The 144,179-nt window shown below is 30.0% G+C and overlaps 7 protein-coding genes and 1 pseudogene across 11 annotated transcripts; 4 read left to right on the top strand and 4 right to left on the bottom strand.

Annotated features, from left to right (window-relative positions):
• Window positions 1-13,490: 13,490 nt before the first annotated feature.
• On the top strand, window positions 13,491-18,606 carry LOC111291002 (putative protein phosphatase 2C 76). The gene is made up of 9 exons (XM_022882530.2): window positions 13,491-13,896; window positions 14,230-14,531; window positions 15,312-15,439; window positions 16,071-16,169; window positions 16,392-16,550; window positions 17,029-17,115; window positions 17,242-17,333; window positions 17,787-17,861; window positions 18,194-18,606. The coding sequence occupies exons 2-9, from the start codon at window positions 14,266-14,268 to the stop codon at window positions 18,347-18,349; spliced, it is 1,062 nt and encodes a 353-aa protein (XP_022738265.1). The 5' UTR covers window positions 13,491-13,896; window positions 14,230-14,265; the 3' UTR covers window positions 18,350-18,606.
• Window positions 18,607-25,844: 7,238 nt separating this feature from the next.
• LOC111290702 (uncharacterized) lies at window positions 25,845-30,974 on the top strand. Of its 2 annotated transcripts, XM_022882128.2 has the most exons (3): window positions 27,151-27,228; window positions 27,330-27,454; window positions 28,269-30,974. In XM_022882128.2, the coding sequence occupies exon 3, from the start codon at window positions 28,425-28,427 to the stop codon at window positions 30,663-30,665; it is 2,241 nt and encodes a 746-aa protein (XP_022737863.2). In that variant the 5' UTR covers window positions 27,151-27,228; window positions 27,330-27,454; window positions 28,269-28,424; the 3' UTR covers window positions 30,666-30,974. The 2 variants fall into 2 exon arrangements, with proteins under 2 accessions (XP_022737860.2, XP_022737863.2); XM_022882125.2 differs by lacking the exons at window positions 27,151-27,228; window positions 27,330-27,454 and adding an exon at window positions 25,845-26,017.
• A 2,561-nt stretch (window positions 30,975-33,535) lies between these two features.
• On the top strand, window positions 33,536-41,871 carry LOC111289902 (putative trehalose-phosphate phosphatase 2). 2 transcript variants are annotated; one of them, XM_089767934.1, is made up of 11 exons: window positions 33,536-33,890; window positions 39,327-39,364; window positions 39,497-39,682; window positions 39,819-39,959; window positions 40,091-40,162; window positions 40,278-40,376; window positions 40,477-40,530; window positions 40,636-40,737; window positions 40,946-41,023; window positions 41,139-41,279; window positions 41,349-41,871. In XM_089767934.1, exons 3-11 carry the CDS (start codon window positions 39,497-39,499, stop codon window positions 41,484-41,486), a joined length of 1,011 nt encoding a protein of 336 aa, XP_089624060.1. In that variant the 5' UTR covers window positions 33,536-33,890; window positions 39,327-39,364; the 3' UTR covers window positions 41,487-41,871. The 2 variants fall into 2 exon arrangements, with proteins under 2 accessions (XP_089624060.1, XP_089624061.1); XM_089767935.1 differs by lacking the exon at window positions 33,536-33,890 and adding an exon at window positions 39,062-39,201.
• A 22,529-nt stretch (window positions 41,872-64,400) lies between these two features.
• Window positions 64,401-68,470, top strand: LOC111289289 (abscisic acid receptor PYL8-like). Its single transcript, XM_022880212.2, has 3 exons — window positions 64,401-64,840; window positions 67,273-67,488; window positions 67,973-68,470. Exons 1-3 carry the CDS (start codon window positions 64,712-64,714, stop codon window positions 68,186-68,188), a joined length of 561 nt encoding a protein of 186 aa, XP_022735947.1. The 5' UTR covers window positions 64,401-64,711; the 3' UTR covers window positions 68,189-68,470.
• Window positions 68,471-68,948: 478 nt separating this feature from the next.
• Window positions 68,949-80,209, bottom strand: LOC111289288 (ATP-dependent zinc metalloprotease FTSH 11, chloroplastic/mitochondrial-like). Its single transcript, XM_022880211.2, has 17 exons — window positions 79,432-80,209; window positions 79,183-79,336; window positions 78,845-78,937; window positions 78,516-78,601; window positions 78,242-78,365; window positions 77,748-77,867; window positions 77,250-77,300; window positions 72,267-72,328; window positions 72,080-72,137; window positions 71,850-71,975; window positions 71,691-71,771; window positions 71,149-71,278; window positions 70,904-71,052; window positions 70,245-70,526; window positions 69,924-70,013; window positions 69,794-69,847; window positions 68,949-69,475 (listed from the first exon to the last, which is right to left on the bottom strand). The coding sequence occupies exons 1-17, from the start codon at window positions 80,022-80,024 to the stop codon at window positions 69,323-69,325; spliced, it is 2,406 nt and encodes an 801-aa protein (XP_022735946.1). The 5' UTR covers window positions 80,025-80,209; the 3' UTR covers window positions 68,949-69,322.
• Window positions 80,210-80,722: 513 nt separating this feature from the next.
• On the bottom strand, window positions 80,723-86,417 carry LOC111289563 (polypyrimidine tract-binding protein homolog 2). 3 transcript variants are annotated; one of them, XM_022880710.2, is made up of 11 exons: window positions 86,053-86,417; window positions 85,686-85,929; window positions 85,377-85,586; window positions 83,474-83,536; window positions 83,311-83,384; window positions 82,877-82,972; window positions 82,551-82,608; window positions 82,126-82,230; window positions 81,944-82,025; window positions 81,552-81,664; window positions 80,723-81,245 (listed from the first exon to the last, which is right to left on the bottom strand). In XM_022880710.2, the coding sequence occupies exons 2-11, from the start codon at window positions 85,869-85,871 to the stop codon at window positions 80,886-80,888; spliced, it is 1,347 nt and encodes a 448-aa protein (XP_022736445.2). In that variant the 5' UTR covers window positions 85,872-85,929; window positions 86,053-86,417; the 3' UTR covers window positions 80,723-80,885. The 3 variants fall into 3 exon arrangements, with proteins under 3 accessions (XP_022736445.2, XP_022736447.2, XP_022736448.2); XM_022880712.2 differs by having other exon boundaries at window positions 85,686-85,900; window positions 86,053-86,401; XM_022880713.2 differs by lacking the exon at window positions 82,126-82,230.
• A 12,399-nt stretch (window positions 86,418-98,816) lies between these two features.
• Window positions 98,817-124,232, bottom strand: LOC111290133 (uncharacterized; annotated as a pseudogene).
• Window positions 124,233-126,127: 1,895 nt separating this feature from the next.
• On the bottom strand, window positions 126,128-127,982 carry LOC111291268 (bidirectional sugar transporter SWEET3-like). The gene is made up of 6 exons (XM_022882910.2): window positions 127,785-127,982; window positions 127,644-127,680; window positions 127,280-127,502; window positions 126,891-127,052; window positions 126,624-126,743; window positions 126,128-126,538 (listed from the first exon to the last, which is right to left on the bottom strand). The coding sequence occupies exons 1-6, from the start codon at window positions 127,819-127,821 to the stop codon at window positions 126,365-126,367; spliced, it is 753 nt and encodes a 250-aa protein (XP_022738645.1). The 5' UTR covers window positions 127,822-127,982; the 3' UTR covers window positions 126,128-126,364.
• Window positions 127,983-144,179: the final 16,197 nt, after the last annotated feature.

Here is a 144,179-nt window from a genome sequence, read left to right as displayed (position 1 = left end):
GGCAAAGCTAGGGAAGCCTTCACGTGATACAAAAAGACCCTACAAATGCTCATTTTCAATGTTCACCATATTGTTCCTAACCGACATTTTAGGCCAAAGATTTTCCTTAACCACTTCATCTATGTGCTTCATTTCCTTCACCATAAACATTTACAAAACAAAAGATCAACCCAAGCTATTCACGAAGTCATAAGAGAAAGAAAGTCAAGATGCATCATTAACTTCCAATATCTTACACTGAGCTCTTCACCTTACTAATCAAGAATCACATGATTTTTGTGTTCTTGTAAGACCCAAAAAGCCTTTGTACCTAAAGTGTTATAATCAAAATGTTAAATGTAAGTTTCATGATTAGGTCAAAGGACATTCCATAAAAGACTATACTACTTTCAAGGATACAGTTCAAGTTTTGGTTAATGCATATCCCATAAAATTTAAAAAATTAATTAGTGATTTTTGATAGTGGGAGAGTTACGGGTCAATGATGCTAAAAATGAATAGTCAAATAAAAAATCTTTGTTGGTAAGTTTGAGTGTCATCTCGACAATATTATTGGCAATGTGAATTTTTTGGATCATATTTGAGTGTTTGCTTTACATGAATAAATCTTATGCATCAAGAGTGTTTCATAGATTTATATCATAATTTGATATTTTAAATTTTTGTTAAATTTTGGACTTGTAATTGGTAAAAAGAGAAAAATGTTAGATTTGAATAAAGCCCTATGTAGTTAGGTCCCAAGGTTAAAAAAAAAAGTGCTCTGAAAAAAAAAAAAACAACAAAAAAATGATGAAAAAATGAAAAAGAAAAATTTTGAGTCCCGTATAAATTGGTGATCACTATTAGGGATTTGTCAAATATCTAAACTCTTTTTCTTAAGCCTTTCAAATGATTATATTCAATAGCCATGACCCTTTAAAAGCTATGACCTTGAATTCATGAACTTTGCTTTCACCTGATAACGTTATGATATCAAAATGTGATATTCTTTTCCAAAGTAATGAACAATGAGACATCTAATTTAAAAAGAAAGAAAGAAATTTGGATTCTTAAAAGATCAGACAAATATAACATTTTTTTAAAGAATTTAGATGTGATAATTTGATGAGTCAATATTACACTATAGTTCCAAAAATTTTTCAAATCGAAGTCATCACAAGTCCTGTAAAATCATCGTAAACTTACCAATATTTCAGTCATTTACCCAAAATTGGGCTTAGCTTATATGTTTCTGGGGCATGTTGCTTATATTTGCCAACCTTTCAACCCTTTTACCCAAAAAAGTTGACCTGACCCATATGTCATCAGGGTCATGTTGATCATGAAACTTATCAACCTTTTACTTTTTTACCCTAAAATTAACCTGAGCCATATATCTCGGGGGCACATTGATAAAAAAAGAAAATTCTCATTGCCTTTTAAACAATTTGAATTATGATCAACCCATTCATTCTCTTTTTGGTAAAGTGACATAGATTATTTGGTACCTCAAACAGGTTTATTTTATATGACATTTTCTCATTCATCTCACGTAAACCTTTCTTGTAATAACTTTCATTAAAGATGATTTGCTAAAATGATGTATCTTTCATGAAACACATTATTGGTAAAATAAATTTAGGTATGAGTCATGGGGGGCATGTTAAAAAAATAAAAATAATAATAACAAAAAAAAAAGAGAGAGAGAAAAAGAAAAAAATGGTTATGACATCATACACTTAGAAAATTTGAACAAATTATACTAAAATCCTAACAAATTCAAAGTTTGGAAAAAAGACAAGAAAAAAGTTCACAATAGAAAATGATAAAAAAATTTGTTTAAATGAAAATCTTTCTTCGAGATCATTTTTCTAAAGCAAATTGCTCTTCAATTTAAGGTTTATACTTGAAATGACAAATGGCTATCTTTTATTATCCTTTTACAAATGTATAAATTTATCCCTTGTTACCCCTTTGAGCCTGATTAAATTTTTTAAAAATAAACCCTAACTAAATATCACCCTTCATACTGGAGGGTAAAAAGGAACACATCTATCTAATGGTTAAGAATGGGGATGTCTGACTGGAATCCTGTATGTTGGGACAAAGGCTCAATATAAAAGTTCACAAAATGTTTTAAATTCACTTAGTGAAAAAAGGTAAAAAAATGAAAGGAAGGGAGAATAAAAAAAAAAAATGAATGGGTGGAAAACAAAAAGGAGTAGGCCTCAGAGTGTATCTTTCGAATGGAAAAATGATCACTGGTTAAATACCCTTAAATACTTGTTGTGGGCTTTTTCATCATTTTCTTTGACAACCCCAAACCTTAACCTATGTTACAACAATTGAAAGTCCATATTGGATCAAGCATGAAAGCTTAAAATTGAAGAGTTTCTCTTAAAAAACTGACCATGAATCTTTTGAGTCCCCATTTATTACATAATTTTTTATTTAGATCATTAACTCTTTTCAAAAAAATTCTTTTCCTTTTTTAGATTAGTTTTGAATTTTTTAAGTGCATGGTGTGTTAATAAAAAAAATAATCAAAAAAAAGAGAGGGAAAAATATAAATAAAAGTGGCTCTATGGTGAAAACCCTAAAAAAAACAGTTTAGAGTAAACCTTAAAGGCCACTCCTAATGCTTAATGTGGTAGATGCTAAACCAAGATAAGCCAAACCTTATTGAAAGATCTGAAGTATCAAAGTCACCAAAGTCTTAGATGAGTTGATTTCGAAAATCTCAACTTTTGTCCATTTATAAATAACCTTTCAAAATTTCAAACCCTTATAGTTAACCTTGACATATATCAAATTGTAACATATAGAGACTAAAGAAAATGGTGAATATGTTTGGTTTTCAAGGAATTCATACTTTTAGAAAAGCTTATGTTTCATCTGTGAGCTTTCATAAAAAATTATATACCTCTTTTATTTTCTTCAAATGTTGAAACACTTTTGAATAAACAGAAATATCCACATAGAGAACCATTCAACCTATGGGGAAAAAAATTTTCACCTTTCATTTCTGATAGAGATCGCCAATTCTTAGGCATGAAATCTAGTTTAGTTGGCATTAATGAAAGTTAAGCCCAGCTTATCTGGTATTGGTGAATATTTAAACCTAGTTTAGCTGGCCATAAGCCTAGATTTTCTAGCACTAATCAAGTCTTAAGCTCATATTAGCTGGCACATAAGTCCAATTTAACTGGCAACAAGCTCAGATTAGTTGGCACATAAGCTCAAATTAATTAAAAAAAAGTATACACCCTATTGTCCCTTTTAAGTGGTAAAGTCTTTTTGAATTAATAGGTATCTCTGAGTGCACAATCATTTAATCTAATTAGAGAAATTGTTCACTTCTTTCATTTTTAATAGGATTTGTTAGTTTTTCATAAAAATTTAAGTCTATACAAAAAGTTAAGCCTAGTTTACTTGGCACTAAAGAAAGATTTTAAGCCTAGTTTACCTAGTACCTGAAGAAGATTTTAAAGCCCAACTTAGCTGGCTCTTAGTGAAAATTTAAACCCAATTTATCCAGCCCCTGATGAAAATTTTAAGCCCAATTTATCTGGCACCTGATAAAGATTTTAAACCCAGTTTACCTAGCACTTGATGAAGATTTTAAAGCCCAGCTTAGTTGGCTCTCAATGAAAATTTAAGCCTAATTTATTTGACCCTTGATGAAAATTTTTAACCCAATTTATCTGGCACCTAATGAAGATTTTAAAGCCCAGCTTAGCTGGCTCCCAGTAAAAATTTAAGCAGAGTTTATATGGCCCCTAATAAAAATTTTAAGCCCAATTTACCTAGCAACCGATAAAGATTTTGAGCCTAGTTTATCTGGCCTCTAATGAAATTTTAAGCCCAATTTATCTTACACTAAAAAAAAATTTTAAACCCAGTTTACTTGGCACTTAATGAAAATTTTAAAGCTTAGTTTAGCTGGCTCCCAGTGAAAATTTAAGCCTAGTTTATCTAACCTTTAATGAAAATTTTAAGCCTAGCTTACCGACACCCAAAAAAAGATTTTAAGCAAAGTTTACCTAATACCTGATAAAGATTTTAAAGCCTAGCTTAGCTGGCTCTCAAAGAAAGATTTTAAGCCAATTTACCTAACACCTGATAAAAATTTTAAGCCCAGTTTTGCTGGCACCCAAAGTTAAGCTCAATTTATCTAACCTAAAAAAAACCAAAAAAAAAAGAAAAACAAGTGCATGTGTATCATGAGAAAGACATTTACATTAGCATCAGCATCACAAAAAAGACATTTGTATTTGCATCATTCGCATTCATACTTATATATGCATCATAAGAAGGACATTTATATTCACATCTGTATCATAAAAAAAGACATTCACATTTGCATTACTTGTATCTGCATCACGAGAAATATATTTACATTTGCATCATTTGCATTCGTACTTACGTCTGCATCATAAGAAGGACATTTACATTCATATCTACATAATAAAAAGACTTTCACATTTACATCACTTGTATTTGCATAACAAAAAAAAAGACATTCGTATTTGTATCACTCATATTTGTACTTACAGGTACATCATAAGAAAGATATTTGCATTCACATCTACATCATAAAAAAAATATTTGCATTTGTATCGCTTGCATCTGTAAAAAAAAAATATTTGCATTTGCATCACTTGCATTCATACTTGCATGTGCATTATGAAAAAGACATTTGCATTCACATTTACATTATAAAAAAGACATTCTCGTTTGCATTACTTGCATTTGCATCACAAAAAAAATATATATTCACATTAGTATCACTAGCATCTGCATCACAAAAAAAAGATATTCGTATTTGTATCAATCGTATTCGTACTTGTAGGTACATCATGAGAAAGATATTTGCATTTACATTTACATCATAGAAAAGATATTTGCATTTGCATTGCTTACATATATATCACAAGAAAGACATTCACATTTGCATCACTCACATTTGCACTTGTATAAGACATTTATATTTGCACCACAAGAAAGAAATTTGAATTTGCATCATGGCATCTGTATCCTAAGAAAAGGTATTTATAGGAGCATTTACATGAAAGGAACATTGTCGTTTGCATTGTTATTTACATTCGCATCAACATTTTCATTTGCATCATTTGTTGAGAATAAACATTTGTATCATGATTGCATTTATCAACTTAGTAAATATTTAAAAAAAAAAAAGGGGTAAAAGAGGGAAAGAAAAGAAGTCTATCATGAAAATATGAGAAAAAAAAAGAAAATAGTTTGATAGAAGATCAAAATATCAAAAAAAGTTTGAAAAATTGAAAAACATTTATCTGTAAAAAACAGAGGAATTGTTAAAAAAATGAAAAAAATAAGAGATATGATACAAGAAAATTTTAAGTCCAATTAAGCTAGCACCCATATATATTTCCAAAACCATTTTAAATTTTTAAAGTTTCATTACCTCTGATTGGGAGGAGTATTCAAAGATGTCGAGATTTGTAAAATATTCAGGCATAATCTCCAAGACCTCCGGGCAAACCATTTTAAATTTTTAAAGTTTTAATACCTCTTATTAGGAGGAGCATTCAAAGATGTCGAGATTTATAAGACCTGCAGACATAATCTCTAAGAACCCCCAGGCAAAATATTTTAAATTTTTAAAGTTTCAATACCTTTTATTGGCAGGAGCATTCAAAGATGTTGATATTTGTAAGACCTCTAGGCCTAATCTCTAAAACCTTTGAGCAAACTATTTTAAAGTTTTAAAGTTTTAATACCTCTTATTAGGATAAGCATTCGAAGATGTCGAGATTTGTAAGACCTTCGGACGTAATCTCCAAAACCTCGAAGCAAAACATTTTAAATTTTTAAAAAATTAACGCCTTTGATTGGGAAGAGCATTCAAAGATTTTAAGTTTTATAAGACCTCCGAGTATAATCTTCAAGACCTTTAAGCAAAATATTTTAAATTTTCAAAGTTTCAAAGCCTCTGTTTGGGGGGAGCTATTTTCAAAGTTTTAAAGCCTCTGTTTAGGGTAAGCAATTTTCAAACAAGTTAAAAAAAAAACTTTCAAAAGCATTATCTAAACAAAATTGGTGTCTATGTCTTTGCATTATTTCTGATTCTTAAAAATATGCAAAGAGGGGCAGCTGTAAACACCGAATTTTATCTAAAATATTTTAACATGATTAAACAAAGCCTATTTGAAACCCTTAAAGAGGTTTTTTAAAGAGCTCATAAAATGCATCGACATTTAGGCCTAATAAACAAAAAAAATTATACTTATTTGGTTAATGTCAAATTCTTTCGCTTGAAATTTATATGAATGATACCTTTTTCATGTGAACAAATGAAACAAATAAACCTTAAAGTTAACTCTGATCAAAATCGAATAAAACTTAATCAAAATGAATAGAACTAGGGTCGATCTTCAAAATTCAAAACCTAATTAGAATCAATGTGATTTAAAATTAAATATAAGGATTTTTAAAATAGTAAAATTTTTATTATACCCTGGAAAGTGCAAAATTACCAATATACCCCTATAAAGGTATTTTTATAATTTGGTGTTTCTAAGCTTGAAATTTCATGAAACTTTCCAAACCTTAATTTCATAATATTTTATGATTTTTAGTATATTTGAAATCATAGTAGTACCCCAAAAAATATAAAATTACAAAAATATCCTTATAAGGGTATTTTCATAATTTAACTTTTTCGAGCTTGAATTTTTATGAAACTTTTTAAAATCTTAATTTCATAATATTCATAATTTTTGGTGCATTTGAAATCATAGTAGCACCTGAGAAATGTGAAATTACTAAAATTTTCCTATAATGGTATTTTCATAATTTGACCTTTCCTAGCTCTAATTTTTATGAAACTTTTTAAATCTTAATTTCATAATATTTTATAATTTTTAGTGCATTTGAAATCACAGTTGTACCCTCAAAAATGTGAAATTACTAGAATACCCTTATAGGGGTATTTTCGTAATTTGGCTTTTTCAAGCTTGGATTTTCATAAAACTTTTCAGATTTTAATTTTATAATATTTTATGATTTTTAGTATTTTAAAATTCCAAGAATGAGTATAGAAACATTGATTTCTAATAAAATGACCTAAATACCTAAAACTTTGCTCTAAGGATAAAATGATCTTTTCATCAGTTTGAAGGGTATAAAAATTCAACGCTTGTAGGGAATAATGTGGACAATTGGATCTTTTATTGATTTTGATCCAATGGCCAAAAGTGATTCCTTGAAAAGAATAAAAAAGAGAAACTTTGACCATTAGATGAGATTTTATCCAAAGGTGCATATTGACCAAGATTGAGATCTTTTTTTGGGAGGAGTCTGTCGAATGGGATAAGAAGAGAAGTTGCTAGAAGTTGTAAAAGAGGCTGAAAAAAAAGGAGCAAAACACGAGAAAAAAAAGAAAGAAAAAATTGGTTGAAAAAAAAAGAGGGCAAGCCGAATATAGTAGGTTTGAAGGAGAAGAAAAAAGAAAAAGGAAAGGAGTTCACCGAAAATGAGTAGGGGATCTATTGAATGAGGAGGTGCTGGAAGAGAAGAGAAAGCTGGGGCTGAAAAAAAGAAAGAAAGATGTAAAAAAAAGAAAAAAAATTGCTAAAAAAAAATATAAAGTTAGCCAGAACAGGGAGCTAGAAGAATAAAAAAGTAGCTAGAGAGGTCTTCGATTTTAAGAAAAAAGGGATGCAGAAAAAGTTTCTTAGCTAAAAGAATGAGGGGAGGTTTAAACAAAATACAATAATAGAAAAAAAAGATTTTTTGGAAGTCTGCCTCTTAAAAAGAAAAAGAAAAGAGTTTGTTGAAGAGGAGGTCGGCTGGGAGGGGAGTTAAAAAAAAGCAAAAGGAATGAACTAAATTGATTTGAGCGTTGTCGCCTCTACTACACTACACCCATCATGAAGTTCAATATTGCCAACTCCACTGTGGGATGCCAAAAGAAGCTTGAAATAGACGATGATCAGAAACTCTGAGCATTTTTTGACAAGAAAATCTCACCAAAGGTCAGTGAAAATGCTATTGGAGAGGAATTCAAGGGCTATGTTTTCAAAATCATTAGGGGATGTGACAAGCAAGGATTCCCAATGAAACAAGGAATGTTAATTCCTAGACATGTTTGTCTCTACTCCACAGAGGGACGCCTTGCTTCCGAGGTTATTATAGGTGCAATGAAGAGCAAAAGAACTTCAGAAGATTCTCGATGAAGCCATTTCTGGTATAGAGGTTGACCAATCTTGCTACTACTCATTTGAAGGGCTTGTTGGTCAATTTGTGCAGTTAATGGTAGTAATTCTCTTTTTACATTATTATTCATTGTATTGTGTTTGTTCAGTGACATTACTAATGTGTAATGAATCAATTATGAGATGTGAGTGGAAATAAAAAAAAAAAAAGGAAAATAAAAGTAAATGAAATCTCCGAGGATGGGATTCTAAGGAAGTCTAAGTAGAGATTCTTAAAAAATCCTTATGTGAGAAAATTCTTCTAAAAAACCACTAAAATATAGGGGTATCTAGAAAAATTTTCAATAAAAGATTTTATTTACTTTATTCCTTTCAATTTTTTTAGGTGATAATTGTGAAACAATTAACGTAATTAAAACATAATTCAAATGAATAATAAATTGTATAACATAATAATAAGGATTATATTTTTCATATGCATATTCTACTTGATTATTTGCAATACATAGTTTTAAATGCAAATGAAATTTTTGATGATAGGATTTTAGGAAACTCGAGTAGTAATTCCTGAGAATTCCCTATATGAGAAAAGTTTTCTAAAAATTATCAAAGTATTAAAATATTTAGAAGTTTCTTTTCAATACGAAAAATTTTCATTTTATCATTATTCTTAATATGAATATTTTTTTATGAAAATATACACTTTTAGAAATAAATTTGTTTATAGATAATAATATTATTAAATAATTTTAAAGTAATGAAAATTTTTGATGATAAGATTTCGAGAAGTCCGAGTAATGATTCTCGATAATTTCCTAATTGAGAAAAATATTCTAAAAATTGCTATAGTATTGGAATTTAAAAGTTTCATTTCAATAAAAATTTTTTTTTCAATTTCTTAATTATTTTCTTTGAACATTTTTCTTAATAAATAAGAATGTGTTTTTTGGAAATAAATATATTTGTAGATAATTGTATTATTACATGACTTTTAATAAATTTTAAAAACAAATGAAAAATCTCCGAGGATGAGATCCTAAAAAATATTTGAGTAGTAATTCTTTAAGAATCTTTAGGTAAGAAAATCTATCTAAAATGTCGTCAATGTATTGGAGCATTTAGATTAATTTTCGATAAAAATTTTTCGTTCTTTTATAAATGGTATAAAAATGAGTTTTTAGAAAATGCTATTTATTTTTAAAATTATAGATATCATATTTTATGAAAAATAAATATGAACCATCGATGATAGGATTTTTAAGAATTTCGAGAATCAATTCTTAAAAATTCCTTAAGTGAGATGGTTTCTTTTAATATTGTCAGAATATTGAAATATTTTTAGGAATTTTTTCAATAAATGGTTCTTATTTATTCAAGCTTACTAAAAATTAAAAATATGTTTTTAAAGAAAATTAAGAAAATTAATTTTTAAAGACCAAAATTAAGACCATTTTTGTCAATATTAAAAGATAACACATAATTAATTGGTATTGTTTTAAGCAGGTATCATAGGAATGCTAATCTTTTCCCACGCGTAACCGACTCCTGAACCCAAACTATTTTCACAAATCCTAAAATTATCTTTTTAATAAATTTTAATTAATTTCAAATTTTGATTAAAAAGGTAAGTTTTAATAGGTGGTCAATCACACCCAGCCAAAAAAGATTAGAGGTGACTCCTTCATTTTGTTTTCAAATTCATAAAGTAGTCCCCAAAATCGTTACGACATGTACATATACAATATGATTTGAAAGGTATGTCGGACAGATGATTGGCTTTCTTACACAAGCAATCACCTCAATGGTTTGACATTATAAAAATGAGATTAGTTTTAAGCTATGAATTGAGAGCCTAAGCTTAAAATGGAATCGCCTTGATAAGGGATCAAGATGATGTCACTTGATATTGATATTTGTGATAAAAAATTAATAATCTCTCAATTCACTTTGTCTGTCCTAAATGTCAAGAGAAATTCTTATTGATTATGTGAAATTAAGTAGAGTTATAGATTCAAGTTAGATACTGAAAGTATTTGAACTATCACCTATACGGTATTGATATCTAATGATTAAGAAATACACTCCATAAAAAAATGGGAGTAATATCGTAACATGTGTTTCATACCACATATGCATTATTCAACCAACAAAGATAACAAAAGAATAGATATCTGCTTCTTATTGTATGAAATCTTTGATATTAAAGAATCTTATATTTAGTACCCTTAAGGACTTTTGATTATTTCTTAAAGTTTAATCCAATATTAGGTATCTTGGATTATTGCCAATACTCATGGTTGATTCGATCTAATAAGACATATTTGAATTGCAATTGAATTGAAATTGAGAGATCTTAGAATAAAAGAATTTCATTTTGGTGTCACATTTGGTTGTATTCACAGGCTTTCCAATTATATTTGAAACATTGAATATAAGTGTGAATACACAAGTATATCATGTAACATGATGAAAAAGAGATCACGAGGAACTTGAAATGTGACTGAATGGATACAAGGTGTTGCATACTTACGTTACTTATACTTGAGAGTTACTATACAAACCTAACAGTTGTGTAAATGATTAGATATGATTTTAAGCTGCTATATGCACCTAATAATTGTATAGCAACTAAGCTCATGAAGTATGCTGATTGCACAGCTTATTTTCTTGTATGAACTCATTGTAAAGAGTAGAGAAAACTTTACCACCCATTCTATGCAAGTGGAAGATGTTGGAAAGTGTTGGTCCAACAATTCATGGGTTAAATGGAACCAACACTATTTGTTTTGGGCAATTAAATATTGATTTGATTTTGATCAAAGAAAAAATTGTCTAAGTAGTTAACTTTGGTGATTTAAATTCAAAGATAGTCAACTATCTCAGGCACTTCTTCTTCTTACAAATGGCATTTTGGCCATAGCAAAATAAAAGAGAAAATAATGGCATTCGACCATTACATGGGGATGATGAAAAAGGTTCATTCCGTGTTTCTTCCTCTCTTAATATTTAGCATGGAATTCGATTATGCTGAAATGATGAATAAGTTCTTCCAAAACCAAAAATGAGATAAGTCTCATTTATATATGGGTTTATGTAATAAGTTACATAGTTAACAAGAGAGGAAAAGAGAGAGAGATTGGTAAAGTAAAAGAATAAGACATTCCTTATGAACTCTCCTTGAAATCTCTTACATTGGTGTTTAAGGATTTACACTATGGATAGTAGACAATTTTTGAATGCATAATCTTGTTCACAATCAGTTAATCAAGTCAACCTTGTTTCCATAACTTTTTTGTAAAAAATGCTTCCGCTATGCTTTTGCAATTCAAGCAAATTTTCCACATTATTTTCAATATACAATCTTGTTTATATTATATTATTATATTATTCTTCAGTCCATGATTTGATGTCTGTAGATTAATCATCATTTATGTTTTTCTTTCGTTAGGACATGGTTCTCAACTCAGATTTGGTTCATTGCCGAGCCAAATGCCTTTTTTAATAGAAAATAAATATAAACACATATAAAAAACCCTTGAAAGGGTTTTTACATGTTATATTGAATATCAACTTCCCAAAACAGAAGTGGATGCATGAAAAGTGCTATAAAATAAGAATAATAATGAAATCAGATTAGATTCAATTTAATTTTTTAATAATGGGGCCTTTTAAATGCACCCCATCTTTTTTTTCTCTACACCCCATTTTTTTTCAAATTTTTTGTAAGTAAAATTACTTAAATACCCTTCTTATAAGTTTTCGAATATCTACTATTTTTGAGAAGTCATAACACTTATAAAAAATGCATCTATGATAAGCTATAAGATTTTTTCGAAAATGTATTTTCCAAAGTGAAAAAGTGATATTTTATAAAAAAATTACAAAAAAAGAGAATTTTATTAAAATTATTTATAAATAGCGCAATGAAAAAAGTTATTATTAAAAAAATCATAAATTTTAAAATTAATTTAAAATGTTACTTTTACTGTTTTGATTTTAAAGGTACAGAAGGGACATTTGCTTTTTTGAGCTAATTAGGCACCATTAAATCTTAATGAAAATAATTATTCACTTGGTTGTTAAAAGTGCAAGCAAGATCTTCAGGGAATAAGTCGTTGGGAGCATAACCAATTGAGTTAAATCAGGAACTTAGTTAACATCCCTAAATATGATGATTTTATGCTTGCTGAACTTTTTGATAATGTTTTAGTGAGTAAAAAAGTAGGAAAAAAAATCACAAATGCCATGTTATCAACCTCATACAAATTTGGGATCCTTTGGGAAAGGTGTTGAAAAAATTGAAACTCACTCGAAATTTAAGATTTTTTTTACTAGCATTGCATGCTTATGAATAAAGAAGTAGTATAAGTAATATTACTAAATACTATATAATTTTGTCAAAATCTAATATGTTAATTGAAAAACTTATCATGATAAATAGATAGAGAGATTTCTACAAAAAGTTTAATTTAATTAAAGTTATTATAAAATTTTAATAATTGATAAAAAATATTTATTAAAAATTGATAAATTTTAAATTTATAAAAAAATTATATTTGTTATTTTATCTTTAATTTAATTAGGCTCTCATAAGATATTATTCTTTTTTTAAGATGAAAAACATAAAAGTAACTTTTTATTAATTTTAAAATTTATGATTTTTAATAATAATTTTTTATTACAATTATTTACAAATAATTTTAACAAAAATTATTTTTTGTAAAGTTTCATAAAATTTTGTTTTTAACACTTTTGGAAATGCATTTCCAAGAAAATTTTTTCTCTTTAAAATTTTTAGTAATTTTACTTATAAAAAATTTTTAAATAATAAGCGTATAGAAAAAAAAATCAAGAGAGCATTTAGATTTTCTTTTTAATAATATATAAAATTATAAATTTTTAAAATTCAATTCAAATTCAAATCAAATTTTTTTATTATTTAAACTGAATTTTAACAATTTAATTCGATTCATCAATTTTTAAAATTTTAAATTATTAAATTATTAAATTTTTATTTTTTATATATTATTTTAATATAATTTTAAATATATTTAAATAAATTTTAATATAAAATAATTATTTTATTTTATAAAAATTTAAAATATATATAAAAACTAATAAAATATATAATTAAATTCAATTTATTATTTTTATTTCTACTTACTTATCTAAAATAAAATCTGAATCTATTATATAAATTTAATATTTAAATTTAATTCTAACCATATGAAAAAATTAATACAAACCGAACCCAATATTACAATTTTAATTGATTTTTTCCTATTTTTTCTATACCCCTGCCACAAAAATTTCCAGCTGTTTCTTTCTTTCCGTTCCACTACGTTCTCTCTCTCTCTCTCTTCCCATATCTCTTTCTTCAAATCGCCATACCTTTTTCCATGCCTTTTCTCTCGGTACGGTTTCAGAATCTCCTTTCAGTTTTTTGTTCTAGAGAGAGAAAACACTAAGCGACACTGTCGATTTCTACTAACCTCAACTTCAGATTCGGATCTCTCAAGTGTTCCAACCAGGACACGATAGTTGCTGTCCGTTTCCCCCTGATCCGATCCGGTTCTTTTATCCAAAGTTTTCAACGAGAGATTCCTTTTTGTTTGTATAGTTTCGTTTAACTTTGATCGAAAATGCTGCCTCTTTCATTCCCTCTCTGTTGCATCTTTTATCAGCTTAAGAAATGAGGCGATTACTTTGAAAAGTAACTGTAAGATTTTGACTCCTCTCCGATTTTTCTTTTCTTTCCTTTTATGCTGATTAAACTTACCACTGTAAGTGGATATCTCAGCTCAATCATGATAATTTTTGCTTCTTATGGATATTAATGTATTCATTTTTATTGGAAAATATTGAACCTGTGAGAATTACAAGAGTTAATTTGTCTATTATTTGATTTAATGGCCAGTTAAGAATTGTTTAGAGGGAGGAATAATTATATTGTTATATACAAAAGTTAAATTTCGAAGTTAGAACACTTTGGTTGTTTTTAATTTTGTAATGTTTCTGATATTTGTATGCAACATTGTTCGTGGGTTTGAAGATCTAGCATTAAAAAGCCAACAGTGGACCAATTTAGATGGTGTGCAGCAGTTGTGTCAGGAGTATAATTGTTCAAACTGCGCATATAGGAAAAATATTAACCCCGAAAAGGGTGCATTTACAAAGTATTGGAAGGAATTTATATGTCGCTGCTGGAGGAGTAAAGTTTTGGTGGAATCGTGAATTCCGGACGAATGCTAGGATGATGGTTCATTCAGGTGCAACAGCAAACCAGGGTCCCGTTGTGGATATGTTTCTGGAGAAAGATGATGATGGTGGATATGTTAGCGGACGGTGGAAAAGGTAAATATTAGTTAACCCGTTTTAAACAGTTGTTTTTCATGCACATTACACAATAAGGACAGCCAATTTTTGTGAATGTTATGATTTGTTTAGAACCAAACATGGTTGTTGTTGATTCTAAATTTTTAAATATGATTTTGTTTCTGAATAAATGTTGCTAGGAGTTGCTTTTATGCTGGTGTTTTTAGTCAGATTTGATATTTTCTTTGCTTGTTCGGTTCAATGAATGTGTTGCCTAACCATGGAAAGCTAGATGTTATGTTGGTAGCGTAAGCTGCTGACTATTTATGTAATATGAGAGATTTAATAATTTCAATTTTACATGTGTTGATATTGTAAGTACAGTCTCATAAAATTGCACTTGGTTTCATAGTGAAATAACCAAAATAGGCTTTTTTAGTAAATTTCTTTTCATCTATTTGTCTTTACTTTCGTACAATGGTTCCCCAATTATTGGAGGACTGAAAGAAGGAATAGTTTCTTACCTGCAAGACTTGTAATACAATCATTTTCATTTCTTTTACTTTCCAAAATCTCCATTGTCACAAGTATTATCCTCTTCAAGTTCTTAACGTAAACCATGCAACTCACTTGAATTTCTACATTTTGTGTGCTATCATCATTCCTTTCCTTCTCATACATGAATGGCATTTTATTTGTTGATTTAGATTATAAGAGTGTTAAAATTTTCAAGGTCTTTTTATTTGTATATGTGATGCTTTAATTAACTTTAGATTTAAAACCACACTTACATGGTAGGTTTCTTGTCTGATTTGGCAGTGAAGATGGAAAATTAAGCTGTGGCTATTCAAGTTTCAGGGGAAAGAGAGCAACCATGGAAGATTTCTATGATATTAAAAATTCCAAGATTAATGGGCAGGCAGTCTGCATGTTTGGAATCTTTGATGGTTAGATTCTCTCTTATCGTCTCTCGCCTTGTGGAAGGATATGAAATTAAAAATATTACATATATACTGGAACCCATTTTGTAAAAACACTTAGAAGGCACCATCTAACATGATGATCAGCAAAGAACTCAGTCTACAATTTGGGGCTAGCCTTTCCTTGGATCTTGGTTTCCACTAACAGAATACTGGTAGTGCAACATATGCTTAAAAATACGAGTTTTATCGTTGGTATGATATGTACATGGTTTATAGTCTATGCATGAGCCATATAAACATGTGTGGTAGGATAGTGTAGTGGTACATGCTTACAACTAATTTGTGGTGCAAGCATCCAAAGTTGCCTGGGTCAAACAAACCTACTTTTAAATTCTCTGTCTAAGCTCTCTTGTGATTTCATTTAAATCAGGAAAATCATTATGATATTATGACAATCAATCTGTATTATTTTTGTTTTATATCTCAATAGTGCCTCTGGATGAATGATTTGAGTTTCGACCATGTATACTATCTGTCATCCTGATGATGCGCTTTTGGATGACAAGTAACATTTCTCGAGAGCAAGATGTCTTTGATATCTGAAATGACTGTTCTTTTTGCTCCTCCATTTAACCACTATTATGTGCAATCGCAGGGCATGGTGGCTCTCGTGCTGCTGAGTATTTGAAGCAACACCTTTTTGAGAACCTAATGAAGCATCCACAGTTCATGACTGACACCAAACTTGCCATAAGTGCGTTCAAGATCTCTGATGATGTGCTCTGTTTATGGAGCATTTAAATTGCTGCATATCCTTTGTTGTCTGCACTTTATAAAGGATCCATGCATTTACAAGTACTTTTATCTCTTTCTTGTTCTGAGTCTTCAAGGGATGGGGCTGTGTCCTACATAAAATGATTGTCAACGCATTTGAATTCTCTGTTATTCATTTTGGTTTCATTGGGTATGCTTGCAGGTGAAACATATCAACAAACTGATATCGATTTCTTGGATTCTGAAAGAGATACTTATCGAGACGATGGTTCAACTGCTTCAACAGCAGTGTTGGTTGGTAACCATCTATATGTTGCCAATGTTGGAGACTCAAGGACTATAATATCCAAGGCCGGAAAAGGTATTCTATGCATTTTTTATTGCATATTAATATGTTACTTTGAAGTGCATTAATATATGCATTAGCATATTTTGCTTTTAAATACTATAAATTGAAGATTATCATGAGATGGTTCTTATGAAATTGCTTGAGGAAAGGGCCCGGTAAAGGGAAGAAGGTCAGGCCCCATATTCTGAAAGCATTTGAGTTTTTCTTTATGTTGTCCTTTATTTATTATATATAGATAAATAGTCATGTTAAAGCATGGTATTTTGTATTTAAACTTGGTGGATTATCTTAAACTACTCTTGGGTATGCTTAAATCATTAATAAGTATGAACTGTATATGATATGAAATGCATATTACATTTTGAGTGACTGTTATATCTTATATATGACACTTATGGCTTTATTAGAGTAACCTGCACTTGACATTAAATGTTGAGAATTCTGAACTTATAATGGGATTCCTAAAAGCAGCGTCTTTTTCCTTTTAAAGCAATCCCTCTCTCCGAAGATCATAAACCAAATAGAATTGATGAACGGAAGAGAATCGAAAATGCTGGAGGGGTGGTTATGTGGGCAGGTAAAACTGTTAACAATTGTAGCTTGTCTTATTGAAGTCAAAATAACTATTTTCCTTTATTTCTGGTACTTAAATCGGAAGAACTGAAAGTTTATGGTGAAAATTTCTTGTTGATCATGTTATCAGGAACTTGGAGGGTAGGAGGTGTGTTAGCTATGTCTCGAGCTTTCGGTAATCGCATGTTGAAGCAATTTGTTGTTGCAGAACCAGAGATCCAGGTGATCCTCAAAATTATATGTTAATAAGCTAGTAATTTTTAATCATCTTAATTGCTCTCATTACATTTAATTTTGCCATTACTTTCTCCCATTGCATTGCCTTGTGTTTAATTGTAGGGACTCATTTAGGAAAAACATCATCTCATGAGAAAATGTTTTTTATTTTCATCATTCCTTATTGACCACAACTATCCAAAAGTCAAATGTGTTAGAATTAGACATTGAAGTAAAAATGTGCTCATTGTTGTTTTTTAATTTGACTGTAATGGTAAATGCCGTTGCCTTATTCCACTTTTTCTTGCTCCATCCTCTTCTATCCCTTGATTTCTGTTATCTATGGTGATCAGACTACAAATTATTCTACAACACAATTCATATAGAATTTGAGTTCATGATGGTAGGTTATGAAAATTGGATTAATGAAATTTCTATTTCTTAATGTTTATTTCTCAGGATAAAGAGATAGATGAAGAGTTTGACTTGCTTGTGCTTGCTAGTGATGGATTATGGGATGTAGTGCCTAATGAGGTAAACTTTCTCTGACATATGCGTTCAAATGTGCTGATGTGCATTGTTGCACTTAATTATCCATCTACACATCAAGCATGCACTTGGTTTTGTTTTTGAGCAACGTTTAAGAATAAAGTACTAGTTATTCAGGACAATTGAACTGATGAAAGGGAAAGAAAAATAAAAGGGACAAAACCAGCTCAAACGAGCTTTACCGTTTTGATGTTCCATAAAGATTAGATTGGTTGATCTTTCAATGCTCAAGTAACAAGAACATTGGAAATACCTCCTGTACTATTAGGATATTTATCTGCATGTTTGCTTGTTATAAGTTCAAATCATGTTTCCAGGATGCTGTTTCGGTTGGCAGAGCAGAAGAAGAAGCAGAGAAAGCCGCTAGAAAGTTGACAGAAACTGCTTTCAGGCGAGGGAGTGCGGACAATATAACATGCATTGTGGTGAGATTCCACCATGACAAGGCAGAATCAGTTAATCCCCGAGCATAATTTGAAATCCTTATATTATTGCATTTGCATGTGTAGATTTATTGATAATTTAGGTAGTTTTAATTTTGAAATCTGCATGTGACTTATGGCCAATGTGCATACACGAAGGAGAGAATTTGTTTATTCATTGTTTTTTTATTTCCAAATTGTTCTCTAGTACGGAATACGTGGACCTTGTCCATAATATAAACACACTCGTGTGCTCATCTCCCTGTTTAGTTGAAATCTAATAAAACCATGTCTAGTTAATATATTAAGTGATCATCTGATCTAGGTGTGTGGAAATAAAAGGGTTTTTTTTTTCACAAAATTTTCGGGCAGAAATTTTCGAACTCGGTTGGTTTGTGAGATTATTTTATTAATAAAATTATTTTATTTTATTTTATTTTATTTTAAAATATATTTAAAATAAAAACATTTTTAAATAAAAAGGACTTAGCTACGTGGGTCGGGCAACTTAGTATTTTAGAGGAATCATTGGATACGACTGGGTCTGATCCAATCCTCGACAGCCAAGAGTAAATTTTGGATGCGATGAGAAGCGAGTTAGATAAGGGGAAGCGGGTCCTTTTTCAGGGGGAGGTGGGTGAGTTAGAGATGCAAGGGAACCCGGCCATGGGAGGGCGAAAACTGTTATCTCCAATTGCCATGAAGTCCATGAATCTTGTTATGTTTTTTTCTTCCTTTCAATAATTTTTGTTTGAGAAAATGGGTTTGTAAGCGTGGCCTCTTTAAATCATTGTTCAAAAGAAGATGATTGGGATAACCCTTTAATTTATGCATTTTGAAATTAGCATGTTATAATAACTAATACTAATGCACTCAAAAAGACAGACAATGCTTTGATGTTTTGAAGCAATTTGAAGCTGCGCCAAAATGTAGTATACAAATATGAAGCATAAATATAAGTCGTAAATAAACTAAGAAGTAGTATACAAATATGAAGTATAAATACAAAGCATAACTAAACTATCTGCAAGAATTCACTGGCAGTAATGATAGTACTTAAATTACTTATTTCTTTCTTTACATTGCATTATTAGGATAATTATGGCGATAGTTCTAAGAACAAACTCTCTGTTGATAATTATCACATTTGCAAAGTTATATAATAACTAGTATTTATCCCATGCATTTCGTTGCCCAACAACTTCTTTTTTTTTCTCTCTCTCTCTCTCTCTCTCTTTTCTTCCAAAACGCATGTTTGGTGGTCTTTCAAATTGTTGAATTTTGATTAAAAGTAAAATGGTCATTTTACAATACTGATAGGTGTTACAGTATAATACTTTTGGGGATTCTAAAATTTGTAAATATGATTTTTAATTTTCGTATTTTTTATTTTTTATTTTCGTTAAAGGGTAAGATGATCATTTTATAATGTTGAAAGGGACAAAATGGTAATTTGTGATGTTAAACAGGTGTCAAAATATAATCCTTTTGGGAATTATTTTAATATATTTTTAAATTTTTATTTTTAACATTTTAGGTTATTTTATTTTATTAAAAGATAAAATAATCATTTTATAATATTAAAAAAATAAAATAACCATTTTATAATATTAGACAGGCATCAAGGTATAAATCCTTTAGAAATTCTTTTAATATATTTTTAAATTTTTTATTATTAAAAATTAATATATTATTTTAATTAAAGGTTAAAATTATCATTTTATAATATTGAAAAAAATAAAATGATTATTTTACAATACTAAACATGTGTCACTCCCTAACCCCTCTAGAGATTATTTTAATAGAAAATTATAGAATTAAAAGATAAAATTATCATTTTATAATATTATAAAAATAAAATGATTATTTTATAATATTAAACTGGTGTCGGTCTCTAACCCTTGGAGAATTCTTTTACTAAAAGTTATAGATTAGCTAATGGTTATTACTTTTATCTAACATTTAACCATCGGAGGGGTTGAAGTAACAATGGTTTATATCTTACATTTAATACCGAAAAGCATACAAAATAAATTCTTTTGTTTTTTTTACAAAATGATACTTAAAAAAATTAAATTGTTTACATATATATATATATATAACTAGATTTAACTATTTTTTTAAAGATATCATATGCATTTTGATCATATTCGGTGTATAAGATAATAAATAAAATAAGATGATAATCATTTTATATAATGTTTGATTTACATCTAAACAAAAGAATAGAATTACAAGGAAAATTATTATTCTCTTGATATAAGATGATTTAATCCTTCTAAAGTTAAGATGATTATTTTAATTCATAGAATTAAATTTATACGTCATATTATATCCTTAAAAATTATATTAATAATTTAAATTATATAAATTTTAAAGAAAGATAATTTTGACTAATAAATAAATTATTTTATCTTAATCTTTACACACATCAAATATAAGTTAGGATAACATTATTTAATTTAATCTTATTAATAAGATTATCTTATTCTATCTTATCATAATCTTGTGTACCAAATGTATCATTTATGTGTTATATTATTTATGTACATGTACCAATACTTTTTTAATTCTTGTACATGTACATATATATTATGCATGTATTTATAAATAAATTATTTTTATTGCACATACCTTCCATGTAAATAATAACATGTAAATTTTTTAATAAAAAAATTATAAAAATAATTTTTATATAAATAAATAATGTAAGTAATATAGACAAATAATTAATTTATAAACACAAATAAGAAGATGATACTATTCTTAAGTTTAAAGATTTTCTTTGTGTTTACAAATTAATGTAAGTAATGTAAACAAATTTTAAATCTATCTTTAACCGCTTCAACCCTATTTACTTAATTTATTTGAACATTACACAACTAAGTTTTTATTCTAAATCTACTCTTAACTCTTTCAACCCTTATCTATTATAATTGTTAATGTTTAACCGTTACTGCTTATTTTTATTTAAGTGAATTGTTGCTTACATAATTAATGTAATGAAAATAACTACAAAAATCATTAAAAATTATAATATATTCAATCTTTCACAATTTAAGTGAACTATTATTTATAATAGTGATATTTTAAGTAGTATAAAACTTGCAAAATTCAAACTTCTGAAAATGATAAATATTATAAAATTATTTAAATAGTGGTGACGTTAGGTAGAATAAAAGGTATTGGACTGAAACTTCCAAGTTTTTTTACTACTATATAAATTTAATTATTGTTTATTTTAATGCATATATATATATTAATTCATGTATCTAATCTTTAATTCTAACATAAATATATTAAAATTATTAGAAATTTAAAAATATTTAAATATTTAAATATCTGAAAGATATGTATTATACATCAAATATAAGAAGGTAAAGCTAAACAAGAATTAAAGATATATTTGGTATATAAGATTATAATAAAATAGGATAACATGATATTATAAATAGGATTAAAATAAATATTATCTTCTTATTTTATGTTTGTTGTGTACAAGAATTAGGATAAGATAATTTATTTATTGATTAAAATTATTCTTCCTCCAAGTTTATATAATTTAAATTATTAATATAATTTTTAAGAGTATAATAAGATATGTAAATTTAATTTCATAAATTAAAAATATTTCTCTCTACTTTGAAAGAAGTGAATCATCTTATATCAAAAGGATGATTAATCTTCCTTGCAATCTTATCATATTCTTTAGATGCAAATCAAATATAATATATAATGATTATCATCCTATTCTATCTATCATCATTTGCATCAAAACAAAATCTAAGGATGTATTTGGTACATAAGATTATGATAAGATAAAATAATATTATAAATAAGATTAAATTAAATATTGCTATCATATCTTGTGTTTGATGTATGTAAGGATTATGATAGGATAATTTATTTATTGATCAAGATTACCGTTCCTCAAAATTTATACAATTTAAATTATTAATGTAATTTTTAAAGATATAATATGACATGTAAGTTTAATCTCATAAATTTAAAAATAATTCTTTCCATTTTGAGAGGATTTAATCCTCTTATATTAAGAAGATGATTAATCTTCCTTATGATTCTATCATTTTTTTTATATGCAAATCAAACATAATAAATAATGAGTATCATTCTATTTTATCTATCATCCTATGTACCAAATATGACCTAAGTATATGTTTGGTATACAAGATTATGATAGGATAAGATAAGATGATATTATGATTATGATTAAATTAAAAAATATCATCTTATCTTGTGTTTGATATGTGTAAGGATTAAAATAGGATAATTTATTTATTAATCAAAATTATCATTTTTTAAAGTTTATACAATTTAAATTATTGACGTAGTTTTTAATAGTATAATAGGACACGTAAGTTCAATCTTATGGATTAAAAATAATCCTCTCCACTTTAGGAGAATTAAATTATCCTATACCAAGAGGATGATTAATCTTCCTTGTAATCCTATCATTTTCTTTAAATACAAATCAAGCATAATGTAGAATAATTATCATCCTATCTTATCCATCATTCTATGCACCATATATGATCTAAGGATGTGTTTGGTGTATAAGATTATGATACAATAAAATATGATGATATTATACTTAGAATTAGATTAAATAATGTCATCTTATTTTATGTTTGATATATGTAAGGATTATGATAGAATAATTTATTTATTGGTTAAAATTATCATTTTTCACATTTATACAATTTAAATCATTGATATAATTTTTAAGAGTATAATAAGATATATAAGTTCAATCTCATAGATTAAAAATAATCCTCTCTACTTTGAAATAATTGAATCATCCTATACCAAGAGGATGATTAATCATTCTTACAATCTTATCTCTTTCTTTATATACAAATCAAACATAATATAAGATAATTAGTATCATATCATATCTATCATCCTATACATCAAACATTACCTAAGGTCATGTTTGGTAAACAAGATTTGATAAAATAAGATAAGATGACATTATGAATAGGATTAGATTAAATAATCTTATTCTATCTTATGTTTGATGTGTGCAAGAATTAACATTGGATAATTTATTTTTTAGTCAAAATTATTCTTCTTTAAAATTTGTACAATTTAAATTATTGATATAATTTTTAAAGGTATAATAGGACATATAAGTTTAATCTCATAGATTAAAAATAATTCTTTACATTTTGGAAGGATTAAATTATCCTATACCAAGGTTATGACAATTCTCCTCGTAATCCTATCTTTTTTAATTAAATACAAATCAAACATAATATAAAATAATTATCATACTATCATATCCATCATCTTATACACCAAACATGACCTAATGTCATCTTTAGTACACAAGATTATGATAGGATAAGATATGATAAGATAATATTATGAATATGATTAGATTAAATAATATCATCCTATCTTATGTTTGATATGTGCAAAGATTAAGGTACGATAATTATTTATTGATCAAAATTATCCTTTTTCGAAGTTTATACAATTTAAGTTATTAATATAATTTTTAAAGGTATAAATGACATATAAATTCAATCTCATAGGTTAAAAATAATCCTCTTCACTTTGAAAAGATTAAATTATTCTATAGCAAAATGATGATAATCCTTCTTATAATCCTATCCCTTTTTTTAGATACAAATAAAACATAATATATGATGATCATTATTTTATCCTATCCATTATTCTATGCATTAAACATAACTTAAGAACATGTTTGGTGGTACACAAGATAAGATAAGATAAAATAATATTATAAATAAGGTTAGATTAAATAATATCATTTTATTTTGTATTTGATGTATGCAATAATTAGGATAAGATAATTTATTTATTTATCAAAATTATCCTTTCTTAAAGTTTATATAATTTAAATTATTGATATAATTTTTATGGATATAATTAGACATATAAGTTTGATACTATGGGTTAAAAATAATTCTCTCAACTTAGGACAAATTGAAAAATCCTATGCTAAGAGGATATTAATTCTTTTTACAATCCTTATCTTTCTCTCTAAATATAATCAAACATGATATAGGATGATTATCATCATTTCCTATCAATAATCCTATGCATCAAACATGATCTAAGATAATGTTTGGTACACAATATTATAATAGAATAGGATAAAATAATACTATAAATATGATTAAATTAAATAATGTCATTCTATTTTGTGTTTGATGTATGCAATGATTAGAATATAATGATTTATTTATTTGTCAAAATTATCCTTTTTAAAAATTTATACAATTTAAATTATTGACATAATTTTTAAAGGTATAATTGAACATGTAAGTTTAATCCTATGGATTAAAAATAATTCTCTACACTTTAGGAAAATTGAATAATTCTATGCCAAGAGAATATTAATCTTCCTTACAATCATTATCCCTCTTTTTATATACAAATCAAACATGATATAAGATGATTATCATTTTATTCTATCAATAATCCTATACATCAAACATGACCTAAATATCTAAAATTACCATATTAAATATAGGGTAAGTGACTATTGAGAAAAATGTTTCAATGGGATTAGAATTCTTATTAATATACCAATAAATTGGATAAATTTTACTTTAAAAAAATTAAAATGACAATTTATAAAAATAATAAATAACAATGAAAATTGAGAAAAAATTCAAAGGAATTTAAATTTTTTTATAAATTAATAAATTGAAGAAAAATTGTAATTTAGAAATATAATAAATTACAATGCCGATTTTGATTAGTTGAAAAATTTTCAATATTCATGCTTACATATATTACATTATATATTATAGATAATAATAAATTTTATTTGAGAAATAAATTATTTGAATTATTTTTTTGAAAAAAATGTATACTTATCAATGAGTCAAATTCTCAATTGTAATATATATTTAATCAAATAACAAAAAAGTTGATATGAGGTTAAAAAAAAAAGGCCTATCTTATAAATAGAACCCACTTTGGAGATGTATTGTTATTTTGATCAAATTTATTTCAATAAGCATTTTCTTGTTTTGTAGAATGCAAATAAATGGTAAATGAAAATAGTGTTAACTCTTATAAAAAGAGATTAAGGTTAGATTTGTCATTATACTATGATTTAATATTGAATTTTATCATTATACTTTTAATTATATTAAATTTTATCAATGTACTTTTAATTTTTTTATTTTAAAAATAGAATTATAATATTTTATAAAATATTTGTTAACATAAATAATATATTTTGTTATTGCACTTGTAATATTATTTCTAGTGATCCATACTACAATGACAAATATGCCGTTAATCCCCATAAAAACAAAAACAAAATCTACACTTTATTTATTTTTCATAGAGAATTCGTAATAATAAATATTTCACCTAATTTGGGAATCCTACAAACTCAATACAAGAGTTAAACACTAACCCTGGTTAAGTCCTTTTGCATCAAAATCCATTATAAAAATGTTGTTTTAGGGTTAACAAAAAAAAAAAAAAAGAGGTTATTAAGTAGTAACTATATTAAACCAACCTAATACTTTACTTTCTCAAATTTTTTCTTTTCTTTTATTATCATTTTTTGGGGCAGAAAAAAAAAGAAAAGAAAAAGAAAATTTTCCTCAGGTTCTCAGGGGGTTTTGACAAATGGGTCACTGTACCTTGTGATTCATGCTTGTCTCAGATTCAAAATTTCTTCGCTTCAAAGAGACTTTCTTTAGAAAGGTATATTTTGTATTTATATTTTTATTTTCTGCTAATTATTATTATTTTTTCATTTTTACAAAGAGCATTTCTCTTTTGCTTGTAAATTTTGTGGACTGTTTGTATGGAATCTAGGGTTTTCAGTTTCTACCAGAGAGCAGAATTTGAAAAGGCTAAATTTGACCGTTACAAAGCTTGTTGAAATCTCATTTAACAGTAGATCCATGGAGACCTGGAAAGTTGAATTTTACTCTTCAGTGTCCTTTCCCAGTAGTTTGAATTTCTGATAGGTTTCTGGTTTTGGTTATTCAATGTGACCTAAATTTCATCTTTTTGTTCCTTTTTTGTTTATGCGTAAAGAAATGCTGGTGAAAGTGTATATGAGCGTTGTTTTTTACTTTTTAAAGTTAATTCATCTTGCTGTTTATCGTGACTATTTGGAGTTATTTTGGGTTATCATGTTAAATTTTTATCTTGAGAAATTAGCATTTTGAGGCTTTAGCCTGTTAAGAAAAAGAAACTGGTGAAATTACGCTGGCTTGTTGCACGGTGATTATATGTAGATATAAATGTTAATGTTATTGGGAAATTGAGTTTGTCGACTGCATTCTCTAGATGAAATAGTATGTTGAATAAGTTAGGTTCTTTGTATGTGAGGTATAAAGTTCAAGCATAATATGATGATACTGTTATTGTTACTCATAACTAGTTTGTGGAGTTGTGATCTGCCGAAGAAGAAATCAAAGTGTTGCTTTTCATATATTTAGGAGATATATTGTTGCTATGATTGAACCTTCTGGCTATTCTATGTCTAGAATGTTGGGCATTGAGTGTTTTTGGTGAAGGTTACAGTGCATTAGAATTATGATGGAAAATTATTAATGCAATTCTCTTCTTGATTTTTGCCTTGATTCAATTCCACAGTCCAAATTAGGTGAAGGACGATAGAGAGAAACAAAAAAAGAACCATGTTGTGTTATATATTTGAGTATCAAATGGTAACTGATGATATCAAGCTCAAGAAACGGATAGTTAAGTGTTTACTTAGGATTTTATTTTTCCAATATTCTGTAAGCCTTGTTAAGGGGCTCATTATTGTTATTTAGTTCTTGGTATAAGCAACGCATGATGCAAATGATTGGTTAGGTTTGCAGAGTGGAAAGCTCTCATCTATGACAACTGTTGTCTGGATAGCAAAACGTAAGCATGTCTGGTTCATGCTTATAGTTGAGGTCAGCCATAAAACTTGTAGAACTCGGTATGTGGTATGTGTCTACCATGGTCAATGTTGTTTGGATTAGCTTAAAAAAAATGCTTGTTCATGTTTTGACAGGTGTCAGCCATTGATGAAGTCTCTTTGGATCAGTAATTTTTGTTCTGTTGTCCTTGCATAGCCAGTTCTCGGACAAAAAAACAGCTATGCTTTTATATGTTCCACATACCTGAAATTGCTTATGGGTCAGTGTTCACATGTTTAGCAAGTAGATGGTAGTTGCATCTTTCCTTATGAATCTAATTATGGAGCTTTGACTATGTTCTTAGTTAATCACATCCGTATGATATCTGCCTTCGCCTCTTATTGTTTATAACTACCTAATTTCCTCAAGCTGGTTGAGTTCCTGGTCACATATCCATCTGAGTGTAAGGTGGACAAATATTCTTATGGTTTGAGTTAAATCCATATAAAACTCTCTCTTGTGCTGCTCTCCTGTTCACCAGCTTTAGAGAGAACTGATTAGTAATTGCACCATGGGGTATTTTCTTGGAAGGATATCTTATATTATTAATCATTCCAGCTCAAGTTGCATCAGATTGAAACCATGTGAGATGAAAATGGAACGTGTTTGAGCTTTTTAAGAAATGCAGTATAATAGGATATGGTATTATTATTTTTTTGAGAAAGTATTATTAAAGTTATAGGTTGCATTTTTTGTTCTACATATGCATTACAGCATTAGATATGTATTTGGAGTGATATTGAAATTTTCTAAGAATTTGCGCTCATGCTTCAGCTTAAATAATGGTTAAACTTGTTTCTAGTTAAGATAAGATTGTAGCATCAGATAAAGAAATACGTGATCTGTGTTTAAGAATATGAGTTTCTCTATAGAGCAACCAAAACTCGAGTTTCAAATAAAGATTTGTCTTGTTTGCTTTTAGCGAAGTATAAGCTAATAGAACATTATCCAATTGCTAAAGCATTTACATCTCAGTTAGTCTTCTAATTCAGATGTATATTTTTATTAATGAAGTTTTTCTTCCTTTGGATCAGGCATCAAAAACTTGGTTCTGTTACCTCTGTCTTAAGGCATGAAAGAGCCTTAGGCTGCAAATTGTGGGTTTTGATTGAAGTTTTGTCATATTCATAATCCGGTATACCTAGGTGAGGAAGAAACAGGGAAGAAACGGATTAAAGTGCATAAGAATTATGGAGTGTAACAAAGACGAGGCATTCAGGGCAAAGGAAATTGCTGAAAGGAAGGTTAAAGAAAAGGACTATGCTGGAGCTAAAAAGTTTGCTTTGAAGGCTCAAAATTTGTATCCTGGACTTGATGGTATTGGCCAGATGTTGATAACACTTGATGTGTATATTTCTGCAGAGAATCAAGTGAGTGGGGAGGCAGATTGGTATGGTGTGCTTGGTGTGAACCCATCGGCTGATGATGAGGTTGTGAGAAAACAATACAGAAAGCTGGCTCTGATGCTTCACCCTGATAAAAACAAGTCGGTAGGTGCAGATGGTGCTTTTAAGCTTGTTTCTGAGGCCTGGAGCTTGTTATCAGATAAGAATAAGAGATTGGAGTATAACAAGAAGATAAATTTTAGGGGAACACAGCAGAAATATCCTACACAAAGTGGGGTTTCATCAATGCCACCCAGGGCAAACAGCTCTCACAGTTCTAGTTCTAGCGTAACATCAAATGCTAGGACTCAGAACAGTAATAGCCGAGTAGGTCAAACCTCATTTACTTCTCCTAATAAAAAACCTGCTACCTTTTGGACTGTTTGCAATAGATGCAAGACACAGTATGAATACCTCAGGATTTATCTGAATCACACACTTCTATGCCCTAATTGTCATGAGGCCTTTTTGGCTTTAGAAAAGGCGCCACCTCCAAATGTTTACAGGTCATCAAATTGGTCTGGCCAACAGCAGGCTTCAGGGCATCATGCTGCAAATAATAATCCATTTAACTATGGAACAAATTCTTCTAGTTCTCAAAATTCAGAACATGAACGATTGGCTGGTCACGGTTCATCTAATAATACAAGCTTCCAGTGGGGTTCTTTCTCTAAGGCAGCTGGTGTTAGTAGCACTGTTCCACCACCCTGCACCAGTGCTGAAGCTGCAAGTGTTGTTCGGAGGGCACAAGAGAGAGTGAAAAGGGAGCGTGAAGAAGCTCTTAAAGCGGAGAGACTCCTGAAAAAGAGAAAAGATGATATTCGTGTTAATGGTTTTGTTGGTAACATGGCAACTCAAACAACAATGGGAAATGGACCCGGCTTGGGGAACACATTTGAAGCTAGGGGTGTTTATGAAATAGGAAGTATCTCTGGTAACCATAACAAGCCCATCAGTGAGAGAGAATTATCATCGATTGAAATTCGAAACATGCTGATGCACAAGGGTCTGAGTGTGATTTGTAAAAAGCTTAAGGAGTGGAGCTCAGTGACTGAAAAAAAAAATGCTGACAAAGTTAAAGAGACGGTCAGAGAGAAAGAAAATAGGAAACAGAGGAGCATGGCAAATGGAGATGGACGTGATGCCAATAAAGAATTTCAGAGCAAGCTGTCTCTTCCTGCCATTTCTGATGACTTAGATACGGGGATTGCACCTATAACAATAAACGTTCCAGATCCTGATTTTCACAATTTTGACTTGAATCGAAGTGAAAGTTCATTTGAAGATGACCAGGTCTGGGCTGCATACGACGATGATGATGGGATGCCCCGTTTCTATGCTCGAATTCACAAGGTGATCTCCTTGAAGCCTTTTAAGATGAAAATTAGTTGGCTTAATTCAAGAAGCAACAGCGAATTTGGTTTGCTAGACTGGATAGGCTCCGGTTTCTCCAAAACTTGTGGGGAGTTCAGAAGTGGCAGACATGAAATTAGTGAAACATTAAATTCTTTCTCCCACAAGGTTCAGTGGACAAAAGGCACTCGTGGAGTAATTAGAATATTTCCTAGGAAGGGGGATGTCTGGGCTCTTTACAGGAACTGGTCTCCTGATTGGAATGAACATACGCCAGATGAAGTTATACACAAATATGACATGGTGGAAGTGCTTGATGATTATAATGAGGAACAAGGAGTCTCTGTGGTCCCTCTAATTAAGGTTAATGGTTTTAGGACAGTTTTTCGTAAGCATGTGGACCCCAAGGAAGTCAGGAAGATTCTGAAAGAGGAGATGTTTCGCTTTTCGCATCAGGTGCCTAATTACTTGCTTACAGGCCACGAAGCTCCTAACGCTCCAATGGGATGTCGTGAGTTAGACCCAGCAGCCACCCCTTTAGAGCTACTTCAGGTAATTAATGAAGCCAGTGAAGCACCTGTGGAAGATGATTCTTGGAAAACTGATAAAGAGACGCTAAAGAGTGCAAGAGAAGGTGAGGCAGATGGACGGGAGGAGAGAATTGATCAAAAGCCCAGGAAGGATAGTTTGTAGAGAATAGCAAACAAGCTAAGGATGATTAACTGATGGTGCTTGCCAAGAGAACCATAAGATGCTGATGTGTAGATGATGCTGAAAAGGCTTAACATATTGAATATGGAGACTGCTGACTACACCAACATGGTGAGTTTTGATTTTGTAAGCTTGGTCCACACTGTAGAAATTGCTTTTTTCTTTTGTTGTGCCATGGTTGGATCCAAGTGCGGTCCATGTTTTTTTTTTTTTTTTTTCTTTTATAGTAAAGCTTAATTTAAAAACTCATGCTTGATTATACTCGAAATTTAAAAGGAGTTGCTTCTGGAACTGTATTCTTGTTGTTTGCATAAGCGTTTTGGGTATGTATGTTGTCCTTGTGTGCGCAACCTTACTTTTGCTACACGCTCTGAGGGTCAAGTTGGAAATGCATCCGAGCATTTCGCTAATTAGTTGATGCATTTTAAGGAACATGATTCAAACACTCTTCCTCAAATAAAAATAACAAAGGGAGCATCTATTTGCAGACCAAGAATTGCTTTATACATTCAATTTCTTATTACAAAATATTATTAAATAAAATTACTTAATTATTTTTAGTTAAATTATTTTTATATCATTCTTTACGATTCATTTATTTTTGGTTTAAAGATTCTTAAAAAATTCATATCCGAAAATTTTAAAAGACTTTTTAAAAATATATATTTGATAAGTTTAAAATATTTTTAGAAAGTCTTTAAATTTTTTTTATATGCATTTGCAACAAGTTTAGAAAATTTATTTTAAGGTTTTGGAAAATACATATTCGTAAGTATAAAATATTTTCATATATGTATTTTCAAAAAGTTTAGATACGTCATTTTAAATTATTTGGATATACAAATTCAAAATTTTTTTAAAAAGCTTTCGAATATGAAAATCTAGAGAATTGTAAAGTTACATGAAATCGTATTCTTGTAAGTAATATTTTAGAGCAAAATGTATGTATATATATATATATATAATAGTTTATGATATTCAATCTCATTCGATTATAAAAAAAATTATTTTTATGTTTGAAAGGATTTTTAGAAACGGTTGTTGTCTTTGAAAATTGAAATTATTGGTACTGATTCAATTTAAAATTGAATGAGAGGAAAGATTATTGGTACTGAATTTGAGATTATTGGTCCTGAAATTGATATAGGTTGAATCAGTATAAGGGAAGGGAATAAGGGAATGAGGATAAGATGCAGTGAATAAAAATAAATTTGTTAAGTTTGAATTTAATATGTTAAAAAAATAAAGTGTAAGAAGTAATTTATACAGCAGCTCCCGTAACTAAAAAGTAAAATGGAGAAATCTTCAAATTCCAAACCAATTCCCTCACAAAAGGGCAAAAAAAAAAAAAAAAAACCCAATTCTCTTACCTCCTTGGAACATTAGGCCAATGCAACTGTGACGAGTCAACTTGTGGGCTTAAAGTTCCACATTTTTCAGGTACGATTTTAGTTGCGAATCGCTGAACTTGAAAACTGGGGCTAAACGAATCTGTCAGATTGCAATGAGTCGTCCACATTCAATTAATTTTGCTAAAGAGGCCCATTTGACAAAAGAGACCAAACCCAAACTCAATTCCACCCCATAGAACCTGTCGGACGAATGAAATACCAAATGAAGAAAAGATTTCTCCCCCAACATTTCTTAGTAAAATACCAAATGAATTTATTAAGCATCTTCCTTGTTGTTTATAAGGAAGACATCAATGCTGAAGACTTTGTCAACAATTGGAACGGAGAATCTTAAAACCAATCTTATAATTTCTTTAATTGGAGTGCATATGGCAACAACGACAATGCAAGTTTTTTTTTTTCTCTAAAAAAAAAGTATACCAGGAAGTTTCACAGGCAATTCCCTTTCGGGGTCAAATTCAAGGAACCTCCAATTCCATAAAGAAAAGGAAGGAATTCTCCGACAAATTTACCTCCTTTATTGAAGCCCTAAGCAATAGGGACATTTGGGTAATTTTGCTTATTTTTTCTTTTTAGCCGTAATATAATTTTAAATTAAAATTAAAATAACTGTAAACGCAATTTATAGTTTAATTAAAAGTGGAATTCCAACAGTATTAAATAATTAAATATTTTCTTTAAGATACTCTCAAATAAATTAGTAAGTTTTGTCTGGTGATGAAAGATATAAGATTCGGTTGTTCTATCAATCATTAATTTGTAATTATAAAAAAATCCAATGAAATAAAATCTAAAGTTTCATTTTTACCAAAACCTTATTGTAACTTCCTGTTTATTCTAAAGATTGGTCCATGTAAAATCTGAATGAGATAAATGTTTCACAATCAGATTCATATAATTATAGATATTTTTATTCATCGAAGAAGAAGAAACTTTAAATCTTAATTTACCAATGACAATATAAGTAATATTAGTCACTTTCACTAGATAGAGCAAAAACATTGATTCAAATATAAATTTAGGGATGTTTGATAATTTTTAAAATATTTACAAAAATTATGTTTTTTATAATATAAAATTTGAATATATAAAATATATAAAATATAATGTATTAAAAACATATGTTTTGAAATTTTAAGCTTACTAACTAGTGTTTTGAAGAACATTTTAAGCTTAATTATCATAAATAAGTTACAATTTCTAATTTCTAATGTATTGAAATTCAATCAATAACTTAATTAGCCTTTAATAAGTATCTCACAAACATCCGTCAGAAAAATCATCAAATAAATTCATTTATAATAAACGTGATAAACTGAGATGATTTTTGGCAAAGACATACGTATGTTTTTTTTTTTTTTTTTGCCCAAAAGACATACGTATTTTAGAAACATAAATTTTCAATTAAAAAAACCGGACTGGTTTGGTCATACCGAGGCAACCCCAGCAAACATCAAAACTGGTAAATTCTAGGAAGTTTTAATGCAGAAACGAGTAAATGACCTGACAAATCTTCCAAAAACAAATATAAAAAAATTTCCTTAAACCCCGTCCCTCTCTCTCTCTCTCTATAAATAAAGACTCCTCCGTCCTCTGTCACGCTTCATCCTCTCTTTATTTTCCTACCTCGTTCCCTCCTTAATTTTAATCCTTTCGTGCCAAAGCTGCCCTTTCTTTTTTTCCTTTTTTGGGTTTTCGGTTTCTACTTTCAAACCTCTGCTCATTTTCTGCTTCGTGGGATTCACCACTTTCAACTGTGTCTGCTAATAACCATCAACAAACGACTTAAATTTTGGTAAGTATTTTCTTTGCCATTAATTTCATTTTAATATGTATTATCTGAATGCTTTTTTTTAATCTTTTTACAAACAAAAAAATGTCGTTTTTCTTCATTGTTTTTTTTTTTTTCTCTTTCTCTTTCACGCATTTTTTATTTTTGGTTTTTAGATCTTTCTGTACTTCGAATTTTAGCATTGAATGTTTCGATATTGTTATGGTATCTCTCTTTTACGTTTTAAAGTATTAAATTTTCGGCGCAATTTAGCCGAAAATGCAGCGAACAAAGCGAAAAAGCGGTTGGTGTTCGTTTGTTGACATTCGAAAAGATCCCCCTAGGAATCCCGCTGACGCACGCGACTGATTCGCGCGTTAGTCCCCCGTGCCTCAAGTGTTTTCTTCTTTCCCAATTCAAGAAACGAAACAAACTGCTTGTAAGCCGTACACGTATCTCTTGTAAGTCCGATGATTGTCTAGGCCCAAAGGGCCATCGGTCGACATAAACTTCATTGTCTCTTTGATACAAGCCTCAATTACCTGGTTTTGATCAGCCGTAGAGAGACTGACACGTGAGTATGTTGACCATAGGATGTGCCACGTGTAGGATTCAGATTGTAGGTTCCACCGACCAGACCAGTTTTACAAAAGTCTTGTAGATTTAGAAAAAGTGGTGGGGTAAAAGGAGGAACGGCGTAGGCCCGCCGAGAAAATCAACTTTTCAAAGAAACGACCTCTACCTGAAAAACGGTTAGAGGTATGTTTCGATAGTGATGAGTCGTTTTTTTTGTCTACATTTCTATATGCAATTCTATTGAGGAAAACAATAATTTTGGTTTTCCACATTCCAGTTTTTAGATCATTTAATACAATAAATCTTTTGATGATTAAGCTTTTGTCAATTATACGAATTTATAATAGTTTTTACTATTCATTGTTGTTTTAAAATTTTTTTCATGGTGAATTTGTAAAGAATTTTTTGATGGATTTCTTTTTTACAAAATTTTATTAGAAAGCAAAATGAAAAAAAAAAAAGAAAAAAAGAAACCATGTTTTTTATTGACATTATGTTTTAAGGGTTTTCGGTTAATATGCGCTTTTTTATATGATACTAGTATAAGATTTCTTGTGTGACTACTTTTTGAGGAGAGGTTACAGTTTATCTTTTTAAGACATTTTCGTTCATATGTTTCTGAAGTGGGCAAATAAATTGATATTTGAATCGGCTCTAGAGCGGAGAGGTCGAATTTGAAAACCCCCCCCCAAGAACAACAAAAGGTTGGTACTTTGTCCCATATATTATATAAGGTATAGGCTTTTATATATATATATATATATATATATATATATATATATATACGATCTTTGGTTCTATAATTCATCTCGTCGCCCTATCATTGACGATTTTGAGTTTTAGACCTCAAGACATCGTGTCTTGAATTTTTTTGTTGCAATACCGTAGAAGCTTTATTCCAATTTAGTCAAGAGCAATAAAAAATCCGTTGCTTTTGCTTTTCTATGTATCTACCAACTAAAAAGAAAAAGCAGAAGGAAAACAATCAGCGTTTCTAGGTTGAGAATTTAGAATCAACTTCTCCATATATCAAAAAGAAATGTACTTTTAATATTAACCTGTGTCTCTTACTAAGATTTAGGTAATCTAACGAGGGTCCAGCCTTACTATAGTTTATATTCATTCTTAATATATAATTAGGTGTGAACATGGGATCGATGGTTAGCTTAACACACAAGTCAGAAGTCAGAAAGGTGTCACAAACGAGGCCATGCAGTGGTTGCTTTCGCAATTAATTTACTTCCTATCAGTGCCTTAAACATTTCTTAATCGCAAGACTTTTTAGTTTTACTCACTTCTTATAAATATATATGCTAAATTAAATCATTCAAATTGCAGTTCCAGGCAGTTTCTTTCTAGCGTTAATATTTGGCTCCAAAGGACTTTTTTCTACTTATTCTAAACCGTGTCTCGACGTGTCCACCTTAAACACCCGACGTCCTGCTGCTTCTGTACTTAAAATAATGTTCATGTTTTGTTTTTTCTCTGTTCACACCTCAATAGTAGGTTCAAAAAGTATTCTCGTTTTTCTTTTAAATATATGTGCTATAATTAAATCATTCAAATTGCAGTTCCAGGCAGTTTCTTTCTAGCGTTAATGTTTGGTTCCAAAGGACTTTTTTCTACTTATTCTAAACCGTGTCTCGACGTGTCCACCTTAAACACCCGACGTCCTGCTGCTTCTGTATTTAAAATAATGTTCATGTTTTTTTTTTCCCTATTCACACCTCAACAGTAGGTTCAAAAAGTATTCTTGTTTTTCTTTTAAAATATAGAAATAAAGAGTGTAAAGAAATAAATAAGAGGACATGTCAATTCCTGGCTGCATTGGATACATGTGTATTTTTGGAAAGTGTCATCATGTTGAGGAGCTTTTGTTTATTGGGTTTGGTTATGGGTAGGCACCAGTACTGTAACAATGGTGTTTGGCTGCACTGCTGATGAGGATTGATGAGCATGTTGGGGTACTTCTTTGTCTTTGAGTTAGTGGATGCCAGGGAACAAATTAATTATGATAAAGAAAAGAATAAGGAGATCGATCGCTCGATAATTAGTTTTTGGTTTTGTGTATGCAAATAAAGTGTTCTTTTCTACATCAAATCAGCTTTAAATGTCAGATAAACTTGTGTTGGTTTTTGGCTTGTCGCGTGAACAGAAAAGGTGATGGAAAAGTGTCAAAAACCATCAAATATCTTCCATCTGGCGCATGCTCACTGGAGCTACAAAACCAGTGTTAGAACTTAGGAGGAGGCGACCAAAAGAACCTTTCATGAAAGGAAAAGTACTGTTTCATGGCAATTATAGATCAGGCCATATGATAAGATATTTAAATCTTTTAACTAATGTAGCTAGCGTGTCAACTGATTATTGATTTCTGCTCTTAATTAGAATCAGACATGCTTGGCGTTTCTCTTCTTTGATGAGTTGCAGCTTGTAGCTTTTTAGGAAGCAATCAGGCATTTCTTCAAAACCTTTAGGACTTAGGAGCCTTTGAAGAAAATATAAAGGAATGTGTCTATTAAACAATATCTACATAAAATCATGTCAATTACTATCTGGAATAGAGCTCTAACTTCCACCGTTAAAATTAAGAAATTAACCTTGAACAACATTAGATGATCACCATTTGGGATTTTCATTTTTACGCTAACAATGACTGGCTTGCTGCATTTTCTTTTATTTTTCTAGTGGTTTTCATGGTTAAACGATAAAACCCAAGATACATGCGTGTTTTTTTTGTTTTCTCTCTTCCCATATGCCCTTGATCACTACATAATCAATTCTTCATGACTAGAACTTTACCATATTCTAATTCACTTGGCGGCAGCAGTTGGAATGAGGCAAAAACAAAGAGGCTAGTTGAAGAGTTGAGCCAAATTGAATTTACCCTATAAATTGTTGTTTTTTCCCTCTCTCTTTTCATGTTTGTTTGAACTTTTGGTAGACTATCAGCCGTAGCTATCAGCTGCCAATGTCAGTGTCAGCTGAATCAGATGGCAACTCTAGTGAGACGAACCCTTTCCATTAGGCATGAGCCATGCAATGTCCACTCATCAAATCAACTTATCTGATAAATCATGTTGCCCTTGTTTTGTTTTCTTCTTGTTCTAAATGTACTTTCTTTTGACAGGAGCTTTTCAACTAGACAATGACATTTCTTAAACCATCCATTCTAGAGAGCAAGCCCACTATTATGCTTTTTTTTTTTTTAATGCTCACTATTATACTTTTAAAACAATTGTAAGATTATTGTTTGTCCATCAAAGTGGCCTAGAAAAAATAAGTAAAGAGTTTTGCTACATTGCTAGCGAATTTCAATCGCGAAAAGGACTAACATCATATCAACATGTTGAAAATGAAAGCTCTCCTTATAATTAATTTGGGTAAAATAATTAAAAATCTCTCTTGTTTATTATTTTATTTAGGTAAATTTTTATATTTTTATTATATTTAAATAAATTATCAACTTTGAATTTTTATTTAAATAAAATTTTAAAACTGTTAATTTATATTTAAATAAATTCTTAATATAAATTAAATATCTTTGATTTAAAATAAAAATTTATTTTGAGTAAAAATTTATTTAAAAAATTAAAATAATTCTAAGATTTTTTAAAATATTTTAACCAAATAATTTTTAAATGATTCAACTATCACTTGAAAAATTTGGAAAAAAAAAAAGGCCTATCACTTGAAATGATTTTGCTCTTAATTTAATTGTTTCAGGTTTATGTGCTATAGTAAACCACCAACTTCTAAGTTTAGACTTGAAAAATTTTTGACCTGCTTTTCTCTCCTAAACAAACAGAAAATTTAGTTGAAAATTATGGAGCATATATATATATATATATATATTGTAGTAGTAATATTAAGAGCTTTTTGAGTAATCAAATTGTTTGACCTAACCAAATAAGCAATTTAAAAGAATGTGGGGGCAACAAATTAATTATGTGTTACTCTGTAAATTAAGGAGTGCAACCCCACCATTATTAAAAGAGAAAAAGCGTGAAAAAATAACCATATTTTTATGCACTAAGCGGGGATTTTTGGATAAATATACTACCATCTTTTCAAAAAAAAAAAAAGAAGAAAAACTACTATTATATTCCACCATCAATTATTGAGACTAGATATGCTCTCGGCTGTTGTAGTCAATAAATCATTAAATCGTTTCATTAAGGTTTAAGTTTTTTTTTTTACCTGCTAAGGTTTCATGGTTTAACTTTCAAAGTATTTGTTTAGTCAAATCCAAAATTAATTGATAATTATTTTTGTCAGTAAATTTCAACAATTACAATTTCTTTTTTATTTTCATGCTTTTGTTAAAAAAAAAAAAAAAGAAACATCTATTGTGAGGCTCTTTTATCTTGGGTTTGGAATTTCTCATTGGACCATCATTCATGTTTATTTTTATTGGTTAAGCTTTGACTAGATTAATTTAGAACTTACCTTTTTGTTAATTTGGTGAATTTTTTTTCCATACACAAAAGGAAAAAGGAAAGCTTTTGTGCATGTTATTTGTTTTACTTTTTTGTTTTGCATAAAGGTTGGATACACATCTGTTTTGCTTGATTATGAAGTATTTGTGTCTATATATAGCGATATGTGATAGGAAGTAGGCAATCTAGTGGGTGAAGGATTTTCTTCTTTTCTCTTTTGAGAATCGAGGAGAGTGAGTACGTACTATTGGACAGATCTTTGAGAACAAAGCCCATTTTTGCTCTTTGGGTACATTGAAGTTTGAAGGATTTCGTTAATGGTAGTTAGAATACTAGCAATACGTTTCACCAAATGTTTATAGCTCTACTGATGAATGTCTGTTAGAAGATTTTCATTTTGTTCTTCTATGATGATCAATTTTTACTAATCAACTGTGTCGTTCAGGTAATCAAACCTCTAACAACTCACAAGAATTACTACAGGTATGCTGTGGAATAGTTCAGTTTTTGCCATATAATTAGTCATAGTTATGATTTCATCTGTTTTCTTTTTTATCAGATGATCATTTATGGTTTTCTAATGAAGTTGTTAATTTCTCTTTTCTTCTCAATCAGATGATCAAGAGAAACTTGGCAAAGTTTAACCAGACAATGGGATTTCAAATATCACATTCCAATAAGCTGAAAGTGAAACCTTTCTCGGATCCAGATAGTGATGATAATGATGATGGTGCCAATCATGGCTCTGTGACAGGGAGGGTATTAATCCCACCTGATGTTGTAGTCTATGCTTCATGGCTGGTAATTCACTACTCTTGCATCTATTTGAGTATTTCCATGCTCATTATATCACATTGCATGCCATAACATGCGTTTAAATTCTCTGTTGGCTTTGGCTGTGCATATTCTTATTTGTCTATGACTCTTGTACTATCAGGTGAAGCACCCATCTGCTTTGAACTCATTTGATTCCATAATGAAAGAAGCTAAGGGCAAAAAGGTCGTCGTGTTTTTAGATTATGACGGCACTCTGTCACCAATTGTTGAAGACCCTGATACGGCCTTCTTGTCTGCTGAGGTAGCGATTGGTATATTATTAGCCATTTAATCTTACGTTTGCACTGCATGCACATAAATCTCCACCATTTCACCAGACAAAATCATCTGTTAATCATGATTTTAATGTACCTTACAATTTCTTAATTTTAGATGCGTGCGGCAGTTCGTGAAGTTGCAAAGTATTTTCCAACATCTATAATCAGTGGTAGGGGCCGAGATAAGGTAAAATGAATCAATGAACTGTGGCCAATTAAGTCACTTTTGAAAACTATTACAACTGGTTTATTGCCTAGTTTATGAAGCTAAGCTAATGGTGTCAAGCTTATCTTTGATTCAGGTTAAAGAGTTTGTACAGTTGAATAATGTTTATTATGCTGGGAGTCATGGATTGGACATAATGGCACCACCTCGAGCAGTGAAGTCCTGTGATAAAAAGGTTGTTTGCTTTTTCTAGTTAACCCTATAAATTAAGCTGGCAAAAGTATGCTTTTAGAGATCAATTTTTTACAAGGTCGGTTTCTTCTTGGATTCAATAGGGGAATGAAGGCGCCTTTCAACCTGCTAAGTTATTTTTACCTGCAATTCAAGATGTAAGCTCACTTTGCACAGGAAATGTTGGTCTTTCAGTGGACTGCATTAGGCTTTTCCACTAATTGTGTATGTATTCACATAAATAAGTTATTTGTTTATGACAGATAACCATAGAGTTGGAAGACAAAATTAGAGAAATACAAGGTGCTAGGATTGAGGATAACAGATTTTGCATCTCCGTGCATTATCGGCAAGTTCCACCTCAGGTAAATTTTAAACAAAAAGATAAATATATGGAAAGAGGTTGCAAATGCTGAGATTTGAATTCCAAGTCTACAGGATATATTATCTTATGAAGGTGGTTACATGAGTCAATTAAGCTAAATTCTAGGTTCATTTCATTATTAATTAGATTTAACTCTAAAGTAGTAATGATTTAATTAATTTCTTGTAGAACTGAATGTTCATATGCAGGACCATGAAATTTTAAAGGAGAAAGTGAAATCTCTAGTTGAAAATCGTCCTCAGTTTCGTCTGACGGAGGGTAAAATGGTAGGATAAATGATTATCTTAATTCCCAAAGTTTGTGTTTTGTAGAATGATGTGAAAAACTTTTGTCCTAGATAGCATCCTTCTGAAATTTGTGTGTGTAATTGATATTGTAAAGGTTTTAGAAGTCCGGCCATCAATAGAGTGGAACAAAGGTGATGCCCTGAATTATTTGCTGGACACTTTAGGATTTAGCAATGCCAAAGATGTTCTCCCATTGTACATTGGAGATGATCGAACTGATGAAGATGCATTCAAGGTATATACAAAATGAATCTTGTTTTCTTTGATTCTCTGTCTATTCGACACTTTTTCTTTATTATTTCAGGTCATAGCAGGTAGAAGGGAAGGGTTTCCCATCATTGTTTCTTCCATTCCAAAAGATACCATAGCTTGGTACTCCTTGCGTGATCCATCAGAAGTCTTGGCTTTCCTTTTACGTCTGGCAAAATGGAAGAAATCGTAGGATCCCTTCTTCAAGTAGATCTTTGGGTCATGTCAGCGGTTTATATATATGTACTGAAATAACAGTGGAAAAGGGTCTTAAAATGGATGGATCACTTTAGGGGTTTTTTTTTCAAAACTATTGTGTATCCATCCGGCTTTTGTAAATGATAAATCAGTTAGTTGTCATGTTTAAGCTCAGGCTCCAAGACCCTTTCTTTTTTTTTTTTCCGCTTTCCTTTTTAATGTGAAGCAATTTGTAGCCTTCACATTTACTGGTTTGAATCAGTGGTAGTCGCCCTGAGAAACCAGTGCGGCCATTGTCCCCTCGAAGCTTTTGTAACTTTTTGGTATGTTGGATTATTGAATATTATATATGAGAAGGCCTTTTTAATTGGCTTATTCAACCAGCATTTTGATGTTTTACATATCCATTCACTTGGTGTTTCACTTTCACATCAAGAAAAAACAGAACAACTTTGTAAATTCAACATTAAATTAAATGAAAGTTATCCACATGTTTTATTGTAATTGACGAATCATGAGAGGCCAACATTGGCCCACCTCTCCAAAATGAATAGTTAGGCAACAGAAATCGTCCAAAACGAAATGGGCAAAAAAGAGTTTGTGGACATGGACGTATAACGGACGACTGTCTTTAAAGTCCAATTCCAACTTGTGGTGTCTGGACCTTATGCAGGCCACAACTAAGATGCGGAAAGAGGATTTGATGTCTTTTATATATTTTGGATTCTTTGGTAGGTCCTCCACCACCATAACCAAAGCCACTATTTCAAAAGGGAACGATTTTATGCTAGAACTAAATTATATTGAATTAAATTTCATATCTTTACTTATCTATTAAAAGAATCTCTGAACTTAATTAAATTTATTTGTTTGGAAAATTGTTTCTGTCTGATTCTAAATCGCAAATCTCCAAGAAATTATTCTTTATTAGTTAAGATCTTGGTGTTACAAATTTTATAGACTAAAAATCCATTTTTCATTTTGTTCATGACAAGTATGCACTTCATTTTCATTCAACCATATAATGACAGATGTACCCAAAAAAAAAAAATCTCTTATATAATATATTAATGTCAGAATTCCAAACTTGATCAAAGTGCGACCAATATTAAGGTCCAATCATGCTTAAATTTTTGCCAATGAAAGTGGCTTCTTCCAACATATCATAGGTCTAATATCTCATTGCTTATAACTATGTTATTCGCTTCCTTAGTTCTATAATACGTTGATAGTGGATCTAGATTTTAACACAGAATGTTCCAAGTAATTTGGCACGTTCTTTGTCAGGATAAGATCACCTGGAAAAAAGGTTAACCAACATGAACTTTGAACCTTTATGCTCTTTGAGAGAGGGAATCCATTACATTTAATTGGAAAGTGAGGAGAATAATTAATTTGATATTGATTTTTGTTTGTACTATATGCTAGAGATTGACCCAAAAAAAAAAAAAAAACCACTTCTTCGGTATCATATTCTTCCTGTTCTCTTCCTTTTCCTCCCATTTTTCCTGGTTGGCTAAATCATTTCATACCAGCTATTAAGTTAAAGTTGCTCTTAATCTAAAAGCATATGGAGAATCTTTGCTAGAATCCCAGCTTCTTCTGTGTCCAATGCAGCTTAGGTCAGATATTCTTGGTAGGGAGTCATTTTCCAAGACTTAAAATGTGTCCAGCCTTCTCTTTTATAGAGGTAAACAATAAAAATTATATTGTGTTTGTTTTAATTATTGATAGTTTAAAATATGGTATATCTCACGTTGGATAAAAATATTTAATTATTAATTAATAAAATTTAATTTTTGTATTAAGTTTATTCATATTTTAAATAATTATGTTTAATAAAAAATAATTATTATATGATAAATAGTCATAACTGTTTGAATATAAATAGATTATTATTCCTAAAAGTTATGATTATACAAAAAAGTCATAACCATTTAAATAGAAATTTATGTTTGTTTATTCATTATAAACAATTATTTCTGTTCATTCATTACAAATAACTATTTTAGTATAACTATTTTTATTACTTATTGGAGAATTTGAGATTTTATTATATCCTAAAAGTATAATTACCTTTAAGAAAGTGTTATTCACGCCTCAAAACTAATTTTTTTTTACTATTATTTCTTTTCTCTTGTTTATTTTTTTAATAATTTAAAGGCAATTATGCCATTATATTTCACATAAAGAAAATAAAAGGAAAAGAAATTAGCAAAGTTGACAAAATCGACTTCTAAAACAAGCATGGAAAGCTTCAATTATCCAAATAGTTTCTTAGTGAAATAAAATACGAGATATGTTTTTTGTTATTATCTTTCTAGTTTTTATATCCAATTAAAAGAATTGATGATTAATAATTCATAAAAAACCTTGACTCTCATTGAATTTTGCTTTCTTTATTGACTATTCTTTTAATCTTTTGATTCTAAATTAAATTATTTAATTTATGATTCATGATTTTATAATATATTATATGTGGATTTTCTTGATCATATCATTAAATGGTCATAAGTATAAAATAGAGATGGATTACTTGCTAGCTTTGGTTATGAATCTTTTGTAGCCTTGTTATATTTTGTCAATCATTGGACTTCATTCTATTTTTGAGGTTTATCACCAATAACTCTTTTGTATATCAATTAATCAAGAGGTGGGGAAGAATAAACCTTAAGGAAAATGGTATCATTACACATCTTGAAGCCTTTCTTCAATTTCTCATGATTTTTCTAAACCCTAAGTTCTAAAAATCTTAAGGTTTTATTTTCACAAGTTTATAAGAAATTTTAATTAAAGGCTGTTGATAAAAGCAAATGACAGAATTATGATCTACCACTGGAATTTAATCAAGAAAAGAGGCATGCCTTGAATATGGCATTATATGTGGCATGGGAATGAATTTTTCATCAATTTAAGCCTCTCGTTGTTCATCTTTCTTTGCAAGCCAAGAAAAGAAAAGTTTATTGCTATATAAACCAAGTATGTAATTTATGATTCTATATCATTGGGAAAAAAATTAGAAATAACCCATTGTTTAAGAATACAATGGCTTATAAAATTGAGTTGTGTAAACCATAAAGAAAAAAATTAAGGTACAACTTAATTTGTGTTTGATGGTCAAAATAAGTAAGATAAATAAACTCAAGAATTTGGAATATAAATGTTTCTACTGTATAACTATGATTGGTAAAATTGGCTTACAAAAGATAAGAGATTAAAGAAATGCTTGTTTAAAAGAAAATATCAAACTATTATAACTATAAAGTTTATAAAGGTCTTGGTTCTAAAATATTATTCCCGTTGATGATTGAGGTGGCAACTATCCCTTAGCTCAATAAACTATGAAGTAAGGAGTTATGAGTATGTTGGGGTGAAGAAGGTGGCTTCATATTGGGAACTCGGGGTTTTCAATTGGGAATTGGTTTTTAACTTTAGGCTTTTTCGGTAGTTGAGGACAAGAACTGAAAGAAAGACAAAAAAGAAAGCTATAAGCATATCTTTTATGGAAAGAAAATAAGTTAGCCGGCATTTTTGCATAGCCCAAAAAACCCAAAGCAAATCATTACAATTGTACTTGATAGGATACCAATCCTAAGGTATTTATTAGCTATCATCAAAAGATATATGATCTCAGATGCACATAGAAAACATATAATAATATAATAAGGTAAAATGAATCATCAAGATAATCTTCGGCTATCTCATGAATTAGACCAAAACACCCAAAATTATTTACAATCTATACTGCCTTTAACATAGTGGTGCCCCTTTCACAGAACACTTTATAGATAGGCTTTTTTCTCCGATTGTAGCTTATTATTATAATGAGTTATTCAAAATTCTTTCGACAGGTTTGAGAGCGTAAGGGGAGACCAGAGGTTTGGAACCTTAAGCCTAAGGCTTTTAATGGTGCTCGGAGTTCCAATAAAGGCCTTTGGCCAATAGCATTTATAAATTGGTTGAATTTATAATATAATAAGTTAATGCAAGTTATTATATCCAATGAATATACAATTTCATGAAGAATTGTGGCTAGTGGTAATATAAAATACATTAAGTATGTAAATCTATGTATCCATATATTTTGTAAATTTTATGTTAGTATCATTAACTAAATTTTGGCCAACAATTTATGCTAATTAGATGATTGATTAATAGAAAAAGCATGTCATTAAAAATATTAAAGTATTTGTTGGTTACTAGCATTTTAAAGGATGCTCATCAATGTCTAATTAGCTATGTTTATAAATTAGAAAAAAACATGCAAATTCAATATACCAAGGGCACCAGTACATGTATGTGTTTAATTACATTTTGTGATGGCATGAAATACATTTGTACAATTTACCATATATTACAAAAATGAAATGAATGGATGAAATTTTCTTTCTTATACATATAAGAAAGATATGGACTATAGAGATAGAATGCCATCATCCAATTAATACATTATTGGTTAAAAACAATGAAAACATTTTTGCTTCTTGTACTTGAAAAAATGGCCTTTTGTAGGCTATTAAAATAAAAAGGGCACAAGCTTCTGTGGTTTTCAATAGTTTCATGATAATGGCAAAGATGTAGTTGGTTATACACCATATTAACATATAGGCTTATATAATAATATTGGCTTGTGAAAGCCATAAACGTTAGAGTTAACCAATCAATGATTTAACCAATACAAATTCATCCTGAGTTTTTGCATGAAATATGAGTAGAACTCATATTATAATTATTGTTTATGCTATTTTATGAAAATGATTCTTTGGATTCATATTTTATAACTAGCATTGACATGGTGATTTAGATATGAACATATTAATCACAAAGTGATTGAAAAGTATTTGAAATTAGAGTTAAATATACTATAGACTCTTATTGTATATAGGCATATTGGTTTTATGAGTAAAGTTTGAATTTATTATATATCTAAAAATGTTATAACTAATTAAAAATGGTAAATAATAGAGATATATACTTAGGCGGCACAATGATGAAGAAATAAAATTCTCATAATATTTTGAAATCAAGTTTATAGGATTCAATATTCATGAACTTTGAATTGGCTATTAGGCAGTTAATATATGCATTGAAAACTCATGATAACATTTAAGATAGTTGGTTGTCACTAAAAGTCATCACTATAAATGAGATATTTTAATAGTAAAATCTACATGATTTGTAGGTATGATGTGGATTATTATGATTGGCTTAGAATAGTCATAAGTCAAAATTGATGCCACAATCTTAATCATATTGTGGTAATTTTTGTTATGTAAATGGTCTAATTTATGGATTATACAAATGATTTATCATCTATGGTTTTATTAAAAGTTTTAAAATATAGTGAAAATTTTAAAGTATATTTACTTTGGAAGCCATGAGTGATTCAAAGATCTTGTGAATATAAAAACTTTTATAATAGCCAAATGAATGTTATTTGATCGATTTGGGTGATGGAAATAATTTTGTTTATGGTAATAAAAATTATTAATAGTGTCTATGATGAAATAGATTCATATAACTATTTATGAATTGACATAAAAAATCTTAAAAGGAGATTATAGAAGTATTATTATATTTGAAATCTGCTTACTGATGCAAACTTTTATATTGAGTTAAAATATAAAAGTTTTTAAACTTTTATGGAAAAGAAATATTAAAATATAGAATATTTGCTAATTATCTTTCACTAAGAGTGGATGTGGAGGCTTCTTACTTAAAAAAAATCATAAAATAGTAAAAAGATAAATAAAATGATAATTTGATTAAGTGTATATGATATCTTGATAATTGAATGAGACATTTTTTAATAAAAGAATGCATACTTTCACATGGTGGGGGTAATAAGAATCAAAACAAATAAAAATTACCACCATAATGTTGTAAGATTTTAATATAATTTTATGAGAAATTATATAAGCTAATAAGTTTAGTACACTTATTAAAGTAAAATCATAAAAAAGTCCTTAAAAATCTTAAAATGACTAAAATGATCAATTGTACTAGAAATATAATTGTATTAAAAATATATAAAAGTATGAAAATAGAATGATTGAAATTTATAAGTATAAAGTTGTGGCTACAACCAAAACAAACTATTTTTTAAAATGACAAGAATGAGGCAACAATGTCTAAAGCATATAAATGATATGTAAAATAAAAATTTTGGATATATTAACCTGAAATAATTATATTAAAGATTGAATATCATGTAGGGATAATTATCATAAAAAAAATTGAATTCCAAAATATTTTGTTAATAGTACTACAAGTAGAATGGATTTAAACCCTTACTATCAGATACTAATAAAAGGAACCCAATTTTGAATTAATAACCTCTAATTACAAAGTTTGATAGGTAAAAATAAGTTATTGTTATGTATCTGTTAAGTACTAATAAAATTCATTTAAAATTTAAAATTAGTGTGATCTATTACGTGTGGAGGATGAGTTTTTATATTATTAATGGAGTTTTAAATGTCTAAAGCAATGAAAACATAATGGAAACTCTTCTTATACAAACATAAATGTGATGCAGCTTTAACAGAAACAATTAAGACTTCTTTTGTAAATATTTATAAACAAGATAAGCACATAACCATGATAATGTTGAAGTGGTTATAAACTTTTGACAGAAAAATAAATAGGTATTATATGTGTTATAGCTTCAATTTTGACACTAGGAATTGATGTTTAATTTGCGAACACCATCAACTTCGTTATAATTTTAAGATATATACGTTAATTGAATGTTTAAATCGAGAAAATAGCTTCTTGTATTTTTAATATTTATTTATGTTAAAGGTTAAAGATTAAGCACCAAATTCTAAACTAATGAGGAATTATTGGTAATTTAGAATGTGATGCATTTCACATTGGATAGAAAATTTAATTATTGATGATTAAAATTAATTTTTGTATTAATTTTATTCATATTTTAAATAATTATGTTTGAACAGAAATAATTATTATATGACAAATGATCATAACTGTTTGAATATAAATAAATTATTATTCATAAAAGTCATGATTAATTTTTTACCCAAAAAAAATTATGATTATACAAAAAGTCATAACCATTTGAATAAAAATTTATATTTGTTTATTCATTATAAATAAAATTTTTAGTATAATTATTTTTACTAGTTCTGATTAGAGAGTTTGAAGTTTTGTTGTATTCTAAAGATATAATTACCTTTAAAAAGTATTTTTCACATCTCACAACTAAATTTTTTTATTATTTCTCTTCGCTTATTTTTTTTTTTTTTTAACATCAATAAGTTGCATTTGATGTTTAGCTTTGTGTTCCGAAAAAGCCATGTGTTCCACATCTGAGTGAATTTTAGATGGCCCTTAAATTGGAATATTTGGTTATGTGTTGATCAAAAAATAAAAATCATGGATTCATTTTCAAGCACCAACCTATTGAATGAAATTATGCAACAAAACAAACCATTTGACATGAGTGATGAATTAATGGTTGAGTAGAAACCTCAAAAAAAACCTTAATAGGTTAAAACAATCTTCTTGCTCGAAATTTTGTTAGAAGGAGGCCATATTGAGATATAAGATTGATTTGATCATTCAAAGAATATAATGCAGAAGTAATGATCAAAGGTTATCCAATGAAACTCACTACCAGTGCTCATGCTGTTAATTTATTCTGGAAATCAATGCCTCATGATCTCTCTCTCTCTCTCTATCTCTCTCTCTCTCTATATATATATATATATATATGACTTTATCAGCTTTGTAGGCACCAAATAAATCACAACTAATTCAGTTGATCATCCAATTAATCATATAAAAAGTTCTTTTAAAGACACAAATTAATCACAGTTGATCGAGTGATTGCTGTAGGAAATTCGATTAAAAAATAAGATCTAGCTATTTGTTGGAGCAATATCCCTTTCTTTAATGCCAATCCTGGGGGTGGGCAAATCCTCAAGATGAATTGAGATTTAAGTGCTACCTATATGACATGACAGTCACTATAGTATTATATCATAAAAAAAAAAAATTAACAGACTAAAACAAAGTGAATATCATTAGTATTACTCAATAGATGCAACATTGGTGGGTTTTGTCAGCGTGTCGACAATATGTCATTCCTACTTGATGATTGATTAAGGACTGAATTGATGCTCCTCGTTGTGATTCTTGTACAGGTTACCATAAAGCTGTTGCTGTCCTTTCCAACTACAAATATCTGAAAACCATAGACCGCAGTTACTGATTTTGGTAGATCACACACACACGCGCACGCGCCAAAGAAAGCAGTGCTTTGCTTCAAAATAAAGTGCAGAACGTCGATCACCCACAGCCACGAGACATGACTAGAAAGGTATCATGCTATGGCTCTTAAATAACTTGCGCGCTGGTTGAGGTTTGCGCCTATTTGCCTAAGAGCTACTGTAATTAATTGTAGAGGGGATTTGTGTTCTGGGATCAGGCGGAAGTACAGCTACCAAGTAGTAGATTATGCCACAGCCAAATCTTTTTACATTTTAGGTTTAGTTTCGCCGTGGATATTAATTTTGCTGGTTCAATCATTGGTTTTCTTTTTTTTTTTTAAGCAGAGAAGCATGAAAAGTATTGGCGCCTATCATAATTTTCTGACATCAATGTGAATTACCATCCATATACTTCCTCAACGAGGTTACAGCTATGATCAGTTAGGCAAACCCCCAAGTTCAGCTAAATGCTAAGGCCGCCAGCTTCCACCAAACGTCTCTAATTAGCTGAAAACAAAATACAATGGTGATTTCAAGACTGATGAAAGATTACCTGAAGTGGAAGACAAGTACTTTACTTTTCACTTCCATGTACTCCAGGTTGCACACATGGATTCCCTTCTTGCATCCCCACATAAAGGAATCCAGAATGTGACAAGTGTCTGCATTAATTAAATGCGACAGCACATGCTTGATACCAATATGTATGGTTTACACTTTGCACTTTGCTTTCCTGAGCAATGGTGAGGGAAGGAGGGCGGTCATCCCTTATTTTGCCAAACAGGTTGATCTGGATAGTACAATACTGTCAATCAATCAACAGCACGTTTAAGAAATTTGGGTGCTTAATGACTTGGTTCATTGTCACTCGTTAAATGAAACAAATTTCAAGTGTTGTCGGGTGACAGTTAAATAAATTATGTTTTATCCACTAACTCTGGTTTGTTTGGACAAAACGGATGGCAAAAGCCACATGAGATTGCCTGAAATGATGTCTGTTTCTCTAAATTTATCATAATCATAGCAAACAATGTTATAATTAGCCAAACACACGAAATTTACAACACAATCTCACAGCTATCATTAGATGTTTTGGACTCTTGTGAAATCACATAACCAATGGTTCTTTACTAGCTCTTGCCATCAAAAACTTGGAACAGCATTCTCGTTTGGCAATAATCTTTTGCCGAGAACAAAAACAAGACTGAAACCAACTCAGGTCAATAAAGTCATCCATATTCATCAAATCAAATATTAAAGTTTGCTTACTTAGTGGCTTTAATTATGAAGCTGAGTTACAAATTTCATGATCTCTTTTTGTGCGGGAAGACTAAAGACAACTTCATGGCCTGAAATCATCCGAACCTCTGCCACAATGATTCTTGCACTCTACCATCTTCCAGAATCATCAGGCAACACTTCAGCACTGAAATTCTGTTTGTTTCTTGATACTTTTCATGAACTGAAATTGAAATTCTAACATTGATTCATGAAAAATTATGCAGAGCTTTCCGAAGGTCCCTTAGCATGTGATGGAATAATTCTAGCCATTGGATGGAGTTAAAAAAGTGTAAATGATGTTGGCTATCAATTTTGCCACACAAAATCTACAGAAAGTTGTTCACAGAAGTCCAATAAAACTTTGATTTCTGCTCATGCTATTAATTTGTTGATTGAGTGGCTAAAATTAAGATAAGACTAAATAAATATATTACTAGTAATTATGGAAGTAATAATAAACCATGAATGTGGTCGATTATTGGCTTGAATTGGGATTTCAGCCACTAAAAAATTAAGTAAAGAGTACTATTAAGAAAAAGAAAAGGAAGGGTAGGAATGCAAGTTACGTGGTGGAATCTAGCATGGGAATATGAGATATACTTCTCAATCATTTCCATTTGAATATACTTTTATGCTCTGATAATACTTCTCACCCTAAACTGCTTTGCTTATCCATGTTTTTTCATTGGTCCTCTTGTACAAGATTGTACAAATAATAATTGTAAGGAAAAAGAAAGAAAATTAGTACTACTTAGTATAATTAATTTTTAGAGTAAATTACACCGGTGGATCCAAATCCCAAATTTTAAGTTGTATACCATTTTAATTTTTACACTTGAAAAAACGTAATTTATTGATTTTTATTGGCAAATCATATAACATATATAATATTATATTATAACATACGAAAAAATTTAATAAAATTTGCTTATGTAAAAATTTAAGTGAATGATTTCTTTTTTTGATAAATAAAAAAATTATTAAAATTTTTTTCCTAAAAATGACGCGTAAGATATTTTTTAATTTTAAGATATTTATAAAAATATATATATTTTAAAAATTATTTAATTATCCAAATTTCAAATTTAAGTAGAAGTTTAATTCAATTATTTTTAAGTTTTTAGTAACAAAATCTAATTTAAATATATTACTGTTTTTAAAAAAATTCAAATAATCTAAATATATATCTTTTTCAATTTAATTAGTGATATATTATATTTTAAAATATATTTTCTGATAATATAAATATAAAATTTTTAAATTTAAAAATCTTAAATGTAGTAATATTTCAGAATAGATTTCTTGATAATGTAAATATATGTCATTTTAAATTTGAAATTTTAAAATATTTTGTTTTTAGAGATTTTGTAATAATTCTTTATTATTTGATTATTTTTAAATTTAAAGAGATCAAGAATAACATACATTAGAAGATAATTTATTCTTTAACTATACTCTCAATCTTAATTCTATTTCTTTATTTTTTTAACCTTTATGATTGCAAAGAAATTATTTTTTAACCTATGAGATGTATAAATTTTTTTATTATATTTTTACAACATTTTTATATATAAATGCACAAATTTTTATTATATATTTTTTATAATATGTGTATTAACATGTTAAAAAGTTAAAATCAATGTTTTTTTTTTTGTTTTTAAAATTTTTATGAAAACTTGAATATTTTGTTTGTTTCAGAGTGTATACATGGATTTTATAAATTTTTTTTATAATTTATGGATGTTAGAGCAGAGCAAGAAATTTTTTTTAAAAATATTTTAACAATTGAAGGTAAAAAATATTGATTTAATTATTTAGGCATTGTTCGGTAGTTTTATTTATTTATTTAGAAAAAAACTGTATAGGCTTGCTTTTAATTGTTGATTTTGTTGTACTTTTTTTTAATTTATAAATAAAGGTAAATAACTAAAATGCAGTACTATTCTAACATAATTGTTTTATATAAAAGTAAATTCATGTTTATTTATTTGAAATTAATTTTTGTAATTTAATTCTTTTAAGTATTATTGTTTTTTCTTAGAAGTGAAACGGAAGCAGTAAAAGTAAAAAAAAAAATTCTTTTATCTTTGAAATTGACACTAAAATCCTATAAAGGAGAATTGACATCTTCTCATTAAAACTTTTTTATAATAAAATTTTAAAATAATTATTTAAAATTTAATATTATTACATAAAATTTTAAATGTTTCATTTAAACTTTTACACAATTTTACATCAAATGTAAAGTTTAAAATAAGTATAAAAATTAATTTGGCAAATCTTATGAATATTAAAGATCAAAATATTATTAAAACTCATGAAAAAAATATACATGTGAGTAGTTATCACGTATATTATTTAAACTTTTAAAATCATTATCTTTTCTAAATAGATAAAACTTATCTTAAAATTATATAAACTTACAAGTATACAAAAAAGATTACATAAGACGGAAATGACTAAAATTGAAAAAAGTTAATTTGAAGTAATAAACTTTTAGTTTTGAATTTAACATTTTGTTGGTGTACTTGATAATATTATTTATATATAAATTTTTTAGATATTTTATTTTTCTTCAAACAGTATTATATGTTTTGAATTTTTGAATTTTTGAATTAAAAATTTTAATTTTATTATATTTTGATATCTTAATTATATTATTTGTAGTTTACATATATATTGAACATCTATAGGATTAAATAATATTAATTTATATATTTAAATACATTTAAATAAATAAAAATAATTTGTGCATTACTGAGATAACAAGATAGTATTATAATAAATTGGTTTTTTTAAATGTCAATTGGGATGGAAGAAATTAATTACATGAAAATTTTAATTTTTAAAAATTAAAAATTATTTTAAAAAACACATTTTTAAATTTTGTAGAAGGAATTAATGTTTCCTATATGGGGGAATTATGATGTTTCAGTATTAATTATATAAAATTTTACGTTTATTAAACTTGTCTTGGTTTTAACGAATTCAAAAAATATTTAAAATGTTAGGAAAAAATTAAATAAGCCAAAAAAAAAAGTAAAATTCTTGAAATTTTTATTAGATTTTGATAGTTTCTTTTCTTTATTCCATTTCTTCCTTTTTCCATCTGTCTCCAGTTCTTCAAATTTGAAACCAACACGGATAGCCTCCATTTTCAGAACCTGGGCGATTCGCCTTCGTAGCTACCACCACCAATAAGCGTCGTCCGTCACTTGCCTGCATAAAAATTCCTAAAACATGACCCAAATCCTCTCGATCTCTTTTATTTTCGATTTTGCCAAAGAACCTAAAACTTCGGAGATTTAAACTTGAGGCCGATGACTCTTTTCACCTAAAAAACCAATTTCAACTTTCCAATGCCTAAACCAAACCCCGAAAACCCTTCATCTGACCTCGTTGTATTTAACTTCCTCAAGCTTGAAGCTTCCCTCTCTCTCTCTCGCGTTTTGTTTTGGATTTCTTGTTACGTTGTGATTTTTGTTGCAGGTTGCCTATGAACTTTTATTTGATTTGCAGCTCTAAGTGTCACGGATCAAAAGAAGAGTCATAAATCTCACATCAAACATAATAGGAAGGTTACTGGGGTATAAAAGGGTTCACACCACCTCCGCCTTGTGAAACGCCTTTTGTAGGATAAAACCGTGAGGTCAGAGGGGCCAGAGCGGACAATACCTCACAAGGATGTGAACTGTGGTGGAAGGTTGATCTGGGACGCCGGAAGGGTGAATGCCCGGGTCCCGGAGCCGCGTGGGTTCGAAGCTTAAGTCTCCACCCGTGATAAGTGGTATCAGAGCCAGCCCTAAACCGTTCGATCCACGCCAAGCACCTCAAGGGAGGTAGACAGGGTAACCGGCCTCCGTGATGAGAACGTCACGAGATTGGGTAGAAGAATGTCACAGACCAAAGGAAGAGTCCTGAATCTCACATCGAACATAATAGGAGGGTCACTATGGTATAAAAGGGTTCACACCACCTCCGTCTTGTGAGGCGCCTTTTGTAAGACAAAACTATGAGGTCAGAGGGGCCAGAGTGGACAATACCTCACAAGGGTGTGAACCGTGACGGAAAATTGATCTGAAACGCCGAAAGGATGAATGTTCGGATCTCAAAACCGTACAAATTCGAAGCTTAAGTCTCGACCTGTGACACAAGTACTATCCAAAATATTAGTCTTACTCATTTTGATCAAATATTGACCTTCCCTCAGCTCCACGCGTCAACAGTTCATCCTTTCAAATTTGTTTTATTTCTCTTTTTCTTTCCTTTTTTTATATTATTTTAAACACAAAAGGTTATCATCTGCAGGGTGACTCCTCTTTTAAGAAAATTACAAAGTAGGATATTAAGATAAAATTATTTATTAAGTAATGTTATGACAAAAATAAATAATTAATATTTATTATATTTTAAATTAATAAAAATATATAATTACTTTTTTTATCTTAATATTTAATTAAATATAAAATTATAATATATGCAAAAAAAACATATTATATGTATATTTAATAAAAAAATGTAGTCAATAACCCTAAAGAATTAAGTTACATATGTATATTTAACGATTATGCTTGATGGTTAATTTATTTTAATATTTTTTCTTATATTTAGTAAAAAAATATAAAATTTTTAACTTTTATCAATTAATAAATATAATTACTTTCTTACCTTAATGTTTAATTAGATATAAAATTATGATATGTATAGACAAAATATATTATATGTACATTTAATAAAATACATAAAATTACCTTATAAAATCCAGCCATCCATATAATAAATTTATCTTTTTTTTTTTTTGTTTTTTAAGACTTTATTTGAGGGAATTTTTAAAAATAACTGTTTAATAAAAATAATTGTTTTTGGTGTCAAAGTAAAATATAATTAATAAAATAAAAGGAAATGACAGCATCTTAAATTAGTAAAGAAGAAATTAAATTTACATTTATGACCCTAGTGTGCTATGATATCAAATGATAATTACAATTAATTATCATATGTAAATTTAAAATATATATACATTGCACAAAAAAAAAATTTACAATGATCTTAAATTATGTTAATATTAATAAAACTTATATTCTTAATCTTGAATTGTATGAACTATTATTCATTATAAAATTTATTATCTAAAATATTATGAAAATAACATTTAGTTATTGTACATTTATTTCACTTTTATTGATAAATATATAGTTTTAAAATTTTATTTTGTATACATTTAGTGTCAATTGATTGTACATATTTTTGTGCTAAAATTTACATTATATGTTGGATGACGAAAACAACTTTAATTTTTTTTTATCAATTTTGTATATGAATGATTTATTTCACTAATTATTTTGTATTATAATGTTAACTTATAAATATTTATGATCAGTTATCTCATTTTGTAATTTTTTCATCCATTTTAGAGATTAGCATCCGTATCATAAAAAAATTTAGTTTTTTCGCTATGTTTGAATAAATATTAATAAAGAAAAAAACAAATAAAAAGAAAAAACATTTTTTAAAAGAAAGAAAATGATATATGTAACTCTTATTTGGATAATTAAAATTAATAAAAGAAAGAAAATAAAATAAATTTTAACAACTATTGTTTGGATAAAAAGTGAAAAAAAAAAAATGATTAATTATAATAAATTTTTTTCAATTATAACATTTTATTGCCTGTGATTTTAGAGTATTTCTAGATCATGATATGTTTATTATTTTGCCTGGCCTCACAATTGCTATTATATCAATGATTTTTAATCAAGTGAAACAAAAATATGTTTTACAAATATGCATTGATAGATTTTGAGCTAGTCTGACATCTCATAAACTTAAAAAATATATTTATTCATATTCAACAATTCATCAAAATCAAATCACCAAAAAATTATAAAAAATTTTTATATTGAAAGATATATGTGAAAATTACTTGAAAAAAGAAATGACTTTGAAAAAATTACAGAATAATTGTGATATGCTTAATTTTTTTTATTAGATTTTTAGTATTAATAAAAAGATAGACATAATAGTCTTTTTATATATAAAAAAAAAATTAACTTTCCTTTCCTTAGCTTTTTCTCCAAATTGGAGTATCAAAAAAATTAAGTTTATAAGGAAAGCCAAAGATTATTTGATTTTCTCCTCTTTTCCTTTCTTTAAAATAAAAATTTATTCAAACAAAGGAAGATGGGTTTTGTTTCCTTTACATTCCTTTATTTTACTTTCCTTTCCTTCTTCTCCCCTCAATCCAAACACACTATTAATGTAAAAACAATGATATTTGATATTGATGGTTCTCATTAAAAAAAATCATTAAGCGAAAAATAGAATGTTAGAAGGCAACAAAAGTCTTTTTTATTTTCTTTTATTTCTTTCTTTAAACTCTCACAATTACTTTCCATTTTTTTGTCAAAGTTTGAAAAACAAAAAGCCATGAATGAATCAAGAAGCTTAAATCGATAAGGGATAGGAAAGAAAGGGGAAAAGATAATTTGAGGTCATGGAATTACTAAATTGTTACCAATTGAAAGAAATTGTTTTTTTTTTAATTATGATTTTTTTAATTTTAATTGCAAAATTCTTAATTAGACTTTTTTTGATTTAAAAATGTTTTTAGAAAAAAAATTATTATAATTGTCATTGGATTTAGGTTGATTAGGGCTCTTTTGCATATTAAATATTTATTTTTTTGCTTTTTATATATTTGATGTCTAACATTTCAGTTTCTTTCTTTTTTTTTTTTTTTAGGTAATGAGATTAGGTAATGAGATGAGTTTAAGATAATTATTTTTCGAGAAAAATCTCAAATATTTAAGGTACTAAGGTATTGTTTTTGAAATTTTAAAATTTGAAGGTTTTGTTGTCTTTTTTGTATTTTTATTTTATGTTTGTTGTTAGGTAATATATATCCTGGTAAAATAATTAAAGAAAGCAAAGAAAGAAAAAAACCAAAAGGAAAAAAAAAAAAAGAGACGACCAAACTTTGGTTGGCTACATCATTAGGCGATGGGTGTTAGAAAATTGTTGGCACCGATAAAACAAACGTAGAAGAAAAAAGAAGAAGAAGAAAATTTTGTATTGAATGATTTATTTAAGTTATCTATTTTTTTTATTATTGAGTTATTTTTTTATTCATTTTATTAAATTTATATTTTACTTTTTGATATTACAGGAAATTTACTGCTTTCTCAATTAATAAAGGAAGTGTAAAATTTTTCTTTTACTAAATTTGTTAAACATTTTCAATCAAATACTTGCTGAAGTATGTGTGGTTTAGAATTTTTTTTCAATTAAATGTTATCTGCAACATATTTTTTAAACTATTTGGCTATTCCTTGGGTTTTAATAAGTTAGTCTTGATGGAGTGCTAATTAAAAAATTAATGTGTTGGAATTAAAGTGAAGTATAATAGATTTTTTTTCTTTTAAGCAAAAAGTTAAGATGCTTAAACGTAAGCAAATGAAAATCGACAATATTTCTATTAATATCTTATGGTTATAGGGTCCTATCATTGGTGAAGATAAGTTAATCTCATGTTTACCAAATAAATCTCATGATTTGTGCATCAAAGTAAGGGCTAAAACATAGAGTTAAGGGTACCGCGATAACTTATAGACCTTTAAGCTTTCATATATAACTCAAATTATTGTTTTTTCCACTTCAATTGGTGTGCAGACACTTGATGATATAGTTCTACATATGCCTTTCACTTTTGTTAGTAAGAGTTTTTGAAAGCTAACCAATTATCTTTTGTTATCTTTTTAATCTTTTTATCAGTTTATAAAAATAAAAAAAAATGTTATCTAATATTGATATTTTGACACTGCATTAGTATTTAAAAAAAAAAAACCTACAACATGGTATTCAAATCTATGGCTTATCGACTCAAACATCCAAGGAAGGTGAAAGATGTAATAAGAGGAAGAGAAAAGGAAAAAAAGGTATGGCTTCTGTATTTCAATTACAATCTAAATTCTTTCAATTTTTTCTTATCCTTGACAATATATATTTTTCTATGTTTTTTAGACTTGGCACGAGTCATGGCTATAGATGATGTGGAAAATGTGAATAGATCATGTTACCACAAGCATTGCAACATATGTGTGCTTCAACAACATGCTCCCTTCTTCGACTATGATGGTAATGATACAATTCTTTAGGAGACATTAAAAGGTGTTTGATATGCAACTCAAAATTCTCTCTTCATTTTCTAGGAAAAAAAAAGCATACTATGAATTGAATGATTAATAACAATTGAATTATATTTTACAACATGCTTTTTTTAATCTAAAAGTTATTAACTTTCTATCAAGTCTTAGAACTTGCACTATTGAAATTGAGATGATTTTAAAATATTAACTTAATATAGTCCATAGTTCATGCTAATTGATTTTATAAGGCCAAATAATGAAAAATTAAGCTTGGGGTACATTATTGTCTTAGTAAGCTTGTAAACCAACATAGAAAAAAAAAGACATTAATAAAGGATTTATATAAACTATTGAGTCAGATTTTACTAAAGAGTTGATCATCCATTTAAAATTAGGTGAATTTTTTACTAGCATTGGACCATTTATATACAATTCAAAAACAAATAGTTAAAAGGATTAGCCTGGTCATGTATTTGATTTTATTTATTAAATTGCTTTGCTTAGTTTATTGAATCCGCATAGTATACAATCAATCATATATTCACCAGCTCTTAATCCAAAATTATTTTTACATTTAAAATTTATTTTATTTATGATAGACACAATAGAGAATGATCCAAGCTCTTCTACATCAGTGCCTACCATGTTAATATTCGAATATTTGGCTTCTAAATAGTGGCTAATCGCTGATTGTTTTTCTTTCATCTACTTATTAGAGTATTAAGATTTTTGCCAAGTCTACAAGGGATATGTTGTGAGAATGTAAAGATTGAAGTGATAATTATTCTTAGCTCTTCCATTTTAATATGCTTGATTGATAAATTATGAACTCAAGCTTCAATCAAACTTTTTTATTCTTTTATATTAAGCTAAAGTTTTATATTCTGCCCTTTTAATTTTTGCAAACTCCTTACTAGAAGCAATATAAAATTTTACATGTTCTTATATTTACATCAAGTTAAGAATGCAATGTGTAAAATTTTAGAAACTTGAGTGCTATTTTGGTTGCTATTTGTCTATTGATTTTTTTATGGGTCAGAGGTGTTTATCAAAATGTTTCTTTGGTGATCCTTTATACTATAGGATTATATGTTTATAAGTTTTGCATTATGCATGTATTTGATAATTAACAAGAATGGATGGTGATAAGTCTTATATTAAGTTTAGCACACATTTCTTTGAGATTTCTTTATCTATGAATAAAAAAGAAAATCTCCATCATCTTGAAACTTAATTTACAAAAAACTTAATTTAGATTAATATAATATAGTTTCATATTATATGCATTTTTTTCCTTTTCAAACAATTGATATTTTAAGGCATCTCATAAAGCATGATATCAACTATTTTGATTTGGTATAATTTGTTTAAACCTATCATTTTTCTATATCTATGACTATAAAAAAATTTTGTTGAAAGGTTTTCTTTGTTATTGATATGACCAAGATTTGAAAGATGTTAGCAATCTAGACGGCATACGGTGAGAAAGGATCTTATCATCAGTGACAAGTTTAGCATCTTGTCAGATCATTTATAAGGTATGAGTATTTTGAATTTATATAGACTTATATATTTGTTAAAGTATGTATGCAAAATTACATATATTGGATCTAATATTTTTGTTCAATATAAAAATAAAATTATGCATTTTAAGTTACTAAAAAAGTACTTTTTTAATTTTAATTCTTAAAAAATATTATTTGCTTTTTTATTTAAATACTGATTTGTTTTTAATTTTGAAAGGTTAAAAAGTAAATAGAAAAAATAATTACCCAGCAATCTTCTAAAGAAATAAAGTAATCGATAGATTGACTTAAGAATTTTAAGTTTCCTAAGCTAAAATATTGTTGAGTTTTGTGTTTTATGTTATCGTAATGATTATAATATATTAGTTGATACAAAGCATAAAAAAAAATTATATTATCCTCATGCATTTGATATTAAATACTTGCGGTAACGCGTGAGCTAGTTTACTCTAATTTTTACGGCAAGTTCTCGTAATAAAGAACTACTTTAACAAAACTATTTTATTTCGACGGACGAAATTCACGGGGTTTGCGGCCTGCGGCGACTGTCAACCTCCTACTCCCATAACGTGCAGCTGACCTTCCAAGCACGCTTTCTTGAGATATAACTTTTTTTTAAGAAAACGACAAAACATTACTACTCACTTTCCTTTACAGAGCGTGTGTGGCACTCTCGAATCTTTTGTTGAGAAATATGTGGATTTTAGGTTTTAGCTAAAGGCTGCGTAGTTGAAGAGAGATTTCACTCACAACGTACAATTTCCTTAAAAGGCAAGCATCTTGCAAATGGTGGCTGCTGCGATTCGAGATTGAACCCACGCCTCCTCCAATGAGCAAGGTTGAAGTAGCATCTTTTCCCTTCAGAGTTGTAGTAGGTCCCGCACGTCAGTTACAGGGGTAATGATTATTGATTAAAACAAAATTGTTAATATGGTAAATGTACATTCGAGAAGTGTATAATGACTAATCAGCATGTTGTAATAATGACAGTTGGGTGATTTTAATTTTGACATAATATTTTATTTATAATAATAATTGATCATTTTATTAATAATTTTTTATGTATTAGATTAAAATATTATTTTATATAATAATTTTAAAGATGTGCTAAAATTTAATGATCAAAATAATATCAATTCTAATAATAAAAAAAACATAAATATGAAAGAAAAAAATCTCAAGTCAAGGGTTTTTCCTGATGATAGTATGTTATAAACATTATATAACAAATTAGTTTCATTTTCGAAAAAAAAAACAGTAAAAGAATATATTATTCTCATTTTAAATACATACTTTATTTTTGTTTAAATAATTGAAGAATTTCACACGAAAATTCACCCAAAAAAGTACATTTCTCAAATGCTTCAACTATAAATTCGTTACAATGTGACGGCAATAAATATGAGATAAAGGTCAAAAATGGCATCTAGCAATAATATTTTTGCTGTACCAAACCATGAATGAGGCTGGCAAATGGACCACAAATGAGCCGACATTATCCCAAAACAAGTAAAATATTAAATGGTTCATTTTTTAACATTAAAGATCCAATTAATCAATCTCTAAAGGGTTTTTTTTTATATAAAAAAAAATTTAGAATAGATGGATTTGTTTAATTTTTTAAGTTAAGGTAAGATATATCGTATTTAATAATTTAAAATAAATAATTATAAATTGTGTATTCGAAATAATTTTAATAAATAATCATTAGTAAAACTTGAATTAAGAGTTTTTTATCGAAAAAAATAAATTTTAACTAATTGAATCAATTATTTATTAGCATCTCTAAGGGTTTATTTGAATAAATAATCTAAATGAATGTGAAAATAGTAGTGATATTAAAATTAATTGTAATAATAATAAAATTAATTATTATAACAATAAAATTAAAATTAATAATAAATATATATTTAAATTAAATACAATAATAATAATTGAATTGGATATAACAATAGATTGTCCAACTAAAAATAATTAATTATTTGGAAATGAAACAACCATGCCGAACCTATGAAAATATCATTACTGACAATTGTTTTCAATTTTATACTAAAGTAATAAAATACTTTAAATAGAGAAGTCGATTACCTTAAAAGACAATGAATCATTGAATCTTTTTCCTGTCGATTTTCAACTGAAGGACAACGAGATCAGAAGAATTCAATTGCATGTGGAGCACTATTCCATGGTGTAGTTTAAGCTCAGAAAGTGCATAAATACGATCATACTCCGACTAATATCCAAATGCATCTTAAAGTTAATTAAATTATTATTTAAAGTAACTTTATCAAATCATATATATTATTATATTATAACATATATAGACACCTAATAAGATTTATCACATAAATGTTTATGTGAACAAATTTTTAAAATAATATATAGGATAATTTTTTAAAAAATATAATTTTTTTAATTACAAATTGAATAATATTAAATTTTTTTAAATATTAAAATTATTCAAATTATAATTACAAATCAATCTTAATCTATAGATATATTTTTTTAAAATTAAAAATTTGAAATATGAATTTTATCTGACTAATTTTAATTTTTTATCGGATAATCTTATTCTATAAAGTATTTAATTATTAAAATCTTTTAACACATTTTAAAACTATAAAAATTAAGTTTATTCAAAACTTTAAAAATTTCACTATATTCTTTTATTTTAATTTTTATCAAACAAAAATTATTAAAAAAATTCAAATAATGCTTTCATATTAAATCTCTAAATAATAAGATTTATATCCATTTTAATTCTAATTATCAATTTCATATTTAATAAATAGGTAAGAAATTTGATTTAATTTTTATCACTTATTATATCATTTTAATATTTTAAATATTAATTTAAAAATTATCTATTCAATCTTAAATGTAGTCAAAGAGTTATTTTACAAATAAAAAATTATAAATGTAATGCATGTGTTATATAACTTTTTTTTGTTTGGAATTCATTTGCTATTATAATTTATTCGTTCTGTTTGTATTTTTCCTTTTTTCATGGCATATTCTATTATTACAAGTTTGTTATTCTAAAAATTAATATTTTTTCACTTTATTTTTTTCACGCATCTCTTAGCATTTTTTATATTTTATACAAAATTATGGGAGTAAAAATATGTTTATATTTTTTTTATTATTTAATTTATCATTTGATAATATATATTTTGTTCTTTAAAAAAAACATATAATTTATTTTTATTTAATATAAATTTTAAGTGTATAAATATTATTACAAATAAAATAGTGCAAAGTGAAAATATATTATTTTCTTCTCATTATTTTAAAAAAATTTATTTTTTATGACAAGTTAATCAAATATAAAAATTATTATATGTTATAAATTTTAAAAATTTAAATATAATTTTAAAAAACTAATTTATATGTATATATAAATAATAAATAAAATTAATAGGTGCATCACATAAGTCATAATATAATTAAAAATAATATAATAATTAAAATATTTGTTTTAGCGAAGCAAAATTTCGTTCTATAAAATTATAAATATTAGCTAACATTTTTCTAGAGATTAAAATTGCAACCTCTTTTGACACAACTAACACGGGGGCAGTTGCGTCGAGAAGAAAAGACGAAAGCAGAAGCAGACAAAACGCATGGCAATTCTCGTAATAACATTCCTAATCCAATGTCAAACCGAAGAGCTGATCTGGTAACAAAAAAGTTAGTAAAAATTAAAAAAAAAAAAATTGAAATCGGGTTTTATTTGTATTTGTATTTTTATTATTTCAGGTGATGACATAGATGATAGGGAGGCTTAGAGGTGGATGAAGTCAGGTAGCTTCTCTCTTTTTATGGCTTTTCTTCCTCGTCTTCTGCTTTCTCTCGAGATAAACGTGATTAAACAATTTCCAGAAGATTCGTCGGAGAATCAGTTCGGTCGGTGATCGGAGCTCTGGTCGCCGTTGGACGAGACGAGTTAGAGTTTTTTTTTTTTTTTTTTTGTTATTGTTGTTGTTGCGTAAGACAAAAGCGAGCGTGTTTGGATTGATAAGAAGAAAAGAGAAAATGAATGGGAATAACAATGGATTTGGGAGTGCGGCGACTGAGTATATAAGGAGACATCATCGTCATGAGACTGGAGAGAATCAGTGTAGTTCAGCACTCGTCAAGCGCATCAAAGCTCCTGTTCCTCTCGTAACTCTCTCTCTCTCTCTCTCTCTCTCTCTCTCTCTCTCCCTTTGATTACGTTTTCTATAGATTTGTTTTTCAACTCCTTCTCAAGATATTCCTCTAATCTCACTCATTTCTATTTCGTTTCTTCATTCTTTTTTTTTTTAAAATTTTTTGTTGTTGCTTTATTTGGAAATTTTATTATGCTCTTTTTATAGCTTTTGGATCAATGATTTTATTTTTTTTTATTTTTTTGTGATTATTTTTACATTTTTGCTGAGTGATATCCTTTTTTCAATGTTTGACTTTTGTTCTCGAGAAGGATTAATCTTGGTCGCGGTGTTTTTCTTTTATATTTCTGGAAATCTTGTTTCTTTTGATTGAATTATTTGGTTATTCTTTTTACGAAAACAAAAGAAAGAAGATTGAATCTAATTTTGTACAGCGGTTTAGATAAACTTCCTTAACTCTCACTCACTGTTTTGTTGTTGAGATGAGAGATATGATTGAAAATTATTAAAATAGAATAATCACTAGTATGTTTTGATTTGTTGAGAATCTGACATTCAAAATTTGATCTTTTGCGATCGAAACATATAACATTTTGATTAGGTTTAATGCTAAGGAGCAACTCAAAACTTAGAAAAAGTTGTTTGTTTCTTTGATTTTTTTGAGTGTTACCAAGTCCTAAATTTGAGATCCATATTTATTATCAATTCCATTTTGTGAAAAATTTTTCAATCTCTTTGCTACTCTCTTAAACCATTTGAACAAATTTGTTGTGTTTCTTTGATTGGGTTGTCCAATGGTTTTTCCAGGATAAATTTGTTTCCACAGTATGGTTGGTTTGTTTAAGAACAATGGGGTTAAGATTTAATTGAATTAAATGCAACTTGTCTTTCTTGGTTGTTGCATTTCCTAGAAACGGAATGACATGGGGCATATGCAACTTATCTTCTTGGTTGTTACTAGTTCAGGGTTTAAATAACGGTGGTATAGCGAAATAACGGTTACAATTTCGTGGTTGCGCCACTTACGCCAACGATATTGAGGGAAATTGGGGGAGAATTTTAATCTTGACGGTAGTGGCCGCAATCGGCCGTTGCAAAATTGAATAATGGAGAACAGCCGAAATATCGGCCTGTTATTCCCGCCACTCTGTTTTTCGTCCAAAAGTGGCAGGAAAAAAAATTTTATTTCAGTTGTTCAAAATTGATCCGAGCAAAGCCCAAAAAGCAAAAAAAAGAAAACTTAACTCAATTCACACATCCAAATTTAGAATTTCACCCCCAATCATCAATATCAACCAGTACAACACAAGTAATTGATCTGAATTTTGAAGGTGGTTAAAATTGCATTTTTTGTTGATTTTGTTTCTCTTGAAGATTCCGTTCTTGAGTGACTATCTGGCTATCCATGTTCCATGGTTCTGCGGCTGGGAGTAGGGGGTGGCAGGCTACTTGTCTAGCTGGCTGCTGGTGCCTAAGCCTGGGGGTCGAACTATCGACTAGGGGAGGATGAGAGGAGAGGAGGACGAGAGCTTCTTGCTTGTGTCGGGTTTTATGTGTTTGAGTATGAGACAAGATGAGAGACACTACCGTGCAAAAAATTGAGAAGAGAGAAGAGAGGAAGAGTGGAAAACAGTGAGGCTGTGTGGGCGAGGGGATGATGGGAGAAAAAGTAAAAGTGAAATTTGTGTGGATTGTGGGTGACTGGGTGGGGACTTGGGTGAGGTTCTGGTGGGGCCGGGGAAGGGATTGGGATTTTATTGTTTTATTGGGAAATTTTGATTTAGGGGGAATGGATTAAAATTTTTTATTGTTTTAGAGGGATTTTTCTTTCAATTTAGGGGGAACCTTTAGGAGGAAATTTTCGAATTGTGACTAAGCAGACATTACTGTTTTTGATAATTTCATGTTAGATGTTCATTATGTGTTTATTATCAAGGAAATTTTATTGTTCACTTGATATCGCTTTATTATAATCTCAAAAATATTGTAAATAAAATTTTTTATCAAGTAAATAAAAGGAAATGAATGTTATTATTTTAAAAATCATAAATAAAAGTTTTACGATTGTAATTATAATGATTATAATTTATAATAAGTTGTGCAAAATTAATAAAAAAATTTACGATCGTGATGGTCATTATAGTCTTGGTTATACTCACAACCATAATAAATGTGACATGATCAAAAACTTAATCGTGATTGCAATTTAAATCTCTAGTCACTATATTATTTGTTGCCAAATGAATATGCCAAAGAAACGGGAAAGATAGATAGCTGATATTAGATATTCAGATCATGTAGAAACAATGCATTCCTCATCAATTGTAGAGCTTAATTCTTATATTTTTGTGAATTTTTTATTTATTACCTTGGTCGAATCTTTTTTTCTCTTTGTAGAATACGTATAATTTTCTCTGAAGTTTGTATTGCATTATCTTTTTACAGGTTTGGTCTTTGGTGAGGAGATTTGACCAACCTCAGAAGTATAAACCCTTTGTCAGCAGGTGTGTTGTACAAGGAAACCTTGAGATTGGGAGTCTTAGAGAAGTTGATGTTAAGTCAGGGCTTCCGGCCACTACAAGTACTGAACGACTCGAACTTCTTGATGATGATGAGCATATCCTCAGCATGAGGATTGTAGGTGGGGATCACAGACTTAAGGTAGGAATCTTATTGCTTTTTTCCGATTTACACTTTTTATTCTCTATCTTTTATGACTCCATGAACAGTCAATATCATCTATCTCTTTCATCTTAGTCTATGCACTTTGAAAAGAAAGCTATTTAAGTATGTTTGCTTACAGTTTAATGTTCCCCAAGATAAGATATTTGTTGATTGTATAATATTCGACAAGGTTCATGAAAGCATGCATGCTATCTAAAATTTTAACAAGAATGTTTTTTATCTTGCAAATCCAGGTAGTTAGGTCTTTAGCTTTGTTTGGTTTCCTGAATGCCTTAGTACAAAAGATTATGTAAATGTCTGATTGATGTATTAGTTGCAGCAAAAACCAGTGAATTGTATTTTCACAAGCTTTAGTTCATTAGTGACTGGTCAAGGTCATGAAGCTTCAATTTTAAGTGTACCAGTGGTAAAATGAAGATTGGGCCATGTCTAATCTCTCTGATGTTTTTTTTTAATCCAGAACTACTCTTCAATCATTTCCCTCCATCCAGAGATCATTGATGGAAGACCTGGAACTCTAGTCATTGAATCATTTGTGGTGGATGTGCCCGAGGGAAACACAAAGGATGAGACATGCTACTTTGTCGAAGCTTTGATCAAGTGCAATCTCAAATCTCTTGCAGATGTCTCAGAGGGGTTAGCAGTGCAGGACAGGACTGAACCCGTTGATCTTTGAGAGTTGGGGCTGAGGAGATAAGGTGGTGGCTATAGTTGCCATGGATGACGCTTCGGAGGCTTTCGTATGTTGGGGGCTCGAGAGATGGACTGGCAATTGTGGGTCTTCCATCTTCTAGATACACTCACACTATTTGTTATTGTTCTCACCTTTCGTTTTAACATTATGCACTGGATTTCCTGTCTTTAGTAGATCAAAAACCGCAAATGTTATAAAGTTTCTTCTGTTGAAGGATGAAAAAAAGGAAAAAAAAGGAAAATGATGGACTAATTGTTCTACTGATCCAGAGTATTGTTATTGTTAATGGCTGTACATAACGGAGCTCAAAAGAGTTTGGTTTTTGGATTCTGAGTTTGTGTCGTGAATCATGATAGTGGTAGTTTCTCGTAGCAGGTTTGGTCAAAGCTTGGTGGAAAATGCAATGCATAGCTACAGTCGAACGATCATTTGCTTGATGCTTGCCAAGTGCTGACAATCCCTTTGAAAGCATAGAAAGGTTTGTTTATGAAATAGTGAAGATCACTCCTTTTGAAGCTGTCGTCGGAGCTCGGCCTAAGGCATATGAGTACCCTGAGGTAGGGCCTTGGGCCTTTGGGGATGATGAGTATCCCGCGACGTTGGCCATGGGCTTTTGGTGAAAAAGAGCGTGTAGCTACAGTTGCCAAGCAAAATCAATTCTAAAAATGGGATTCCAGGTAAAATTGAAGAATCAATGCTGCAATAGAGCAATCCTCATCCACGGATTAGAAATGCACAAAGATGGGTTAAAATGAGAACTGGTACTAAATATGAACTGTCTCAGAAGTTGATAAAGGATGATGTCACTTTGCGTTACACAATTCTTCAAAATTTCACCCGTAATGGGGTAAAAGTTCAAATAATACATGATTTCACAAATAATACAGGATCTATGGTGGTCTTGGCTGTTTCTCAACTTAGGGTAGCACAGGTCGGGAGCTCACTCTAATGGATGCCAGGTCCCTCCGTGTCCAAGCAGAGCTCCCATAACAAGTCTTGCGAGAAATGGTGGGGAAAAAAATTGCAACAAAATTATATAAATAATTACCTGTAGTAATTAAAATACACTGTACAGAGCTTGCCCTAGTAAAGTAGATTACAGATGTGAGTTGTAGTTTAAGCCAATACTAGCTCCCCTTCTTCCTGTTCTTGTTGTTGCTCAGGCAACCTTCCTTCTCGATATGGAAGAAGAATGCGCTTTATTTCTTCCAAACCAAGTGTTTCATACTCCAAAAGTGCATTCGCTAATGCATGCAATGCCTTCTCATGCTGAAAAAAATTGTCAAACAATGTGTTGAACTAGACAATTTGCAGTATGAAATTGATTACTCAAAAAGTTATTTCACTTTTCCACTAGCAGCTGAAACTATTACCTAAGCTAAGATACGACTTTTATTTGAAAATTACTCAATGGATGAACAAAAACTTACAGAAACAAATATTTCTTCATACATATTAATGGAATCTTAGTAGCTAGAATCCTACCATTCAGATTTCATTTTAATTCCTTGTTATAAAGAATGGTTTCTTATTCCTTATCAATAAGAAAATACAAAAAGAAAAAACAAAGGGCTTTCCTGAACATACCTTCTTTAACAGGGCTTTCACACGATAATATGCTTCTCTTAGAAGCTTCACCACCTGCATAGCAAAATAAAATAAATTAAGATTGAAAATACAATTATACTAATCAGAACAATAGCTTGCAGATACATACTTCAGCATCAATGCGAGACTGCATTTCTGAACTTGGTCGCTCTTTAATATGAACTGGTCCAATTGCATCACTCATCCCACAATTCGATACCTAGCATAGAAGTTAAAGCCATAAGCAATGAGAAGTTAAATACAAGGGACAGCATATTTCAGAGTGAATGAAGAAGTCCTGCACATCTTGCCCCTTAGGTACAATATTACTCAAAGTTTTTGGTTAACTCTTTCCCATATCCCATATATAAATGATTATTAACTAGTAAGATAAATATAGCAATGGAGTACTACAGATTCAAAAAAAAAAAAAAAACACTAAGAAATATACCATATATTGAGCAATCTCTGTAGCTGTGTGCAAATCACTACTTGCCCCAGTTGTGATATGGTCCTGACCAAAGATAAGCTCTTCTGCAACTCTTCCTCCCATACAAACATCGAGACAAGCTAATAATTGCTTCTTACTAATTGAAGTGTCATCACTTGAAGGCAGCTGGGTAACCATTCCTAATGCAGATCCACGGGGCATGATTGTTGCCTTGTGGATTGGATGTGCACCCTCAGTATTAAAAGCAACAATTGCATGGCCACTCTCATGATAAGCAGTGAGCTGAAATTATGTGTGATAATGTCAGCAAATAAGGATGACCCATTTGTACACCGACCGCGCACCAATATAGAACCAAAATATTACCTAGTTGCAGTTAAAAATCAACATTGTTTAACAATTGGCCATTTATCTACATGAGGTGCATCAAGAAACATCTTACGTTAAGCTCTAAACATGAGCAATCCTTAACTGTGGCCATTTATCTGCATATCCTAAATTGTGTAAAATTTTCTCTGGCAATCTTTGTTATCATCATAATTGCCCTTTTATATCTTTGTTTGCAACTCACACTGATTATAGAGTTAATGATTCAATACATTCCCAGCAAACCACAACTCCAATTCTACCCTAAAGTGACCAATAAAAAATGTCAATACCTTCTTTGACTCTTCCGATAAATACATTGTTTTACGCTCAGTACCCATGAGTATCCTGTCTTTTGCATATTCCAAATGTGCAGCAGTCAACTTATCTGCACCTTCAACTGCAGCTTTAATTGCAGCAATATTCACCAAGTTTGCTAGATCTGATTGACAGAATAACAGGAAAAGGTTTAAAGAAAATAAGAATGTTTGTTGGCAGGAACTAGAAACTTGTTTCACTTTATGCAGAAAAAAAATACCTGCTCCATTGAATCCGGGAGTACCACGGGCGATTGCTTTAACATCTACATCACCAGATATAGGTTTATCTTGTAGATAGAGCTCCAAAATCTCTTGACGACCTCTTACATCTGGATTAGGGACAACAATCTAAAAATGGGCTTTATAAGTCTTCTATATAAAAAAGAATAGAAGAGGAAAAAGTAAATGCCTATCCTACAAGAATAATTATAGTCCATGGACAAGACTTCACTGGTATCAGAACAAAATGGTCAAGGATTCAGACAAGGAGTAGCATATGAAGCAATTATTCAAGTCAATTTGCATAACAAGTCCTTGGGAAATTAAAACTTGTTTTCTGAACACTTCAATGACTAAAGTAACCACAAACTGGAGCACAGTTTATAAAGGGCAAAATCCATTGGGGGAATGGGGGGTGGGTGTATGGGTCTGATTAAGGAACCACCTCTATTGTGTCATACCTTGCTCCTCCAAGAGTAACTTTCTACATAAAGTCCCAAGCACAAAGACTCAACAAAGCACTGATGATTGGAGCACTTACATGCCTGTCAAATCTACCAGGTCTGGTCAACGCTGGATCAAGAATGTCAGGCAGATTTGTTGCAGCCATCAGAATTATTCCCTATCAGATAGACAGAGATTAAACAAATTCAAAAATGCAAAAAGCAATTACTGATATTGCAAACTTGTTTAAATCTACCTCATTCTGTTCAAAACCATCCATTTCAACAAGCAGCTGATGTAGTGTTTTTTTGGTATGGCCTTCCCATTGTTTTCGTGTGGATCCAACAGCATCTATTTCATCAATAAAAATGATGCATGGGGCCTATAAAATGTGAAACATTGTCAATGACATGGTCAGACAGTATGATGGACATGGTATCAAGCAATCACAGCAATCCCCAGAACCCAGTAATTATGAACATCAACCTTTTTCTTGGCTGCTTGGAAAAGGGATCTCACACGCCGAGCACCAACACCAACAAACCTGCCACAGAGAAAGAGAATGTCAGAGTCAGAATGTAATCCCAAGAACCGAGTATATAGTATACATTAAAGCAAATAGAAATCTATTTAAAGGGTTGCCAAGCAAAGATGAAATGAGACGATGGCTTACATTTCCTCAAATTCAGATCCGGCCCTATAGAAGAAAGGTACCCCTGCTTCCCCGGCAATAGCCTTCGAGGTTCAACAAATGAAATCTATCATTGTAAGTATGCATAGACGCACATGCAAGATGCTTTGAAGGATCTTGGTGAACCACTAACAGCAAAGAGAGCTTGTATGGTGGTTAAGATGTGTTAGTGTATGCGCGTGTGAGTTGGAAAATTATAGGAATATTCCATGGGAGACAGTTTAGGAAGGATTTATTGGGAGCATTAATGTATAATTTGTAATTGATTCTCTTTCCTTAATATTGTTTAGATAATGAAAGGCTAATCCAAGGGATTAGCAAGTTGTTCTCTAAAGCCTTAATTCTAACATGGCATCAGAGCTAGCAACGCCCTAATCACTGCTGCCCCCCCCCCCCCCCCCCCTTCTCTCTCTCTTTCCTCAAACCCCTCTGTGATAGCCCATGCTTCATCACTTAAGCTGTCACTACTATAGACTTTGATCTTGCAACCCTAAAGCTGCGTACTTAAAACTTTTCCTTTCTCTTCAGCAGTCCCTCATTAGTTGAAAGGGGGCCACCACCTTATTTTCAAAGGCGATAGGAAGAAGGGATTGCAACCTCTTCGTGAATGATCGATTGAGGGAGACAAGTTCTTCTCGGTGTAGAGCATGGCTACAGAACTAAGGATGGAGTACCTGGTTGTTGATTAGGGGTTGTGTTACCTGATTGAAGGATTACCAATTGTGTTTTGGAGGAAGAAGGTTCTGTGGCCATGGCAAAGGAAAAGGCAATCGCATTGAAGGTGATAACTTTGGAGTATATCATGGGCTCACAATTGTCGAATGAGAAACTTGATGGCACCAACTACTTGTCATGGAGCAAGATTGTGTTGGTGACCTTGCGAGGTCTTGGACAAGCTCAGTTTCTGACAAGTGAGCCGCCGGCAAAGGAAAGCTCGAAGGATGCAACATGGGATTAGGAGGACAATTAAGTACTTGGACAATTATTCAACTCGATGGAACGACAAGTAAAGGTGACGTTCAATCAATACTTTACAAGTAAGAAACTTTGGGATACTTTAAAAATTGTTTATGCAAATTTGGAGAATTGGCAAAGGATCTCAAAGGTTACCAGGGCATGGACTAGAATGGAGCAATCCGATAGGAGCCTGAGAGAATATTTTGCTGCGTTCAAGGAGGTATATGACGAGTTTAATGAACCTACACCCTTGTCTACCGATCTGAAGACAAACCAGGAGCAACGAGAGGCTCTAGCTATAGTGTTTTTCTTAGCAGGATTGAGAAAGGAATATGCCAGTGCTAGTACTTAGATATTAGTCGACAGAGATCCACTTTCTTTACTAGATGCTTATAAATGCCTGAGCAGGGTCACTCAATATGATCCTCCACAAGAAGACAAGGCAGTATTTGTGGCCCCACAGCATGAAGGGCGAGCACCACGCGGAGGACGTGGTGGACGAGGTAGAGGACGTGGAAGTGGTAGAGGAGGCCCATGGTCCTGCTATCATTGTGGACAGTAGGGACACTTACGGAATGTTTGTCCAAAGCATCGGGGCAATGCTGGCCCACTAGTGGCATATGTGATTGATGTTGTGCTTCAGCCCCAGCAGCAAGAGGAGAAAAAGAGTTCAGTTATCCCAGGATGAGCATGACAGACTTATTCAAATGCTTCAGAATCAAACTTCGATCTCCTCTCCAACAACAACTTTTTTACAAGGTAAATCTATTGCATGCTTGGCTACCCCCTCCAAGACTTGGGTGATTGATTTAGGAGCTTCAGATCACATGACGGGTACTATAGGTACTCTTTATTCATATACTCCTATGACGGGGAAACATTCTGTTTTGGTTGTTGATGGAAACTCTATAGATATTGTGGGAAGTGGCAAGGCTTGACCTATATCCATGTTACCTTTACATTTTGTGCTAAATGTCCCTTCTTCTCCTTTTAACTTACTTTTAGTTAGTCAGATTGCAAGGAATTTAAATTGTAGTGTTTCCATCTATGTCAACTTTACGAGTTACGTGTCCTCATTTATCATCTTTTAGTTTTGATTGAGAATCATCCAAGTTTGCTAAACTGCACAGTGGCTTATTGACCTTGATTTAATAAAAGAGAAAAATTTCCTTTAGTTGTGATTCATTTTGATGTATGGGGGCCTTGTCCTATTATTTTGAAACCTGGTTATAGATACTTTTTGACATTTGTTGATGATTATTCACGAGTTTGTTGGTTGTATTTGTTGCGGAGCCGCTCGAATTATTCTTAATCGTCACTACCTTACATGCAGAAATAGAGAATCAATTCGTTAAGTCTATCAAAATTTTACGAAGTGATAATGGGGTTGAGTATTTTTCTATAGAGTTTATTCAATTCCTAAATGCAAAAGATATTGTTCATCAGTCCTCGTGTATAGATACCCCACAGCAAAATGGGGTTACTAAAAGGAAGAATCGCCATTTGTTGGAAGTGGCTAGAGCTCTTTTGTTTCAATGAAGGTCCCTAACATGTTCTGAAGTGAAGCTTTCCTCACAGCATGCTATCTTATAAATCGTTTGCCAACCTTGGTTCTTGAAGGAAAAATTCCTTTTCAAGTATTGTGTCCTGATCGTCCCTTATTTTTAATCTCCCTCGAGGTGTTTGGGTGCACATGTTTTGTTCATAACACTTATCCAGGTCGCACTAAATTGGATCTACGTTCTCTTAAATGTATCTTCCTAGGTTATTCACATGTCCAAAAATGGTATCGATGCTACTCTCTAGACTTGGGTCGCTTTATTATTTTGGTAGATGTTGCGTTTCATGAATCGGTTCCTTTTCTTTCGGTACTACAGTCTCATCCATCACCAATTATATCAGAAGAAGAAGATTTTCTCATCTATCAAATGCATAGTACACCAGTCAATGCATCTCCTCCTGAGGTATGCCCAGATACTCGATTTGGTCGTACATACACTAAAAGGACCTACATAGATCCACCTACAGAAACTTCCCCTATCGAGACAATCTCTCTGTCAATGCATCCACTTTGAGACACTATTGCTGAAGATGTACCAATTGCTCAATGGAAAGGTATGCGAACTTGCAAAAATTTCCCTTTACACATGCCCTCGTACAAAGGATTTTCTGCTCGACTTCAGACTTTTATTGCCACAATTGGTGCTATTGTTGTGCCACATACTCTTCGCGATGCTTTTGCAGATTCAAGATGACGTAAGGCTATGGAGGATGAGATGATGGCCTTAGAGGCCAATCATACATGGGACTTTGTTTCCCTGCCAGAAGGGAAGCAAGCTATTGGGTATATGTGAGTTTACACCACAAAATTGAATCCTGATGGTTCATTGGCTAGATTGAAGGCAAGACTCATAGCAAAGGGATAAATGCAAACATATGGAGTAGATTATTTTGATACCTTTTCACCAGTGGCAAAGATGACACCTATTCGCCTATTCCTCAATTTTGCTGCTACACATAAATGGGCATTACATTAGTTGGATGTGAAGAATGCTTTCCTATGGTGACTTGATTGAGGAGGCATATATGGAGCAACCATTGGGGCCTGTTGCTCAGGGGGAGTCTAGGAAGATGCGCCACTTGCATAGGTCTCTGCATGGTCTGAAGCAATCTCAACGCGTGTGGTTCGACAAATTTAATGCAGTTTTTGTTCAGCATGGCATGCGACAAAGTGAGAAAGATCATTTAGTATTTTATAAAGGGAAAAATTCTAGCCTTATATTGTTGGGAGTGTATGTAGATATCATCATCATTGGCAGTGATAGTGTAGGGATTGCCAGACTTAAGATGTATCTTAAGTCCTAGTTTGAAACCAAGGACTTTGGTCAATTGAAATATTTTCTAGCTATTGAAGTGGCAAGGTGTCAATAGGGTATCTTTGTATCTCAGAGGAAGTATGTGCTAGATATTTTGAGAGATGCGGGCTTGTTCCATGCCAAGCCAAGTGACACATTGATGGATCCAGGTATCAAGCTTTCTCCAAAAGATGGCACTTTACTTGATGATCCCACACTTATAGGAAACTAGCGGAAAAACTGAATTACCTAACCATGACAAAACCTGGTATATCTTTTCTAGTGAGTGTGGTAAGTCAATTCATGGCAACTCTCAAAGATACTCACGAGAGAGCAACGATGCGCATCCTTCGATATTTGGTGAGAAATCCAGGAAAGGGAATACTCTACAATTCCACTAGTGACGAGGGTATTCAAGCCTATGCAGATGCAAATTGGGTAGGCTATCCTATAGATAGGAAGTTTACATTTAGTTATGCTATCTTCCTTGGGAGTAATCTGCTGTCTTGGAAGAGCAAGAAGTAGCAAGTAGTTGCTAGGTCTAGCACAGAAGCAGAGTATATAGCCATGGCTTTGACTACAACAAAGGTATATGTATGGTTCAATTCTAAGATGAAATAGGGCTTTTAGTTCGGACCCCTACAGAGTTATAGTGTGATAATTAGGCGACAATTCATATATCTTCCAATCCAATATTTTTTGAAAGAACCAAACATATAGAAGTTGATTGTCATTTCACAAGGAAAAGTTGCAAAGTGGAACAATATTATTCAAGCATGTGCGCACAGGAAAACAACTAGCCGATATTCCCACAAAATCACTTCCATGAGTTCAAGCTGACTATATATGTAAGAAGCTGAGCATGACTGATATATATGCTCCAGATTGAGAGGGAGTGTTAGTGTTTGCGTGTGTGTGAGTTGGAATATTATGAGACTATTCCATGGGAGACAATTTATGCGGGATTAATTAGGAGCATTAATGTGTAATTTGTAATTGATTCTCTTTTCTTAGTATCGTCTATAGAATGAAAGGCTAATCCGAGGGATTAGCAAGTTGTTCTTTAAAGCCTTAATTCTAACAAGATGAATGTGCAAAAACTATCTGACATATGTAAGCGACCATTAGTGAGAATATAAAAAGTAGATCTTACCTTGGCCAGCAGAGTTTTTCCAGTTCCAGGTGCTCCAGTCAAAAGGATACCCTGCAGTTTAGTTGTGAATAAGTTAATACAACCAGAAGGTTAACACAAAAAACCCTTTTACTCCAAAAGTGAATGAATCAAAGCATACCAATTTCAGTACTCATGATTCACATAATATTGCAGAATCACTCACTATGGACTAAAAAATGGACTAAAAACGTCTAAACTGTTTGTTAAAATTTCTCCCTCCTATGCAAACTATGAAGAACAGAACCTAGAATCTCTAGCCAATTCCCTTCCCAACCCTATCACCAAGCTAACAGGACTTCAGGCTGTTTCTTGATATATTTGGTTTTCCTAGCATAGAAACTATTGATATATTTTCTATTCTATTTCTATTTTCTAGCATGCCCTTGAGAAGTATAAAATTTAGAAACCAACAAGAAAGTCAAACCATATTGAGTAAAAAATACATACTGTGACCAATGTCAAACACCATACACAAACCTTTGGCAATTTCCCCCCAAGTCGGGTGAACTTTGATGGGTTTTTGAGATACTCCACTACTTCCTCAAGCTCTTGTTTTGCATCATCACAGCCTTTAACATCCTTAAATGTTTTGACATTCTGCAAATAAAGTACTTAATGAGGGAAAAAACGTTTAGGATTATCTATTAAATTTCTAATAAATAGCCCTGGCCCATCGATACCAAAACTAAAGTTGCATTTCACTTGCATGGTCTGCAAAACAGGTTCTTGATCAGCATTTATCTGATGAAGGATGAAGTTTTACCAAATTATAATAGCTTCCCTTTAGTCATGAATACTTTTCAATTAGAATTTTCAGTCATTGCCCAAAGTTTTCATCTTACTCAACCAGTCCAATATAATCTATTTAACCCATTCCACCCATGCATATTGAAAATAGAAATGCAGTTGTCAAATGCAACAAAATCCCATAGCCTTGATTTAGCCTGCAAGCAGAGGCATCGAGTACTTGCCTTCTCTGGCATCACTTCTTTGTTCAATTCTTTGGGGGCATAAGAGGAACTTGATCCAACACCTGAAGTCCCTATTCCACCCAAGCTTCCTACATACTTCTGCAGCGCAGAAGCACCCATTATCCTGAACATAGCTTTTATGTTTAATAAAATTAAATAGGGGGATAATAGCAAGGAATGGCTGATTCAACAATGAAAAAATTTATCTGTGCAGGGAGGAGAGAGAGAGAGAGAGAGAGAGAGAGAGAATAACTACAATTGAGGTGATCCATACCAAACCAATCCGACAGCAATAGTGAACAAGATAGTTGAAATTAGCTCTTGTGCAAATCGTGATTTGTTTGAACCTTTAGGACCAACCTAATAAAGAAAACAGCATCACTATCAAAATAGTTGACAAGGTATTCCAATGGGGAGAAAAGAACAATCCAAGTTGTGTACGGGTTATGATAGTCCATGCATCATAGTACAAGTATGGACTACAAAAAAGAATGTACTTTGTGTAAACTATATTGTCCCCCATACAGAACAATGAAATAAAAGAATGTACTGTGCATAAACCATATTGTCCCCCAAACAGAACTATGAAATAAAGAGTCTTACCATCACAACATGCAACGGCTGCTTCTCAGAAATTCCAGGGCTTAAAAAGGGCTGATCGATGGTCCCTGATGCACGCTGCTTCAATTCTTGCAACTACATTTAAATTTTAATGGATCATATATTCTTAAGTCTTTTTGGTGATGTTGAAGCATAGGTTTATATAGAATTATTTTCAAACATATAAAAGTAATTATCCACCAATTCAGAGGTCCAACAGAACTCGAATGTGGAAAGAGAAAACATTGGTTCGACCAAGTTTTACAATTTTTAAAGTAACTGAAAAATAATTGAATCAAATGCATATAGAAAACAAAAGCGACGAAGCAGGGCCTTGTTACCAAAGTAGGAAGACTAGAAGGCTTTCCAGCCTGTTCATCCGGAAGGTATTCAGCAATGGCATTAGTGACTACCAGAGCTCGAAGATATTCGGCAACTCCTCTACTGTCTACCGCTTGATCCCTTTGTTCAAATCGCTTAATCACAGACTCAGGACTGTTTTAAAAATAATAAAATCAAATACTAGAGAGCTAAAAAACAAAAAGAAATTTGTTTTGAAATTAACCAACAATAATAAAGTGAAAGAAAACCTGTGCTTATTAAGTTCAGCTAGCAAAGCGCTTTGTTTAGCGGCGTCTTTGGGATTGGCGTCGGCTTCGGAAATGAGGCGGTCAAGCCGTTTCTCCTGACGCCAAAAGGGCCACCAACTGAACCAATCCATAGCCACTAATTTGTCCATTCCGTTCTTAATCATGGCCCAAACTCCCATCAAAAACACCATGGCAGGAATTTTGCTTCTGGGCCCATCTTTTCCCAACAATTTATCATTCTGCCCTTGGCTCTCCACCACATTCTCAGTTTCCCCGTCGATGTTATTCACTTCAATTCCCTCGCTCACATTCTCAAACCCATCGATGGTGGCGAGGCCTTCAAAATCCGAAACTAAAGCTTTGGAATCTTCAACATGAGTATCGAATTTGAAGTCGGAGTTGAGGTTGTCGGGATGCAATGTGCAAGGGACTGAAAAAGGACGGGGATAAAATCGGGAGGGCCGAGACAGTTTGGGAAGAGAAGAAAGATTGAAAGAGAGGGAAGAAGAACGGTGAAAGCGTGGTTTACGAAGCGGAAGAGAAGGCAAAGGTGAAGGATTGCAGAGAAGCGAAGCTTGGAGAGATGTAGTCATTGCTTAGGGTTTAACGGGAGAAAGAAAATTGCCTTCTCCAGTTTCAAAGTCTGAGAAGGGAAGAAGAGGAAAGAGTAAGAAGCAGGGAGGGAGTTAAGAGCCACTCAGGAGATTGACAGAGCAGATTAGAGGTAGGAACGACACGAGTGAAGTGACACCTTATCTCGCTCCAATTGGCCTCCCCCGGCTTGTCACTTGCGCGTCCATCACTTAAATTGTTTTTTTCGTTTTTCTCAGTCGACTGAGTTTCTATTTTCAACTCACCGGTTTTTTATTTTTTTATTGGAGATTTGTCAATTGAGATGCGCGGAATATTATAAACCAGTTCATTAAATATAAGAAAGAAAATGAAAAATAAGCAAAATTTTGAATAGTCAATGATTTTGAATAAAAATTAGTGTAGAAAAGATTGTATTTTTTTATATGAAAAACAATAGAATTTTACGTTTTGTCAAAAAAAAAAAAAAAAAAACAAACGAAACTCTTAGCTCCTAAGAAAATTCTAAAAAAATATTAACATTCGCAAATTGTACAATATCTTTTCTTCTGGCTGCACAATATCTTTAATTAAACATTCAAAATCCCCCCCCCCCCCCCCCACCTATGTCTTACCATCTCCGCCTCTCTCCCTGTAGCTTCTTCCCACTTCCTTCCAGCTCCCCCTCGCTCCAGTCTCCACTCCTTTGTTGAAATTCCAATAAACATAATACCAAAAATGTCCTCTAAAACTAAAAAATGTTTACATGACCCCATTCAATAAAAAAAGCAAAAAAAAAAAACAAAAACAGAGGTCGGGAGAAACCACCATGTGGCAGCTGAGGCCACCTCAACTCAGTTTTCATATATCATAGATAGATGCTATTACATCTGATTGGGTCTATAAGGAGGCACTGTCCCAGCTGGTGGTGGTACTCCACTCCGGCCTGGCATTTGCATCACCCCGGGAGTCATTTGAGGCATTGTGGCTGGTGGCACGAATGGATGATGACTAGTCATCTGTACTGGCATGGATTGAGGCACTGCTGGCACAGCCGAGACCCATCCAGCTGAAGGTTGAGGAGGCATCATTGGTTGCTCTAAACCAGGAGCATATTGAGTCCCATTGTATTGATGAGCAGCTGCACCCAATGTTTGAATTGGCTGTTGCCCCACCATCGAAGGCTGTGGATTAACCATGGCAGGGTTAGGGATTGTATAATCTCTGCTCCTATCATTGTTGACCTGTAATGCACAGACAAACCATATTAGACTGGGCTTCTTTATCTTTAAATGTAAGTTGCAATCTTGACACCCATCGAAATCAGCAATGTAATTCAATCAAAGTAATGCAACATAGCAGGATTCTGAAGAGAACTACAGAGCTGAGACACTCCAAAGAACTTCCCCACAGCCCTCCCTCTTCCCTCTTTGCACCCTTTAGAAAAAGTGCCAAGAAAATGCATGGCCATCAATTTTGCCACCAAGCTAAACTATTGCAACAAAACAAACCATTTAAATAACAATCAATAAATGGTATCATCCAAATACCTTTATACTGAGATCAGTGTGGCGTGAATACGAGATATGAAGTTTGCAAAATCCTCCATCATATATGCAGTGCCCTTCCAAGGCCTCCTTGGCAACAACAGCTGTCTGAACATCTGCAAAACATCAAACCATTACTACTTAAATTTAAGGGACGGCAGGAAATATGTGTCCAATCTCTTTCATATGTTCTTGCCTTTAAGATGAAAACAATAATGGATTAGACCACAAATGCTAAGGATGAATTTGTTTGATTAAGCAGGCTCTATTTAAAAATAACCTTTTTATCACTAGTCAGAAATTCTCAAATGCAAATGATGGAACCATCTTGATGGAAGGAATACCCGATTCTGATGCCTAATTTAAGACAAGATAAATAAGCAAGGTTGAATTACCTGGGTACTGAATTAGAGCCTGCACTCCACCGTTCTTATCAAACATGGCAATCTTTTGAACAGGGCCAAAAGCAGAAAATACCTAAATACAGGACAAAAAGAAGAGAGTAAATGACAAATAATCAGCGAGAGTTGACATGGTAAACAGTCTAATAAAAGTTGCTTCCAGTAATTGTAAATACCATGTGTAACACATCCAAGGTCACAGCATACTGCATGTTCTCAATAGACGCAAGTAAAACGTTACTCTCTGGTTCTAGTTTTTTTCCATCAAGACCCAAACTGAACTGCAATGATGACAAATGAACCTCATTGATAAAAATAAATTAAACAAAACACCACAGAATCCAGTGCAGTAATGCAGCAATATCATTCATTTCTTAGTTTTTTTTTTTTTTGGCCAATCATTTCTTAGTTGAATCTTGATGCATGCAACACCTTGCATGTGAAAAAACACATGCAAACATTTTAATAAATTTATGGGAACTTGGACTAAAAGCAAGACTTTGTGCTCTAAGAAACTGTACGCAGTAAGTAGTTCACAGAGAACTATATTAAAATTCTAACTGCTGTTAAGAAATTCAATTGTCAATAGCATGTTCTTTACCTGACCACTTCCATCTATAGCTGAAGGAGCAACAGGAAGATACGGATTGGTATAGTCCCTGAGAAGAAGAAAAAAAGGAAAAGGGCAAGCAATTCATGTAATCACTAAACAATAATGAAGATGGAGATCACTAGCAGAGAGATGAACTAAAGCCCAGTAAATCGTAAAGCAACAAAAGTAAGTGATGGATGAAAAGTTCAGATATGCAAACACATACTAACTGCCATTAATATCATCAATTCATAAGCATCTCCAGAACCAATTAAGTACTGGAATGTGATACATATGATCAATAATCAGATACGAAGAGGAAACATCAGGAATACCTGCTCCTGTGGCTCTGAAATTTCACACTCAAATCTGTATGAGCAGAATATGTGATCCTAAGCGTACAAGGCGCTATATTTTCAGAAAGCAGATACCTGAAAACCCAGGACAGAGTCAGTACATTGTGCAAGAAAACCAATAGTCAAAAAAGACCAAAACAACATGTAAGATTAAAAGCCTTGCTTGTGGAGGACACTAATGTCATTAAAGGAACTATAATTTAATTCTAACTCAGTGAGTTGTCTATATCCTTTACCAAGAACTAAAAGATCGCAAGTAAGAGGGAACATTGCAACACTTAACAGAAATAATCCGTCAAAAGTTTAAGGGCCCAATAGACGTATGTGCTCAATGCAAGTGCACCACGTCTAAAGCTATGTGGTCCATTCTAGTTGGACTAAATACCCTGTCTAACAATTAATACAACTGTCACCTAGGGATGATTCGTCCATCCAAGGCATTTTTTGCAGACGTGGCTGTTTCTGCATCTGAAAACTGCACCAATGCCTGCACAAAAGTTAGGGTATAGAATGAGCATATTTTCAAAGGCTGAAGCAAGCCAACCAATACTGAAAGAAGGAGACGAATTCATTGACCTGGAATCCAGCTGTCTTCTCAAAGGTTGTAATTTTATGCACAAATCCAAAAGCTGAAAATACCTGCATTATTTACTGCTTTAGAAAGAACTGACAAAAATCAAGTAAAAGAACTCCAAAAAGCAATTTCAATTTTTAATTCCCTCTAACAGATTTTCCAGAAAATAAGAAATGGAGACATATCCAGGTCTTCAGCATAGAGGCAGAAACAATAGATCGTATTAACAGTATACAGTTTGATAATTACAGTGATAAATTTCACATTTTCCAAGGAGGTTAACAAGCTTAGTACATGTAAAATCAATACTTTATCAGGGTACTAGAAATCTAGAATGCCACAAATGATGAAATGAAGGAAGGGTGATAAAACCAACCAAGTAGTGCTATGAAACTTCACATCTTTACAAATAAAACAAAGCTACAGTACAGGCCGCTAAAATTTCACTTTTTTATCAAGTTTCATGGAATAAATAACTCTCTCAACTTCTAAGTTCAAAAATCTGATTCAATCACTATTCTTTTGTAAGGATAAAAGGTAAAGTTCCAGCAGCTTCAAATAAATTGCAGTAAACTGCAGATGCAGGGAGAGATATTAATTGCTCTAGAATTTAAAATGTTAGAGCCCATACTAGAGGAAGTCAAAAGAAAAAAGTTGCAATAAGCACCTGATTCTAGCATCAGTCAAGGTGCCAGGAAGAAGCTCTCACTACAAGGATAGGCACCTAATAGAAAAGCATATATATATATATATATATCCAGGCAATTTGTGCCTCTGTATGATAAAGTTACAGAGTAAGTATATTTTCAACATCAGGCACTTTGTAGATTACATTCTTCCCTAAGAAAAATAACAACTGTTCTTTAGTAGAATAAATCTATGCAAATAATTAACTCGCTTTTCAAAAGCAGGGTTATATAGACTAAAAAAAAGAAACATTTAGACTGGGAGAACTAGCGGCCTCATATTATTCCTATATGATTTAGGGACTATTAATAATTACAAATTATGTTTTATTCCAAAATGGCAAGAGATAAGTATGCTTGCACGAGTGGAAAGGGGCAGAAGGATCTTTCAACCTTCATAGGCTGTTATTGATGATAGTCATTCATTCTGGGAATAAAGGACATCATTGACAAAAAACAGTGGTGATTACAAGGATGATTGGCTACCTAATCAGGGGTCATCAAACTTTCTAAAAAAGAACTGCCAATTCGTGGAGGCACTTGCCTTGAGCACCTTTTGTTCTACTAAGCAGGTAACCTATGCACCAAAGTAAGCACCTCCTTCAAAGTTACCTTGGATTCAGGGTTCTAAGAAACTTTTTGGTATATTGCTTCACCTGAGTGCCAAGAAAAACGAATGCACTCAACTAGACTGCCCTGCTCATGTTCAGTAAGGAGTGAAGATTTTGACATTCAGCAAAGCTAGCATCTATTTTACCACACAAATATATTAAACAGACAATATGCACAAAATTGTAAATGAAGCACAAACTTCATTGCCAGTTGCAGCACAAAAGAAAAATTAGTGACACAAAGCATCTAAAAAGTCCAAGGGAGATGGATGCAGATGAAAGAAGAAATAGGAAAAAAAACATCCTAAATGGTAGGAATAGGAGGTAAGTAAGGAAGAGTAGGGAAGAGAGGTAGTGTTAAGGAAAGGAGAAAGGAGACAAACACACGTGTGCTCTTTCTACCGATGCACTAAGCTGCCATTGGAGATAATTCCCTTGACATTATCCTGCTGATCCATTCACATCCATGTCAAAACACAAAAAGCTTTTTTTTCCGAAAGCGTACGACAAAAGCTACACAATCCTAGTAATTACATAAACTTATATCAACCTAGAAATAATAACTTCACACCCTTCTGAACCAACAAAAAAGCCAAGGTCTTCCATACCAAATGCAAAACATCGATGGAAACAAGCCGTGCATCTTGACCTTCGATGGTTACCAACAGAACATTTCCAGCAACATCAGCGGTCGTTTTGTTGTTTACAATCTCCTGCCTGTTGGAATATTGTAGGTAGACCGTTTTGCCCCTTACTTGAGCAGGCTCTGAAGATGAAGCATAATATGATATCATAGCAATAGCCTGATTCAAATCAGCCTAAAAAATGGTAAACAAAGAAATAAATATTATTACTAACTTTATTGAAATAATGGGACGAAATTAGAACAGATTATAAAAAGCTCTTATTAAACTTACAAATTCGATGAAAGCTTGATTACGGTTGGCTCCAACATTGCACTTGGTGTTAACGACCTTCCCAAATGGCTTCCCCAGCTCGATCAACTCTTCCTCCGTACACTCCCATGGCAAGTTTCTCAAATGCAGCACCTTAGATGGGGGTTGAGTGTAACGGAACTGCGGCTGACTTGATACGGAGGCCATCCCGTTCAGCGATCAACCCCTATAAAAATCTTCGGGAAAAAAAAAACAAATCGAAACCCTAAATGCCCAAAAGTTCAAAAATATCAAACATTACACTCTTGATATCAAATCGAAATATATATCCGTAGATCGATGAGAATCAGGGAAAATAAAGAAAAAAAAAAAAAGAGTCGAAGAAAACCTGAGAAGAAAAAAGAGATAATCCGTTGAAATTTTTCTGATATTCGTTAAATTAGGGTTTCAAAAAGGGTGGGAGAGAAAATCCGCGGATTTCCTTTTTGTTTCCTTTTTTTTTTTTCTTCTTATCGTGGCTTAGGGATGGGAATTGTTTTCGCGCCGTATGGGTTTACCGAGCACCCCATTGATGTTGGCAATTAATATAAAAGGAGAGATTGGATTGGATTTTTATCATTTCAGCGATACGAAAAGGGCGTATTTTAGCTGAGGCAGCGTACTTTAGCTGAGTCGGTGTCCTTCGTTTCTGACTTTATTGTGCCGGTGTTAGAGGTCAAACTATGCAGGCGATCTCTGTATCATACAAAAATTGAAAATTTACACCCTTTATTATGCTTTATATAAATTTAATTTTTATATTATTTTAATTTAATAATTTTTAGGTAATCATCAATTTTGTCTAAAAATTTTTGTTAAAAATATTGATGTGACCTTTAATTTGTTGATATTATCATTATCTTTTATTGCATGATATTTTGATTGGTTTATAATTGATACGATGTTTATATAAATTAAATTAGTAAATATTATGATTTATATGTAATTATATAACTTAAATAAATAAAATTTTATTTATGATATTTAAATTTATAAATTAAGTAACTATGGTTTTCTTAATATTCACTTTGATCAATGCAAATAAAAGAGATATTCTTTTGTTGTAAATGTATATGTTGATGGAATGCATAAATAAAAATAATTAAAAGTTAAATAAACGTTTCTCTTCAACCTATAAAATAATGCTTTTTGTCCATTAAAAAAGTAGGTAAAAGATTAAAAAGTTAATAAAAAAAATGATAAAACATTTTATCAAAAGAAGTTATAATGAATCAAGATGTAATTTCTCTTTAATTAGAAATTATGAAATTCATCTTGTTTTAAAATCTTGAGCATTAAAATTATATAAAATTAAGATTGAATTTTTATAATAAAAAAAATCTAACATGTGATATCAGAACTTTTGATTTAAGAACTTGTAATTTTCTTTTAAAAATTACTCTTTATATTTATTATTATTAATTTTTATGATCTATTTTCATGTTGATGTTTGTTATTAATTTTATTTTATATTATATTAAAAGTTAATAGTTTCAATGTTTTTTGCAAGTTAATATTAGCATGGTACATGAAATCTTAAAACAATAATTAAAGTTTCTTTTATTTATTTATTTGGATATCATTAAATTGTTATTTATTTAATTACAATATAACTCTTTATATAAATTTAATATAACAATAAATCATATTTATTTTATAATTTATTAATGAAGAAATGTAGTACTTAATAAATATATATTTATTAGATAAATGAATATATATATATATAAAGATATATAAAAATTAAAGAAAAATAATAAAGATTGCATAAAAAATGAAAGACAAAATAAATTAAACTTAATAGTCGTTAAATTGTAAATAATATAATTAAATATTATGAATTTTATAATAATTATGAAAGTCATTAATGTAAACAAATGTTTAATTATTTTATACCTATTTACTTGTTATAATATATATATATATATATTGCATTTTACTATATATGTGAGATATAACAATTATGTAAAATTCATATATAATAGTTTATGGGTATTTTTTTATTCATAACAATAACACCTTCCCTTATATTATGTTTGAATTATCATTATGTCTATTATTATCAAAATAATTGTTATGATTATTTATTTTGATATATATAGTATGAATAATTTGTTAGTCACCAAAGTAATCAAATTGAACAGTTTTTTATAGATGTCGAATTAAATAAAATTCAATTACTTATGATTTTGTGATGCTATAAATGGGATGACATGATAATATATATTTATTGAGTAAATTGAAATTCAATGATTACCAAATATTTTAAGGATCGTCCAAAGGTAGTTGATTAATTTTATAATCATTAACATAATCATGGTTGATTAATATAATTTATTAGATATTTTTTGCATATCCAAAAATAGTAAGTATATCTAATTAGAGTATATATAATTGCTAATTATGTGAATCAAAATTAAACATCAATTATATTTATTGTTATACATTGTTGGATCATCTAAAAGAGAACTTTAATGTACATTTAATGTTTATATGAATGTTATTTGAATCTATATCATATATTTAAGTTACAACTCAAAGCATTAACGTATGGGTATTTTATCTATTTTGCAACATTTGTTCATGTTTCTCTTCATTTGCAAGCTTTGTCTATTATGAAGTTTAATGGGCTTAATTTTTCTAAATGGTTTGAACAAGTCTAGTATCATCTAAGTGTTTTAGATCTTGATTTGGCTTTCATGACTGATAGGCTTGTTGTTATTGATTTTAACAGTATTAAACAAAATTCTTTTTATAATGCTTATGGCATATCAAATAGATTAAGTTTAATGTTCATATGAATGACAGTAGCAAACAACATTAAGTCAACAATTCCTAAAATCGATAATGCTAAGGAATTTTTGAAGTTTGTGAAAGATACGTCTTAATTTGATTTTGTTCATAAGTCACTTGTTAGGACATTAATGTGTATGTTAATTATCATGAAATTTGATGGTTATTGTATCATACATAAGTATGCCACTGAAATGTCAAACATAACAACAAGATTAAGATCCACGGGAATGGAAGTGAGTAAAAATTTTCTTATACAATTTATTATAAATTTTTTGCCTCCTAAGTATGGTCCATTCCAAATAAATTATAACAGTATAAATGATAAATGGCATGCGACTGAACTACAAAGTATGCTTATTCAAAATGAGGCGAGGCTTATGAAGCAAGGAATTCACTCAATTAATCTTATGGGTCAACTAGGAGCTAAAAAAAAAACTAGTAAAGAAAAATGGAAAGGGTAATAAAAGACCACTAAAGATTAATGTGTCATCTGTCCAAATCCATAAGAAGGAACAAAAGAAAGATAAGTGTAATTTCTATAAAAAGTCTAGAGATTATCAGAAAGATTGCTTAAAATGTAAGGCATGGTTCTTAAAGAAAGGTAAGCTTAGTGCTTTTGTATGTTTTGAATCAAATTTGGTAAAAGTTTCATATAATACTTGGTGGATTGATTCTAGTTGTATCATTAATATTTTAAATGCGATGCAAGAATTCTTTACAATCCAAACCATAAATCCAAATGAAAATTTTGTTTTTATGGGAAACTGAGTCAAAGCACCAGTTGAAGTCATTGAAACCTACTGTTTAATTTTAAACACTGGACACCATTTAGATCTTTTTCAAACTCTTTATGTTTCATTTGTTTCTCGAAATCTAGTTTCTTTGTCTAAATTTGATACATTTAAATATTTCTTTAAGTTTGGAAATTGATGTTTCAATTTATTTAAACATAATCATTTTATTGGCTTTGGTATTTTATGTGATGGTTTATACAAATTAAATCTTAATAATCATTTTACTGAGACCTTGTTGACTTGGCATGATAATGTTGGTACTAAACTTGGTTTAATAAATGAAAATTCAATTTACTTGTGGCATAAATGTTTGGGCCATATATCCAAAGAAAGAATACAAAGATTAGTAAAGAATGAAATCTTTCATAATTTGGATTTTACTGATCTTAGTATTTGTGTGGATTGTATTAAAAGAAAACACACAAAACACACAATTAAGAAAGCAGCTACAAGAAGCACATAGCTTCTTAAGATTATATACAATGATATTTGTGGACCTTTTAATGTTCTATCATTTGGTGAAGAAAAGCATTTTATTACCTTTATTGACAATTTTTTACGTAATGATTATATTTACTTATTGCATAAAAAATCTTAATCAATAAATATTTTAGAGGTATTTATTAATGAGGTTGAAAAACAATTAGACAGTAAGGTAGAAATTATCAAATTTGACAAAAATGGTGAATATTATGAAAGTATGATGAAAATGGACAATGTCTTGGTTTATATGCTAAATTCCTTGAAAAGCATGGCATATGTGCTTAATACACAATGCCAGGTACACTATAACAAAATGATGTTATAGAAAGACGTAGCTATATTTTAATAGACATGGTTAGGAGTATGTTAAGTAATTCATCTTTACTCTTATCGTTGTGGATTTATACTTTAAAAACTATCATATATTTGTTAAATAGGGTTCCTAATAAGGCAATTCTAAAGACTCATTTTGAACTATGGAAGGAAAGAAACCCAATTTAAGGCACTTGAAATATTGGGGTTGCCCGACAAAAGTAAGAATATATAATTTACATGAAAAAAATTTTGATTAAAAAATAATCAATGATTTTTTCATTGATTATCCAAAAAAATCTAAAGGGTATAGATTTTACTATCTTAGTCATAATACAAGAATTGTTAAAACTAGAAATGCTAGGTTCATTGAAAATGGTGAAACAAGTGAGAGTGTGGAATCACTCAAGGTGGAACTTCAAGAAGTTGAGGTGCAAATCATTTTACTTATAACTTCTTTTCAAATTGTTGTTCTTACAATTGTTAAATAGTTTAACAATTTACAAGAACAATAAATAAATGATCAAACACCCCATAATGAAATTATTTCCAATGAACTTGCAGTAGATGAACCATATGAGGTAGTATTAAGAAGGTCTCAAAAGCAAAAGAGATCTACTATTTTTTATGAATATATAGTTTATCTACAAGAGTCAGAATTTGACTTAGAAATTGATGAAGATCCGATTTCATTTTCTTAAGCCAAAGAAGTATTAATTCTAGCAAATGTTTAAATGTCATGAAAGAAGAGTTGAAATCAATAGATCATAATGATGTTTGAGATCTTGTTAAATACCTAAAAGTTGTAAAAGAGTTAGGTGTAAATGGGCCTTCAAGACGAAATGCAACTCAAATGGCAATATTGAACGATACAAGTTAAACTTGTTGTCAAAGGCTTTACTTAAAAAGATGGTATTATTGACTATAAAGAGATATTTACTTTAAAAGATGGTATTGACTATAAAGAGATATTTTCTCCGGTTTCTAAAAAGACTCATTTAGAATTATTATGACAATAGTGGTTTATTATGACTTAGAGCTACATCAAATGGATATAAAGATAGCTTTTTTGAATGAGAATTTAGAGGAAAAAGTTTACATGAACCTACCTGATGGTTTTTCAATTAAAGAAAAAAACACATGGTGTGTAAACTTAAGAAGTCAATATATATACTTAAAGTAGCTTTTTGACAACAATATCTTAAGTTAAATGATATTATTACTTCATTTGGATTTAAAAAAATACTATGGATCGGTGTATATATCTAAAGGTCAGTGGGAGTAAGTTTGTATTTTTTATTTTGTATGATGATATTTTACTTGCTACTAATGATCTTGACTTATTACATGAGACCAAGAAATTTATCTCTAAAAATTTTAAAATAAAAGATATGGGTGAGGCATCTTATGTAATTAAAATTGAAATATTTCATGATAAATCACAAGGATTGTTATGATTGTTTCAAAAAATATATATTAATAGAATTTTAGAGAGATTTAGAATAGAAAAATGCTCTGCAAGTATTGTTTCAATTTAAAAAGGAGATAAATTGAATCTTATGGAATGCCTAAAGAATGAAGTATAGTGCAAACAAGTAGAACAAATTCCTTATACATCTATTATTGAAAGCTTGATGTATACCCAAACTTGTACCAAACTAAACATTAGTTTTAGTGTCGAAATACTGGGCAGGTATTAAAATGATCCAGGCTTGGATCATTGAAAGGCTATAAAAAAAGTATTAAGATACTTGTAAGGAACGAAAGATCACATACTCACTTATAGGAGGTCTGATCACCTTGAGGTGATAGGATATTCAAATTCAGATTTTGTTGGGTGTGTGGATACAAAAAAAATCCACATTTGGCTATTTGTTTATTTAACCTGTGAAGCGATCTCATGGAAAAGTGTAAAATAGTTTGTCATTACTGCATCCATTATGAAAGCTGAGTTTGTGGCATGTTTTAAGGTCACTATTCAAGGTTTATGACTACGAAACTTTATTTTAAGACTTGAAATTATTGATAGTATTACCAAGCCACTGAAAATTTATTGTGATAATGTCGCAGCAATCATATTTTCTAAAAACGACAAGTACTCAAAAAGTGTTAAACATATGTAATTGAAATATTTTACCGTTAAAGAAGAAGTTTCAAAACCAAAAGTGTCAATTGAACACATTAGCACCAATCTTACAGTTGTAGATCTGTTAACAAAAGGTTTACCACTAAAGACATTTAACAAACCTGTTGAAAGAATGGGCATTATTGAAAACCATTATTGACATTGTGAAAAAGTTTTATGTTTCTTATGAATTTGACACTTTGAGCTTTTATAAGTATTGTTTATGGCATATTATGCATCATGTTCTATTATGTTGTATATATACATGATTGAATTATGAAATATGAACATGATTTGTCTCTAACAAAAACCAATCTGGGTTTATGCTAGGATGCTCTACAACAAAGATGATCCACCTTTTAAAGTTTTTGTTGGAGGTTTTTTTAGTAAGAAAGAAAGATCTACATATAGCATTTATCAACTTGATGAAAGCATATAATAAAGTTCCTCGAAAGGTGCTTTTGGTGGGCCTTAATGAAGAAATAAGTTTCTTTAAATTATATCAACATAGTTAAAAATATGTATGAATGAGTGGTAATGAATGCGAGGACGGTTAAGGAGCATGACAGATAGCTTTCTTATTACCTCAAGATTACATTAAGGTTCAACACTAAGTCTTTTTCTTTTTGCTTTACTTATAGATGAGCTCATTGGACATATCTAAGATAAAGTATCATCATGTATATTATTTATCAACAATATAGTTTTAGTTGCTAAAACCTATGGTGCCCTTAATATGATATTAGAATTATAAATAGTACATTAGAGTCTCGAGATTTTAAATTGAGTAGATTTAAAACTAAATATATGGAATGCAAGTTTAGTAATCACAAAAAAAGTGGATACTAATGTGATTAAGTTGAATAGTGAGAGAGTACCAAAGAGTAGCCAGTTTCAATATTTTAAATCAATTATTCAGAGTGATACTGAGATAAAAACAAATGTCAAACATATGATTCAAGCAAGATGGGCAATGAAGAAGTGCCTCAAGTGTGTTGTGTGATTGTAACATCCCTTTAAATTTAAAAGCAAAGTTATATAAAACAATTGTAAAGCTTGCATTACTATATGAAACTAAATTTTAGGCTGTTAAAAAATAAGATAAGAAGAAAAAGAACGTAGTAGAGATAAAGATTCGTAAATGAATGTGTGGTAAGATTAGAAGAGATAAAATCATAAATGAAGAGATTTAAAAAAAATTAATGATAGTCCAAATTTTAAAAAAAAAAGATGAAAGAGGGCTATTTGTGATAGTTTAAACATGTGAAATGTAGGCCTAGTTGTGCACCGGTTAAGAGAATTAAGTCTTTAGATCTAGAAGAGATCAAAGCATCTAGAGATAGACCACGAAAGATATAGATGCAAGTAATAAAAATGATTTAATATTTAAGGAATTAGATGAAAAGGTGGTTGTTGATATAAATGAATGGCACAAGAAGATTCAAACTATAATCTAACTTGATTCTTTTATTTGGTCTTTCATACAGTTGACCCAAAAATATGGGATATAAGGCTTAGTATGTTGTTATTATATAACATTTCTCGGTAAAGGTCATATTGAGTATAAAGCTAATAATATGATACATAGAAGGAATTATGTCAAGTTAATGACATAGAACCATTATGATCTTTATTAGTTTTTACTTAATGATGATTTATGATTTGATCAATTTAAAAAAGGAATTAACTTGTATTCTATGCATTATTCTTATTACTGAACCATAAACTTCACTAATACCATGTAGGCCAAGTGGGAGAATGTTAGATGTTATGACCTATATGTTATTATCTAACTTAAGTAAATAACTTTTTTATTTATGGTTTAATAACTTAAGTTAATAAGTTAATTAATTATAGTTTCATTAATATTGTTATTAATGCTCATTTTGATCAATGCAAATAAAAGGTAGATGTTTTTCGTTGTAAATGCATACGTTGATGAAACGTATAAATAAAGATAATTAAAAGTTCTTTGTCTATAAAATAATACTTTCTGTTAATCAAAAAAGTAAGTAAAAAGATTAAAAGGTCAAGAGAGAGAAACCAAAAAATTATAAAATATTTTATTAAAAAAAGTTATAATGGATTAAGATATGAGTTCTTTTTAATTAGGAAACTATGAAAATCATCTTGTTCTAAGACTTTAGGCATTAAGATTATACAAAATTAAGATTCAATTTGCATAATAAAAAAAATATAACATAAATAGTATAGCACATGGTCTTTTAATTCACATTAGATTTATATTTTTTTATTTTTTAAAAAACTTTAATAATTAAATTAAAAGAATTAATTACTAGAAAAATATAAATCCAAAATTTGATAATATACAATCTAGATTCGACAAGATGTCACGTTGATCGTTGCTCCAACCATCACTATTGTTGTCGTTCACCTTACATCCACATTAGAATGTCACCAAAATTTACTTGAAAACTCTGCCCTTCATCTTTTAAATAGGTCTATCAGCTTAGATTTCTCCAAGAAAACCTTTTTTTACAAAAAATAAGAAATATCTGAATCTTAAAATCCTACATTTATTGTCGTCACCACTTCCGATGGTCATCAAATTTTCTTCAAATCTCTCTCACCCTCTCCTAAGTTTTCACCATTAGTATTTAAAAAATAATTCCTAAAATCTCCTAAATCTCAAAACTCCAAAAATTTTAGCTTTCTCAAATTCAATCATAATACACAAAGTAAGAAAATACACGCAATAAAGTTAAGATAATATCCTTTGTAACAATTTGATATTTTTTCTAATTTCTTTGCCAAAATCCAAAAGTCATGACTCTTGAAACTTAGTTGATAAAAGTAAAAAAAAGCAATATCCAACAACCTAATACTGCATGACCTTCAATACCCAACTCTAAAGCTTCAAAGATTGTTTCCAACGATGAGTCTTTTTTGTGGTAAGCAAGTGATGCCACTTGCCAGGATGGGTTGTTCCCTTTTTTTTTAGTGTTAGAGTTGAAAATGTTTTGATAAAATGGTTTTTTATTTTAGAGTCGAAAAGGTTGGGGTTGTTCCTTTGCTGCTATGTGTAGAAGAGTGCAATTAATTTTCAATTTTAGAATATTTTTAATTTTTTAATTAATCATATTTAGAAAAATAAATTGATTTAAGATTTACAAAATAAAATAAAATTTCAAAATATGATGTGGAGTTAATTTTAATTTGACATGACTTTTTTTAAGAGCACTTCATCATTAAAATTAATCTTAACAAATCAATATATTGTGTTAGTTAAGTTAATATACACATTAATAAATCAAATGTCATGTCAACAATTTTAATTATAAAATTTTGACACCATTTACAATTGGACTGAAATTATTAAATTAAAATAATAAAAGACTAATTTTATATAAATTATATTAGAGTAATTAAGTTTTTAATTTTCATATAATACAGAAATCTGTGGCATAATTTGACCTATTATAAAATATAAAAATATCTCAAAGCAACTACTACAATTTTATGTAAATATAATCATAAAATATTTTACATTTATAAATTAAAATATATTATTTTATTTATATGAAATAATTCTATTTTATTTAAATAAGTGTTACATTAAATTTTCATTTTTAATCAAACAAATATATAATTATAGATTATTTGGATTTAGTTTAAATTATAAACATAGAATGAGATTTGAGCAATGATTTTAAATTCGAACAGCTATATTCTTCATTGTGAAGAAATCAAATATAATAATTTTAAGAGAAAGTAAATAAATAAATATAACAAAATTAATAGCCAAAGAAAATTTAATCTTAAGTTTTTGATTTATCGCCAGCCAAAAAGAAAATTAACAAAAGAAATGTTCAATTACTTTTCTTGGGGAAAAGAACAATTCAACTTCTATATAGTACATACTTATCTTATGGTACCATGCGTTGTTGTTTTGAATTTAATTGCTCTAAGTAATTATATGCGTAAATAATCCGAAGACCCTTGAATTTTTTATAACTAGTATATTACCTCGCATTTTGCTCGAGATCGATTTTTAGCATTAAAGAAAAATCACATCGATTCCATTGAAATAATGTCAAAAATATATTTTATTATTGAATCTCTAAAAATTCAATTCTAAAACAATACCATAAAATTAAATTTTTATACAAAACCAAAGATAATCACCTGCAGTGGCCTGTGGGCGAAGTTTTCAAATTCTGTTCAAAACCCAAAGCTAGTAAAACATCATGTAAAGGCGATTTCAAAAGGGAAAATCTATTACTACAGTTTACCCTCACAAAATCAATGGTTGAGATCTTCCTTCTCTAAAACCCAACGACTAAGATCACTTTCATGTCATCATCAGAAGGGAATAGAACCGAGAAATAACCAGAGTGAGTAGTATAGTAGGTAAAAAGTCTATTACATAATTACCTTTCATCTCTTTTAGCTTTTTATAGATTATTCTTCAAAAAAAAGAAAAAAAAAAGAAAAGAAAACTCTAAAACAATTTAGAATCTAAAAATTTAAAGCCTAAAGCTCCTTCCTTTTTATTCATTTCTCGCTTTTCTCCTTCTCTTGGGCCAACTTTGTCTTAAACCCAAAACCATAAAACTTACAACTTTGCTTTTTCTTGTTTATATTATCTTCTATTTTTTGTTTATTTTTTTGTTATCATGATATATTATGTTTATTTTTTTATTTTGGCTTTTTTTTTACTGTTGACATGCTGAATGGTTTAATGATAATTAGGTATTAGTTATGGTGTTTGGCAAAGATTAATAGTGATAGTTAGGAGGTTGAGTTGAGTGGTGATTTATGTAGTTAATGCTGGTTATAAAGCCTGTTAATGATGGTTATGGCTATGGATGTTTTTTTTATCCTCCCTTCTTTACTTTTTCTTTTACCTTGTTTTATTTTTTTATCTTTTACTAAAAATTACTCTTTTTATAAAAAAATTACCTCTACCCATGGATCTGATTATGGGTTTTGATGCAAGCAAAGTTTGGATCTTGGAAAAATGTGGGCAATTGAAAATTACTTTGAATTTGAAAGTTTTTATTTTTTTTGTTGGGTATCTTTAGATTTCCATTTCTGTTGCTTTGGAATTTTAAACATTTCCATTTCTGCTATTTTTTTTATTTACTATGAATTGAAATCTTTGGTTTCCATATTTTGATTTGAGGAAATATGATGGCAGCAGCTTGAAAATTAGCTCCTTAGAGGTGAGTTTCTTGCTAATTCTTTGAATTTTAAATGTTGATTTTTTATTTGATCTTTCATTTGGCTTTGTATGTATTTAGATAGTTAGGTTTTTTCATTTTTGGAAATTTTTTTTTTTTCAATAAGGTTTTGGGGACGGTTTGGTGTTTTTGGTAAGTGACTGTTATGGTGGTGGGAGCGATGATGGTGACAACGGTGTTTTTGGAAATGGCGATGATGGCAGTGATGGTGATGGCAGATGTAACGGTGGTTGGTGACGACGATATTAGGGTGATAAAAATTGGTGTCTTGAATCGGGAAATGCTAAGAAAACCTTGAACATGTAAACAATTTCTAATTTTGTCCTAAAAAGGACATATATCACACAAGTCCGCCTGAAGACAAAATAATAAAATATAATAAAATTGATGTGCCATGATGTGGCAATGAAACTTGTTGATTTGTCATCAAATTAAAAAGGAATTAAAGAGGGGATAACTTTTATATATTGTATAGATAACTAATTTAGTATACATATTTACATTATTCTTGAAGTGTTTGATTGCATTTAATATTACATGTCACTTCACATGAATGTAATAAAAAATTATAAAAATATATACGATAATAATAAATATATAAAATTAAATATACTTATGTATTTTATTTTAAGAACAAAATTTCACATATATTTTTAAAAATCTACTGATCATATATTTAAAAAACATAATTTTGATGAAAAAAGTTCATTATCAATGTATTAAATATTAATTTTTTTATTTTATTTTTATCCACAATGTATGTGTGTCAAAATCTAAAATGATTTGGAATGGGCCAAAATTTAAAATAAAAATTATAGCTATATTAATATAAAGATGGTAGATTCATTCTTGTAAAACTTTTGGTAAAATGGTTTTCAATAGTAAAATATATATTTCTTTTCCAAAACGGGTTATGGCTGTTTTCATATAGTAAACTATGCTTGTGCTTTTTTTTTTTTTTTTTTTTTTTTTTCAGTTTAGTTTGTTAGAGATTGAAACTATTTCATTAAAAGTGAATCCCACGCTATTGTCAACTCAAACTTTTCGTGGCATAGAGAAGAAATGTGGTTATTAAAATACAACTAATTTTCATTTTCCTTTTTTCAAAAAATTTTAAAATCATGAAAGCCAACCGTTCAATATAATATTTGTTGTTCTTTATTTATGGAATTAGCTCCAGGCCACGAGGTTGGCTCATTTTTGAACCCTCCTCTGAGAATTAATATAATATGTGGAAATGGTTCGGTAAGTAATAGTATGCTATTCAGATAAAGCAGTAACATATATAGATGTTTTAAGTTGTTAAAGTAGAAAGGGAAGAAATGAGATTTACAATAATGTCTACAACAAATATTTAGCAAATGATGAAAGAGCTGAATCAAATATGAAAAACTGATCATTAAGTCCGATCAAGAAGGTTATCCCTGAAAGGAGTCAGGGCAGCAGTTGCTTTTTCCTCTTCAACTTCTATAATCATAGGGACCTACCCTTCCCTGCCTTGGATCAGTCTATCTTATGCTCCACGCAATTTCTCAAGCCTTAGCCCGTTGATTTGCTGTATCTTGAACACCTTCACCACATTCATCGATCCCCCGATGAAAAACATTAGGTTGCCACAAATGCCTAACCACATCCAAGTTCTACCCTGCATTAATAGCAACTTTATTTCTACTCTCACCATTGCTTCTAAATTAGGTGGAAAATGAAATACTATATATAGTCAATGAAGCAAATAAAGCAATTAATTGGGCTATACAAGTTTAGAAAAGAAACAGTTTAGATACCCCGATTTGTCTGGGGGTTTACTTGGTTGGATTTTATTAAAAATAATAATTAAAAAATAAAAAATAAAAAAAATTGGTTGAATTGGTGTAAAACTAGATCAAAGAGTTTAAGAAGGATTGGAAAAGGTTGAATGGGATTAAAGTTTGAAGGGAATTAGAATTAGAATTTCTTTTGGGTTCTGCGGATTTAAGCATATAAATATAGCCTTATAGAAACATAGAAAACACATACAGAAGAATACAATAGTAGAAAACACAAAGATTAGAAAGAGAGATCAACACAAATAAAACATAGAAAAATAAGGAGAAAGTTAGTAAAGATATATGAAAATAGTCTGAAAATTTTAAGAAATTTTAGGGTTAAAAAGAAGATTTTTTTTAAAAAATTTTTTGGAAAATTTTCAATTTTTCAATAAATTTTTCAATGCCGGTTGAATTTTTCAGTAATTTTTCTAGCGCTGGTTGATTTTTTTGACATGTTTTCCAAAATTTGATCGAAGATTTGGGCACCGATTGAATTTTTCAGTGAACTTTCGACGAACTAAACCAGATTCCAATGAGATTTCTAGAATTTGGTGAAGGATTTAACCTTAGTTTATTCGGGTTAGAGAAAGAGAGAAAAGAAAGGGGAAAGAGGAAATCTGATGAAAAAATTGGATTCAGGCTTTTATACTGACTCCAAAACGATATCATTTTGGCATTTAAAAGGTCCAAGGTCCGCGTGTTTTTATTTGAGTGACCTAACCTGATCGTAACCCGATCCGTCGACTTGTATCCTATCCAAACCTTGTTGTTAAGCCGAGCTGAGCTAACTTTTCCTCGAGCTACGCTTCGAGCTGTTGTTTGTACCTACAGCCGAGTCGATCTTTAGCCGCCCAACCAAGCTGAGTCAAATTTTTGGTATTTTATTTTATTCTTGTATTTTTATTTATTTATTTTTAGTGTTTAGGATTTTTATATGATTAAATTAAAAAAAGGGACAAAAAATTTTAAAAAAATAAAATATTTTTTGAGAATAAATAAAAATTATCCAATAATGAAATTTTTTAGAAATTTCAAATGGTAAAATTCTATAAAATTTTTAGGTGAGAAATTTTGCCTAAATTTATCGTAAATAGTGAAATAATTTAGATAAAGTTTCAATAATATTTATTTTCAAACAAAAAAATAAAAAATAAAAATTTTTGGTTGAAAATATTTGACAATTATTCAAAGATGAAAATCTTAAAAATTTCAAATGAAAAATTTCTTAAGAAATCTCTAGGTGAGAAATTTCTTTAAATTTGTCCTAAATGGTGAAAACATTTAAATAAAAATTCAATAAAAAATAATTGTCACATTATTTTCTTTTTGGGGAAAAAAGGAAGAAAAAGAAAAAGAATTTCTAAATAAGCCCACATGGTGGAAAATTTAGAAATTTTGAAAAAGAAAATATTTTTAAATTGACCTAAATGGTGTAAAATTTAAAAATCCAACAAAAATTAAAGAGAAATAAAAAGAATTTCTAAATAGGCCAAAATGATAAAAAATTTAAAATTTTTTTAAAAAAATATTTTTAATTTGGCTTAAATGGTGAAATAATTAGATGTATTTTCAATAAAAAAACTAATTAAATCTTTTTTCCGACGACAGAGCCTTTTAAAGAAAACAAATGAGATTCTTGAACACTCTTAAGATAAATAAAAATTTTTAAGAGTTCTATCAGATTGATGAAGAATCTTAAGAATTATTTTCAATATTTAATATAAAAATTTAAGATCATTAGAATCAATACCTTATAATAAATTTAAAATAATATGGTATCATCCTTCGGATGGGCATGTGGGGGTGTTATAACCTTTCCCATATGTAACAAAATTTCAGAATCCTATTCTAATTTGTAGACCCGAACCTATTCTTTTAGGGACCTTTAGTCAAGCGTAGAAGCTCCTTAAAATAATAGATTCCTTAGGTGGCCAATCACACTTAGATAAAAAAGATTGGTGGTGACTTATTTTATTAAGTCTAACTATAGATTTTTGGATTTATATGTTATGACAGTTTGGTGACTCCATTGGGGTTGCTATGGAGAGTCAAGCCATAAACTTTTAAATTTATCCTATTATTTGGTCTAGTGGTTTTAAATTGTAATGATTTGTGCTATCTATTCACTAATATTTTTGTCTTTTTTTTTCTTTTATTTTAGGGCATGAAACTTATATGTTCATTCACACACTATCACATGCATTTGAATTATATGAGCTCTATACCCGAGCTCTGTTTCTCTTAAGAGGGAGTAAAGTATCTACGCTCTCGTGAAATGATAATCTTTGTAATGGCTAGCGAAATACTCTTACTCAAATTGAATCATTTTCGTTGGTAACCTGTGATGGGTGAGGATTGAATTGCCTCACTAGTCTGTAATGGACAACGATGTAAAGAATAATTTGAGAACCTTTAGTGGTCAAAGTCTCTTAACCTTACATATAGTGTACACTTAAGAGGCTAGCTTTAAGATAGAACCTTCCTACCCAATGATAGATGTAACCCAAAGTTAGGATGCAAGAAGGAACGGTTTGTGATCTAACCATTTTGTTTGTTTGACTTTGTGCATTTGCATTATCATGGATCATTTTCATTGTCATATTTAACATTATGCATCTGTATCATTTTCATATCATTTAATTCCCTGCATCATTTTCATCATCATATTTAACATTGTCATTTGCATTATTTTCATATAAGGAATATTTGTCACATTTTATAACTACATCCATAGAAATGTATGTTACATGTATTACACATAAAGCATATCATTTCTGATCATAATTATGGTATTCAAGGTTTAAGGATAGCTCCACCAACCAAGAATCTCATCTAATCAACTCATCAATATAATACAAGAGCTAGAGCTAGACAGATAGAATAAAAAATTTAATCATCTTAAGAGAATAGAAAAAACTTAAGAGAAGTTAGAAGGAGAGTTGAGTAAGATTTTGGATGCCTTGAATAAGTTAAACAAGGAAAAAGAAATAGAAGAGAATACTAGCCAGTAGGATCATCCATCATAAGAGGTGGATAACCCTTTATACCCTCCTAATTTTGGGTCACAGCAAGCCCAATCCATACAAGATCTACCACCACAGCAGTTCACATATCTTATAGGGTATATATACCTTGAAATGCTTTCAAACCCAGGGCAGTATTAGAGTTATGTAAATCATGTCTTTACTGAGAAGGCAGTAGAACTAGTACCAATCCCCAACTTGGATGATCCAAAAGAGAAAGAGAAACTGAGGCCTAAGGAGAAAAAGATTTTAAAAGGCTCAAAAGCTGAATAGAAGATAAAATTATTAGAAGAAAGATTATGACCCGTAGAGGGAGTTAGTTTCTATGGTTCTGTAAATGCTACTGAGCTCTGTTTAGTCCCATATATGTTTATTTCTCCAAAGTTCAATGTTTCAAAGTTTGAGAAGTATAATGGTATAAAGTATTCGAAGATCCATATTACTATGTATTATCAAAAAATGGCAGCCCATGCTAATAATAAAAAATAATTAATATATATTTTCCAAGATAGCCTTACGAGCTTTACTGCTAGGTGGGATGTCCAGTTGGATAAAATTCGCATTCATTCTTAGAGTGATATGGCTCATAACTTTATTAATCAGTACTGGCATATCATAGATTTAGTTCCTAATCGTCTTACTTTACAAAATATAAAAAAAAGGTAACTGAATCATTCAAGGAATATGTGTAAAGGTAGAGAGACATAGCTATTCAGGTATAGCCTCTTTTAACTGAAAAAGATACCACAGTATTATTTGTCAGCACTTTAAAATCTTTCTATTATAAAAATATGATAGGGAATGTGACTAAAAATTTCATCGATATGGTGATCTTAGCCAAAATCATTGAGAATGCCATTAAAAATGGTAAGTTGAAATGATGAGGAAACTAAAAAAAAGTTAGAGAAGAAAGAGACTAAAGCTCAAGCTGTGAGCTTTGATAGACAGTTCAGGGAATATCAACCTTATCCACCATAAAGTTACTCCTCATACTATCTTGCTGTGAACAACACCTCATCCTACCCATACAGGCCAACCCCATTGCCATCTTATCCATTAAAATACTAGCCCATTTTTAGCTCTCAAGTTGCCACATATAACCTTAATATTCAACCTCTCGCAAGACCTCAGATTCGTCTTATTAACCTAACAAGTGATTAATGAGAGCAATAAATTACCTGATAAAAATCGTATTTGACCCAATCCCCATGATTTATATGGAATTATATCGAGAGCTTTACAATAACCACTTGATTGCCTCCAGTCGTTTAGAGCCACTCAAGCCACTTTATCCAAAGTGGTATGATTTTATGGCTCATTGTGACTACCACTATGAAATTGCTGGTCATTCCACAGAAATTTGCATTGCCCTAAATCATAAGGTGCAATGATTGATCAAGAATGAAAAAATGAACTTTGATCAATGAGGGGTAATAACACCTAATGTTAGTGGCAATCAATTACCAAATTACAATGTCAATGCTTCGAATAAAGATCAAGAACGAGTGTGATATAAAAAGACTTGGAGAGTTGTAACGATTAGGGGACAGGATGTTAATAAAAATCCTTCACTTGATCATATGGGACATAATTTTGGAAAGGAAAAAGATGTTAAGGCTGGTTGGATATTACTTGTCATTCTAGGTTTTCTTTCAAAGTAATGTTAGGAATTTTTTTTTACAATAAGATTTCATTTTTTTATCATTTCAATAAAAGGCAAGTATGATGCATTTCATTACATTTTCTCTTTAATCCAACCATTATTCCATACTCTGTTATTTCCATTCCCATTCTTGAATTCTCAATGATGAATGCTTAGACAATGACAACTGTCATAATGTATAGATCCGTAGATTTATCGCTAGACATGGATGAAAGGAGTCATCATCAATCTTTTTTTTGTCTAGGTGTGATTGGCTACCTAATTGAATTTGATCTGCAAAAAAGAGATTAGGTTTGGAAGTTGATTACGTATGACGAAGGTTGTAGCACCCCCACAACGCCCATCCAAAGGATGGTACCAGTTTGATTTTGAATTATCCAAGCCTTGATCATTTTAATGATTTACCAAATAATTTAATAATGATTTATTGATTTTTTTTATTAGAATTATTTTTTTTTACTTCATTTTTTTACTCTTTTTCTTTAGAAATAAATGGCAAAATAATCTTCATTCTTTTTTTAAAAAATAAAATAACAAAATAACAAAAAAGGTTAAAAATAAAATAAAATAATTAGAAAATAAAAATAAAATAAAAAAAGAAAAACTTGCGATCGAGTCAAGTCAAGACGCAAGTCGGCTCGCGGGTCTTTGGGTCAACGCGCGGATCTTGACTTATCCAAAATGGTGTCATTTCAGGCAGCTATGTAAACTAATTCCAACATCTTTGCTTTTGAATTCTTTCTACACTCTCTCTTTAGACCGAGAAGCTCTACTTTTTCTCTATAATTCTTTAAACCACCCACCAAAAACTTCAACTGAAAACTAGAAATTTCATCAATTTTTGGAAAAGTCACTTGAAAAATTCAATCAAAAATTGGAAAACCATCAATTTTTGAAAAATCTGTTAGAATTTCACCAAAAAATTCAAACCCTATAAAAAAATTCAACCGAAAAATTTATCTTTTGTAAAAAAGTTCATCTTAAACGCAGAAAAACCCAAAAAGCCCAGATTTTTTTGAATTTCTCCCAAATTTCTCCAAATTTTATCCTAATCACTCCTAGAACCTCCCGTAATTGTCCTGAATCCTAATCCTAACCCAGAAACCTAAAATTGAGCCTACAATTTTAGATTAAAATCCAAAACCCTAAAATTAAACTATCGAAACCCTTTCTACCAAAACTCCTCATATTTTTTTAATTTTTTTCACATTTCTTCTATTGTGTTTCTCTTTGTTCTTCATGTTAGAATCAGTCCAATTTATAGGCAATCCTAGGAACAATTTTAGGAAACAGACAAAATCAATTTCAAGCTTGAATATTAGGATTGCCTTATGTCAAGACGAGATTTTAGATCCAAAATTTTAGTAATCATAGTGATTTGATTTTGTGTTGGCCAAAAGGATTCTGATCCTAATTTTTTTTTTCTATCCACGTATAGGTTGAATAAAAAAGAAAACAGCAAAGAAAAAAGAACAGAAAAGGAAATGAAAAATAATAAAATAATAAAAAAATAATAAAAACATCTAATTGGACCTAAATGGGCTAGAATAGGCCTAAACCAAGATGGACCCATATCAAAATGGGCCTAATTGGGCTTAGACCAAAATAGGTGTCTACAGCTGCCTCTCTTTACATATTTTTATTAGACAAGGATGTTGCATAGACTTAAATGCTCACTCTGGTCTCGAATTTAAAAAATGACCTGGGCTGAACTAAGATAGGGTAACCAAGATTAAACATGAGTTAAATGAAGTGACCAGGACTAAGTCAAGGTTAAAAATAAATGATTGAGATGAAACCATAAATCATAAAAAATGATCTGGACTAAGTCAAGATCAAGTGAGTAAGATGAAACTATGAGTCAAATAAGGCTACCAGGACCAAGTTGAAGTTGAAAATAAATGATTAGGGTAAAATCACGAATCATAAAAAATGATCTAGATTGAACCAAGATCAAGTGATCGGGATAAAATCACAAGTCAAATGAAATGACTAAGATCGAGTTGAGGTTAAAAATAAATGATCAAGATGAAATCATGAATCATAAGAAATGATCTAGATTGAACCAAAATAAGTGACAGGGACGAAACCACGGGTCAAATAAGGTGACCAGGACCGAGTCAAGATAAAAAATAAATGATCAGGGTAAAACCACAAATCATAAAAAATAATCTAGATTGAGCCAAGATCAAGTGGGTGGATAATGTAAATGCATGTCTTATCTAAAATGCAAATAGAACATCAATTGTGGTACTAAGGCTTCTATATCCTTCTTTCTGTGTATCCTTAGTAGGGACACCATCTTTTATTATCCTGAATATTTATCTTCACTATACATTTTATTGAAAAAGTCCTCTTTCATTAATTTGGATACACATATTCGGCAAAGAAACTATTTTTCATCAACCTGGAGGGGCATCTTTGGCAAAGAAGCCATTTTTCACCAGCCTAAAAGTACATTTTTGGCAAAAAAAAACTAATTTCCATCCACCTAGAAGCACATCATGGGCAAAGAAACTAATTTCATCTGCCCAAATATTTATCTTAAAGAAAGCCATGGAAATCATTTTTTTTTCTTTTTTTTCTTTTTTTTTTAGAAGCATTCATCATTTGCCTTTATTTCTTTTCATTCTTCAAAACATCACACAACTTCTTATGACTTTGTTCAATTATTAATCATTATCCCAGTTTTAAAGTGTAGGATGCAAGTTACATATTTCTTCCATTCATGAATGGGTATAAAGAGAAATGACAAATATATTGGCAATGTATAAAATTAAGAGAGAACAATAAAATAGCTTTCATTTATTTGGATAAGCAATAAATTACATATGATGGTATAGAGATAAAAAGAGTATTTAGGAGCCACTATTTGGGGTAGCAATGCCTAATAAATGATTAGATAATCATGACACTAACTCTTGGATTTCCTTTAGAAACTCAATCAAAACTTGATGCCCTAACACTTCAAAGTTTTTAAAAATTTACTATCTCCAGTATACCTTCCCAAGTGATGCCAATTCAAACGACCTTTCAAAGTTTCAATCTGAACCTTTTCTTTTGGATCCAAGTTGCCATTTCGAGTTTTATTTATTTATTTATTTATCTTTATTTTTTGTTTTTTTTTATTTTTTTTGAATCAAGCAAAGTACTTTACTGCATCAAAATTGATAGGACCAAAAAGTACATCTCCATTCATTTTTGATAAGATTAAAGATCTTTTTGAAAAAGCTTTTTTTACCACATAAGACCCTTCTCAATTTAGGATTTATTTTCTTTTATCATCATGCTGACTTCGAAAGATTCTTTTTAACACTAACTTTTATTCTTGAAACTACTGAGGTCTAACCTTTCTATCATGAGCTCTCATCATTTTTCTTTGGTACAACTAGCCATGGCATAATGTTGTCAACCTTTTCTTTTCAATAAAGTTCAATTGCTCATAGCGCTCCTGAATCCATTCAGCTTCCTATAATCCCATTTCTCTGAGGACCCGTAGTGATGAGATTTTTACTTTTACTGGCAATACATCTTTCATCCTATAAACCAAGGAAAAAAGAATTGCCCTAGTAGAGGTATGCACAAAAGTTTGATATGCATGTAGAGCAAAAGGTAATTTTTCATGCTAATCCTTGTAAGTTTCAATAATTTTTTCTAAAATTCTTTTGATATTTTTATTTGTAGCTTTTATTACCTTATTCATTTTTGGACGGTATGGAGTTGAATTATGATGTTTAATTTTGAACTGAACACATACTTCTTACATCATCTTACTATTTAAATTCTTGGTATTGTTTGAGATAATTCTTTTTAGATATCTATATTTATAGATTATCTCTTTCTTGATGAATTTGCATACCACTGATGTGGTCATAGTTGTAAAAGAGGCAGCTTCGACCCATTTAGTAAAATAATCAATCATCATAAAAATGAATCTATTTTCGTTTGAGGCCTTTGGTGTGGTAGGCCCAATGATATTCATCCCTCATATAGAAAATGGTCAATATGATGCTATGACATGCAAGCATTGGGTGAAACATGAATTTTATCAGCATAAATATGGCATTTATGACACTTTCGAGCATAATTGGTGTAATTTTTTTTCATTATCAACTAGTAATATCTGGCTCGCATAATTTATCTTGTCATCGTATGTCTATTTGTATTTGCTCTACATGTGCCACTGTGAACTTCTTGCATAATCTTTTTGGCCTTAGAAATGCCTACATAGCATAATAACACTGGTCCTTACCTCATTTGTACAAAACTTCTCCATCTAAGAAGAATCCCATAACTAACCTTTTCAGGATTTTCTTATCATTTTTCATTGCTTGATTTGGGTACTACTAATTCTTTAAATATCGCATAATATCATAATACTAGGGGTTACCATCCTTCTTATTTTCTAAATTGACATAATATACTGGTATGTTTTTGATATCTAGTTTAATAGGCTAAATTTTTACAGTATCACCAATTCGTACCATTGCACCCAAGGTAGCCAAGGCATCCATAATATGATTTTTTCATGAGGCAAATGTTCAAACTAGATTGTTTTGAATTATTTACACAGCTTTAAGATATATTTGTGGTAAGGAATAAGCTTTGAATCCCTTATTTCCCATTCACCTTTTAGCTGATAAATGACTAAAGCTGAATCTTCAAACACTTTTAATGTTTTAATTTTTCTCTCTAAAGTAACATGCAATCTTATGACACAAGCTTCATACTCAGCTATATTATTAGTGTAGTTGAAATTCAATCTTGCTGTAACAAGGTAATAATGTTCTGTTGAAGATATTAAAATTGTTCCAATCTTATACCTCATGACATTAGTGGCCCCATCAAAATACATTTTCCATATCTCTTCATCATCCTCATTGTCTTCTAATTTTGAGATGGCCATTAGTTTCTCATCTGAAAAATCAAGCTTTATGGGCTTATAATCATCAGTGGCCTTGTCTGCCAAGAATTCAGCAATGATACTTCTTTTGATTACTTTTTGGCTTACATATACTATGTCATATTTAGAGAGCATCACTTGTCATCTTGTGATTCTTTCTAATAGTGATGATTTCTCAAAGATATATTTGATAGAATCTAGTTTAGTTATGAGCCAAGTTATATGGTACAGCATGTATTGCCTGAGTCTTTTAGTTGTTTAAGCTAAAGCACAACATATATTCTCTAGTGATAAATACTTTGACTCATACTCTGTAAACTTTTTGCTCAGGTAAAAAATAGCTCTTTCTTTCTTGTTGGATTCATCTTGTTGGCTCAATACGCATTTCATTGAGCCCTCATGTACCACTGTGTATAGAATCAATGGTTTTTCTCAAAACAAGAGGTGCTAATATTGAAGGATTTGATAAGTATTGCTTAATCTTATCAAAAGCTTTTTGATATTGTTCATTATATTCTCTAGGATTATTCTTCTGAAGGAGTTTGAAAATGAGGTCACATTTGAGAGTAAGTTGAGAAATAAATCAGGATATATAGTTCAATCTGCCTAAGAAACCTCAAACCTCCTTTTGAGTACTCGATGGAGATAAATTCTAAATGGCTCAAATTTTATCTGAATCCACTTCTATCCCTTTTCACCGACTATAAATCTTAGCAACTTTTCTGATCTGGCTCCGAATGTACATTTAGCCAGATTCAATTTGAGTTAGAATTTCTTTAACTTTTTAAATAACTTTTTAAGGTTGACTACATGATCATCTCCTTTTCAAGATTTGATAATCATGTCATCCACATACACTTTAATCTTTTTATGCATCATATCATAGAAGAGTGTTACCATAACCTTTTGATAAGTTACCCTGATATTTTTTAGTCCAAAAGGCATGACCTTGTAATAAAAGGTTTCCCACATGATGATAAAAGTAATTTTTTTCATGTCGTTTGGAGCTATTTTTATTTGATTGTAGCCAGAGAATTCATCCATGAAAGAAAATATTGAATGTTGGGCTGTATTATCCATCAAAGTATCAATATGATGCAGAGAAAAATTATCTTTAGGGCTAGCTCTGTTCAGATATATATAATCTACACACATCTATACTTTTCATCTTTCTTAAGGACATGTATTATATTAGCCACCTATTCAGAAGATTTGACCACTTGCAATAAACTTGCATCAAATTACTTTTTTATTTTTTTTAAAATTTTCAACAACATCTCTGGTTTTATTTTTTTCAGCTTTTGTTGCACTGATTTGCATTTTAGTTTCAATGGTAGCCTATGTTCCACTATTTTGGTACTTAGTCCAAGCATATCTTGGTAGAACTAGGCAAATACATCCATAAACTCCTGGAATAATTCTTCTAACCACTAACGGTTAACAACTGAGAGTGAAGTACCAATCTTGACTTCTTTCTTATTTTTAGCATCATCCAAATTGATCAGTTCAATAACTTTTTGATGAAGCTTGATAGATTTATCTTTCTGTTCAATTAGCTTTATTAAATCTAGAGACAAAGTGTATTCTTTAGAATCTTCTTCAGTATCAAGTTCATCGGTATTAATTGAATTTTCAAAGTTAGACCCTGGGTTATTGTCATGATTATCTTCACATTCATTTAGGGACCTGAAAATTAATAAAATGGGAAATATTTGTAAGAAATTTTGATAGGGTGATGAGTGGAATGAAAAAAATGAACAAAATGCATGCTCTTATTTTTATTGAAATAATGAAAAATAAAAAGCCCAAACATAAGAGTTTATCCTAATGCTTTTGGGTATAAGCAATTAGGAGATGTGATTACATTGAAGAAAGATTGAAAACAATAAGCATTTGGATGACCCTTTAATTTTGTAATTCATATCTTGATGGGTAGGGGTAAACCAAGGCTTTCTCGTTTTGGCTTTCATCATCTATCATGTGAATGGATAGCTTGGCAAAAGCTTCCTCCCATTTTAGTTTCTCTTTTGTGTCTTTTTCAGCTTTCGGAAGCATGTATCCTTTAAGAATGAAATTTTCATTTAAATGGGAAAAGATCATCGATTTTGTTTTTGCCCTTTTGCTGTTGTTCTGCCATTCCTTGATTTTATAACCTAATCTAGATCTGTAGCTGTAATTTTCAATATTATGAATCTCCTTTATCCCTTGTAAGCTTTTACCTATGCCAAACCCAATACTCTAACCATTGTTAACCATCTGATTAATCATACTTCGACTAAATTTAAGTTCTTCACCCATTGTATTAACATGTTTAAAAGATCGATAAGAGCATTCCAATGATTCTTCTATCGCTTTCACATATGGGGCATTTATAGGTTGGGTCACCAATAGATCTTTTTCCTTAGCCACAATCACCAACTGTCCCTTTACATTGAATTTGATCTTTTGATGTAATGAAGAAGGGACGACACCTACTTTATGGATCCATGGTCTTTCAAGTAAATAGATATATGATGAGGATATATTCATAACCTAAAATTTTATATTGAAGACATATGGCCCAATCTGGATAGACAGCTCAATGTCTCTTAAAACTTTTCGCCTAGTCCCATTAAATGCTCGAACCATCATCTGACTATCTTGAATATGGGACATATCAAAGGGCTATTTAGTTAAAGTGGACACATGCATAACATTAATAGTGGATCCATTATCAATAAAGACCTTAACTACTATGTGACTTTTACATTTGACAGTGATGTGCAATGCTTTAGTGTTTTTTCTACCCTCAAAGAGAATATCATCATCGTTGAAAGAGATGTGATATGATACCACTAGATTCCTTGCCAAGTGATTCATATACTCCACAGATATATTATGTGCCATATGAGCCTGATTCAGTACCTTTAATAAGGCATTATGATATGGTTTGAAATTTAAGAGAAGTGATAGTAGAGAAATTTTGATGAACATTTTATTTAGCTATTTCACCATAGAATATTCACTATCTTGACTAGTTTTAAAAATACACAGGCCTTTTTCTTAAGTACAGACTTCGAGGCATCTTTTTTTGGGATCTTTGGTTTAGTTTATTTTTTTTCTTGTTTTCTCTAAAGCTTATGAAGTATAACATATTCCATTTCTGGTTATGCCTTCTACACCCGTTATATTGGCAGTTTCATCTTTCGACATTTGTTGTCCCTAAGTCTTCGCCTCACATTCATATTTTTAGGGCACCACTTTATTATCTTTATGAAAAAATATGCATAAAACTTTGAAAGCTACTGGTTTGGGAACAAACCTATTTTCGATTGGTTGTGGCTTCTTCTTACAATGTATAGTGATAGGTTTCGGCACCTACCTATCTGTCATAGCCACTTATTGTATTTTGAAGTTCTTGATTCTTCATATAACTCTATTTGGTAAGAGTTCATAGCTTTTGAACTTCATCACGAAATTGCTTGCAATCATCAATTAAATATTTTAGTTTTTTACTGTGGTACTTATATATTTGATTTGGAACACATCTTCCTATGTAAGTGCAGAAAGTATCTAGTTGTATCAGTTTAGCTTCATATAAAGCATCATACAATTGGCTAAATGGCATCTTAAGTTCCTCTACTATCTTTTTCACCCATATCCAAAGCATTAATCGTATGACTGGGCAAAAGATTTCTACTAACATTAAGTGCTGAACTTCTATTGGTATCAAAGCTTATCAACCCTTTCTTGATCAAACTTTATACCTTATGCTTAAAAGGCATGTGGTTCTCAGTAAAGTGTCCTGTTACTCCAAAATGGTAATCGTAGTGAGCATTAGAATCATATTATTTAGGGTAAAGAGGTTCAAGTTACTTGGTAAGGATAAGAGTAATTAGATGGTTTTTGTAAAGTTTTTGATACAGCTCAATGTAGCTTATAGGTATAAGGTCAAAAGTAAGTCTTTCCTTAATTCGTGGTTTTTTGGTGTTACTTGTAGTACTGATGAGTGGGCAGAAGATCTTAGAAAAGATGGATAAGATGGTCGGGTGGTTGATGCAAAGGTATGGTTTACCATTTGGTGGTATATAGGGCAAGTAGGTCGAGTGTAACTTTTAAATTGCTGCCATTCAAGACTCACAACTTAAGTCTCATTCTCTTTCTTTTTAGATGCTCTTTTGAAAGACTCACCGCCTTTAAGCTTACCATTTTTTATGGTATTTTCGATGATTTCTCTTAAAATCACCATATCGATAAAATTTTTAGTCGTATTTTCGATCATTCTCTCATAATAAAGCGACTTTAGAGTATTTATAAACAACACAATATTTTTTTCTCTATCAAAGAAGGTTGTATTTAGATAACTACATCTCGTCACTTTTGAGCATATTGCTTGAAGGACTCAAATGCCTTCTTTTTCATTGCTTGTAAGGAAAGATGCTTGGAAGCCGTATCAATAATGTGATGGTATTGATTAATAAAAGATCTAGTCAAATCTTTTCATGTCTTTATGTAAGTTTCATCCAATTATACTGATCACTTCGCTGTAGATTCAGTCAAGCTATCTTGAAACACATGCATAAGTAGCTTCTCATTACTAGCATGTACTGCCATTTTACTATAATACATAGTGATATGCGTGATAGGACACTTAGTACCATTATATTTCTTAAACTTTGATATTTTAAATTTAGGTGGCATCACTACGTTTGGTACTAGGTAAAGTCCCACTGTATCCATGGATTCCTAGAAGTTAATTCTTTTCATAGCCCGTAATCTTTTCTCGAGTCTATTAATTACTTGATCAGTTTTAGAACTCTTTAAGAACACAGCTATCTGTAGCTTCTCTTTCTTTTTTACTTCATCTATAATAGGGATCTAAATAGATTTAGCTATTTTTTAGCATAAACAGGGTTATCATAACTCTGAATGTTTTCACGACTGGGTACATAAGTCATTCTTAAGTGATTATATCTTGAGAGAGCTGCCTATTAAAGTTGGAATATTGGGGCCGTTTGAGTTTGTTATGGACCAAAACCTAGAGGATATGTAGATTGGGTAGCTTCTGGTGAGGCATTCCCTTTTATTTCTTTTCTTATGTTTGCCTTTTTCAAGGCTTCTAGAATTCTGCTCAACTTTTCTTCTAGTGCCTCTTGAGCTTTTTTATTCTTTCAAGGTGACTTGTATTGACTTGTTCCATCCTCTTGGTTCTAGCCTGAGTATTGTATTGATGTGTAGCTATTCTTGTACCTTAGTACCATAATTAAGAATTAATAATGATGTTATGAATCAATGCAATGCAAATGCAAATGCATGAAAAGGAAAAAAAAAGAATAGAATATTTTCCCCTAAAAAAAATTCAACAAAAAAAACTTTCATTTATTCCACAAGAGTCTATTTTACATTAAATCTAATATTATTCTTTTATAAAAATGCCTAACTTGCTCATATTGATCCTTAGCCTCCTCTATGAAGTTTAGTAGTCTTTGTCCGTACTCTCATGCTGGTGTGATCAAAGCTCTCAATACTTTAACTTGTTCTGCCATCTTTCTTACCTTGATCACTGTTTTGCATATCTGGGCTGTAACATGCTCTATATATCTTTGTCTTCCCAATCTTTCTCTTTTGCCACACCACACTTGATAGGATAACTCTTTGTGCCTTTCTGTAAAGATTCTGATATGACTTTTTTGTTCACTTAACTTTGATGTTAGGGTCAAAATGTAATATGAAAGCCATTGATTCTCCTACTCAACTTTCATGAAAGCATTTTCTATTTGGTCACGCTCTTCTTTTAGCTCTTCATTTTCATAAACCAATTATGTGTTATTTACTTCTTTAGCTTGTACCTATATGTGCAACCTTTTATGCTTCTGTTGTAACTTCATCAGCTTTTTAAGGGCATCATCTTATTCTCTAACAACTTTTCAAGCCTTGCTGTACTTATTGAAAATTTTGTGGACTTGATTTCTAATTTTTTTGCTTTATTTTGCCACTGGTCTTTTTCTCTCTATAGCTTTAAAATTTCTTGCTTTAGTTTCTCCTTTTTCATTTTATGCTCTAAATCAAAAAGCTTTTGTCTGACTCTTGGCCCACTGGTATGTGATGACCCTGAAGCATAAATGTAATCTTTTGGCCCTTCTTATTTCTTCAAATCAGATACCCCTAAGTGACTCGATCAGTGAATGGCCCTGGGTTTACTCTTTTGGGCTTCTTCCAAGCCTTAATCATGCCATTAATCTTTTAGAAAGTTCTAGGCTCCCTATATGAGCAATCAAATTGGCTCAGCTTGTAGGTTATAAGAGTAAATTGTTTTGCTCCATGTTGTCTCTTTACCATTAATAGTGCATAACCTATTGACCCCATAGACCTAAAAGTGAAACCCTTATCTCATCTTCACATTAATATAACATAAGCTCTCTGTCCATCCATAGAGCTAACTATTTTACCAAACCAGCTGTGAGCCCTTGTAACAGACACTTCCACTCTTTTTGAGTCTTTGTTTCTGGCCAGATACTCTGATAAAATTCCCTAATCAATCTCCGAGTATGGAAATAAAGCTTTGAGAAAGCACTATTCTTATACTCGAAATGACTTTTCATCCATACATATAATAAAGGTATGCACTCTATGAAGTGGGCTTTGTCATTCTGTCTATAAAAATTTAAAAATCTGATGGTTTCTGCCAAGATAGCTAGTGAAAGATTACACCCTTTTTTAATTTGCTTAAATAAATCCACTACTTCTATCTCAATATAGCCTAAAACCTTAAGGAAAATGACCAACCCATATACGGCAAGAGAAAATGCATTAATTTTTTTATCATTATTTGGATGCTTGACGATGAAATCTCAGAGTACCTCTCATGAAATACTCTTGTGATCTCTTTTCTCTCGAACATATGAATCTATGATCTTTTTTCCTACTCCCAGCATCTGACTAACTTCTTGCAACTTTTTTATTTGTATTTTTTCATGTATATCTTGTTTGGATTCAGTAGATACATACGCACTAGAATTGAGTACTCTTTTATTATTGATGCTAGATTAACTTAATTAAAGATGAAACATCGGTAGGAAGGGTCCCAAAATTGTACCATCACTCTGATAAGTGAGTAGTCAACCTCCACTGACATAAGATGTGCGATGTGTCCAAACTTCTCATAGAAAGCCTCATGCCTTGAAGGGGTCATACCGTTCCACATGTCTAATAAGCATTTCAAATCATTATGTTCAAGGAATAGGTAGACTTTTCTTGATAGCATAGGGACATGATCAGGTGGCAAATAGTCTCCCTCTTCTAGCTGCCTCTTTTTTGATTCCATCTTCACCTCTATGGGAAAGTCACATTTGAACAGCATGGATGAGGCGCAAACTGACATTCTATGGAATCCATAAGGATTTTTTTTGAAAAGCTTTGGGGTAAAAATACTATACAATATGTAAACATGTTCATGAATGTATAAAAAGAAATAAAAGAAGACAAAGAGGTTAGTTAATCACTTCAATAAAACATATAGTAAGCATAGTAATAACAACATGACCTAAAATTGTGGATTATTTACAAAAAGTGAAAGGACAGGGCTCTTTCTATGGTTGGGCTTCTAAAGTTAATTATATGTGGTTTGGGCTGTTTCTAAAAGGTTTTCAAATTATTCCTTACATCATGGCCCATTATAAATTAGTAAGGCACTTAAATCCTCACCTATCATAGGCTTCAAATGAAAAATGTTCAATCTGAGTGTGAGTGTTTCGCAGGCCTATGCAGAGACATGAAATCTCACGAGGGCATAGGTACTTCACTCTCTTCTAAAGATAGAGCTCGGGTGGAGGGCTTATGTTATATACATGCAAATGTATGACAAGTATATATATAATAAACAATCAAGTAAATATGAACAAATAAATAAGTTGGTATACACAAGGAAAATAAATAATAAAAGCTTATATAAACAATAAAAAGACACAAAATAATTTCAAACTTATTAAACAAGGCTTGGATAATAAGAAATCATTTGCTGGCTTGACTCTTAAGGTCTTTAGCAGAGTCACCAAGCTGTTATAACGTATAGATCCGTAGATCTATAGCTAAACATGGATGAAAGGAATCACCATCAATTTTTTTTGGTCTAGGTGTGATTAGTCACCTAATTGAATCTGATATGCAAAAAAGAGGTTAGGTTTGAAAGTCGATTACACATGAAAAATATTGTAGCACCCCCACAACGTCTATCCAAGGGATGGTACCAGTTTGATTTCGAATTATCCAAGCCTTGATCATTTTTATGATTTACCAAATAATTTAATAATGAATTATTGATTTTTTTGTTATTAGAATTATTTTTTTTCTTTTTTTTACTTCATTTTTTTTCTTTAGAAATAAAAATGGCAGAAATAATCTTCCTTTAAAAAAAACAAAAAAAAGGTTAAAAATAAAATAAAATAAAATAAAATAAAATAAAATAAAATTCAAAAAATAAAAATAAAATGAAAAAAGAAAAACTTGCGATCGGGTCGGGTCAAGACAGGGGTCGGCATGAGGGTTTTCGGGTCAACACGTGGATCTTGGCTTATCCAAAACATTGCCATTCTAGGCAGCTATATAAACTAATTTTAATACCTTTGCTTTAGAATTCTTTATGCACTCTTTCTCTAAACCTAGAAGCTCTGTCTTCTTTTTAGAATTCTTCAAATCACCTACGAAAACTTTAACCAAAAAAAAAAAATTACATCGATTTTTGAAAAAGTCACATGAAAAATTCAACCAAAAATTGGAAAACCATCAATTTTTGGAAATTTTGTCAGAATTCCATTGAAAAATTCAAACCCTATCGAAAAATTCAACCAAAAAATTCATCTTTTGTCGAAAAATTCATCATAAACTCAGAAAAACCTAGAAAGCCCATATTTTTTTTTTGAATTTCTCTTAGATTTCTCCAAATTTTGTCCTAATCACTCCCAGAACCTCCCAGAATCATCTTGAATCCTAAACCTAACCCAGAAACCTAAACTTGAACCTACAATTTCATATTGAAATCCAGAATCCTAAAATTAAACTGCAAGAACCCTTTCTGCCAAAACTCTCTAGATTTTTTTAATTTTTTCCCCTTTTCTTTTATTATGTTTCTCTATGTTTTTCAGTGTCAGAATCAATCCAATTTATAGGCAGTCCTAGGAATAATTTTAGGAAACGAACAAAATCAATCCCAGGCTTGAATCTTGGGATTACTTTCTGTCTAGATAAGATTTTAGGTCTAAAATTTTAGCAATCATATTGATTTGATTCTATGTTGACCAAAAGGATTTTGATCCTAATTTTTTTCCATCCACGTATAGGTTGAATAAAAAAGAAAAGCAAAAGAAAAAGAACAGAAAAGGAAACAAAAAATAAAAATATAATAATAATAATAGCATCTAATTGGACCTAAATGGGCCAGAATGGGCATTAACCAAGATGGGACCTAACCAAAATGGGCCTAATTAGGCCCGAACCAAAATAATTGTCTACATCAATAATAATTCTAAGATTTAATTTTGAGAACTTATTCATATTGATTTTAGGAGATTATTTGAGCAAAAAAGTGAGCTGTTAGCATATGTAAAATAAATATGTCTTGAAGATGTGCAGTCTTTTATAAAAATCAATGAGCTTATTTTTATTCAATAGATTATCTTCAAAGAAAGCATTCATGTTTGAGATAAAAAATGACCACCATTCTTTTGCCATTTGAAAAATCATTCATTACTACCCTTTTTAGCCTATTATGATTTTTTTTTCTAAAAAACCCTGACCAAGGATCACCCTCCACATTGTAGGGTAATTTTTGAGAAAGAAAAAGGTCTTAAAGAAAAAAAAGCAAAAAAAAAAAAAAGAAAAAAAGAAAAGAAAAGTGAATGCCATACATAATTAGGGCAAAGTAATGAGAATCTTTTTGTGAGGAATGAGTCTTTGAAAAAGGAAAAAGTAAAAAAATGATGTGGAATAGGGCAAAATACCAAGATGTATCAAATGATAAGAAATGATCTTTTGGTTTTGAACCCTTTAAACACATGTTTTGAGCTTATTTTATCCATTTCTTTCATGACTCCTCACCATAGTCTACATTACAACCTTTAAAAGTCCATTTAGATCAAATGTGAATGCTCGAATTGAATGATCATATGTTAGACTAAAGCATACTTGTGATGGAACAACAAAATCATACTATGTTGTTCTAGAGATTGATGGGTAGGAGACATTATTGATGGATAAAAAAATGAGAAAAAAAGAAAAAAAAAAGAGAGAAAAAGAAAAAGCAAAAGAATGGAAAAAATGAAAAATAAAGAAAAAAATACTTAAATTAAAAACCCAAAAAGATAATTTGGGTAGAAAAATCTTTGAGTTGAGAGTTAAATAGACAGTTCACATGAATAGAAGGTCAAAGCAACTAAAAATCTCTCAAAGCTAAGGTAAAGTGACTTTAAAAGTCAATAGAATGAGTTTTTGAAATAGAATTTTGGATTAATGTCCAAAATTGTCTGAATATTCATTATTTGGCTATACCATTCATCCCAATGACATACATCAAACCTATTTTTTTTTCATTTATTTTTTGTAGCAGATTACCTTTTTTTCTATTCACTTTATAATCTCTTATCCCCAAAGCAAATCTAGGAAATGTATGATTGCACTATATTTTTCATGATTTGAAATGATGATGAATGAATGATAATGTGCATAAAATATTTTTTCATTCCGTTGAAAAAAAATACAAGATGATAGGGGGTAAAAAATGATGAAGAGATGGCAGAAACTTGAAAAGATGATTTAGAAGGATATGCGGTGATGAGTATGATGATGAATTGGTTAACATAACCTGTGAGTTGTGATCGAATGATAAAAATAATATAGATAAGAGGATAGAATTTATTCTGAAATGACTAGTGTTGAAAAACCTATGAATTATGATGAAAATAGTATGGATCAATAGACAAAATTTATTCTAAAATTGTTAGTGCTGAAAAGCATGTGAATTACAGTCAAGTATCAATTGACAGAACTTGCTGTAAATGGTTAATGCTGAGAAGTTAAAAAAGAAAGATAAGAGATGGTGGAGTCTTGAGAATCATATTATTATAATTAATTAGAATTTCATGACATAAACATCCGCATTACATGCATTACATTTGCATTATTGTTTGGAAAGTATTTGAAACTTTGATTTGGCTATGCATTTGCATTATAGAACAAACATTTGAATCAAGGTTGAGAATATGGCATTGTGAGAATCTAGATTGTTGCATTTGCATCTTTAAGAAAGCATTTGCATCATTGATCATGACATTTATTACATACAAAATTTTGACTTTGGTAAAAGTTTGAAAGTCATTTGGAAAATAAATTTTGAATATTTGGATAAAGTCTTTTAAGACAAGATTGTGAATCTTCAAATGAGAATCTTTGAATTTTAAAATAAGAATCTTTGAATTTTTAAGTTCTCAAATGATAGTCTTTAAATTTCAAATGAGAATCTTTGAGATGTGAAACTCTAAGATTTACTAAATGTGAACCTTTGAACTCAAATGAGAAGTTTTGAAAATTTGGATATGAATCTTTAAAATTTGAATGAGAATCTTTAAATATTGTATGTGAGCCTTGCACTCTGCATGCGAATCTTTGAATTAAAACTTTGGATGAGAATCTTATAAATGCGAATCTTGAAATCTTACAAATCTGAATTTTTGTATATCTAAAATTTTACGAATCAAATTCTTGTGAAACCGAAATTTTGAAAATCAAATTTTAGTGAATTCTTGTGAAGTTGAAAAGTTTTTATGAATCTAAACCTTTGAATTTTGAACTCAAATTATGAATATTTGAGTTTTCATTTCATTAAATCTGATCTATGACTCCCCTGGACGAGATTGTCATGGAACCTTTTATTTTTCGAAGTCGTTGAGCCTATACTTGAATGAACCTTTTATTTTTTAAGGTCGTTGAGCCTTTGTTTAAAGGAGCATTTTATTTTTTTTTAAAGTTATTAAGCCTCTGTTTAGAGAAGCCTTTTTTAGTTTTTCTAAAGTCATTAAGCCTCTGTATTAATGAGCTTTTATTTTTCAAAGTTGTTGAACCTTTGTTTAGAAGAGCCTTTATTTTTCAAAGTTGTTAAGCTTCCGTTTAGAGAAGCTTTTTATTTTTCAAAGTAATTGAGCCTTTGTTTAGAGGAGTCTTATTTTATTTTTCAAAGTCATTGAGCCTCTACTTATAAGAGCCTTTATTTTTTTTAAAGTAGTTGAGCCTTTGTTTAGAGGGGCATCATGTTTTTTTTTTTTAAATTGTTGAGCCTCTGTTTAGATAAGTTTTGTTTATTTTTCAAAAGTCATTGAACCTTTACTTAGAGGAGCTTTGTTTATTTTTCAAAGTTATTGAGCCTCTGTTTAGAGGAGCATTAATTTTTTCAAAGTTCTTAAGCCTCTGTTTAGAGGAGCTTTGTTTATTTTTAAAAGTTGTGAAGCCTCTGTTTAGAGGAGTTTTTATGTTATTCAAGGAGTTTGAGTAAAAAAAAAAAATGTGTCAAGTTGATTGGGTTGTCTTTGTCTTTGTAAAATTTTTGTTTCATAAAAAATGTGCAAAGAAGGACAGTTGTAGATAACTCAATCAATCTGGGGGTCTACTTAGTTTGGACTTTATTAAAAATAATAATTAAAATAATAAAATAATAAAATAATAAAATAATGAAAAATAAAAAAAAATGTGGTTGAATTACTGTAAAACTAGTCAAAGAGTTTAAGAAGGATTGGAAAATGTTGAATGGGATTAAAGTTTGAAGGGAATTAGAATTTCTTTCGAGTTCTGTGGATTTAAGCCTATAAATATAGCCCTATAGAAACACAAAAAACATAAATACAGAAGAACATAGCAGTAAAAAACATAAAGATCAGAGAGAGAGATCAACAGAGATAAAACACATAGAGAAATAGGGAGAAAGGCAATAAAGATCTACGAAAATAGTCTGAAGATTTTGGGAAATTTTAAGGTTAAAAAAAAGATTTTTTTTGAAAATTTTCTAGAAAATTTCCAGTTTTTCGATAAATTTTTCGGCATTGATTGAATTTTTCGACAAGTTTTTCAGCATTGGTTGAATTTTTTGGCATGTTTACCAGAATCTGATTGAAGATTTCGACACTGATAGAATTTTTCGACAAACTTTCGGTGAACCATCCCAAATTTCGATGGGATTTCCAGAATCCACTGAAGGATTCAATCGGAGTTCATCCGAGTTAGAGAGATAGAGAAAAAAGAAAGGGGAAGAAAGAGAAGGGGAAGAGGAAATCTAGTTGAAAAGATCAGATCCAGTCTTTTATACTAACCCCAAAATGATGTTGTTTTAGCATTTAATAAGCTCCAAGATTCGCATGTTTTTATTTGACGACTTGACCCGATCGCAACCTGATTTGTCAACTTGCGTCCCAACCAAACCTTGCTGTTGAATTGAGCCCAACCGATTTTCCTCTGAGTCACGTTTCAAGCTGTTGTCTGTACTTATAGCCGAGCCGATCTCTAGCCACATAGCCAAGCCGAATTTTTGGTATTTTATTTTATTCTTGTATTTTTATTTATTTATTTTTAGGGTTTTAGTATTTTTATATAATTAAATTAAAAAAAAAAGAGAAAAAATTGTAAAAAAATAAAATATTTTTTTAGAATAAATAATAATTATTCAATGATAAAATTTTTTAGAAATTTCAAATGATAAATTTTTATAAAATTCCTAAGTGAAAAATTTTGTCTAAATTTATCTCAAATGGTAGAATAATTTAGATAAAATTTCAATAACAATAGTTAATATTTATTTTCAAATAAAAAAATAAAAAAATAAAAAAATAAAAAATAAAAATTTTTGGTTAAAAATATTTGACGATTATCCAAGGATAAAAATATTAGAAATTTCAAATGAAAAACTTCTTAAGAAATCTCTAGGTGAAAAAATTCTTTAAATTTATCGTAAATAGTAGAAGAATTTAAATAAAATTCAAAAACAAAAAATATTTTTAATTTGACCCAAATGGTGAAATAATTAGATGTATTTTCAATAAAAAATAATTAAATCCTTTTTTCCGACGATGGAGCTTCTTCAAAAAAATCAAATAGGATTCTTGAATACTCTTGAGGTGAAGAAATATTTTTAAAAATTCTACCAAATTGATGGAGAATCTTAAAAATTATTTTTAATATTTAACATAAAAATTTAAGACCATTAAAATCAAGACTTTATGATAAATTTAAAATAATATTATATCATTCTTCGGATGGACATGTGAGAGTGTTATAACCTTTTTTATATATAACCAAACTCTCGAACCTTATTCTGGTTTATAAACTCGAACCTATTCTTTTAGGGACATTTAATTAAGTTTAGGAGTTCCTTAAAATAATAGATTCTTTAGGTAATCAATCACACTTAAATAAAAAAAAATTGTGATAATATTTTTTTGTTAAATCTAATTATAAATTTTTGGATCTATATGTTATATATGTTATGACAAACATGAAGTACTATTTCTGACTTGACAGAGGTTTAATTGCTTTGTCATGGATATCTTTCACTGCCTACCAGTGACTGTAATCCATGACGGATAATTCCACCTTGCTCACGGCTGTTGAGAATAGCTCCCACCATGAATAACAAACACCCAATTAAGAACGGGATGTGGACACTCTGTTGCAGGATTTGGACATGTCCATCTGCTCTCTCATAGATTTGACACGAGTTGTGGATGGAACCAAGAATCCACAAAACAGGGCCAGCAATAAGCATCCCCAAAGCATGCCTCTCCAATTTTAAAAAATCATACCCTTTCTCTGCCTGCATTAATTAACAAAGCATGAGAAAGTTCATTTGCCAATGTACTAATCAGACCAAATTCAAATTTTGCCTACCAAATGAACTTTTTGAGGGATTCCATTAAGGCTAAAGGTATAAAATACGCTACCCGAATAAACAGAAAGAGAATTCCTATGAAGAGAAGCAGTGAACCTAAGAGGTGAACCACTGGAACAGCGAACTCCACAAGAGCAAGCTCCGTATAGAACTCCATCAAAGGCAACCTATAATCAATTCCCGCAAGATGTGCGAAAATATCATGGACGTTGACAACAATTATAAGAGTCAGGGCTATAAGCATTAGAACGAGACCCGGTCTGGGTTCCCACGAGAACTCAGTAGCAAAACCACAAACTAACACAATTGTAGCAAACAAATGCAGCCCTGCGTTTATGTACTCGGCTCTGCTTCTAACGAGCAGTGGCCCGTACGTTCGACTCTCTCTCGCTGAGGCTAGCTTCACCATGATTGTTACGCTGGAAGTAGGATATTAAAATTTCCGATATGCAGCGATCCAAGTTTTTTTTTTTTTTTTTTCTACAAAGAAGTAAAACAAAATTCTTTTTGAGAAAAAATGTAGTTCTTATATGTACTTTTTCTGTTTTAGCGTAATGATCTGTTCTGCTTCTTGCTGTAGATCATTCTTTACATTTTTGTGTTCGAAGAGACGAATTGAGATTTGAAGAAGCGGTTTGAAAGTATGAGAGAGAAGAGGCTGAGTGTGTACGTGTCCTCATGCATGAAGCTTTCTTTCTGTAACACGTGGCAGCCCACTGAGTAAAGGAACTGTTTGGTTAAACGGTGCGTTTAATCAGTGTTCGATTAAATCCGGGTGCGAGAGTTTTGAGCTTGTAGGAAGGCGTAGGAAGCGCTTAATTTTGTTGTAATTTTACGTTGTGTAAGTGATTTCTGAAGAGAGTCAACGATGAAATAACAAATCGCTATTTAATTGCTTCAAACTCACTTTTATTAGAAGCAAAACTGACTTTTATTTGTTTTGACATTTTATCGGTTTAAGAATCAAATTCTGGTCGATTAAAAATTTAACATTCTACATTCGACAAAATTAAGGTCAAGGAGTTGAAGTGAATTCAGGGAAAGAAATCCCGAGACATGGAATTCAAATATGTCAGGTTATATATATTCCTATTATGCAATACAAGGTCAAGGGGACTTTGAAGGCCTGTTCTTCCAAGCCACTCTCCCTTGGTAACAAGTAAACTAAAACTAAAGGAGCATGTTTTCTTGTCTTCCTTTCTACTAGTTGTTTTCTTTTCACTTTTTTTTTTTTGTTGGTTTTCACTCTGATTTTTTGTTCAATTTATATTTAATTTGTTTTGTTATATTTTAATTTATTAATTAATATATTTATTTGATTATTCAATGATCATAATAATTGATTATGATTGTAATTTATACTTCTAATTTCATAAAAAAAATTGTGTATCCTGCACTCTATAACTCGAGCATAATGTCCTTTATTCCTAAAACTAGTGGCTTGTATACATTGGCAACATAGTGCTTCTAAATTGAGATTTTGCAAACCAAAAAAAAAAAAAAAAAAGAATTTAAGATTTTGACTTGTCTTTTCTTTGGCTTGCGTGGCTGTGAATCATTAGACATATTGTGTCAGTGACATTTGCGTTGCATTTGTCCATGTAGAATGAGTTCTATAAGCATATTCTTTGTCACATTACGCTTTATACTTAAAAAAAAAAAAAAAAAGGTTCAAATGTCTGATGACAACGATTAGCATGATAATAAATAATGTTCGCTGCCGCTTTTGCGATTGGTACCAAAAGTACTGTTGATTGTTGTCTCTAAACGTAAGATCAGGTCTCTGTTCTTTATTTTAAGGTTGTTTTGGGGCTGGTCCCTCGTCCATTTCACGAAATGCCAACTATTCTATTAAATATAATCTAAGAGTGTTCTGCATTCTCTACTTTCAGTCAATAAATACGTAACAATATAGAAGTCGAGTGTTCCTATTGACTACATGTTACATGTATACTTACAGTTTGTACAGAAAACTGATACTAGTAATTAATAATGGTAATTAACAGCATTTAATATTATGAACTCAGGTAGCAGCGCAACCTGCTGGGGATTTGGATAAATGGATGAACTCATTTTTTCCTTTTCTCTTTCTCATTTTGGGTGCTGATAGAACTTTTAAAGCAATGAACTGCTGAAGAGTTTTGCATTTGGCAGTACTCAGTGGCATCTACGCGTTGATTTTCTTTGTACTTAATGTAGAAACAGAAGCGTCTGATCAGAAGGGGTTTTTTTTTTTTTTTTAATTATTATAATGTAAGTCCAGTTTTCGCATTCGATTTTACCCATTGCTTTTGTTAAGAGGTTGGAGTAATTAATTATGTGAGCCTCTCCTTATCAGTGCATTTTGCATAATTGGATGGCACTTTGCAAGAAATGGAGATTCAAGACAGAGTAAATCAATTCTTTTAATGGCATTGATACTTAGCCAACAACGGTTTACTCTATTGATAGTGTGTTGAACTCCTGCATTCTCCTAACAGCCTTCAATTTAAAAAAAAAAAAAAAAACATATTTTATTTTTTGTCACTTTCACCCTTCTCTGAAGGTTAACTTTTATTTCGTTCGGATGAGAAAATGTGTATAAAGAACTATCATCCTGTGCAGGGGAAAGGAATATTCTGATTTCTGATCATACCTTAAAGCCATATTCTTCAGCTCTTTCCATTGATATTTTCGTTGGTCACGTGCTGCATTTGTTTGGATTTCTCCTGGTTGTTCTGTTCTAAATCCCATTTGCTTGGTTCTTCCATAATTCCTCTTTTCCTATATTTGCCGTACAGTCCAAGTTGCAGGATGCCTAAGGGGAGACCAACCACATTTGGGGACTGCCATAATTTATAAAGTCAGTAAGAAAAACAGAAGCTCAAGTTTTTCTCTGTCACAACGAAGTTCATAAGCCATAATACAAACCGCAAGAAGGAGATCATGACTCAATAGTCCATAGGCCAGCCAAAGTACACTAGCCAGGAACGAGAAAAAGGATAAATAGAATGGCATGAATTCCACACTCTTTGTCATTATAACTTGTTTCTGCAATTAGAAACAGAATTCAATTACAACACCAAGAAGACATGAGCCAGATGAAAAACTCTTTTTTTTTTTTGTTTGTTTACAGGGAGAGATGGTGAAGTTTCCCTGTTAAGTGTTAGCTGAAGCGGAGGAAAAAAGATGGCTTACCACAACCACAAGTGGAGCAGCATACATTGCCACAGAGGCTACCAGTCCAACAGTTCCAACAAAAACTTTGCGATGATGATGATCATGGAAAACTAAAGCTGAGATTATTGCAGTGATGGAGAACAATAGGATAACGGTTGTCGCTATAACACCAGCCTTAATCTGCACTTTCATCAAGCTACGTAATTGTTAGTTCCTTCTTTAGGCATGAATTTTACATGCATGGAAGGATATAGACACCAATCCTCATTTTTCTTCATTCCGTATAAGAAAGGTGTCCATGCTCTTTTCTCCATTTTCTTCATCACCACACACACACTCACACAAAAACTAGAATTGCATGCATGTAACAAGATAATTAAATGTAAAAGCAGGACTAAGAAGCTTGCCTTTCCTCTGGTTGGAGCAAACCAAATATATATGAAGATGAAGGATAACTCTAATATTATCCCTAAACTGTTGATGGTAATCACAGGGAAATTTTCCCACCTGTAGCTCACAACAGGCAATCCATACCAAGTATAAAGGAGGCAGTTTGACAGTGCAACAATGTAAGGAACGCATGAGAACTCCTCAGTGCTTCTTTTCCTTAACACCCTGGAAAAAGTCAAGCTGGAACAGTACAAAAACAACAAACATTTGTTTAAGTTGAATGATCATCATCGCTTATCTAAAATCAATGAAGCTCTCTGTAAATAAAATAGTAGTAAATATAAAACAATAGCTGTGAAGTGAATAGAATATTGACATTACATGGGTGCTGCATAAAGCAACAAAGAAGATGCATTTCCTGCAAGAAGACCATGCAGATTTTTTTATATCAGCTAAGTTTTCCGCTAAACATATAAATCCAGCAGAGCAAAATGGGGAAACAATAGGAAGCATATAGTATACCCATGACTCCAACGGCCAGGCGCAGCCTATCACCCATGATTTTGCCCTTGGACAAGAAAATGTAAATACCAGGGATTGTTTAAGCAGTATGCCTTGTAGATTGTTTAACAAACTTCAGGGGATATAAATACATGGAAGATGTTGGATTTCTTTCAGAAAAAAAATAGGAATAATATAAAATTGAGAGAATAGCAAGTGCTGTATACGTCTTTACATAAACTTGTGGACGGCACTAGCTTGCTCTAATGTGGAACTTTTGTCACAATTTGTTTAATGAAAAAAAAAAGTTTCCTCTAATTGTATTGTTTGGTTTGATAATAAGGTCAAAGGCAAAATACTAAAGGAACTATTCGCTGTTGTGGCAACTTGTTGTGAGTGGAAGATGTCACTGCCACTTCCATTATAACCCACTTGATATGCAAATTTCTTAGCATAATTAGTTGTTTAGTCATTTAATATAACTATTCTTGCATAATTAGTTGTTTAGTCATTTACTGTAAATATTCTTACCACTTGGTATATGGCTGCTGACTGGCTAAAATAAATGTAATAAAATGAAACAAAAGAATTGATTTGAAACTAGACATAGACATGCATGTCTTGAAGTTAATTTATTACCTACATCGTGGTTTCCGGAACTAGGAACATTGTGGTTTCCGGAACTAGAAAACACCTCTGCCACATTTACTTTTTACTTTATGCTCTAGTTAATTAAGTTTGCAAATTTCTTAACCATAAATGTTACATTACAATTATAATTTAAAATTATGATTTATATTTGATCTACTGATAATATATAAAATTTATACTATGTTATTGAACTACAAACTGTCATATATTAGTGATTAAATTTAAATGATTTATATTTGATGCACTATTAGTATAAAAATTTTATATACTATCAGTAATACATTATCATAATTATTTTATTAATGAGGTGAATTGAATGATGTCTTTTTATTTATAAGTACTTAAAAATACATTAATTTTTTGTATATTTATTTTAAGAGTTGATAGTTATTTATTAATTTGATAGCATCCGATATACTGATAGTGTATAAAATCTAAATATTAGTAAATTTAATTCTAAAAATTAAAAGTCTTTTCAATTTTAATGAAACAAATATAAGTAAGAAAAAAAAAACTTAATCACTTGCAAAAATTGTTTCTAATATGGACATCTGGAATTACAAAAATTGCATCCTTATATGAAAAATATTGAAGAACAATGATGTGATTAATTATATCATGTTCTTCGCAAGGCTTCTGAGATTAGCATTTATTTATTTATTTTTTCAGTTTCTCTTCCATTCTTCAAATTCACAACTCCTTCGAATCTCAACGCTCTTTCTATCTTCACTCATCACCCATAGCAATCATAAGCAGTACTTGATCCTCTTTCAGGCCAAAACAAATATATTCTATTTCAAATCAAAGGAACGGTAGTGTATAAGATCATTGAGTTTTTGTTTGATACTGCAAAATTTGGGTTGGATTAGAGTGAAAATTAGGGCTTGAGAGAAGTTAGCAGATTAAAAAATAAAAAAAGTAAGCGAAAGAGAAGAAAAGAAGTTGGATTTTATGGTTAGTATTAATCGGTGTTAAGACTCGAAATAGAGGCGATACAATTAGGGTTTAATTATTAATTAGTTTTCCTAATTAATCAAACAATAAAAGTTGATTTTAATTTATTTATAAGAATTTTTAAAATTTTAAATTTTTTATTGATTACGTGGCTACTTTTGATTTAATAACAGTGCATAATAGTATCAGTATATTAAATATAAAATTTTAAAATTATGTAAAATTCACCTAAATATTTTCTAAAATCTAGATTTATAGATGGTGACTCCACATAGTCCTTTGTTTATAATTGAAAGATTATAATAAAAAAACAATACAAGTGAATTGATTAGAGATTAGATATGAATGTTTTAATAACTAGACAGAAAGTCGAATCGGTTTTGTGTTCACTTCTTGGTTCAATCGGGATTTTTATATTTTTATAAATTTTTAAAAATAAAAAAAATTTGAAAAAAAATAAAGAAATATCAGAAAAATAAAAAAGATATAACCCTAAACAATTAAAAAATACTTAAAATATAAATTAAGGTTCCATTTGTTTCCCAAAAATTCAGTGTAAGAAAAATATTTTTTAAAAAATATTAACATTTCTCGAAAAATGAGATATATTTGTTGTTTGGATGGCTTAATAATAAATATTTTCTATTTGGTTTTTTTTTTTAATTTTGCATTTTTTCAAAATAGTAATGTTGACATTTAATAAAATTTGTTATTAAGATATTGAAAATATTTTTGATTAAAATATTAAAGATAGTAATATTTTAATAATAGCTTTTATTATTAAAATATTAAAACTATTATATTAATATTAAAACATTTTTTAAAAATAAAAAATACAAAAATTATTTTTAAAAGTCAATTTCTACAAAAACAAACAGCTATCTAAATATAAAAAACTCAACTAATTAACCTAATATAGCACAATAAAAGGAATAACATTCTAAGCTCTTGCCTTTTAGGCTTAGTTTTGGGCTCGATAGTTTGTTATTTAATTTGGTTTTGATATTAATATATTTTATGAATTGAGTTAAAAAAATCTAAAAATTTTGTAAATTTTGAATTTTAAATGATTTAATTTAATTTTTTCAATTTAAATGGTTTTTGATTTTTTTCAAATTTTAATGCTTTGTACTTGATTCAACTCTCATCCGGTTTTTATATATTTCAAAATTGAATTACTTTCTAATTTTCGATTTAGCCGATTGGTTTAGTTCAATTTTGACAACATTGCTAGACATGAACGTGCATGTTGAATTTATTTTCCTATACAAAATAAAGAAATTTGAAATCACTTAAGCAATTATTGCCTCTTTATATAGGAAGGATTTAATTATATTAGTATAAAATTAATTTCGTTTTACATCATTTCATAATTTTTATATGATTTATATTTATTTAATTTGATCATTGTATTTCATAATCTATTCATGTACATCATACATGCTAAATTTCAAATTAATTCAAAATATATAGTTATATGTTTTATATTAAAAATTTAACCATTAAATATATAAAAATAGAATTTTTGATTAATATAAAAAGGTTATTGAATTGATTTAAAATACGATTATATTTTATTAAAACATTAATCGTACATAAAATTATAAAGGAATGTAAGACTAACTAATTTTACCCCGTTATAACTTATCCTTCGCCGAAAGTTTTCTCAACATGTATATTATATGTTAAAAATATATGGGATTGACAATAATGTGTTGAAAGAAGTGTTGTTTTCATGGACAATTTGTAAACGAAAGCTCCTCATGCAAACTGAAACATGTGGCTGCTTGCATATATTGTATTATAAAGCATAATTGGTGCAGTGTAGGGTACTCCCAATGACTGATATATATATATATATATATATGTATGTATGTATCTTGATGTTGACTGATTGAATACGACAGTAGTGCTACTGAATAAGAAGTAATTAATATCTCAGGCTTCCAGTTTTACTAAAGACAGCATGAATTTATGAATTTTATGCATAAATTTGCCTTGAAAAAAAAAAAAAAAAAAACCCAGTTTAATCAGAATCTCATTTGTCTTGAAATAACAAGTCGAAAGACCCAAGTGATGATCAATATGGATTGGTTCTTAATGGCTAACAATTCCATTCAAACAATTTGACCCTAGAATATCTGTATCCAGACATTTACAGGAAAATGAAGAAAGTGAGCATTATTCCCATTCTCACATTACAATGGTTCTTAATTAGAACAAGAGATGAGAAGCATTTTTCTTTTTTGGGAGATCAGAATCATTCTTACTCATGATATGATGTTAGCGGGCAGAGCAGGTATTCTTTTGGAACAAAACAAACAAGAAATTTATTCCAAACGTGACCTTACAGTATTATTTGCTCATTGTTTTAAGCATCTTCTTATTGTGAAGGAAATTTATCAGACGATGAGAAAGACATATTTAAGGGAGGTTTATGCCCCAGTCAATTTGCACGATCGATCCGTTTTGCTCCCATTAAACAATGTTTTTTTTGTGATGAAAAAGAGGAACATTTATTATGATGGTGATCTCATCTTTCTTTTCGTTGGTGTCTTCCTTTTTGTTTTTTTTTTTTTTGGGTTTTTTTTTTTGTTTTTTGTTGCATGTATATGACATTAAATTCGTTTAAAATGTTAAAATATTTTCAAATTACAGTAAAGGAATGAATATTAATTGATTAAAAATATGCGTTAATGAGAAATTAATGATTAAGAAGTGATACGATAGTTTTGTAAAGATTTTAAATCAAGGAAATTGATTTAAGATGTGAGATTGGAGAAGCTTTTAATATGCAGCATTCGAATGCTAATGTATGGGAATTCCAATATCATGTGAAAATTATTTCTGTTTCAATTTTACGTTAAAACATTTAAAACGATTATTTTCATTCAGTCCCATTTATAAGGTATTATTTTATTCGTAAAAGATTGTAAATGACACTTGTGAAATTTCAAAAGGTATGAACTCAATGAAAAGATAAAATTGATTAAATTAGTCAACTTGATTTTGATCTCTATAAAGAGAGATATCATAAATTATTTCAAGAAATTTTTTTTTTGAAAGACTTGAACAAAAACGACAAACTAAATTGTATATCTCATAATTCTTGGATCGGTTCTAAGAAAGGTTAAAAAAGATCATGTTAGGTCATGTTTAAAATTTTCTTACGTCACTTATTTTTATCAAAATCAACATTTTTATTTAATTCTTTAACTCTCATATCATTTTTATTACTTGTATCCATGTCTTTCGTGGTTTATCTCTAGAAGTTTTTATCTCTCTTAAATTCAAAAGTTTATTTTTTCTAATTGGTGTACAGACAAACCTATGTTTCACATGTTCAAATTATCTCAAACGATCATTTTTCATCTTTTCCTTAATTCGGACTATCTCTAATTTTCCTTAAATCTTTATTTCTGATTTTATCTTTTCTAGTCATACAACATAGCCATTTAAGCATTCTCATCTTAACTATGCTCATTTTTTTTCATGTTGTTTTTTAAGGGCCAAACATTAAGTCCTATATAACAATGCATGCCTTATAGTTGTTTTATACAACTTCACCTTTAACTTTAAAAGCATGTTATGATCAAACAACTTGCTCGACGTACTGCATTATCTTACCCATCCTGCTTTAATGCTATGATTTATATTCCTTTCTATTTTAACATTGCTATAAATAATTGATCTCAAATATCGAAAATGACTACTCTTTGGTACTACCTCACCATCTAACTTAATCACATTAGCACTTGTTTTTCTATGAGTACTAAACTTACGTTATGTATATTCAGTTTTAGATCTATCCAATTTAAAGCCTCAAGACTCCAACATATGCCTTCATAATTCTAATTCCGCATTAAAATCATTACTGATTTTAGTAACTAAGACTATATTATTGGTAAAAAAAAAAAAAAAACTATGGCACCTTGTTTTTGATATGTCCAATGAGTTCATCCATAACTAATGCAAAAGGAAATGGATGTAGTGCTGAGCTTTAATGCAATCTTGAGATAATGAGAAAGTTATTAGTCAAGCCCCTAAATGTCTTCACATTCATTACAACCCCTTCATACATATCTTTAACAATGTTAATGTACTTTAAAAGAACTCATTTTTTCATTAAGGCCCACCAAAGCTACTTTCGAGGAACTCTATCATATACTTTCTCCAAGTCTATAAATACCATATGTAGATTTTTCTTTCTAGCCCAAAAACCTTTTAACAAAAGTCTCAATAGGTGAATTGCCTCTGTTGTAGACATCCTAGCATAAACCTAAATTAGTTTTAAAAAATAATGACCTGATGTCACAGCTTATATTCATTTACTCTCTCACAAAGTTTCATAATATGAGTCATAAGCTTTATTCCTTGTTAGTTTAAATAATTTTGTATATCATTTTTATTCTTGTATAAAGGCAATAAAGTACTCTTCTTATATTCTTTTGGCATCTTTTAAGTAAAATTTTGTTGAAAAGATTCTTCAACCATTCTATCTTTATTTCACCCATGCATTTTCAAACTTCAATAAGATTCCATCTGGTCCAATTACTTTCTTTGTTTTCATTCTTCTTAAAGACTCTTTAGCCTTGTCATAATGATTTTTCATTCGAGGGGACTCAATTATCAAACTTGGTGAAAATTTATGGAATTGCCACAAATTTTTTTATTATAGGGGTGTGATTGGTCACCAAAAAAATTATTTTTTAATAAAAATCTCAAAATTAATTAAGATTTACTAAAAGATATTTTGGTTTGCGAAATTAGGGTTAGGTCCAGGAATACTGTTACGAGTGAGAAGAGTATTATCACTTTCACATCGCTCATTCAAAAAACAATACCAATTAAACTTGTATTATCTTTAATTTTAACGATATGACTTTTTTTATTTTTAAATTTAATTTCTTAAAATTTATTTATAAAAAACATTTTTTTGTTGTTAAATTATTATTTTTATTATTATTTTCGTATTCTATAAATTTTTCAATGCTTTGACGAAATTTATAGAAAATCTTTATTTAGAAATTTTTTTTGAAAAATCAGCCATTCATAAAATTTTTGAAATTTCTTCATAAGATATTTTATTTATTTATTAAAACTAATTTTAGGATTATCTCAACTATTTGGTGAAATCCCAAAATTTTATTAATTGATTTTAGAATTATCTTGACTCTTTGGCAAAATCTTAAAAAATTTTAAACAAGTTTTAAGATCATTTTAACTTTCTAATGAGATCCTAAAAAATTATTTTTATTGATGATAATTAAGAAAAATGAGATTCTTCCAATTTTTTTTTAAAATTCTTACTTAAGAGATTTAATTAAACATTTATTTAATTTTTATTGTGATAATTTTTTTTCATTTTTTGTGATTATTTTCTATTTATTATTTTCATTTTCTTATTACCTAAATAAATCTTTATTTAGTAAAATAATTTTTTTTATTATCCCAAATTTTGGTGAAATTTAAAAATATATTTTTGGTGACAATTAAGAGATTAATTTAAAGAAACACTTTTATTTTTATTATTTATTACTTTTTTTATTGAAACAAATATTTTTTTAGTTAAAAAATAATTTTTTATATTATCCTGACTCATTAGCAAAATCTAAAAATATATTTTTTACTTGCATTAATTAAAAAAAATTTGAACTCTTTCTATTTCTTTAAAGATTGCATTTTTTTAAAAAAATTTATTCAAATAAGTAATAATAATAATAATAATAATAATAATAATAATAATAATAATAATAATAATAAATTTATATTTTTTATAATAAAAGTAATTTCTTAAATTATGCTAACACTTTAGTGAAATTCAAGAAATATTTTTTTATATATTTTTCATTTGTAAAATTCAAAGGAAAATAAAACTCTTTCCATTTTTCATAATGAATGTTATTTTTTATTTTTTTATTTTTTTTAAGATTTATTTTAGATTAGGAGTTATTGTTTACTCTTAATTTTATATAAAAATTATCACTTGGAATGATTATTGATTATTATTATATTTTTTAATAAAAATATATATTTTTAAAAATCTAGCAAAAAAATAAATCAAAATGGAATCAAAAAATAAAAATAAAATGAAAAAAGAATAACTTACAAATGGGTTGGGTTACGCGTGGGTTGAGGTGCAGATCTTGCGTGGGTTGGGCGTGGATATAGGCTCTAAAATGACACCGACCTTTTCTGATTTAAAAAGAATTTTTCCTTTTGCTCACACTCTCTCTTTAGAAAAATCAAAGTTTCTTTCTCTAAAAAATCCTTTCTTCCATTAGCTGTCGTTAAGCTCAGATTTCGATAAAATCTTCAACGATGCTAGAAAATTCAAACAGTTCTTAGTTTTAGGCCCAAATCCTAGATTTTGATAGTCGAAAATTCATCTGGTCACCAAAAAATTTAAATTTTTTCATATTTCGATGACCTAAAATTTTTTTTAAATCCCAAAAATTTTTGAAACATCTTCTCAATTTTTTAAACACTTTTCTCAAACTATATTCTTAAAAAAAAAAAAAAAATCCCAAATAGCCTAAATTGAGAATTTCATTCTTGATTTTTTTCTATTTTTTTTTGTTTTTGTTGCTAGTTCCTCTATTCAAATAGGACTATGATTTTTTTTTTTTGCTTGTGTTTGTGTGTGTGAATGGTTGTAACCCAATAGCCCATAAAAAAATTACTTTATATGTTTTTTCTGGTAATGTTCCCTTAAGTTCTTTATATGTCATTTTTAACTTGTAGGAATTAGCTCTATTTATTGAGCTAATTAAGAGATCAAAATCCCAATTTTTTTAGGAATTTTGTAGACTTTCTGAGGTTTTTTTTTGTGAAAAATTTTGAAAATTTGTTTGATGACTTGTGGTTATTGGATTTTATACTGTAAAAATTAGGCAATGCAGAGGACTTTTGGTGTATTAAATGCACTGAGACTTTGGGGAATGAAGAAGAAAAAAAGTGTAATAATAATAGTAATAATAATAATAATTATTATTATTATTATTATTATATTTAGATTAAAATGAGACTAGACAAAATGAATATCTACAACTGCCCCTCTTCACCTATTTCTGAGAATTATGAATCAAGCAAAAACAAAAAGACAACAATTTTATCCAAGTGAACATGATGTTACAAACATGAATACCTTGGTTTTTTTTTTTAAAGGCTTTTTTTTTTTTTTGAATTTGAAAGGCTCTTCTAAATAAAAGCTCAACAACTTTTGAAAATTTTAAAGGTTTTTTTAAGCAAAGACTTGATAACTTTTAAAAATTTTAAAAACTCTATAAACACTCAAATTTGTCTAGAGTTGTAATTGTTTAATTTGTTAAATAAATAATAAAAAAAATGAAAAAGGAAAATCAAGTGTTTGAGTTTGTATGAAATTGTTTGCTTGCATTGGAAAGTTTAAGTTGGACTTAAAGTTTGAAGTTGGAATTGAAGAATAATTGAAATTCTTTTTAGTTTAGGGTTCTTATGATCAGATCCCTATAAATACAAATCCAAATCAAGTAATAGAACACATAGAGAGATCAGCAAACAAAATAGATGCATGCAAAAATAAAAAAAAAAGGAGTAGTCAAGTCTAAAATTTTTAGAAAAGTATCTGATAGGGGTTCTGAAAGCTTGGTAATTTTTGAAGATTTTTTTTAGAAAAATTTAAAAAAATTTTTAGATTCCGGTGAACTTTTCTAGTTTTCAGTGAAGATTCCAGTGAAAATTGAAGTTTTGACTAATTTTCCAATTTTTGATAAAGTTTTCGATAAAACTTGAAAATTTTGGCGACACAACCTAGATTTCGGCTTAGGTTTCTAGAATTTGGTGAGCTATTCAATTGACGTTCTTTGTTTTAGAGAGAGAGAGAGAGAAAAACAAAAGAGAGAAAGAGGGAGAGCAAAAGTGAAATCTGAAGAAAAAAAAAGTTTGGCTTTTATAGCCAATTAAAACAACGTCGTTTTGATGTTTAATTCAACCTAGGATCTGCGTGTTTCCACCAGCCTGACCCGACCCATAGCATGATCCAGTTTGCAACCCATTCCAACCGTTGTCCCTCCAGCCAAGTTGAGCCACCTTATTGAGTGTTTCAGTCGCTTTTCCATCTTGTAGTCAAGCCACACACACCACTCGAGTCGAATCGGTTCCTGTTTTGATTTTTTTTTTAATTTTATTTATTTATATATTTTTAAGTATTTTTACATGCTTAAATTTTACGAAAAATTAAAGAATAAAATTTAAAAAATAAAACAAAATAAAAAATTAATAAATTTTTTTTAGAAAAATAATAATTATCCAATGATGAAATTTTTTAGAAATTGCAAAAGGTTTATTTCTATAAAATTCTTAGTGAGAAAATTTTTTAAATTTATCCTAAATGGAGAAAAATTTAGATAAAGTTTCAATAATAATAATTAATATTTATTTTTTAAACTAAAAAAAACACAAATTTAATTTTAGAATTAAGATACTAATTATCCAATGATGAGATTCTTAGAAATTTTAAATAGTAAATTTTTTAAGAAATCTCTAAGTAAGAAATTTCTCTAAATTTGACCTAAACGGTAGAATAATTTAGATGAAATTTCAAAAAAAGTAATTGTATTTTTTTCAAATAAAAAATATAACTTAAAAATGTGGGGAAAATTTTTTGACAATTATCCAAGGATGAGAATCTTAGAAATTAAAAATGGTAACTTTTTTAAAAAATCTCTAGGTGAGAATTTTTTTTTAAATTTAACCCAAATTGGTGGAAGAATTTAAATGAGACTTCAAAAAAAATAATTGTCATATTATTTTCTTTCCAAGGATTAAGAAATTAACAATAGTTTAAATTTTAAGTTGACCCAAATGATAGAAAATTTAGAAATAAACATAAAAATAAATTTTTGAGGATGAAATTCATAGTAATCACAAATGGATGATTATCTAAGAAATTTATAGTTGACAAAATAAAATATTTCTAATTTTGACGTAAATGGTAGAAGAATTAGATATATTTTCAATAAAACAAACTTTTAATAAAAATAAAATTGATTAAGTTTTTTGACGATGGAGTTTTTTCAAGAAAACAGATGGGATTCTTGAATATTCTCGAGGTGAAGTTATTAAGAATTTTGCCAGATTAATGGAGAAATTTTAAAAATTATTTCCAATATTAAGTTTAAGATCATTAAAATCAATAGATAATTTAAAATAAAATGGTACAATCCCTTGGATAGGTATATGAGGGTGCTATAACCTTTCCCATATATAACCAAATTCACCATATTCTAATTAGTAAACTAGAACATATTCTTTTAGGAATCCTTAGTCAAGCTTAGGAGCCCCTTAAAAAGATAGATTCATTAGGTGACCAATCACATCTAGATAAAAAATTGGTGGTGACTCTTCTTATTAAGTCTAGCTATAGATTTTTAGATCTATATGTTATGATAATTTGGCGACTCAATTGGAGACTCTAAGAGCCGGGCTATTAATTAATTTTGAATTATCCTAATTTTTGGTTTGCTTGGTTTTAAACTATTATTAATTGTTTGACTTGGCTTATGAAAATTGATAATCAATATATATGTATTCTTTCACACACACTATCACATACATATGCATCACATGAGCTCTATACCTGAGTTCTATCCTCCTTAGAAAGGGGTAAAATACCTATGCTCTCGTGAGATGATAAACTCTGCAGTAGCTAGCAAAATACTCTCACTTAAACTGAATCATTTTCGTTTATAGCCTATGATGGGCGAAAATTTTTGTGCTTACTAGTCTGTAATGGACAACAATGTGAGAATAATTTGGGAATATTTAGATTTAACCCAAACCACATATAGTAAAACATAAGAAACCAACCTTAAGATAGAGCCTTATCTACCCATCATTAGAATGTAACCATAGTTAGGACATATGAGTGAACTTTTTGAGCTTTATTTTATCTCTTATTTATTGTTAAGTTGTTGTATATTGTATTTTAATCCAACATCACTAACATATGTATTTATCTATACATCATATTGTGACATGTCAATACATGTATTCATACATTATTTATGCATTCATTCATTGATGTATATAGAATTCTTAAAAAAGGTTAGATTGGTAACATGAGCATTTTAATTGTGGTACATAAGGTTTAAAGATAGCCTGACCATCCAAGAATTTTGCTCAAACGATACACCATCAATATAATACTAAAGCTTGAGCTAGATAGATGGAACAAAAAAATGCAAATTGTTTAAAAAAAATAAAAAAGGCCCACAAGAAGCTTGAATGGGAGTTGAGTAAAATTTTAGAAGCCCTAAACAAGTTGAATAAAAGGAAGGCCATAGAAGAAAATGCCAGCCAATAAGACCATCCATCACAAGATGTGGTTGACCTTCTATACCCTCTTAGTTATTGGTAGTATCAAGCTTAGCCATAGAAGAAAATGCCAGCCAATAAGTCCATCCATCACAAGATGTGGTTGACCTTTTATACCCTCCATACCCTCTTAGTTATTGGTAGTATCAAGCTAAGTTCACATAAGATATACCACCACAGCAGTTCATATACCCTATAGGGTATACATACCTTGGAATAACATCAACTTCAAACCCAAGGCATTACCAGAGTTATGTAAATCTTATTTTTACTGAAGAGATAGTAGAATCAATATCAATCCCTAACTTGAATGATCCAAAAGAGAAAGAAGCTGAGGTCAAAGGTGGTAGAAACTTTAGAGGTCTTAAAAGCTGAACAGAAGATGAACTTGTTGAAAAAAAGGTTACAAGTAGTAGAGAAAATTGATTTTTATGGTTCCATAAATGCTGTTAGGCTCTGTTTAGTCCCAAACATCATTATTCCTCTGAAGTTCAAAGTATCAAAGTTTAAAAAATATAATGGTACAAAATGTCCAATGACCTACAATACCATGTACTGCCAAAAAATAGTTACCTATTCTAATAATGAAAACTAGTTGATGCATGTATTTCAAGACAGCCTTATTAGCTCTATTATTAGATGATATGTCCAACTAGATAGAACCATTATTTACTTTTAAAGTGAAATGGCCCGTGATTTCATCAGTCTATACCGATATATAATAGATCTAACTCCTAATCACCTTTCTTTGTAAAATATGGAGAATAAGGTAACTGAATCATTTAAGGAGTATAATTAAAGGTGGAGGGATATGACTGTTCAAGTTTAGCCACATTTGACTGAAAAGAGACTACGGTGCTACTTGTAAGTACTTTAAAATCTCCTTATTATGAAAAAATGATAGGGAATGCAACAAAAATTTTGCTAATATGGTGATTTTAGAAGAACTATTAAAAATGCTATTAAGAGTGGCAAGTTTCAAGAAAGAGAAACCATAAAAAAATAAGAATGCTTAAAAAAAAAGAAATCTAAACCCAAGTTGTGAATTTTGATGGGCAATAATTTAGAAGTTATGCTCCATATCCACCACTTATTTATCCTATTTACCATCATATAGTTAATGGTATTGCATATGCCCCTTACCAACCTGTTCCATGATTATATTACCCATCAACCAACTTTTCAAATACCTATATATAGGTCTAGTTATATCACTACATTAGCTTTAAGTCTTAACAACCAAGCAAGTGATTTGAAGAGATCTTGGAATAGCTAAGAAAGAGCCCATATTAATCCTATCCCTATGACTTACATTGAAATATTTTAAAAACTAGTCAAGAGCAACTTGGTATCTCCAGTTATTCTAGAGCCATTGAAGCCACCTTATCCAAAATAGTATAATACTAATGCTACATGGGATTACAATAATAGGAACGCAGGTCATTTTATTGAAACTTGCTCTATTTTCAAACACAAGGTGCAAAGTTTGATCCGAAAAGGCTTGGTGAGTTTTCACAAATCAGGGGGCCAAATGTCAATAAAAAGCTTTCGTTTGATCATATGGAGGCATAATTTTGGAAAAGATAAAGATGTTAAGGCTACTTGAATGTTGCCTGTCATTTTGAAATTTCTTTTAGAGTAATGTTAAGATTTTTTTTATGCAATAATATTTCATTTTTTATCATTTTAATAAAAGGCAAGTTGATGCATTTCATTATATTTTCTCTTTCAAACCATTATTCCATGCTTTATTTATCTATGTCTTTTTATTCTCATTCTCAAATTTTAAATAATGAATGTTTAGACAATGATAACAATAATTTTAGGATTTAATTTTGAAAACTCATTCATAGTGATCTATGAAGACTATTTAAGCAAAAGAAGTGAGTTGCTAGCATATATAAAATAGATATGTCTTGAAGATATACAGTCTTTTATAATGGTTCATATGTTTGTCTTTGTTCAATAAATGGTTTTCAAAGAAAGCATTTATGTTTAAAATGAAAAATGATCATTTTTCTTTTACCATTCATAAAACGATAAATTGTTACCCCTTTTGAACTTATTATGATTTTTTTCTAAAAAAACCTAACCAAAGATCACCCTCCATACTAGAGGGTAAATTTTGAGAAGAATCTACTTGAAAAAAAAAAGAGGTAAAAGATCGTAAAAAATCTCAAAGATAAAGAGTAAAAAAAAAAAAGGTAAAAAAGAACCCCTTAAAAAAATGAATGCCACAAATGATTTGAGGTAAAGTAATGAGAATCTTATTGTAAGGAATACGATGAATGAAAAAAGAAAGAAAAAGTAGTGAAATTATGTGGAATGGGGCAAAGTGCCAAGTTGCATCACATCATGAAAAATGATCCTTTGGTTTGAACCTTGGATAAAGATTGGTGGTGACTTTTCTTGTTAAGTCTAGCTATAAATTTTTAAATCTATATGTTTTGACAAGCTCATCTAAGCAAAGGCTTAATAATTTTTAAAAAATTTAAAAGTTTATCTAAGTAGAGGCTATGAAACTTTAAAGAAAGCTCTTATAACCAAAGGCAATGAAACTTTAAATGGCTCTTCTAACCAGAAGCCATGAAACTATGGAAAAAAATCTGAAGGGTTTTATAGATTATGCCTTTTGATCTTACAAATCATACTTAATTTTGAAAGTCTTGTAACCAGAGACTTTTAAAATTAAAAGCTCATTTAACTAGAGGCTATTAAACTTTAAAAAGAGTTCCTTTGACTAAAGGCTATGACACTTCAAAGAAAAATCCTCTGACTAGAGGCTATGACACTTTAAAGAAAGCTCTTCTGACCAAAGGCTATGAAACTTTAAAAAAGACTTTTCTAACCAGAGGCTATGATACTTTAAAGAAAACTCCTCTAATCAAAGGTTATGAGACTTTAAAAAAGGCTCATCTAACAATAGGCTATGAAACTTTAAGTAGCTTTTTTGACCCTAGGCAATGAAACTTTAAATTAAAAATTTGAAAGGTAATGATATTTAAAAAATTCATCTAAATAGAGGTCATGAAACTCGAATGATTTCTCTAAATAGAGTTTCTGGTATTTGAATGATTCCTCTAAATAGAGGGCTGACTCTTTTTTTAATTTTGACTTTTCCTTTTGTTGGTCTTGAATTATCCTAGACCCATTTATCTTGTTATGATACATGCGTGCATGAGTGATATTTTCATGCTTTTACAATGTCTTGTGATGAATGATGATCTTAATCTAAATGCACTTATGATGCAAATAAAGAGACCATCTTCTTTCTTTGTCATTTTCTCTTAATCCTCGAATTTTTTCAATGTTTGTTTCTTTTTCTTCTATCTTGAATCCTATTTATTCCAATAGTCGACAAAGTTTAGCTAAGATTTTTTTCCATGATTTTTCATATTCAATGTTTACCACTTTTATGATTCATAGGCCTCTTTTCTCATTAACCTTTGTTCTTTACTATTTTGCTTATCATTTTAAATTTTTTTCAAAATAATATGTGTGTTTTTCATGGTCATTGTTACTCACTCATCATTTTTTGAGTTTTATGACAATTACAACACATTGCACATTTCTCTTTTTAATGAAAAGGGACAAAGGAAGGATAAACAAAAGGATATTTTATTTTAGTAAAAGGGAGAAGCATTTCACGCATTATCCAAAAAGTTACAACAAAGAAAACAAGTAATCACATATAAAATATTCAGATCATTATAAACTAATTCATTATGGACTTTTTTTCTAAAACCCTTGATTTATGCCCCTTAACTTTCTAAAAATGCAGCAAACTAAGCTAGCCCAAAACTAATGACATCTTCTGGCACATATTGAGAATTACCCCACTTTATTTAATGCTTCTTTATCTATGTCAACGTTTCAAGTTTTCAACTTAGATATCTCTTTGGTTCATGTTACTTTTTTTTTTTTAGGTGTAATACTCTTTGCTGCATCAACATGGACTAGATTTTACAAATCATCCCCATCCATTCTTGTTAAGATTAGTACTTTACTAGAAAATGCTTTTTTTACTAAATATGGACTTTTTCAATTATGAGTCAATTTCTTCAAAGATCTTGTTGGTTAGGAAGAATTTTCTTTAAAACTAATTTCCCTTCTCAAAATTATCGAAAGTGAACTTTCTTATCATAAGTTTGCATCATTCTTTTCTGATACAACTGACCATGGCAAAATGCAGCTACTCTTTTTTCTTTAATAAGATTTAATTGTTTATATTGAACATGAACACACTTAGCTTCTTCAAACTTGACTTCCTTGAGAACGTGTAAGAAAGGAATTTCAACTTTAATGGGCAACACTATCTCCATCCCATAAACTAATGAAAATGGTATAGCTCCTATAAATGTGCAAATCAAAGTTCGATAAGCATGTAATGCAAATGGTAACTGTTCATGCCAATTTTTATACACATCTATCATCTGTTCAATAATTTTTTTTATG

Source organism: Durio zibethinus, chromosome 11 (assembly GCF_047325235.1).
Source record: "Durio zibethinus cultivar Kanyao isolate XHJ-2024 chromosome 11, ASM4732523v1, whole genome shotgun sequence".
NCBI lineage: Eukaryota > Viridiplantae > Streptophyta > Magnoliopsida > Malvales > Malvaceae > Durio > Durio zibethinus.
This window is presented reverse-complemented; position numbering and strand designations above follow the sequence as displayed.

Coding starts and splice junctions, on each gene's coding strand:
- LOC111289289 (XM_022880212.2), top strand. CDS start 64,712: ATGAATGGGAATAACAATGGATTTGGGAGTGCGGCGACTGAGTATATA. Junction 64,841..67,272: donor TCAAAGCTCCTGTTCCTCTC/GTAACTCTCTCT, acceptor ATCTTTTTACAG/GTTTGGTCTTTGGTGAGGAG. Junction 67,489..67,972: donor GTGGGGATCACAGACTTAAG/GTAGGAATCTTA, acceptor TTTTTAATCCAG/AACTACTCTTCAATCATTTC.
- LOC111291002 (XM_022882530.2), top strand. CDS start 14,266: ATGGTGTGCAGCAGTTGTGTCAGGAGTATAATTGTTCAAACTGCGCAT. Junction 16,551..17,028: donor AATATCCAAGGCCGGAAAAG/GTATTCTATGCA, acceptor TTCCTTTTAAAG/CAATCCCTCTCTCCGAAGAT. Junction 17,116..17,241: donor AGGGGTGGTTATGTGGGCAG/GTAAAACTGTTA, acceptor TCATGTTATCAG/GAACTTGGAGGGTAGGAGGT.
- LOC111291268 (XM_022882910.2), bottom strand. CDS start 127,821: ATGGGTGATAGGCTGCGCCTGGCCGTTGGAGTCATGG. Junction 127,681..127,784: donor CCTGGCCGTTGGAGTCATGG/GTATACTATATG, acceptor GTCTTCTTGCAG/GAAATGCATCTTCTTTGTTG. Junction 127,503..127,643: donor TTGCTTTATGCAGCACCCAT/GTAATGTCAATA, acceptor GTACTGTTCCAG/CTTGACTTTTTCCAGGGTGT.
- LOC111289288 (XM_022880211.2), bottom strand. CDS start 80,024: ATGACTACATCTCTCCAAGCTTCGCTTCTCTGCAATCCTTCACCTTTG. Junction 78,938..79,182: donor CTTCTAGTCTTCCTACTTTG/GTAACAAGGCCC, acceptor ATTTAAATGTAG/TTGCAAGAATTGAAGCAGCG. Junction 69,476..69,793: donor TGAAAGCCCTGTTAAAGAAG/GTATGTTCAGGA, acceptor AATTTTTTTCAG/CATGAGAAGGCATTGCATGC.
- LOC111290702 (XM_022882125.2), top strand. CDS start 28,425: ATGGAGTGTAACAAAGACGAGGCATTCAGGGCAAAGGAAATTGCTGAA.
- LOC111289902 (XM_089767934.1), top strand. CDS start 39,497: ATGATCAAGAGAAACTTGGCAAAGTTTAACCAGACAATGGGATTTCAA. Junction 39,960..40,090: donor CGGCCTTCTTGTCTGCTGAG/GTAGCGATTGGT, acceptor TCTTAATTTTAG/ATGCGTGCGGCAGTTCGTGA. Junction 40,531..40,635: donor TTTTACCTGCAATTCAAGAT/GTAAGCTCACTT, acceptor TGTTTATGACAG/ATAACCATAGAGTTGGAAGA.
- LOC111289563 (XM_022880710.2), bottom strand. CDS start 85,871: ATGGCCTCCGTATCAAGTCAGCCGCAGTTCCGTTACACTCAACCCCCA. Junction 85,587..85,685: donor ATCAAGCTTTCATCGAATTT/GTAAGTTTAATA, acceptor ACCATTTTTTAG/GCTGATTTGAATCAGGCTAT. Junction 81,665..81,943: donor GGCTCTAATTCAGTACCCAG/GTAATTCAACCT, acceptor GATGTTTTGCAG/ATGTTCAGACAGCTGTTGTT.